We start from the raw sequence: 144,179 nt of genomic DNA, 5'->3' as shown, positions 1-144,179 counted from the left end.
GATGTGTATTGAAATATGAAATCTTGTGGTCTATTGTTACGATTTGATATATATAGGTTAAACCTATAACTCACCAACATTTTTGTTGACGTTTAAAGCATGTTTATTCTCAGGTGAATATTAAGAGCTTCCGCTGTTGCATACTAGAATAAGGACAAGATTTGGAGTCCATGTTTGTATGATATTGTGTAAAAACTGCATTCAAGAAACTGATTTCGATGTAACATATTTGTATTGTAAACCATTATGTAATGGTCGCGTGTAAACAGGATATTTTAAATTATCATTATTTGATAATTTACGTAAAGCTTTTTAAACCTTTATTTATGAAATAAAGGTTATGGTTTGCTTTAAAAATGAATGCAGTCTTTGAAAAACGTCTCATATAGAGGTCAAAACCTCGCAACGAAATCAATTAATATGGAACGTTTTTAATCAATAAGAACGGGACATTTCAGTTGGTATCAGAGCGTTGGTCTTAGAGAACCAGAATTTTGCATTAGTGTGTCTTATCGAGTTTGTTAGGATGCATTAGTGAGTCTGGACTTCGACCGTGTTTACTTGAAAAATGATTGCTTAATAAATTTTGTTGGAAACTATATATTTTTAACATGTGAATATTATGTGATATATTAATCTCTTAACGCGTTTGATATTATGTGATAGATGTCTACCTCTAGAACAAGTTCCATTGACTCACCTAATAATAATGAAGAGTCAAATGTAAATTGGAATGATTCGTGGACTGATTCACAAGTTCCCGAAGAGGAACCGGAAGAAGAGTCGGAACCGGAAGAAGAATCGGAACCGGAAGAAGAATCGGAACCGGATGAAGAAATAGAACCGGTGGGGGAAATAATAAAACGGTTAAGTAAAAGAAAATCCTCAACCAACCGACCAAGGTTAATTATGGTCAATGGTGTTTCCGCCAAGGAAGCAAAATATTGGGAGGATTACCAATTCTCCGATGAATCGGATTCCGACGAGAATTCCGATGATGTTATAGAAATTACCCCAACTGAATTTAAAAAGGCAAAAGAAAATAATAAGGGAAAGGGCATAAAAATAGAGAAATCTAATTCCAACCCCGATGAACTTTATATGTATCGTCAACCCCCGAAGTCCTTAAGTTGTAACAATGACCCGGGAACCTCTAAACCACCAGGTTTTTCTAAACCAATGTGGATCACGACGGCTCGTATTAGGGGAACATCATATATCCCTAGAAACTTGGCAAAACGAACCAAAACCGAAGAAGAAGAAACAAGCGAGTCGGAATAAGATAGTTGTATTCGTGTGGTGTAATATATGTAATATAGTGTTCTTATGCTTTATGATATATGTAAAATTGTTTGTATTAATAAGTATTTTTTTTATGAATCTAACTCTTGTCTATTTTACAGTTTAAAAACACAAAATGGATAGACAACCCAATATTTTAAGAGACCTACCCGGAGACATGATTGATGAAATCTTGTCTAGAGTCGGCCAGAATTCCTTGGCACAACTATTTAAGGCGAGATCAGTTTGTAAGACATTCGAAGAACGTTCCAAGAATGTCTTGGTTTATAAGAGACTTTCGTTTGAAAGATGGGGGATATCACATTGGGAAACCCATAAGTTACGATGTGTTTACTTTGACGCATATATTGCGGGGAACCCAAATGCTATTTTACGCAACGGGTTAAGAAATAATTTTGACTCAATATATCCGAATATTGGACTTCGTGATTTAGAAAAAGCGGCTAACATGCAACATAAAGAAGCATGTTATGCTTACGGATTAGTAATGTTCGCTTCTCACCAAAGTGAGAACAAGAACATCGGGCTACAACTATTAAACAAAACGTTTCCACAAGTGACGGAGTCGGTAATTGGGGTAAGAAATGAGGTTTTTAGATTATTACGGGACTGTTGGACATTACGTAACCCTCGTCCCTTTGACGACGTTACAACACGCTGTCTTATCAACGGCCATAACGGTTATGTTGCACAAGACCAAGGATGGGAAGTAGTCCTAGTAAAACCAGAATGCATGACTTGTTTCTGGACGTATGAATTACGTGTCTTTATTGCCTTTGCTGAACGACTTGTGTACTAGCTAGAATTATCTTCACAACTATCTTGTATCAAAGTTATTGTGTGCTATATTTCATGCTTTATGTAAAATAAGCGGTATTGTAAGTTTGTAAAATATTGTATAAAAGTTTGAACGCGGAATATTATTATAATCAGTTTTTCATATAGAATTGTAGTAGTTGAATTGTATATTAGCTATTAAGTATGAACTTAACGGGTAGGTACTACCCGAATTTAAACTTATAAAACGCTAATATGATGAAAAAGCTTTTATAAATGAGTTCATATTATGCTACGAAATACTATTAACTACTCTTAATATTCTGTATGATTAACTTGTTCCATTTGACTATTTTGAAGGAAATGGCACCGACTACTCGACACACCGTGAATATGAATGAAGAGGAATTCCGTACTTTTCTAGCTTCAAACATAGCCGCAGTACAGGCTGCGCTACATACCAACAATAACCTTGGATCTAGCAGTACAGGAAATCGTGTAGGATGCACCTACAAAGAATTCACTGCCTGCAAACCTTTGGAATTTGATGGAACCGAAGGACCGATCGGATTGAAACGGTGGACCGAGAAGGTCGAATCGGTGTTTGCCATAAGTAAGTGTACTGAAGAGGACAAAGTGAAGTACGCTACGCATACCTACACAGGTTCTGCGTTAACATGGTGGAATACCTATCTAGAGCAAGTGGGACAAGACGATGCGTACGCACTACCGTGGTCAGCATTCAAGCACTTGATGAACGAGAAGTACCGTCCCAGAACCGAGGTCAATAAGCTCAAGACAGAACTTAGAGGGTTACGAACCCAAGGATTTGATATTACCACGTACGAAAGACGATTCACAGAATTGTGCCTATTGTGTCCGGGAGCATTCGAAGATGAGGAAGAGAAGATCGACGCGTTTGTGAAAGGATGACCGGAAAGAATCCAAGAAGATATAAGTTCACACGAGCCCGCCTCCATACAACAGGCATGTAGAATGGCTCACAAACTCGTGAACCAGATTGAAGAAAGAATTAAAGAACAGACTGCTGAAGAGGCCAATGTGAAGAAAGTCAAAAGAAAGTGGGAGGAAAACGGTGATAAGAATCACCAATACAACAACAACAGCAATTACAACAATAATCGCAACAATTATCCCAACAATCGCAACATCAATCGCAACTACAACAAACGGCCCAACAACAACAACAACAACAACAACAACAACTACAACAATCATCCCAACAACAATAATAACCGCAACAACAACAACAATCAGAAGCAGCTATGCCAAAGGTGTGAAAAGAATCACTCGGGGTTCTGCACCAAATTTTGCAACAAGTGTAAAAGAAATGGTCATAGCGCGGCAAAGTGTGAGGTCTACGGACCAGGGGTTAATAGAACGAAAGGAACAAATGGTGTCGGAACGAGTAATGGCGGAGCAAGTAGTGTCGGAGCAAGCTATGCCAATGTAGTTTGTTATAAATGTGGAAAACCGGGCCACATTATTAGAAATTGCCCGAACCAGGAGAACACGAATGGACAAGGCCGCGGAAGAGTTTTCAATATTAATGCGGCAGAGGCACAGGAAGACCCGGAGCTTGTTACGGGTACGTTTCTTATTGACAATAAATCTGCTTACGTTTTATTTGATTTGGGTGCGGATAGAAGCTATATGAGTAGAGATTTTTGTGCTAAATTAAGTTGTCCGTTGACGCCTTTGGATAGTAAATTTTTACTCGAATTAGCAAATGGTAAATTAATTTCAGCAGATAATATATTTCGGAATCGAGAAATTAAACTGGTTAGCGAAACATTTAAGATTGATTTGATACCAGTAGAGTTAGGGAGTTTTGATGTGATAATCAGTATGGACTGGTTGAAAGAAGTGAAAGCAGAGATCGTTTGTTACAAAAATGCAATTCGCATTATACGAGAAAAAGGAAAACCCTTAATGGTGTACGGAGAAAAGGGCAACACGAAGCTACATCTTATTAGTAATTTGAAGGCACAAAAACTAATAAGAAAAGGTTGCTATGCTGTTCTAGCACACGTCGAGAAAGTACAAACTGAAGAAAAGAGCATCAATGATGTTCCCGTCGCAAAAGAATTTCCTGATGTATTTTCGAAAGAATTACCGGGATTACCCCCACATCGATCCGTTGAATTTCAAATAGATCTTGTACCAGGAGCTGCACCAATAGCTCGTGCTCCTTACAGACTCGCACCCAGCGAGATGAAAGAACTGCAAAGCCAATTACAAGAACTTTTAGAGCGTGGTTTCATTCGACCAAGCACATCACCGTGGGGAGCTCCTGTTTTGTTTGTCAAGAAGAAAGATGGTACATTCAGGTTGTATATCGACTACCGAGAGTTGAACAAACTTACCATCAAGAACCGCTACCCACTACCGAGAATCGACGACTTATTTGATCAACTACAAGGCTCGTCTGTTTATTCAAAGATTGACTTACGTTCCGGGTATCATCAAATGCGGGTGAAAGAAGATGATATTCCAAAGACTGCTTTCAGAACACGTTACGGTCATTATGAGTTTATGGTCATGCCGTTTGGTTTAACTAATGCACCAGCTGTGTTCATGGACCTTATGAACCGAGTGTGTGGACCATACCTTGACAAGTTTGTCATTGTTTTCATTGATGACATACTTATTTACTCAAAGAATGACCAAGAACACGGTGAACATTTGAGAAAGGTGTTAGAAGTATTGAGGAAGGAAAAATTGTACGCTAAGTTTTCAAAGTGTGCATTTTGGTTGGAAGAAGTTCAATTCCTCGGTCACATAATGAACAAAGAAGGTATTAAGGTGGATCCGGCAAAGATAGAAACTGTTGAAAAGTGGGAAACCCCGAAAACTCCGAAACACATACGCCAGTTTTTAGGACTAGCTGGTTACTACAGAAGGTTCATCCAAGACTTTTCCAGAATAGCAAAACCCTTGACTGCATTAACGCATAAAGGGAAGAAATTTGAATGGAATGATGAACAAGAGAAGGCGTTTCAATTATTGAAAAAAAAGCTAACTACGGCACCTATATTGTCATTGCCTGAAGGGAATGATGATTTTGTGATTTATTGTGACGCATCAAAGCAAGGTCTCGGTTGTGTATTAATGCAACGAACGAAGGTGATTGCTTATGCGTCTAGACAATTGAAGATTCACGAACAAAATTATACGACGCATGATTTGGAATTAGGCGCGGTTGTTTTTGCATTAAAGACTTGGAGGCACTACTTATATGGGGTCAAAAGTATTATATATACCGACCACAAAAGTCTTCAACACATATTTAATCAGAAACAACTGAATATGAGGCAGCGTAGGTGGATTGAATTATTGAATGATTACGACTTTGAGATTCGTTACCACCCGGGGAAGGCAAATGTGGTAGCCGATGCCTTGAGCAGGAAGGACAGAGAACCCATTCGAGTAAAATCTATGAATATAATGATTCATAATAACCTTACTACTCAAATAAAGGAGGCGCAACAAGGAGTTTTAAAAGAGGGAAATTTAAAGGATGAAATACCCAAAGGATCGGAGAAGCATCTTAATATTCAGGAAGACGGAACCAAGTATAGGGCTGAAAGGATTTGGGTACCAAAATTTGGAGATATGAGAGAAATGGTACTTAGAGAAGCTCATAAAACCAGATACTCAATACATCCTGGAACGGAGAAGATGTACAAGGATCTCAAGAAACATTTTTGGTGGCCGGGTATGAAAGCCGATGTTGCTAAATACGTAGGAGAATGTTTGACGTGTTCTAAGGTCAAAGCTGAGCATCAGAAACCATCAGGTCTACTTCAACAACCCGAAATCCCGGAATGGAAATGGGAAAACATTACCATGGATTTCATCACTAAATTGCCAAGGACTGCAAGTGGTTTTGATACTATTTGGGTAATAGTTGATCGTCTCACCAAATCAGCACACTTCCTGCCAATAAGAGAAGATGACAAGATGGAGAAGTTAGCACGACTGTATTTGAAGGAAGTCGTCTCCAGACATGGAATACCAATCTCTATTATCTCTGATAGGGATGGCAGATTTATTTCAAGATTCTGGCAGACATTACAACAAGCATTAGGAACTCGTCTAGACATGAGTACTGCCTATCATCCAAAAACTGATGGGCAGAGCGAAAGGACGATACAAACGCTTGAAGACATGCTACGAGCATGTGTTATTGATTTCGGAAACAGTTGGGATCGACATCTACCATTAGCAGAATTTTCCTACAACAACAGCTACCATTCAAGCATTGAGATGGCGCCGTTTGAAGCACTTTATGGTAGAAAGTGCAGGTCTCCGATTTGTTGGAGTGAAGTGGGGGATAGACAGATTACGGGTCCGGAGATTATACAAGAAACTACCGAGAAGATCATCCAAATTCAACAACGGTTGAAAACCCCCTAAAGTCGACAAAAGAGCTACGCTGACATTAAAAGAAAAGATATAGAATTTGAAATTGGAGAGATGGTCATGCTTAAAGTTGCACCTTGGAAAGGCGTTGTTCGATTTGGTAAACGAGGGAAATTAAATCCAAGGTATATTGGACCATTCAAGATTATTGATCGTGTCGGACCAGTAGCTTACCGACTAGAGTTACCTCAACAACTCGCGGCTGTACATAACACTTTCCACGTCTCGAATTTAAAGAAATGTTTTGCTAAAGAATATCTCACTATTCCGTTAGATGAAATCCAAATCAACGAAAAACTTCAATTCATCGAAGAACCCGTCGAAATAATGGATCGTGAGGTTAAAAGACTTAAGCAAAACAAGATACCAATTGTTAAGGTTCGATGGAATGCTCGTAGAGGACCCGAGTTCACTTGGGAGCGTGAAGACCAGATGAAGAAGAAATACCCGCATCTATTTCCAGAAGATTCGTTAACACCTTCAACAGCTTAAAAATTTCGGGACGAAATTTATTTAACGGGTAGGTACTGTAGTGACCCGAACTTTTCCATGTTTATATATATTAATTGAGATTGATATTTACATGATTAAATGTTTCCAACATGTTAAGCAATCAAACTTGTTAAGACTTGATTAATTGAAATAGGTTTCATATAGACAATTGACCACCCAAGTTGACCGGTGATTCACGAACGTTAAAACTTGTAAAAACTATATGATGATATATATATATGGTTATATATATAGTTAACATGATATTATGATAAGTAAACATATCATTAAGTATATTAACAATGAACTACATATGTAAAAACAAGACTACTAACTTAATGATTTTGAAACGAGACATATATGTAACGATTATCGTTGTAACGACATTTAATGTATATATATCATATTAAGAGATATTCGTACATCATAATATCATGATAATATAATAATTTAAAATCTCTTTTGATATTATAAACATTGGGTTAACAACATTTAACAAGATCGTTAACCTAAAGGTTTCAAAACAACATTTACATGTAACGACTAACGATGACTTAACGACTCAGTTAAAATGTATATACATGTAGTGTTTTAATATGTATTCATACACTTTTGAAAGACTTCAAGACACTTATCAAAATACTTCTACTTAACAAAAATGCTTACAATTACATCCTCGTTCAGTTTCATCAACAATTCTACTCGTATGCACCCGTATTCGTACTCGTACAATACACAGCTTTTAGATGTATGTACTATTGGTATATACACTCCAATGATCAGCTCTTAGCAGCCCATGTGAGTCACCTAACACATGTGGGAACTGTAGTGACCCGAACTTTTCCATGTTTATATATATTAATTGAGATTGATATTTACATGATTAAATGTTTCCAACATGTTAAGCAATCAAACTTGTTAAGACTTGATTAATTGAAATATGTTTCATATAGACAATTGACCACCCAAGTTGACCGGTGATTCACGAACGTTAAAACTTGTAAAAACTATACGATGACATATATATGGTTATATATATAGTTAACATGTTTTTATTATAAGTATGTATCTCATTAGGTATTTTAACAATGAGTTATATACATAAAAATGAGACTATTAATTTAAGAAACTCGAAAACGATATATATAACGATTATCGTTATAACAACGTCTTACTAGGTACATATGAATCATATTAAGATATTGATACACTTGGTTAATTATGTTAAATGATAAGTAAATATATTATTAAGTGTATTAACAATGAAATACATATGTAAAAATAAGACTACTAACTTAATGATTTCGAAATGAGACATATATGTAACGATTATCGTTGTAACGACATTTAACTGTATATACATCATACTGAGATATATTATATATCATAATATCATGATAATATAATAATTTAAAATCTCTTTTGATATTATAAACATTGGGTTAACAACATTTAACAAGATCGTTAACCTAAAGGTTTCAAAACAACACTTACATGTAACGACTAACGATGACTTAACGACTCAGTTAAAATGTATATACATGTAGTGTTTTAATATGTATTTATACACTTTTGAAAGACTTCAATACACTTATCAAAATACTTCTACTTAACAAAAATGCTTACAATTACATTCTCGTTCAGTTTCATCAACAATTCTACTCGTATGCACCCGTATTCGTACTCGTACAATACACAGCTTTTAGATGTATGTACTATTGGTATATACACTCCAATGATCAGCTCTTAGCAGCCCATGTGAGTCACCTAACACATGTGGGAACCATCATTTGGCAACTAGCATGAAATATCTCATAAGATTACAAAAATATGAGTAATCATTCATGACTTATTTACATGAAAACAAAATTACATATCCTTTATATCTAATCCATACACCAACGACCAAAAACACCTACAAACACTTTCATTCTTCAATTTTCTTCATCTAATTGAACTCTCTCAAGTTCTATCTTCAAGTTCTAAGTGTTCTTCATAAATTCCAAAAGTTCTAGTTTCAAAAATCAAGAATACTTTCAAGTTTGCTAGCTCACTTCCAATCTTGTAAGGTGATCATCCAACCTCAAGAAATCTTTGTTTCTTACAGTAGGTTATCATTCTAATACAAGGTAATAATCATATTCAAACTTTGGTTCAATTTCTATAACTATAACAATCTTATTTCAAGTGATGATCTTACTTGAACTTGTTTTCGTGTCATGATTTTGCTTCAAGAACTTTGAGCCATCCAAGGATCCATTGAAGCTAGATCCATTTTTCTCTTTTCCAGTAGGTTCATCCAAGGAACTTAAGGTAGTAATGATGTTCATAACATCATTCGATTCATACATATAAAGCTATCTTATTCGAAGGTTTAAACTTGTAATCACAAGAACATAGTTTAGTTAATTCTAAACTTGTTCGCAAACAAAAGTTAATCCTTCTAACTTGACTTTTAAAATCAACTAAACACATGTTCTATATCTATATGATATGCTAACTTAATGATTTAAAACCTGGAAACACGAAAAACACCGTAAAACCGGATTTACGCCGTCGTAGTAACACCGCGGGCTGTTTTGGGTTAGTTAATTAAAAACTATGATAAACTTTGATTTAAAAGTTGTTATTCTGAGAAAATGATTTTTATTATGAACATGAAACTATATCCAAAAATTATGGTTAAACTCAAAGTGGAAGTATGTTTTCTAAAATGGTCATCTAGACGTCGTTCTTTCGACTGAAATGACTACCTTTACAAAAACGACTTGTAACTTATTTTTCCGACTAGAAACCTATACTTTTTTTGTTTAGATTCATAAAATAGAGTTCAATATGAAACCATAGCAATTTGATTCACTCAAAACGGATTTAAAATGAAGAAGTTATGGGTAAAACAAGATTGGATAATTTTTCTCATTTTAGCTACGTGAAAATTGGTAACAAATCTATTCCAACCATAACTTAATCAACTTGTATTATATATTATGTAATCTTGAGATACCATAGACACGTATACAATGTTTCGACCTATCATGTCGACACATCTATATATATTTCGGAACAACCATAGACACTCTATATGTGAATGTTGGAGTTAGCTATACAGGGTTGAGGTTGATTCCAAAATATATATAGTTTGAGTTGTGATCAATACTGAGATACGTATACACTGGGTCGTGGATTGATTCAAGATAATATTTATCAATTTATTTCTGTACATCTAACTGTGGACAACTAGTTGTAGGTTACTAACGAGGACAGCTGACTTAATAAACTTAAAACATCAAAATATATTAAAAGTGTTGTAAATATATTTTGAACATATTTTGATATATATGTATATATTGTTATAGGTTCGTGAATCAACCAGTGGCCAAGTCTTACTTCCCGACGAAGTAAAAATCTGTGAAAGTGAGTTATAGTCCCACTTTTAAAATCTAATATTTTTGGGATGAGAATACATGCAGGTTTTATAAATGATTTACAAAATAGACACAAGTACGTGAAACTACATTCTATGGTTGAATTATCGAAATCGAATATGCCCCTTTTTATTAAGTCTGGTAATCTAAGAATTAGGGAACAGACACCCTAATTGACGCGAATCCTAAAGATAGATCTATTGGGTCTAACAAACCCCATCCAAAGTACCGGATGCTTTAGTACTTCGAAATTTATATCATATCCGAAGGGTGTCCCGGAATGATGGGGATATTCTTATATATGCATCTTGTTATTGTCGGTTACCAGGTGTTCACCATATGAATGATTTTTATCTCTATGTATGGGATGTGTATTGAAATATGAAATCTTGTGGTCTATTGTTACGATTTGATATATATAGGTTAAACCTATAACTCACCAACATTTTTGTTGACGTTTTAAGCATGTTTATTCTCAGGTGATTATTAAGAGCTTCCGCTGTCGCATACTTAAATAAGGACAAGATTTGGAGTCCATGCTTGTATGATATTGTGTAAAAACTGCATTCAAGAAACTTATTTTGTTGTAACATATTTGTATTGTAAACCATTATGTAATGGTCGTGTGTAAACAGGATATTTTAGATTATCATTATTTGATAATCTACGTAAAGCTTTTTAAACCTTTATTGATGAAATAAAGGTTATGGTTTGTTTAAAAATGAATGCAGTCTTTGAAAAAACGTCTCATATAGAGGTCAAAACCTCGCAACGAAATCAATTAATATGGAACGTTTTTAATCAATAAGAACGGGACATTTCAGTTGGTATCCGAGCGTTGGTCTTAGAGAACCAGAAAATTTGCATTAGTGTGTCTTATCGAGTTTGTTAGGATGCATTAGTGAGTCTGGACTTCGACCGTGTTTTCTTTAAAAATGATTGCTTAACATTTTTGTTGGAAACTATATATTTTTAACATATGAATATTATGTGATATATTAATCTCTTAACGTGTTTGATATTATGTGATAGATGTCTACCTCTAGAACAAGTCCCATTGACTCACCTAATAATAATGAAGAGTCAAATGTAAATTGGAATGATTTGTGGACTGATTCACAAGTTCCCGAAGAAGAACCGGAAGAAGAGTCGGAACCGGAAGAAGAATCGGAACCGGAAGAAGAATCGGAACCGGATGAAGAAATAGAACCGGTGGGGGAAATAATAAAACGGTTAAGTAAAAGAAAATCCTCAACCAACCGACCAAAGTTAATTATGGTCAATGGTGTTTCCGCCAAGGAAGCAAAATATTGGGAGGATTACCAATTCTCCGATGAATCGGATTTCGACGAGAATTCCGATGATGTTATAGAAATTACCCCAACTGAATTTAAAAAGGCAAAAGAAAATAATAAGGGAAAGGGCATAAAAATAGAGAAATCTAATTCCAACCCCGATGAACTTTATATGTATCGTCAACCCTCGAAGTCCTTAAGTTGTAACAATGACCCGGGAACCTCTAAACCACCAGGTTTTTCTAAACCAATGTGGACAACGACGGCTCGTATTAGGGGAACATCATATATCCCTAGAAACTTGGCAAAACGAACCAAAACCGAAGAAGAAGAAACGAGCGAGTCGGAATAAGATAGTTGTATTCGTGTGGTGTAATATATGGAATATAGTGTTCTTATGCTTTATGATATATGTAAAAATTGCTTGTATTAATAAGTATTTTTTTATGAATCTAACTCTTGTCTATTTTACAGTTTAAAAACACAAAATGGATAGACAACCCAATATTTTAAGAGACCTACCCGGAGACATGATTGATGAAATCTTGTCTAGAGTCGGCCAGAATTCTTCGGCACAACTATTTAAGGCGAGATCAGTTTGTAAGACATTCGAAGAACGTTCCAAGAATGTCTTGGTTTATAAGAGACTTTCGTTTGAAAGATGGGGGATATCACATTGGGAAACCCATAAGTTACGATGTGTTTACTTTGACGCATATATTGCGGGGAACCCAAATGCTATTTTACGCAACGGGTTAAGAAATTATTTTGACTCAATATATCCGAATATTGGACTTCGTGATTTGGAAAAAGCGGCTAACATGCAACATAAAGAAGCATGTTATGCTTACGGATTAGTAATGTTCGCTTCTCACCAAAGTGAGAACAAGAACATCGGGCTACAACTATTAAACAAAACGTTTCCACAAGTGACGGAGTCGGTAATTGGGGTAAGAAATGAGGTTTTTAGATTATTACGGGACTGTTGGACATTACGTAACCCTCGTCCCTTTGATGACGTTACAACACGCTGTCTTATCAACGGCCATAACGGTTATGTTGCACAAGACCAAGGATGGGAAGTAGTCCTAGTAAAACCAGAATGCATGACTTGTTTCTGGACGTATGAATTACGTGTCTTTATTGCCTTTGCCGAACGACTTGTGTACTAGCTAGAATTGTCTTCACAACTATCTTGTATCAAAGTTATTGTGTGCTATATTTCATGCTTTATGTAAAATAAGCAGTATTGTAAGTTTGTAAAATATTGTATAAAAGTTTGAACGCGAAATATTATTACAATCAGTTTTTCATATAGAATTGTAGTAGTTGAATTGTATATTAGCTACTAAGTATGAACTTAACGGGTAGGTACTACCCGAATTTAAACTTATAAAACGCTAATATGAAGAAAAAGCTTTTATAAATGAGTTCATATTATGCTACGAAATACTATTAACTACTCTTAATATTCTGTATGATTAACTTGTTCCATTTAACTATTTTGAAGGAAATGGCACCGACTACTCGACACACCGTGAATATGAATGAAGAGGAATTCCGTACTTTTCTAGCTTCAAACATAGCCGCAGTACAGGCTGCGCTACATACCAACAATAACCTTGGATCTAGCAGTACAGGAAATCGTGTAGGATGCACCTACAAAGAATTCACTGCCTGCAAACCTTTGGAATTTGATGGAACCGAAGGACCGATCGGATTGAAACGGTGGACCGAGAAGGTTGAATCGGTGTTTGCCATAAGTAAGTGTACTGAAGAGGACAAAGTGAAGTACGCTACGCATACCTTCACAGGTTCTGCGTTAACATGGTGGAATACCTATCTAGAGCAAGTGGGACAAGATGATGCGTACGCACTACCGTGGTCAGCATTCAAGCACTTGATGAACGAGAAGTACCGTCCCAGAACCGAGGTCAATAAGCTCAAGACAGAACTTAGAGGGTTACGAACCCAAGGATTTGATATTACCACGTACGAAAGACGATTCACAGAATTGTGCCTATTGTGTCCGGGAGCATTCGAAGATGAGGAAGAGAAGATCGACGCGTTTGTGAAAGGATTACCGGAAAGAATCCAAGAAGATATAAGTTCACACGAGCCCGCCTCCATACAACAGGCATGTAGAATGGCTCACAAACTAGTGAACCAGATTGAAGAAAGAATTAAAGAACAGACTGCTGAAGAGGCCAATGTGAAGCAAGTCAAAAGAAAGTGGGAGGAAAACGGTGATAAGAATCACCAATACAACAACAACAGCAATTACAACAATAATCGCAACAATTATCCCAACAATCGCAACATCAATCGCAACTACAACAAACGGCCCAACAACAACAACAACAACAACAACAGCAACGACAACAATCATCCCAACAACAATAATAACCGCAACAACAACAACAATCAGAAGCAACTATGCCAAAGGTGTGAAAAGAATCACTCGGGGTTCTGCACCAAATTTTGCAACAAGTGTAAAAGAAATGGTCATAGCGCGGTGAAGTGTGAGGTCTACGGACCAGGGGTTAATAGAACGAAAGGAACAAATGGTGTCGGAACGAGTAATGGCGGAGCAAGTAGTGTCGGAGCAAGTTATGCCAATGTAGTTTGTTATAAATGTGGAAAACCAGGCCACATTATTAGAAATTGCCCGAACCAGGAGAACACGAATGGACAAGGCCGTGGAAGAGTTTTCAATATTAATGCGGTAGAGGCACAGGAAGACCCGGAGCTTGTTACGGGTACGTTTCTTATTGACAATAAATCTGCTTACGTTTTATTTGATTCGGGTGCGGATAGAAGCTATATGAGTAGAGATTTTTGTGCTAAATTAAGTTGTCCATTGACGCCTTTGGATAGTAAATTTTTACTCGAATTAGCAAATGGTAAATTAATTTCAGCAGATAATATATGTCGGAATCGAGAAATTAAACTGGTTAGCGAAACATTTAAGATTGATTTGATACCAGTAGAGTTAGGGAGTTTTGATGTGATAATCGGTATGGACTGGTTGAAAGAAGTGAAAGCGGAGATCGTTTGTTACAAAAATGCAATTCGCATTATACGAGAAAAAGGAAAACCCTTAATGGTGTACGGAGAAAAGGGCAACACGAAGCTACATCTTATTAGTAATTTGAAGGCACAAAAACTAATAAGAAAAGGTTGCTATGCTGTTCTAGCACACGTCGAGAAAGTACAAACTGAAGAAAAGAGCATCAATGATGTTCCCATTGCAAAAGAATTTCCCGATGTATTTCCGAAAGAATTACCGGGATTACCCCCACATCGATCCGTTGAATTTCAAATAGATCTTGTACCAGGAGCTGCACCAATAGCTCGTGCTCCTTACAGACTCGCACCCAGCGAGATGAAAGAACTGCAAAGCCAATTACAAGAACTTTTAGAGCGTGGTTTCATTCGACCAAGCACATCACCGTGGGGAGCTCCTGTTTTGTTTGTCAAGAAGAAAGATGGTACATTCAGGTTGTGTATCGACTACCGAGAGTTGAACAAACTTACCATCAAGAACCGCTACCCACTACCGAGAATCGACGACTTATTTGATCAACTACAAGGCTCGTCTGTTTATTCAAAGATTGACTTACGTTCCGGGTATCATCAAATGCGGGTGAAAGAAGATGATATTCCAAAGACTGCTTTCAGAACACGTTACGGTCATTACGAGTTTATGGTCATGCCGTTTGGTTTAACTAATGCACCAGCTGTGTTCATGGACCTTATGAACCGAGTGTGTGGACCATACCTTGACAAGTTTGTCATTGTTTTCATTGATGACATACTTATTTACTCAAAGAATGACCAAGAACACGGTGAACATTTGAGAAAGGTGTTAGAAGTATTGAGGAAGGAAGAATTGTACGCTAAGTTTTCAAAGTGTGCATTTTGGTTGGAAGAAGTTCAATTCCTCGGTCACATAGTGAACAAAGAAGGTATTAAGGTGGATCCGGCAAAGATAGAAACTGTTGAAAAGTGGGAAACCCCGAAAACTCCAAAACACATACGCCAGTTTTTAGGACTAGCTGGTTACTACAGAAGGTTCATCCAAGACTTTTCCAGAATAGCAAAACCCTTGACTGCATTAACGCATAAAGGGAAGAAATTTGAATGGAATGATGAACAAGAGAAAGCGTTTCAGTTATTGAAGAAAAAGCTAACTACGGCACCTATATTGTCATTGCCTGAAGGGAATGATGATTTTGTGATTTATTGTGATGCATCAAAGCAAGGTCTCGGTTGTGTATTAATGCAACGAACGAAGGTGATTGCTTATGCGTCTAGACAATTGAAGATTCACGAACAAAATTATACGACGCATGATTTGGAATTAGGCGCGGTTGTTTTTGCATTAAAGACTTGGAGGCACTACTTATATGGGGTCAAAAGTATTATATATACCGACCACAAAAGTCTTCAACACATATTTAATCAGAAACAACTGAATATGAGGCAGCGTAGGTGGATTGAATTATTGAATGATTACGATTTTGAGATTCGTTACCACCCGGGGAAGGCAAATGTGGTAGCCGATGCCTTGAGCAGGAAGGATAGAGAACCCATTCGAGTAAAATCTATGAATATAATGATTCATAATAACATTACTACTCAAATAAAGGAGGCGCAACAAGGAGTTTTAAAAGAGGGAAATTTAAAGGATGAAATACCCAAAGGATCGGAGAAGCATCTTAATATTCGGGAAGACGGAACCCGGTATAGGGCTGAAAGGATTTGGGTACCAAAATTTGGAGATATGAGAGAAATGGTACTTAGAGAAGCTCATAAAACCAGATACTCAATACATCCTGGAACGGGGAAGATGTACAAGGATCTCAAGAAACATTTTTGGTGGCCGGGTATGAAAGCCGATGTTGCTAAATACGTAGGAGAATGTTTGACGTGTTCTAAGGTCAAAGCTGAGCATCAGAAACCATCAGGTCTACTTCAACAACCCGAAATCCCGGAATGGAAATGGGAAAACATTACCATGGATTTCATCACTAAATTGCCAAGGACTGCAAGTGGTTTTGATACTATTTGGGTAATAGTTGATCGTCTCACCAAATCAGCACACTTCCTACCAATAAGAGAAGATGACAAGATGGAGAAGTTAGCACGACTGTATTTGAAGGAAGTCGTCTCCAGACATGGAATACCAATCTCTATTATCTCTGATAGGGATGGCAGATTTATTTCAAGATTCTGGCAGACATTACAGCAAGCATTAGGAACTCGTCTAGACATGAGTACTGCCTATCATCCACAAACTGATGGGCAGAGTGAAAGGACGATACAAACGCTTGAAGACATGCTACGAGCATGTGTTATTAATTTCGGAAACAGTTGGGATCGACATCTACCGTTAGCAGAGTTTTCCTACAACAACAGCTACCATTCAAGCATTGAGATGGCGCCGTTTGAAGCACTTTATGGTAGAAAGTGCAGGTCTCCGATTTGTTGGAGTGAGGTGGGGGATAGACAGATTACGGGTCCGGAGATTATACAAGAAACTACCGAGAAGATCATTCAAATTCAACAACGGTTGAAAACCGCCCAAAGTCGACAAAAGAGCTACGCTGACATTAAAAGAAAAGATATAGAATTTGAAATTGGAGAGATGGTCATGCTTAAAGTTTCACCTTGGAAAGGCGTTGTTCGATTTGGTAAACGAGGGAAATTAAATCCAAGGTATATTGGACCATTCAAGATTATTGATCGTGTCGGACCAGTAGCTTACCGACTTGAGTTACCTCAACAACTCGCGGCTGTACATAACACTTTCCACGTATCGAATTTGAAGAAATGTTTTGCTAAAGAAGATCTCACTATTCCGTTAGATGAAATCCAAATCAACGAAAAACTCCAATTCATCGAAGAACCCGTCGAAATAATGGATCGTGAGGTTAAAAGACTTAAGCAAAACAAGATACCAATTGTTAAGGTTCGATGGAATGCTCGTAGAGGACCCGAGTTCACCTGGGAGCGTGAAGATCAGATGAAGAAGAAATACCCTCATCTATTTCCAGAAGACTCGTCAACACCTTCAACAGCTTAAAATTTCGGGACGAAATTTATTTAACGGGTAGGTACTGTAGTGACCCGAACTTTTCCATGTTTATATATATTAATTGAGATTGATATTTACATGATTAAATGTTTCCAACATGTTAAGCAATCAAACTTGTTAAGACTTGATTAATTGAAATATGTTTCATATAGACAATTGACCACCCAAGTTGACCGGTGATTCACGAACGTTAAAACTTGTAAAAACTATACGATGACATATATATGGTTATATATATAGTTAACATGTTTTTATTATAAGTATGTATCTCATTAGGTATTTTAACAATGAGTTATATACATAAAAATGAGACTATTAATTTAAGAAACTCGAAAACGATATATATAACGATTATCGTTATAACAACGTCTTACTAGGTACATATGAATCATATTAAGATATTGATACACTTGGTTAATTATGTTAAATGATAAGTAAATATATTATTAAGTGTATTAACAATGAAATACATATGTAAAAATAAGACTACTAACTTAATGATTTCGAAATGAGACATATATGTAACGATTATCGTTGTAACGACATTTAACTGTATATACATCATACTGAGATATATTATATATCATAATATCATGATAATATAATAATTTAAAATCTCTTTTGATATTATAAACATTGGGTTAACAACATTTAACAAGATCGTTAACCTAAAGGTTTCAAAACAACACTTACATGTAACGACTAACGATGACTTAACGACTCAGTTAAAATGTATATACATGTAGTGTTTTAATATGTATTTATACACTTTTGAAAGACTTCAATACACTTATCAAAATACTTCTACTTAACAAAAATGCTTACAATTACATTCTCGTTCAGTTTCATCAACAATTCTACTCGTATGCACCCGTATTCGTACTCGTACAATACACAGCTTTTAGATGTATGTACTATTGGTATATACACTCCAATGATCAGCTCTTAGCAGCCCATGTGAGTCACCTAACACATGTGGGAACCATCATTTGGCAACTAGCATGAAATATCTCATAAGATTACAAAAATATGAGTAATCATTCATGACTTATTTACATGAAAACAAAATTACATATCCTTTATATCTAATCCATACACCAACGACCAAAAACACCTACAAACACTTTCATTCTTCAATTTTCTTCATCTAATTGAACTCTCTCAAGTTCTATCTTCAAGTTCTAAGTGTTCTTCATAAATTCCAAAAGTTCTAGTTTCAAAAATCAAGAATACTTTCAAGTTTGCTAGCTCACTTCCAATCTTGTAAGGTGATCATCCAACCTCAAGAAATCTTTGTTTCTTACAGTAGGTTATCATTCTAATACAAGGTAATAATCATATTCAAACTTTGGTTCAATTTCTATAACTATAACAATCTTATTTCAAGTGATGATCTTACTTGAACTTGTTTTCGTGTCATGATTTTGCTTCAAGAACTTTGAGCCATCCAAGGATCCATTGAAGCTAGATCCATTTTTCTCTTTTCCAGTAGGTTCATCCAAGGAACTTAAGGTAGTAATGATGTTCATAACATCATTCGATTCATACATATAAAGCTATCTTATTCGAAGGTTTAAACTTGTAATCACAAGAACATAGTTTAGTTAATTCTAAACTTGTTCGCAAACAAAAGTTAATCCTTCTAACTTGACTTTTAAAATCAACTAAACACATGTTCTATATCTATATGATATGCTAACTTAATGATTTAAAACCTGGAAACACGAAAAACACCGTAAAACCGGATTTACGCCGTCGTAGTAACACCGCGGGCTGTTTTGGGTTAGTTAATTAAAAACTATGATAAACTTTGATTTAAAAGTTGTTATTCTGAGAAAATGATTTTTATTATGAACATGAAACTATATCCAAAAATTATGGTTAAACTCAAAGTGGAAGTATGTTTTCTAAAATGGTCATCTAGACGTCGTTCTTTCGACTGAAATGACTACCTTTACAAAAACGACTTGTAACTTATTTTTCCGACTAGAAACCTATACTTTTTTTGTTTAGATTCATAAAATAGAGTTCAATATGAAACCATAGCAATTTGATTCACTCAAAACGGATTTAAAATGAAGAAGTTATGGGTAAAACAAGATTGGATAATTTTTCTCATTTTAGCTACGTGAAAATTGGTAACAAATCTATTCCAACCATAACTTAATCAACTTGTATTATATATTATGTAATCTTGAGATACCATAGACACGTATACAATGTTTCGACCTATCATGTCGACACATCTATATATATTTCGGAACAACCATAGACACTCTATATGTGAATGTTGGAGTTAGCTATACAGGGTTGAGGTTGATTCCAAAATATATATAGTTTGAGTTGTGATCAATACTGAGATACGTATACACTGGGTCGTGGATTGATTCAAGATAATATTTATCAATTTATTTCTGTACATCTAACTGTGGACAACTAGTTGTAGGTTACTAACGAGGACAGCTGACTTAATAAACTTAAAACATCAAAATATATTAAAAGTGTTGTAAATATATTTTGAACATATTTTGATATATATGTATATATTGTTATAGGTTCGTGAATCAACCAGTGGCCAAGTCTTACTTCCCGACGAAGTAAAAATCTGTGAAAGTGAGTTATAGTCCCACTTTTAAAATCTAATATTTTTGGGATGAGAATACATGCAGGTTTTATAAATGATTTACAAAATAGACACAAGTACGTGAAACTACATTCTATGGTTGAATTATCGAAATCGAATATGCCCCTTTTTATTAAGTCTGGTAATCTAAGAATTAGGGAACAGACACCCTAATTGACGCGAATCCTAAAGATAGATCTATTGGGCCTAACAAACCCCATCCAAAGTACCGGATGCTTTAGTACTTCGAAATTTATATCATATCCGAAGGGTGTCCCGGAATGATGGGGATATTCTTATATATGCATCTTGTTATTGTCGGTTACCAGGTGTTCACCATATGAATGATTTTTATCTCTATGTATGGGATGTGTATTGAAATATGAAATCTTGTGGTCTATTGTTACGATTTGATATATATAGGTTAAACCTATAACTCACCAACATTTTTGTTGACGTTTTAAGCATGTTTATTCTCAGGTGATTATTAAGAGCTTCCGCTGTCGCATACTTAAATAAGGACAAGATTTGGAGTCCATGCTTGTATGATATTGTGTAAAAACTGCATTCAAGAAACTTATTTTGTTGTAACATATTTGTATTGTAAACCATTATGTAATGGTCGTGTGTAAACAGGATATTTTAGATTATCATTATTTGATAATCTACGTAAAGCTTTTTAAACCTTTATTGATGAAATAAAGGTTATGGTTTGTTTAAAAATGAATGCAGTCTTTGAAAAAACGTCTCATATAGAGGTCAAAACCTCGCAACGAAATCAATTAATATGGAACGTTTTTAATCAATAAGAACGGGACATTTCAGGAACCATCATTTGGCAACTAGCATGAAATATGTCATAAAATTACAAAAATATGAGTAATCATTCATGACTTATTTACATGAAAACAAAATAACATATCCTTTATATCTAATCCATATATTAACGACCAAAAACACCTACAAACACTTTCATTCTTCAATTTTCTTCATCTAATTGATCTCTCTCAAGTTCTATCTTCAAGTTCTAAATGTTCTTCATAAATTCCAAAAGTTCTAGTTTCATAAAATCAAGAATACTTTCAAGTTTGCTAGCTCACTTCCAATCTTGTAAGGTGATCATCCAACCTCAAGAAATCTTTGTTTCTTACAGTAGGTTATCATTCTAATACAAGGTAATAATCATATTCAAACTTTGGTTCAATTTCTATAACTATAACAATCTTATTTCAAGTGATGATCTTACTTGAACTTGTTTTCGTGTCATGATTCTGCTTCAAGAACTTCGAGCCATCCAAGGATCCATTGAAGCTAGATCCATTTTTCTCTTTTCCAGTAGGTTTATCCAAGGAAATTAAGGTAGTAATGATGTTCATAACATCATTCGATTCATACATATAAAGCTATCTTATTCGAAGGTTTAAACTTGTAATCACTAGAACATAGTTTAGTTAATTCTAAACTTGTTCGCAAACAAAAGTTAATCCTTCTAACTTGACTTTTAAAATCAACTAAACACATGTTCTATATCTATATGATATGCTAACTTAATGATTTAAAACCTGGAAACACGAAAAACACCATAAAACCGGATTTACGCCGTCGTAGTAACACCGCGGGCTGTTTTGGGTTAGTTAATTAAAAACTATGATAAACTTTGATTTAAAAGTTGTTATTCTGAGAAAATGATTTTTATTATGAACATGAAACTATATCCAAAAATTATGGTTAAACTCAAAGTGAAAGTATGTTTTCTAAAATGGTCATCTAGACGTCGTTCTTTCGACTGAAATGACTACCTTTACAAAAATGACTTGTAACTTATTTTTCCTTCTATAAACCTATACTTTTTCTGTTTAGATTCATAAAATAGAGTTCAATATTAAACCATAGCAATTTGATTCACTCAAAACGGATTTAAAATGAAGAAGTTATGGGTAAAACAAGATTGGATAATTTTTCTCATTTTAGCTACGTGAAAATTGGTAACAAATCTATTCCAACCATAACTTAATCAACTTGTATTGTATATTATGTAATCTTGAGATACCATAGACACGTATACAATGTTTCGACATATCATGTCGACACATCTATATATATTTCGGAACAACCATAGACACTCTATATGTGAATGTTGGAGTTAGCTATACAGGGTTGAGGTTGATTCCAAAATATATATAGTTTGAGTTGTGATCAATACTGAGATACGTATACACTGGGTCGTGGATTGATTCAAGATAATATTTATCGATTTATTTCTGTACATCTAACTGTGGACAACTAGTTGTAGGTTACTAACGAGGACAGCTGACTTAATAAACTTAAAACATCAAAATATATTAAAAGTGTTGTAAATATATTTTGAACATACTTTGATATATATATGTATATATTGTTATAGGTTCGTGAATCAACCAGTGGCCAAGTCTTACTTCCCGATGAAGTAAAAATCTGTGAAAGTGAGTTATAGTCCCACTTTTAAAATCTAATATTTTTGGGATGAGAATACATGCAGGTTTTATAAATGATTTACAAAATAGACACAAGTACATGAAACTACGTTCTATGGTTGAATTATCGAAATCGAATATGCCCCTTTTTATTAAGTCTGGTAATCTAAGAATTAGGGAACAGACACCCTAATTGACGCGAATCCTAAAGATAGATCTATTGGGTCTAACAAACCCCATCCAAAGTACCGGATGCTTTAGTACTTCGAAATTTATATCATATCCGAAGGGTGTCCCGGAATGATGGGGATATTCTTATATATGCATCTTGTTATTGTCGGTTACCAGGTGTTCACCATATGAATGATTTTTATCTCTATGTTTGGGATGTGTATTGAAATATGAAATCTTGTGGTCTATTGTTACGATTTGATATATATAGGTTAAACCTATAACTCACCAACATTTTTGTTGACGTTTAAAGCATGTTTATTCTCAGGTGAATATTAAGAGCTTCCGCTGTTGCATACTAGAATAAGGACAAGATTTGGAGTCCATGTTTGTATGATATTGTGTAAAAACTGCATTCAAGAAACTGATTTCGATGTAACATATTTGTATTGTAAACCATTATGTAATGGTCGTGTGTAAACAGGATATTTTAAATTATCATTATTTGATAATCTACGTAAAGCTTTTTAAACCTTTATTTATGAAATAAAGGTTATGGTTTGTTTTAAAAATGAATGCAGTCTTTGAAAAACGTCTCATATAGAGGTCAAAACCTCGCAACGAAATCAATTAATACGGAACGTTTTTAATCAATAAGAACGGGACATTTCAAAGTCGACAAAAGAGCTACGCTGACATTAAAAGAAAAGATATAGAATTTGAAATTGGAGAGATGGTCATGCTTAAAGTTGCACCTTGGTAAGGCGTTGTTCGATTTGGTAAACGAGGGAAATTAAATCCAAGGTATATTGGACCATTCAAGATTATTGATCGTGTTGGACCAGTAGCTTACCGACTTGAGTTACCTCAACAACTCGCGGTTGTACATAACACTTTCCACGTCTCGAATTTGAAGAAATATTTTGCTAAAGAAGATCTCACTATTTCGTTAGATGAAATCCAAATCAACGAAAAACTTCAATTCATCGAAGAACCCGTCGAAATAATGGATCGTGAGGTTAAAAGACTTAAGCAAAACAAGATACCAATTGTTAAGGTTATATGGAATGCTCGTAGAGGACCCGAGTTCACCTGGGAGCGTGAAGATCAGATGAAGAAGAAATACCCGCATCTATTTCCAGAAGATTCGTCAACACCTTCAACAGCTTAAAATTTCGGGACGAAATTTATTTAACGGGTAGGTACTGTAGTGACCTGAACTTTTCCATGTTTATATATATTAATTGAGATTGATATTTACATGATTAAATGTTTCCAACATGTTAAGCAATCAAACTTGTTAAGACTTGATTAATTGAAATAGGTTTCATATAGACAATTGACCACCCAAGTTGACCGGTGATTCACGAACGTTAAAACTTGTAAAAACTATATGATGACATATATATGGTTATATATATAGTTAACATGATATTATGATAAGTAAACATATCATTAATTATATTAACAATGAACTACATATGTAAAAACAAGACTACTAACTTAATGATTTTGAAACGAGACATATATGTAACGATTATCGTTGTAACGACATTTAATGTATATATATCATATTAAGAGATATTCGTACATCATAATATCATGATAATATAATAATTTAAAATCTCTTTTGATATTATAAACATTGGGTTAACAACATTTAACAAGATCGTTAACCTAAAGGTTTCAAAACAACATTTACATGTAACGACTAACGATGACTTAACGACTCAGTTAAAATGTATATACATGTAGTGTTTTAATATGTATTCATACACTTTTGAAAGACTTCAAGACACTTATCAAAATACTTCTACTTAACAAAAATGCTTACAATTACATCCTCGTTCAGTTTCATCAACAATTCTACTCGTATGCACCCGTATTCGTACTCGTACAATACACAGCTTTTAGATGTATGTACTATTGGTATATACACTCCAATGATCAGCTCTTAGCAGCCCATGTGAGTCACCTAACACATGTGGGAACCATCATTTGGCAACTAGCATGAAATATCTCATAAAATTACAAAAATATGAGTAATCATTCATGACTTATTTACATGAAAACAAAATAACATATCCTTTATATCTAATCCATACACCAACGACCAAAAACACCTACAAACACTTTCATTCTTCAAGTTCTATCTTCAAGTTCTAAGTGTTCTTCATAAATTCCAAAAGTTCTAGTTTCATAAAATCAAGAATACTTTCAAGTTTGCTAGCTCATTTCCAATCTTGTAAGGTGATCATCCAACCTCAAGAAATCTTTGTTTCTTACAGTAGGTTATCATTCTAATACAAGGTAATAATCATATTCAAACTTTGGTTCAATTTCTATAACTATAACAATCTTATTTCAAGTGATGATCTTACTTGAACTTGTTTTCGTGTCATGATTCTGCTTCAAGAACTTCGAGCCATCCAAGGATCCATTGAAGCTAGATCCATTTTTCTCTTTTCCAGTAGGTTTATCCAAGGAACTTAAGGTAGTAATGATGTTCATAACATCATTCGATTCATACATATAAAGCTATCTTATTCGAAGGTTTAAACTTGTAATCACTAGAACATAGTTTAGTTAATTCTAAACTTGTTCGCAAACAAAAGTTAATCCTTCTAACTTGACTTTTAAAATCAACTAAACACATGTTCTATATCTATATGATATGCTAACTTAATGATTTAAAACCTGGAAACACGAAAAACACCGTAAAACCAGATTTACGCCTTCGTAGTAACACCGCGGGCTGTTTTGGGTTAGTTAATTAAAAACTATGATAAACTTTGATTTAAAAGTTGTTATTCTGAGAAAATGATTTTTATTATGAACATGAAACTATATCCAAAAATTATGGTTAATCTCAAAGTGGAAGTATGTTTTCTAAAATGGTCATCTAGACGTCGTTCTTTCGACTGAAATGACTACCTTTACAAAAACGACTTGTAACTTATTTTTCCAACTATAAACCTATACTTTTTCTGTTTAGATTCATAAAATAGAGTTCAATATGAAACCTTAGCAATTTGATTCACTCAAAACGGATTTAAAATGAAGAAGTTATGGGTAAAACAAGATTGGATAATTTTTCTCATTTTAGCTACGTGAAAATTGGTAACAAATCTATTCCAACCATAACTTAATCAACTTGTATTGTATATTATGTAATCTTGAGATACCATAGACACGTATACAATGTTTCGACCTATCATGTCGACACATCTATATATATTTCGGAACAACCATAGACACTCTATATGTGAATGTTGGAGTTAGCTATACAGGGTTGAGGTTGATTCCAAAATATATATAGTTTGAGTTGTGATCAATACTGAGATATGTATACACTGGGTCGTGGATTGATTCAAGATAATATTTATCGATTTATTTCTGTACATCTAACTGTGGACAACTAGTTGTAGGTTACTAACGAGGACAGCTGACTTAATAAACTTAAAACATCAAAATATATTAAAAGTGTTGTAAATATATTTTGAACATACTTTGATATATATGTATATATTGTTATAGGTTCGTGAATCAACCAGTGGCCAAGTCTTACTTCCCGACGAAGTAAAAATCTGTGAAAGTGAGTTATAGTCCCACTTTTAAAATCTAATATTTTTGGGATGAGAATACATGCAGGTTTTATAAATGATTTACAAAATAGACACAAGTACGTGAAACTACATTCTATGGTTGAATTATCGAAATCGAATATGCCCCTTTTTATTAAGTCTGGTAATCTAAGAATTAGGGAACAGACACCCTAATTGACGCGAATCCTAAAGATAGATCTATTGGGCTTAACAAACCCCATCCAAAGTACCGGATGCTTTAGTACTTCGAAATTTATATCATATCCGAAGGGTGTCCCGGAATGATGGGGATATTCTTATATACGCATCTTGTTAATGTCGGTTACCAGGTGTTCACCATATGAATGATTTTTATCTCTATGTATGGGATGTGTATTGAAATATGAAATCTTGTGGTCTATTATTATGATTTGATATATATAGGTTAAACCTATAACTCACCAACATTTTTGTTGACGTTTTAAGCATGTTTATTCTCAGGTGATTATTAAGAGCTTCCGCTGTCGCATACTTAAATAAGGACGAGATTTGGAGTCCATGCTTGTATGATATTGTGTAAAAACTGCATTCAAGAAACTTATTTTGTTGTAACATGTTTGTATTGTAAACCATTATGTAATGGTCGTGTGTAAACATGATATTTTAGATTATCATTATTTGATAATCAACGTAAAGCTTTTTAAACCTTTATTGATGAAATAAAGGTTATGGTTTGTTTTAAAATGAATGCAGTCTTTGAAAAACGTCTCATATAGAGGTCAAAACCTCGCAACGAAATCAATTAATATGGAACGTTTTTAATCAATAAGAACGGGACATTTCAAGTTCCGACTCTTCTTCCGGTTCCTCTTCGGGAACTTGTGAATCAGTCCACGAATCATTCCAATTTATATTTGACTCTTCATTATTATTAGGTGAGTCAATGGGACTTGTTCTAGAGGTAGACATCTATCACATAATATCAAACGCGTTAAGAGATTAATATATCACATAATATTCACATGTTAAAAATATATAGTTTCCAACAAAATTTGTTAAGCAATCATTTTTCAAGTAAACACGGTCGAAGTCCAGACTCACTAATGCATCCTAACAAACTCGATAAGATACACTAATGCAAAATTCTGGTTATCTAAGACCAACGCTCGGATACCAACTGAAATGTCCCGTTCTTATTGATTAAAAACGTTCCATATTAATTGATTTCGTTGCGAGGTTTTGACCTCAATATGAGACGTTTTTCAAAGACTGCATTCATTTTAAAACAAACCATAACCTTTATTTCATCAATAAAGGTTTAAAAAGCTTTACGTAGATTATCAAATAATGATAATCTAAAATATCCTGTTTACACACGACCATTACATAATGGTTTACAATACAAATATGTTACAACAAAATAAGTTTCTTGAATGCAGTTTTTACACAATATCATACAAGCATGGACTCCAAATCTCGTCCTTATTTAAGTATGCGACAGTGGAAGCTCTTAATAATCACCTAAGAATAAACATGCTTAAAACGTCAACAAAAATGTTGGTGAGTTATAGGTTTAACCTATATATATCAAATCATAATAATAGACCACAAGATTTCATATTTCAATACACATCCAATACATAGAGATAAAAATCATTCATATGGTGAACACCTGGTAACTGACATTAACAAGATGCATATATAAGAATATCCCCATCATTCCGGGACACCCTTCGAATATGATATAAATTTCGAAGTACTAAAGCATCCGGTACTTTGGATGGGGTTTGTTAGGCCCAATAGATCTATCTTTAGGATTCGCGTCAATTAGGGTGTCTGTTCCCTAATTCTTAGATTACCAGACTTAATAAAAAGGGGCATATTCGATTTCGATAATTCAACCATAGAATGTAGTTTCACGTACTTGGGTCTATTTTGTAAATCATTTATAAAACCTGCATGTATTCTCATCCCAAAAATATTAGATTTTAAAAGTGGGACTATAACTCACTTTCACAGATTTTTACTTCGTCGGGAAGTAAGACTTGGCCACTGGTTGATTCACGAACCTATAACAATATATACATATATATCAAAGTATGTTCAAAATATATTTACAACACTTTTAATATATTTTGGTGTTTTAAGTTTATTAAGTCAGCTGTCCTCATTAGTAACCTACAACTAGTTGTCCACAGTTAGATGTACAGAAATAAATCGATAAATATTATCTTGAATCAATCCACAACCCAGTGTATACGTATCTCAGTATTGATCACAACTCAAACTATATATATTTTGGAATCAACCTCAACCCTGTATAGCTAACTCCAACATTCACATATAGAGTGTCTATGGTTGTTCCGAAATATATATAGATGTGTCGACATGATAGGTCGAAACATTGTATATGTGTCTATGGTATCTCAAGATTACATAATATACAATACAAGTTGATTAAGTTATGGTTGGAATAGATTTGTTACCAATTTTCACGTAGCTAAAATGAGAAAAATTATCCAATCTTGTTTTACCCATAACTTCTTCATTTTAAATCCGTTTTGAGTGAATCAAATTGCTATGGTTTCATATTGAACTCTATTTTATGAATTTAAACAGAAAAAGTATAGGTTTATAGTCAGAAAAATAAGTTACAAGTCGTTTTTGTAAAGGTAGTCATTTCAGTCAAAATAACGACGTCTAGATGACCATTTTAGAAAACATACTTCCACTTTGAGTTTAACCATAATTTTTGGATATAGTTTCATGTTCATAATAAAAATCATTTTCTCAGAATAACAACTTTTAAATCAAAGTTTATCATAGTTTTTAATTAACTAACCCAAAACAGCCCGCGGTGTTACTACGACGGCGTAAATCCGGTTTTACGGTATTTTTCGTGTTTCCAGGTTTTAAATCATTAAGTTAGCATATCATATAGATATAGAACATGTGTTTAGTTGATTTTAAAATTCAAGTTAGAAGGATTAACTTTTGTTTGCGAACAAGTTTAGAATTAACTAAACTATGTTCTAGTGATTACAAGTTTAAACCTTCGAATAAGATAGCTTTATATGTATGAATCGAATGATGTTATGAACATCATTACTACCTTAAGTTCCTTGGATAAACCTACTGGAAAAGAGAAAAATGGATCTAGCTTCAATGGATCCTTGGATGGCTCGAAGTTCTTGAAGCAGAATCATGACACGAAAACAAGTTCAAGTAAGATCATCACTTGAAATAAGATTGTTATAGTTATAGAAATTGAACCAAAGTTTGAATATGATTATTACCTTGTATTAGAATGATAACCTACTGTAAGAAACAAAGATTTCTTGAGGTTGGATGATCACTTTACAAGATTGTAAGTGAGCTAGCAAACTTGAAAGTATTCTTGATTTTATGTAACTAGAACTTGTAGAATATATGAAGAACACTTAGAACTTGAAGATAGAACTTGAGAGAGATCAATTAGATGAAGAAAATTGAAGAATGAAAGTGTTTGTAGGTGTTTTTGGTCGTTGGTGTATGGATTAGATATAAAGGATATGTAATTTTGTTTTCATGTAAATAAGTCATGAATGATTACTCATATTTTTTGTAATTTTATGAGATATTTCATGCTAGTTGCCAAATGATGGTTCCCACATGTGTTAGGTAGCTCACATGGGCTGCTAAGAGCTGATCATTGGAGTGTATATACCAATAGTACATACATCTAAAAGCTATGTATTGTACGAGTACGAATACGGGTGCATACGAGTAGAATTGTTGATGAAACTGAACGAGGATGTAATTGTAAGCATTTTTGTTAAGTAGAAGTATTTTGATAAGTGTATTGAAGTCTTTCAAAAGTGTATAAATACATATTAAAACGCTACATGTATATACATTTTAACTGAGTCGTTAAGTCATCGTTAGTCGTTACATGTAAGTGTTGTTTTGAAACCTTTAGGTTAACGATCTTGTTAAATGTTGTTAACCCAATGTTTATAATATCAAATGAGATTTTAAATTATTATATTATCATGATATTATCATGTATGAATATCTCTTAATATGATATATATACATTAAATGTCTTTACAGCGATAATCGTTACATATATGTCTCGTTTAAAAATCATTAAGTTAGTAGTCTTGTTTTTACATATGTAGTTCATTGTTAATATACTTAATGATATGTTTACTTATGATAGTATCATGTTAACTATATATATATCCATATATATGTTATCACATAGTTTTTACAAGTTTTAACGTTCGTGAATCACCGGTCAACTTGGGTGGTCAATTGTCTATATGAAACATATTTCAATTAATCAAGTCTTAACAAGTTTGATTACTTAACATGTTGGAAACATTTAATCATGTAAATATCAATCTCAATTAATACATATAAACATGGAAAAGTTCGGGTCACTACACCTAAGGCGGCTAAAAGGAAAGGACCCACTCATCAAGGCAAGGGAAAGGGGAAGATGGTTACCCCAACCAAAAACAAGAACAAGAAGCAAAAGGTTGCCGGACAAGCAAACCCCAAGGAAGACCCGTGTTTCGGTTGCGGTGAAATGGGTCACTGGAAACGAAACTGCCCGGTCTACCTTAAGGAGTTGAAGGAAAAGAGGGATGCGGGGCAATCCTCAGGTAATATATATATGGTATATATAGAGCTTAGTATTACTTCTTCTAATACATGGGTATTAGACACTGGATGTGGAACTCACATTTGCAATTCTTTGCAGGGGTTCAAAAGAAGTAGCATGCAAACGGGAACATCAAGTCTCTACATGGGTAATGGAGCCAAAGTGCAAGTGAAGGCTCAAGGAGACTTTGTGTTAAAACTTCCAAGTGGTTTGGAACTTATTTTGAACAAGGTTTTGTATGCACTGGACTTATGTCGAAACATTATTTCAGTTTCCCGTTTGAAACAATGTGGTTTTAATCTTAATTTTGTTAATGATGATATCCACGTTTATTTAGATAATGTATTCTATTTTAAGACTTCGCCTTCAAATGGAATTTATGAATTGATTCATGATGACACATCATCTAGTAGCTCAATATACCATACAAGCACCAAGAAACTCAAAAGGGATTTGAGTGATTCCTACTTGTGGCATTGTCGCCTTGGTCACATAAACAAGAACCGAATGCATACACTTCAAAAGAATGGACTTTTGAAATCAAATGAGATGGACTCGTTTGATGTATGTGAATCTTGTTTACAAGGCAAAATGACTAAAGCACCTTTCAAAGGGACCTATGAAAGGGCTAAAGACTTATTGGGATTAATACATTCGGATGTGTGTGGACCCTTTAAGCCCATGACTAGGAATGGTGAAAGATACTTTGTTACATTCATTGATGACTTCAGTCGTTTCGGATATGTCTACTTGTTAAGACATAAGGATGAAACTTTTGAAGCATTCAAAGAATATCAAAACGAAGTACAAAATCAACTCAACAAGACAATCAAGGTACTGCATACCGATAGAGGAGGTGAATACCTAAGCGATGCTTTCCAAGATTATCTTAGGAGTTGTGGGATTATCTCACAACTTACTCCACCAGGAATACCCCAACTTAATGGAGTTTCCGAAAGGAGGAACCGAACCCTAATGGATATGGTTCGATCTATGATGGCAAGAAGCTCGTTACCTCTATCGTTTTGGGGTTATTGTCTATGCTCCGTGGCTCGTATTTTAAATATGGCCCCAACCAAGAAAGTGGAACGAACTCCTCACGAGATGTGGTTTGGAAAACCTCCTTCTCTTTCATACTTAAAAGTATGGGGATGTGAAGCTTATCCAAAGCGCTATAATGCTAATAAGTTGCATGCTCGATCCACGAAGTGTATCTTCATAGGATATCCCAAGGATGATATGGGATACTATTTCTATGATCCGACCGAGCAAAATGTATTTGTTGCTCGAAAGGCGGAATTCCTTGAAACTAAGTTCCTAATGGAAGGTAATAGTGAAAGGAAGATAGATTTTGAAGAGGTTTAAGATCAAATAGATGATACACAATTGGTTGACACTAGCACTCAACAAGAAAATGTTGAGAATGATCAAGTGGTTGATCAAAGTATACAAGACGTTCGAAGATCTAGTAGGATTAGTAATCCTCCCGAGAGATATGGGTTTCTCATGGATGGTTGCTATGTGGTTGATTTGGATGAACCCACAAACTACGAAGATGCTCTATCAAGGATTGATAAAGACAAATGGCAGGAAGCCATGAACGCCGAGATGCAATCCATGTATGAAAACCAAGTTTGGGAACTTGTTGTGCAACCTCCTAGCTCTAAGCTAGTTGATTGCAAATGGCTTTTCAAGAAGAAAATCGACATACATGGAAACTTGGATACATACAAAGCTAGACTTGTAGCAAAAGGTTTCACTCAAACTCAAGGGGTTGACTATGATGAAACTTTCTCGCCTGTGGCAATGCTAAAGTCTATTAGGATATTATTTGTCATTGCTGCTCATTATGACTATGAAATATGGCAAATGGATGTCAAAATCGCTTTCCTAAATGGATACCTTGAGGAAGATGTCTATATGGTACAGCCCGAAGGTTTTGTTGATCCAAAATATCCTAAAAAGGTATGCAAATTAAAGAAATCAATCTACGGATTGAAACAAGCATCTAGAATGTGGAATCATCGTTTTAATGAGGAGGCCAATAAATTTAGCTTCATTAAAAATGGTGATGAAGCTTGTGTATAAAAGAAGGCTAGTGGGAGCACCATTATGTTCCTTGTACTATAAGTGGATGATATATTTTTATTTGGGAATGATGTTACCACAATGCAAGGAGTCAAAACTTGGCTTAAAAGTTGCTTCTCCATTAAGGACCTTGGAGAAGCACAATATATATTGGGGATAGGGATCTATAGAAATAGATCCAAGTTATTGATAGGTTTAAGTCAAAGTAAATACATTGATAAAGTCTTGAAAAGGTTCAAGATGGAAAACTCTAAGAAAGGTTTGGTACCTATTCAAAGAGGAACCGTTCTCAGTTCATCTCAATGTCCTACCACAAAAGATGAACAAGAGAGGATGAAAAATGTCCCATATGCATCTGCTATTAGGTCAATCATGTATGCAATGATATGTACTAGACCGGACGTGTCATGCACTCTAAGCTTGACAAGTAGTGATGCGTGATTATGACTTTAAAAACGCAGTTTAGAACAAGCTTTCTTCACCCAACAGATCTGAAACTAAACACCCAATTGGTAACAGTAACAGCTCCAAAACAGAGTATAAAACTTTGAAATAAGAACACAAGGATAGAGAATCTAAACCCTTAATTGATAAAGATACCACCACAATTAGAGATCTAGAAACACTCCAAATCTTCAACTACAGCTGATAAAGATTCCACCACAACTATAATATCAGATATGAAGATTTGGATTTCACCACAATGTTTGATAAAGTAACACCACAAACACTGATAAAGAAACCACTCTTAGCCACCGGAATCAAAGATTCGTAAAGACACAGAGATTTTGTAAATAGATAAGCTCTATCAAACTTTTCATTCAATCATTAACCAAGTTTTATAATTACAAGAACTCTCTATTTATAGTAGAAGCTTAACAGCTATTTTCTAAATAAGACAAAAACATAAAAAGGAAATGGAGACAAAAAAGGACAAACAATTATAAATTAGCCAATAAGAATAAAGGACACAATCTGCAAAAAGCCTGCCATTTGTTAGTGCTCCTTCCCATGATAAAAGCATCCAATGATAAGTGGGAGTCTTCCTTGGACAGCTAACATTCTTCTAGAACAGCCACACACGTGTTAAGCACATGACCTGACCGGTTTATTGAAAAGCATAAGTAAACTTTGAATTGTATCAGCAAGTTGGCCATTCAGACAGAAAATAGCATCGCGTGCTTGAAATGTCCCGTTCTTATTGATTAAAAACGTTCCATATTAATTGATTTCGTTGCGAGGTTTTGACCTCTATATGAGACGTTTTTTCAAAGACTGCATTCATTTTTAAACAAACCATAACCTTTATTTCATCAATAAAGGTTTAAAAAGCTTTACGTAGATTATCAAATAATGATAATCTAAAATATCCTGTTTACACACGACCATTACATAATGGTTTACAATACAAATATGTTACAACAAAATAAGTTTCTTGAATGCAGTTTTTACACAATATCATACAAGCATGGACTCCAAATCTTGTCATTATTTAAGTATGCGACAGCGGAAGCTCTTAATAATCACCTGAGAATAAACATGCTTAAAACGTCAACAAAAATGTTGGTGAGTTATAGGTTTAACCTATATATATCAAATCGTAACAATAGACCACAAGATTTCATATTTCAATACACATCCCATACATAGAGATAAAAATCATTCATATGGTGAACACCTGGTAACCGACAATAACAAGATGCATATATAAGAATATCCCCATCATTCCGGGACACCCTTCGGATATGATATAAATTTCGAAGTACTAAAGCATCCGGTACTTTGGATGGGGTTTGTTAGGCCCAATAGATCTATCTTTAGGATTCGCGTCAATTAGGGTGTCTGTTCCCTAATTCTTAGATTACCAGACTTAATAAAAAGGGGCATATTCGATTTCGATAATTCAACCATAGAATGTAGTTTCACGTACTTGTGTCTATTTTGTAAATCATTTATAAAACCTACATGTATTCTCATCCCAATAATATTAGATTTTAAAAGTGGGACTATAACTCACTTTCACAGATTTTTACTTCGTCGGGAAGTAAGACTTGGCCACTGGTTGATTCACGAACCTATAACAATATATACATATATATCAAAGTATGTTCAAAATATATTTACAACACTTTTAATATATTTTGATGTTTTAAGTTTATTAAGTCAGCTGTCCTCGTTAGTAACCTACAACTAGTTGTCCACAGTTAAATGTACAGAAATAAATCGATAAATATTATCTTGAATCAATCCACGACCCAGTGTATACGTATCTCAGTATTGATCACAACTCAAACTATATATATTTTGGAATCAACCTCAACCCTGTATAGCTAACTCCAACATTCACATATAGAGTGTCTATGGTTGTTCCGAAATATATATAGATGTGTCGACATGATAGGTCGAAACATTGTATACGTGTCTATGGTATCTCAAGATTACATAATATATAATACAAGTTGATTAAGTTATGGTTGGAATAGATTTGTTACCAATTTTCACGTAGCTAAAATGAGAAAAATTATCCAATCTTGTTTTACCCATAACTTCTTCATTTTAAATCCGTTTTGAGTGAATCAAATTGCTATGGTTTCATATTGAACTCTATTTTATGAATCTAAACAAAAAAAATTATAGGTTTCTAGTCGGAAAAATAAGTTACAAGTCGTTTTTGTAAAGGTAGTCATTTCAGTCGAAAGAACGACGTCTAGATGACCATTTTAGAAAACATACTTCCACTTTGAGTTTAACCATAATTTTTGGATATAGTTTCATGTTCATAATAAAAATCATTTTCTCAGAATAACAACTTTTAAATCAAAGTTTATCATAGTTTTTAATTAACTAACCCAAAACAGCCCGCGGTGTTACTACGAAGGCGTAAATCCGGTTTTACGGTGTTTTTCGTGTTTCCAGGTTTTAAATCATTAAGTTAGCATATCATATAGATATAGAACATGTGTTTAGTTGATTCTAAAAGTCAAGTTAGAAGGATTAACTTTTGTTTGCGAACAAGTTTAGAATTAACTAAACTATGTTCTAGTGATTACAAGTTTAAACCTTCGAATAAGATAGCTTTATATGTATGAATCGAATGATGTTATGAACATCATTACTACCTTAAGTTCCTTGGATGAACCTACTGGAAAAGAGAAAAATGGATCTAGCTTCAATGGATCCTTGGATGGCTCAAAGTTCTTGAAGCAAAATCATGACACGAAAACAAGTTCAAGTAAGATCATCACTTGAAATAAGATTGTTATAGTTATAGAAATTGAACCAAAGTTTGAATATGATTATTACCTTGTATTAGAATGATAACCTACTGTAAGAAACAAAGATTTCTTGAGGTTGGATGATCACCTTACAAGATTGGAAGTGAGCTAGCAAACTTGAAAGTATTCTTGATTTTATGAAACTAGAACTTTTGGAATTTATGAAGAACACTTAGAACTTGAAGATAGAACTTGAGAGAGTTCAATTAGATGAAGAAAATTGAAGAATGAAAGTGTTTGTAGGTGTTTTTGGTCGTTGGTGTATGGATTAGATATAAAGGATATGTAATTTTGTTTTCATGTAAATAAGTCATGAATGATTACTCATATTTTTGTAATCTTATGAGATATTTCATGCTAGTTGCCAAATGATGGTTCCCACATGTGTTAGGTGACTCACATGGGCTGCTAAGAGCTGATCATTGGAGTGTATATACCAATAGTACATACATCTAAAAGCTGTGTATTGTACGAGTACGAATACGGGTGCATACGAGTAGAATTGTTGATGAAACTGAACGAGAATGTAATTGTAAGCATTTTTGTTAAGTAGAAGTATTTTGATAAGTGTATTGAAGTCTTTCAAAAGTGTATAAATACATATTAAAACACTACATGTATATACATTTTAACTGAGTCGTTAAGTCATCGTTAGTCGTTACATGTAAGTGTTGTTTTGAAACCTTTAGGTTAACGATCTTGTTAAATGTTGTTAACCCAATGTTTATAATAACAAAAGAGATTTTAAATTATTATATTATCATGATATTATGATGTACGAATATCTCTTAATATGATATATATACATTAAATGTCGTTACAACGATAAACGTTACATATATGTCTCGTTTCAAAATCATTAAGTTAGTAGTCTTGTTTTTACATATGTAGTTCATTGTTAATATAATTAATGATATGTTTACTTATCATAATATCATGTTAACTATATATATAACCATATATATGTCATCATATAGTTTTTTTACAAGTTTTAACGTTCGTGAATCACCGGTCAACTTGGGTGGTCAATTGTCTATATGAAACCTATTTCAATTAATCAAGTCTTAACAAGTTTGATTGCTTAACATGTTGGAAACATTTAATCATGTAAACATCAATCTCAATTAATATATATAAACATGGAAAAGTTCGGGTCACTACAGTACCTACCCGTTAAATAAATTTCGTCCCGAAATTTTAAGCTGTTGAAGGTGTTGACGAATCTTCTGGAAATAGATGCGGGTATTTCTTCTTCATCTGATCTTCACGCTCCCAGGTGAACTCGGGTCCTCTACGAGCATTCCATCTAACCTTAACAATTGGTATCTTGTTTTGCTTAAGTCTTTTAACCTCACGATCCATTATTTCGACGGGTTCTTCGATGAATTGGAGTTTTTCGTTGATTTGGATTTCATCTAACGGAATAGTGAGATCTTCTTTAGCAAAACATTTCTTCAAATTCGAGACGTGGAAAGTGTTATGTACAGCCGCGAGTTGTTGAGGTAACTCAAGTCGGTAAGCTACTGGTCCGACACGATCAATAATCTTGAATGGTCCAATATACCTTGGATTTAATTTCCCTCGTTTACCAAATCGAACAACGCCTTTCCAAGGTGAAACTTTAAGCATGACCATCTCTCCAATTTCAAATTCTATATCTTTTCTTTTAATGTCAGCGTAGCTCTTTTGTCGACTTTGGGCGGTTTTCAATCGTTGTTGAATTTGGATGATCTTCTCGGTAGTTTCTTGTATAATCTCCGGACCCGTAATCTGTCTATCCCCCACCTCACTCCAACAAATCGGAGACCTGCACTTTCTACCATAAAGTGCTTCAAACGGCGCCATCTCAATGCTTGAATGGTAGCTGTTGTTGTAGGAAAATTCTGCTAACGGTAGATGTCGATCCCAACTGTTTCCGAAATCAATAACACATGCTCGTAGCATGTCTTCAAGCGTTTGTATCGTCCTTTCGCTCTGCCCATCAGTTTGTGGATGATAGGCAGTACTCATGTCTAGATGAGTTCCTAATGCTTGCTGTAATGTCTGCCAGAATCTTGAAATAAATCTGCCATCCCTATCAGAGATAATAGAGATTGGTATTCCATGTCTGGAGACGACTTCCTTCAAATACAGTCGTGCTAACTTCTCCATCTTGTCATCTTCTCTTATTGGTAGGAAGTGTGCTGATTTGGTGAGACGATCAACTATTACCCAAATAGTATCAAAACCACTTGCAGTCCTTGGCAATTTAGTGATGAAATCCATGGTAATGTTTTCCCATTTCCATTCCGGGATTTCGGGTTGTTGAAGTAGACCTGATGGTTTCTGATGCTCAGCTTTGACCTTAGAACACGTCAAACATTCTCCTACGTATTTAGCAACATCGGCTTTCATACCCGGCCACCAAAAATGTTTCTTGAGATCCTTGTACATCTTCCCCGTTCCAGGATGTATTGAGTATCTGGTTTTATGAGCTTCTCTAAGTACCATTTCTCTCATATCTCCAAATTTTGGTACCCAAATCCTTTCAGCCCTATACCGGGTTCCGTCTTCCCGAATATTAAGATGCTTCTCCGATCCTTTGGGTATTTCATCCTTTAAATTTCCCTCTTTTAAAACTCCTTGTTGCGCCTCCTTTATTTGAGTAGTAAGGTTATTATGAATCATTATATTCATAGATTTTACTCGAATGGGTTCTCTGTCCTTCCTGCTCAAGGCATCGGCTACCGCATTTGCCTTCCCCGGGTGGTAACGAATCTCAAAGTCGTAATCATTCAATAATTCAATCCACCTACGCTGCCTCATATTCAGTTGTTTCTGATTAAATATGTGTTGAAGACTTTTGTGGTCGGTATATATAATACTTTTGACCCCATATAAGTAGTGCCTCCAAGTCTTTAATGCAAAAACAACCGCGCCTAATTCCAAATCATGCGTCGTATAATTTTGTTCGTGAATCTTCAATTGTCTAGACGCATAAGCAATCACCTTCGTTCGTTGCATTAATACACAACCGAGACCTTGCTTTGATGCGTCACAATAAATCACAAAATCATCATTCCCTTCAGGCAATGACAATATAGGTGCCGTAGTTAGCTTTTTCTTCAATAACTGAAACGCTTTCTCTTGTTCATCATTCCATTCAAATTTCTTCCCTTTATGCGTTAATGCAGTCAAGGGTTTTGCTATTCTGGAAAAGTCTTGGATGAACCTTCTGTAGTAACCAGCTAGTCCTAAAAACTGGCGTATGTGTTTCGGAGTTTTCGGGGTTTCCCACTTTTCAACAGTTTCTATCTTTGCCGGATCCACCTTAATACCTTCTTTGTTCACTATGTGACCGAGGAATTGAACTTCTTCCAACCAAAATGCACACTTTGAAAACTTAGCGTACAATTCTTCCTTCCTCAATACTTCTAACACCTTTCTCAAATGTTCACCGTGTTCTTGGTCATTCTTTGAGTAAATAAGTATGTCATCAATGAAAACAATGACAAACTTGTCAAGGTATGGTCCACACACTCGGTTCATAAGGTCCATGAATACAGCTGGTGCATTAGTTAAACCAAACGGCATGACCATAAACTCGTAATGACCGTAACGTGTTCTGAAAGCAGTCTTTGGAATATCATCTTCTTTCACCCGCATTTGATGATACCCGGAACGTAAGTCAATCTTTGAATAAACAGACGAGCCTTGTAGTTGATCAAATAAGTCGTCGATTCTCGGTAGTGGGTAGCGATTCTTGATGGTAAGTTTGTTCAACTCTCGGTAGTCGATACACAACCTGAATGTACCATCTTTCTTCTTGACAAACAAAACAGGAGCTCCCCACGGTGATGTGCTTGGTCGAATGAAACCACGCTCTAAAAGTTCTTGTAATTGGCTTTGCAGTTCTTTCATCTCGCTGGGTGCGAGTCTGTAAGGAGCACGAGCCATTGGTGCAGCTCCTGGTACAAGATCTATTTGAAATTCAACGGATCGATGTGGGGGTAATCCCGGTAATTCTTTCGGAAATACATCGGGAAATTCTTTTGCGACGGGAACATCATTGATGCTCTTTTCTTCAGTTTGTACTTTCTCGACGTGTGCTAGAACAGCATAGCAACCTTTTCTTATTAGTTTTTGTGCTTTCAAATTACTAATAAGATGTAGCTTCGTGTTGCCCTTTTCTCCGTACACCATTAAGGGTTTTCCTTTTTCTCGTATAATGCGAATTGCATTTTTGTAACAAACGATCTCCGCTTTCACTTCTTTCAACCAGTCCATACCGATTATCACATCAAAACTCCCTAACTCTACTGGTATCAAATCAATCTTAAATGTTTCGCTAACCAGTTTAATTTCTCGATTCCGACATATATTATCTGCTGAAATTAATTTACCATTTGCTAATTCGAGTAAAAATTTACTATCCAAAGGCGTCAATGGACAACTTAATTTAGCACAAAAATCTCTACTCATATAGCTTTTATCCGCACCCGAATCAAATAAAACGTAAGCAGATTTATTGTCAATAAGAAACGTACCCGTAACAAGCTCCGGGTCTTCCTGTGCCTCTGCCGCATTAATATTGAAAACTCTTCCGCGGCCTTGTCCATTCGTGTTCTCCTGGTTCGGGCAATTTCTAATAATGTGGCCCGGTTTTCCACATTTATAACAAACTACATTGGCATAGCTTGCTCCGACACTACTTGCTCCGCCATTACTCGTTCCGACACCATTTGTTCCTTTTGTTCTATTAACCCCTGGTCCGTAGACCTCACACTTCGCCGCGCTATGACCATTTCTTTTACACTTGTTGCAAAATTTGGTGCAGAACCCCGAGTGATTCTTTTCACACCTTTGGCATAGTTGCTTCTGATTGTTGTTGTTGTTGTTGCGGTTATTATTGTTGTTGGGATGATTGTTGTAGTTGCTGTTGTTGTTGTTGTTGTTGTTGGGCCGTTTGTTGTAGTTGCGATTGATGTTGCGATTATTGGGATAATTGTTGCGATTATTGTTGTAATTGCTGTTGTTGTTGTATTGGTGATTCTTATCACCGTTTTCCTCCCACTTTCTTTTGACTTGCTTCACATTGGCCTCTTCAGCAGTCTGTTCTTTAATTCTTTCTTCAATCTGGTTCACTAGTTTGTGAGCCATTCTACATGCCTGTTGTATGGAGGCGGGCTCGTGTGAACTTATATCTTCTTGGATTCTTTCCGGTAATCCTTTCACAAACGCGTCGATCTTCTCTTCCTCATCTTCGAATGCTCCCGGACACAATAGGCATAATTCTGTGAATCGTCTTTCGTACGTGGTAATATCAAATCCTTGGGTTCGTAACCCTCTAAGTTCTGTCTTGAGCTTATTGACCTCGGTTCTGGGACGGTACTTCTCGTTCATCAAGTGCTTGAATGCTGACCACGGTAGTGCGTACGCATCATCTTGTCCCACTTGCTCTAGATAGGTATTCCACCATGTTAACGCAGAACCTGTGAAGGTATGCGTAGCGTACTTCACTTTGTCCTCTTCAGTACACTTACTTATGGCAAACACCGATTCAACCTTCTCGGTCCACCGTTTCAATCCGATCGGTCCTTCGGTTCCATCAAATTCCAAAGGTTTGCAGGCAGTGAATTCTTTGTAGGTGCATCCTACACGATTTCCTGTACTGCTAGATCCAAGGTTATTGTTGGTATGTAGCGCAGCCTGTACTGCGGCTATGTTTGAAGCTAGAAAAGTACGGAATTCCTCTTCATTCATATTCACGGTGTGTCGAGTAGTCGGTGCCATTTCCTTCAAAATAGTTAAATGGAACAAGTTAATCATACAGAATATTAAGAGTAGTTAATAGTATTTCGTAGCATAATATGAACTCATTTATAAAAGCTTTTTCTTCATATTAGCGTTTTATAAGTTTAAATTCGGGTAGTACCTACCCGTTAAGTTCATACTTAGTAGCTAATATACAATTCAACTACTACAATTCTATATGAAAAACTGATTATAATAATATTTCGCGTTCAAACTTTTATACAATATTTTACAAACTTACAATACCGCTTATTTTACATAAAGCATGAAATATAGCACACAATAACTTTGATACAAGATAATTGTGAAGACAATTCTAGCTAGTACACAAGTCGTTCAGCAAAGGCAATAAAGACACGTAATTCATACGTCCAGAAACAAGGCATGCATTCTGGTTTTACTAGGACTACTTCCCATCCTTGGTCTTGTGCAACATAACCGTTATGGCCGTTGATAAGACAGCGTGTTGTAACGTCATCAAAGGGACGAGGGTTACGTAATGTCCAACAGTCCCGTAATAATCTAAAAACCTCATTTCTTACCCCAATTACCGACTCCGTCACTTGTGGAAACGTTTTGTTTAATAGTTGTAGCCCGATGTTCTTGTTCTCACTTTGGTGAGAAGCGAACATTACTAATCCGTAAGCATAACATGCTTCTTTATGTTGCATGTTAGCCGCTTTTTCTAAATCACGAAGTCCAATATTCGGATATATTGAGTCAAAATAATTTCTTAACCCGTTGCGTAAAATAGCATTTGGGTTCCCCGCAATATATGCGTCAAAGTAAACACATCGTAACTTATGGGTTTCCCAATGTGATATCCCCCATCTTTCAAACGAAAGTCTCTTATAAACCAAGACATTCTTGGAACGTTCTTCGAATGTCTTACAAACTGATCTCGCCTTAAATAGTTGTGCCGAAGAATTCTGGCCGACTCTAGACAAGATTTCATCAATCATGTCTCCGGGTAGGTCTCTTAAAATATTGGGTTGTCTATCCATTTTGTGTTTTTAAACTGTAAAATAGACAAGAGTTAGATTCATAAAAAAAAATACTTATTAATACAAGCAATTTTTACATATATCATAAAGCATAAGAACACTATATTCCATATATTACACCACACGAATACAACTATCTTATTCCGACTCACTCGTTTCTTCTTCTTCGGTTTTGGTTCGTTTTGCCAAGTTTCTAGGGATATATGATGTTCCCCTAATACGAGCCGTCGTTGTCCACATTGGTTTAGAAAAACCTGGTGGTTTAGAGGTTCCCGGGTCATTGTTACAACTTAAGGACTTCGGGGGTTGACGATACATATAAAGTTCATCGGGGTTGGAATTAGATTTCTCTATTTTTATGCCCTTTCCCTTATTATTTTCTTTTGCCTTTTTAAATTCAGTTGGGGTAATTTCTATAACATCATCGGAATTCTCGTCGGAATCCGATTCATTGGAGAATTGGTAATCCTCCCAATATTTTGCTTCCTTGACGGAAACACCATTGACCATAATTAACTTTGGTCGGTTGGTTGAGGATTTTCTTTTACTTAACCGTTTTATTATTTCCCCCACCGGTTCTATTTCTTCATCCGGTTCCGATTCTTCTTCCGGTTCCGATTCTTCTTCCGGTTCCGACTCTTCTTCCGGTTCCTCTTCGGGAACTTGTGAATCAGTCCACAAATCATTCCAATTTACATTTGACTCTTCATTATTATTAGGTGAGTCAATGGGACTTGTTCTAGAGGTAGACATCTATCACATAATATCAAACACGTTAAGAGATTAATATATCACATAATATTCATATGTTAAAAATATATAGTTTCCAACAAAAATGTTAAGCAATCATTTTTAAAGAAAACACGATCGAAGTCCAGACTCACTAATGCATCCTAACAAACTCGATAAGACACACTAATGCAAATTTTCTGGTTCTCTAAGACCAACGCTCTGATACCAACTGAAATGTCCCGTTCTTATTGATTAAAAACGTTCCATATTAATTGATTTCGTTGCGAGGTTTTGACCTCTATATGAGACGTTTTTTCAAAGACTGCATTCATTTTTAAACAAACCATAACCTTTATTTCATCAATAAAGGTTTAAAAAGCTTTACGTAGATTATCAAATAATGATAATCTAAAATATCCTGTTTACACACGACCATTACATAATGGTTTACAATACAAATATGTTACAACAAAATAAGTTTCTTGAATGCAGTTTTTACACAATATCATACAAGCATGGACTCCAAATCTTGTCATTATTTAAGTATGCGACAGCGGAAGCTCTTAATAATCACCTGAGAATAAACATGCTTAAAACGTCAACAAAAATGTTGGTGAGTTATAGGTTTAACCTATATATATCAAATCGTAACAATAGACCACAAGATTTCATATTTCAATACACATCCCATACATAGAGATAAAAATCATTCATATGGTGAACACCTGGTAACCGACAATAACAAGATGCATATATAAGAATATCCCCATCATTCCGGGACACCCTTCGGATATGATATAAATTTCGAAGTACTAAAGCATCCGGTACTTTGGATGGGGTTTGTTAGGCCCAATAGATCTATCTTTAGGATTCGCGTCAATTAGGGTGTCTGTTCCCTAATTCTTAGATTACCAGACTTAATAAAAAGGGGCATATTCGATTTCGATAATTCAACCATAGAATGTAGTTTCACGTACTTGTGTCTATTTTGTAAATCATTTATAAAACCTACATGTATTCTCATCCCAATAATATTAGATTTTAAAAGTGGGACTATAACTCACTTTCACAGATTTTTACTTCGTCGGGAAGTAAGACTTGGCCACTGGTTGATTCACGAACCTATAACAATATATACATATATATCAAAGTATGTTCAAAATATATTTACAACACTTTTAATATATTTTGATGTTTTAAGTTTATTAAGTCAGCTGTCCTCGTTAGTAACCTACAACTAGTTGTCCACAGTTAGATGTACAGAAATAAATCGATAAATATTATCTTGAATCAATCCACGACCCAGTGTATACGTATCTCAGTATTGATCACAACTCAAACTATATATATTTTGGAATCAACCTCAACCCTGTATAGCTAACTCCAACATTCACATATAGAGTGTCTATGGTTGTTCCGAAATATATATAGATGTGTCGACATGATAGGTCGAAACATTGTATACGTGTCTATGGTATCTCAAGATTACATAATATATAATACAAGTTGATTAAGTTATGGTTGGAATAGATTTGTTACCAATTTTCACGTAGCTAAAATGAGAAAAATTATCCAATCTTGTTTTACCCATAACTTCTTCATTTTAAATCCGTTTTGAGTGAATCAAATTGCTATGGTTTCATATTGAACTCTATTTTATGAATCTAAACAAAAAAAATTATAGGTTTCTAGTCGGAAAAATAAGTTACAAGTCGTTTTTGTAAAGGTAGTCATTTCAGTCGAAAGAACGACGTCTAGATGACCATTTTAGAAAACATACTTCCACTTTGAGTTTAACCATAATTTTTGGATATAGTTTCATGTTCATAATAAAAATCATTTTCTCAGAATAACAACTTTTAAATCAAAGTTTATCATAGTTTTTAATTAACTAACCCAAAACAGCCTGCGGTGTTACTACGACGGCGTAAATCCGGTTTTACGGTGTTTTTCGTGTTTCCAGGTTTTAAATCATTAAGTTAGCATATCATATAGATATAGAACATGTGTTTAGTTGATTCTAAAAGTCAAGTTAGAAGGATTAACTTTTGTTTGCGAACAAGTTTAGAATTAACTAAACTATGTTCTAGTGATTACAAGTTTAAACCTTCGAATAAGATAGCTTTATATGTATGAATCGAATGATGTTATGAACATCATTACTACCTTAAGTTCCTTGGATGAACCTACTGGAAAAGAGAAAAATGGATCTAGCTTCAATGGATCCTTGGATGGCTCAAAGTTCTTGAAGCAAAATCATGACACGAAAACAAGTTCAAGTAAGATCATCACTTGAAATAAGATTGTTATAGTTATAGAAATTGAACCAAAGTTTGAATATGATTATTACCTTGTATTAGAATGATAACCTACTGTAAGAAACAAAGATTTCTTGAGGTTGGATGATCACCTTACAAGATTGGAAGTGAGCTAGCAAACTTGAAAGTATTCTTGATTTTATGAAACTAGAACTTTTGGAATTTATGAAGAACACTTAGAACTTGAAGATAGAACTTGAGAGAGTTCAATTAGATGAAGAAAATTGAAGAATGAAAGTGTTTGTAGGTGTTTTTGGTCGTTGGTGTATGGATTAGATATAAAGGATATGTAATTTTGTTTTCATGTAAATAAGTCATGAATGATTACTCATATTTTTGTAATCTTATGAGATATTTCATGCTAGTTGCCAAATGATGGTTCCCACATGTGTTAGGTGACTCACATGGGCTGCTAAGAGCTGATCATTGGAGTGTATATACCAATAGTACATACATCTAAAAGCTGTGTATTGTACGAGTACGAATACGGGTGCATACGAGTAGAATTGTTGATGAAACTGAACGAGAATGTAATTGTAAGCATTTTTGTTAAGTAGAAGTATTTTGATAAGTGTATTGAAGTCTTTCAAAAGTGTATAAATACATATTAAAACACTACATGTATATACATTTTAACTGAGTCGTTAAGTCATCGTTAGTCGTTACATGTAAGTGTTGTTTTGAAACCTTTAGGTTAACGATCTTGTTAAATGTTGTTAACCCAATGTTTATAATAACAAAAGAGATTTTAAATTATTATATTATCATGATATTATGATGTACGAATATCTCTTAATATGATATATATACATTAAATGTCGTTACAACGATAAACGTTACATATATGTCTCGTTTCAAAATCATTAAGTTAGTAGTCTTGTTTTTACATATGTAGTTCATTGTTAATATAATTAATGATATGTTTACTTATCATAATATCATGTTAACTATATATATAACCATATATATGTCATCATATAGTTTTTTTACAAGTTTTAACGTTCGTGAATCACCGGTCAACTTGGGTGGTCAATTGTCTATATGAAACCTATTTCAATTAATCAAGTCTTAACAAGTTTGATTGCTTAACATGTTGGAAACATTTAATCATGTAAACATCAATCTCAATTAATATATATATAAACATGGAAAAGTTCGGGTCACTACAGTGCTGGTTGTACTAGAGTTTCGTGTGCTGATTGAACTAAAATTCTTTAGCTGGTTGAACTAGCTGGTTCGCCTAAGCATAACTTTGCTGGTTCGATTTGCTGGTTACCCGGCTGAGCGAATTAAAGCTTTACTGGCTGAACTAAACTCATTTGCTGGTCCGGCTAGCTGGTTCTTCTTCGTTGCTGGCTTGCCTTCAACTATCAAAAACTTTATTCATGAAAACATAACTACTTCAGTTTAAGGACTGAAGTAGGGTCACCCCTGAGCTTCTTGAACCAGCTCCAAAAACACTTAGATGATACGAAATAGATGGCAAAATGACCATTGCTTGGCCTGATTCGGGTGTAACATCTTTTGAGCTCGAGCTGGCTGTGTTGCTGGTTACATTGCCCAGCACACCCGCATCATCCTCCCCCTCTAAAAAGGAACTTGACCTCAAGTTCTCGAGGTTGTCATCTTCTAAGTAGGGCATCAAATCACCAACATTAAAAGTGCTAGACACAGCAGTATCACCAGGCAGCTCGACCTTGTAAGCATTATCACCAACTTTTTCCAACACTTTAAATGGACCCTCAGCTCTTGGCATCAGCTTGTTCTTCCTTTTTGCTGGGAACCTTTCCTTCCTTAGATGAATCCAAACAAGATCACCAGGAACAAAAGTGGGTTGCTTGTGACAACCCGGAAATTTTCAATCAAATTTAAACTTTATCTTTATATTATTCTGACACGATAAGCAAAGTTTGTTAAGTTAAATCTCAAGAATTTTAAATTGTGTTCATACATTCATTATAACCTCGACCAAATTCAGACGATTCACGAACCGTTATATATAAATAAATATGTATATATATGTATATATATATATTATAACTTGAGAATATTAATAAAGTATTAAACGTATAATATTTTACATGATCGTATTTGTTTCAATATGTTTATCTATGGAATTAGAAGATAATATCAAATTATTGATTTATTAGATACATTATGATATGATTACGGGTCTATGTTATGAGGTCCACTGTGATTTAAGAAATCTATTCTTTTTGACAACATTCGGAAAATGGTAAAGTGATTTATAAGTAAGAACGTGAAGTGTAAATAACTTAGATGTTGGATATCGACAAGTTAAGTAACTCGACATTTTTATTAAGATGATTTCATACGTTTATTTAACCTTTGAACTTTATCCCATGCTTCACCAACAAACTGTAATTTAAAAACTTGAAACCTATTATGAATATATATGATTCTACTTTTTTAAAACATTTTATGATATAACGATTTCCATTATTTTAACCTTTAAACAAAATGATTCTTAAAAATATATTTGGTTTTGGAAAACAAAATTATTATATTTATTTGATTTAGTTTCAAACGTACAAAAACGTTTTCAGTTTAAAAAGAACTTTATTATTAAAACGTATATAACTTTTATAAATATCTAGAACCACTTTTGACAACTCATTACTTAACCAGTATGATAAAGATAACGATATTTATATTTTATTTTATTAAATATATATAACGATTTAAATTAATATTATATATATTTATACGCGTATTATACGTACATAGTTTTATACTTTTACTATACTTAAACTTTACCTTTACTTTATTTTTACTTTACTTTAACTTTAATAATTCACTTTAATAATTCATACTTTAATAATTCACTTTAATAATTCATACTTTAATAATTCACTTTAATAATTCATACTTTAATAATTCACTTTAATAATTCATACTTTAATAATTCACTTTAATAATTCAAAAATCTATTATAAATAGAATTCAATAGGTTTCATTATTTCATAGAAACTTGAAAATATTTTTCTCTAAACTCTCTCAATCGATTTACATATATATATTTACTCCGTATTATTTCAAGATATTATTAGTATACATAAAATATTACGTCAGAGTGCTGTCCGAGTGATTTCGAAATTGTTTTTCGAGTGGGATTGGATTAAGGAAATTATGGGTTATAGCTATGGAGGTGATTGGTATGGTTCATGGGTATGCTCGTGAGGTCAATATAGTGTTTATCATCTTCGTTGCGTCTACGTACCTTTCCTGCAATATTGAATCTCAATATTGATACGTGAGTACTCATAATTTAACTTTTACATACTAATAGTGTATCCCTGACTAGTGCTCGAGTATATAGGATTATGCATGTTTGTACTTTTGATATTGCCTTTAGTTAGGTTATGTTGAATCCTGAATTAGTTATATATGCGACTGAGATAAGGTATAAGATATGCATGTCGTTGGAAAGCTAGCGAAAAATTAAGAACTTTTCATTTAGATATCGAATGATTTCGATGAACGGATTTGAAGTTATAGTCCATCGAATTTTTGTATTATTATTAAAAATGATTATTATTATCGTCGTTATTATCGTCGTTCTAGTTTTTTTTTATTATTATTATTATTATCTTTATTAATAAAAGAATTTATCATTAAAAATTGTTATTTTTTTTATTATTACTATCGTTATTATCGTTAAAGTTATAATTAGTATTATTATTATTATCCAATTATTATTATTATTATTATTATTATTATTATTATTATTATTATTATTATTATTATTATTATTATTATTATTATTATTATTATTATTATTGTTATTATTATTATTATTATCATTATTAATATATATATCATTATTTAAAAATAGTTATTGTTATTGTTATTATTATTATTACTATATTATCATTAAGATAATTATTAGTATTATCGTTAATAATGTTATAGTAACTATCATTATTAATATTATTGTAATTAAAACAAATATTTGTAACACCTAATTATTTTGATTACTATTATTATCATTATTACGAACACGATATAAAAGACGATTAAAAGCTATTAAACGAAACGATTAGGAAATAATGGGTAAGAGTATCATGATGAAATTAAAATATTATAAGATATTGATTTAGATAAAATTATCGTTCTTATTATTTTTATCATTACTATTATTATTAAAATTATCGTTAGTATTAAAACTATCATTTTAACAAAAATTATCATTTTAATAGAAATGTCATTGTTACTATAAAATATCATTATTATTATTATTTTAAATAGAATTATTATTTTAAAGATAATATTAAAAATTATTGTAAATATTAAAGTTATCATAATTAGAATTATCGTTTTATCATAATGTCATATTAGTAATTATAAATATTGATATTTTTATAATAATAATTATTATTACAAAATAATACAACTTTTACTTACTATCATTATAGATATTATTTTATCAAATAAATATTTGATAAAAACATATTTTACTACGTGTAATAACTTACTTTAATAATACGTATCATATTATCTTTATAATATTAAATGAACCCTATAAATTTTATTACTTAATATATATAAAAGTATATTTTATTATATAAATATAATATAAAATTTTATTTATTAATAAATAAATTATATTATTTACTCTAATAAATCTTTTAAAAATATTTAAAAATATAAAACGACAATATTTAAACTATATATTAATCATGTATAAATTTTTGGAAATTATTTTGAGTCAAATTTACTTTTGTTGACTTTTGCATATTAGTCTCGAGCATTAGGATTGTGGTACACTATGACTTGACCTAATTTGTTAGACAAATATTGACCAACACATAAATATATATAATTAATTTAGGTTCGTGAATCCGAGGCCAACCTTGCACTTGTTCAATGACGTTATATGTATTTTTACTACGAAATACAGTATGGTGAGTTTCATTTGCCTTTTTACCCTTTATATTTTTGGGCTGAGAATACATGCGCAATTTTTATAAATGTTTTTTGAAATAGACACAAGTAATCGAAACTACATTATATGGTTGAATTATCGAAATCGAATATGCCCCTTTTTATTAAGTCTGGTAATCTAAGAATTAGGGAACAGACACCCTAATTGACGCGAATCCTAAAGATAGATCTATTGGGCCTAACAAACCCCATCCAAAGTACCGGATGCTTTAGTACTTCGAAATTATATCATGTCCGAAGGAGGATCCAGGAATGATAGGGGATATTCTTATATGTATCTAGTTAATGTCGGTTACCAGGTGTTCACCATATGAATGATTATTTTTTGTCTCTATGCATGAGACCTATATTTATGAGAACTGGAAATGAAATTCTTGTGGTCTATTAAAATGATGGAAATAAATGATTATGATAAACTAATGAACTCACCAACCTTTTGGTTGACACTTTAAAGCATGTTTATTCTCAGGTGTTAAAGAAATCTTCCGCTGTGCATTTGCTTATTTTAAAGATATTACTTGGATTCTTTCATAGCATATTTCGAAGAACGTTGCATTCGAGTCATTGAGTTCATCAAAGATTATTATTAAATCAATTTATAGTTGGATAGTGGATATTATGAAATGGTATGCATGCCTGTCAATTTTTGATGTAAAGAAAGATTGTCTTTTAAAAACGAATGCAATGTTTGTAAAATATATCATATATAGGTCAAATACCTCGCAATGTAATCAACTATTGTGAATCGTTTATAATGTATATGAACGGGTCCTTTCAGTTGGTATCAGAGCGGTGGTCTTAGCGAACCAGGTCTGCATTAGTGTGTCTAACTGATAAGTCGTTAGGATGGATTAGTGAGTCTGGACTTCGACCGTGTCTGCATGTCAAAAGTTTTGCTTATCATTTCTAGTCGGAAATCATCTGCTTATCATCCATAGGAAATTACCTGCTTATCATTATTAGTCTAGACACGTCTTGCTACATTAATTGCATGAGTAGTGTATAGACAAACTTCATATCTTAGCGTATCTGCTAAATCATATCTTATCGTATCTATTACTTTAAACCTTACCTGACATACCCCGCAAATTCCTCCGTAATCTATGAAATCTTTTGATCTCTATATATAGATATCCTATGTAAATAGAATACCACCCGATAGCCGAAAAATCATTTTTATATCGAAAATCCTTTATCCAATCGTACGAAATGGAATTTGTCATCAGTTCAAGTCACTCGGATTCCGAAATGGAATCTCACTCAAGCTCCGAAAGCAGTGTAACCGGAATGGATCAACCAATCAGTCATCACCTATTCTGGATGAATTGGGGATGGGTTCGTAGCCTCCTCAATCATTGGAAACAAGAAGAAGGCGTTCCTTTCCATCCACCACATTGCCCTCTTGGCGAAGAACCTGAAGCACTTACCGGCGAACCTGTTCGAGACACCATTTTCTCTCTCATTTCCAGGGTATCTCATCACGATTATATACTACATCAAATTCTAGATTTTATTTATCCACTCATTCCGATCGACAATCATCCTGGAATAATAGAAGAAGTCAACGAACTTCGCGCTCGGGTAGTGGCTTTGGAGAATATGGTGCAGAGATTACAAACACCAGCAGCAACACCAGCAGCATAACCAGTACCACCATCATCAACGCCAACAGTACCATTACCACCTCCAACCACAACCGCGTTGTAAACCTCAACTTCACAATCTGTCCCACGAGCATCAACGTCATACGCACCATAGATACCAAGGAGTACCAACAACAATAACTGACGAAGTATTAATTCATAACTTCATTGGAGAAACATTCCGCGGCGATTATATAATCTCTAAAGTCTTAGAGATTATCTAATCTAGCCCTAACCATAAATCAGTTAAGCGAACCAAAATGATAGAAAGAAGAGTAGAAACCCTGACAAAAATGGTGTGTGATTAACAAGTTAAACTTGTTTTACCAACAGCATCAACAGTACCGTCAACGTCACCAGCATCGTCAGTACAGTCAACATCAGAATCAACAACACCTATAACATCACAAACTCCGTCAGTTCAAGAATCACTGTGGACATCATTACGAATCAATAACGTGTATATTGTATCAACAAGTTATGAAGAATTAACTCATTCCCTCTGAAGAAATTATATATATATATATATATATATATATATATATATATATATATATATATATATATATATATATATATATATATATATATATATATATATATATATTTTGAAATAAAAAACAAATCTTTCCGTGCTAAGCTATTGTGTGTGAATCTTAACTACTCAGTTAATTCATATTACAAATATGCAATAATGTACGTCCCTCACCAGCGACTTAACCATCGTTAACTACAATCTTTGTCTCAATTCAACAAATTCCAATTCCTAATAAATCAAGTATATATTTGATTTTACACTTCATCATTGATGTAACCGAAACTTTTCAGATAACATCATTCGTACTTTGCGAAGTTCACAAGAATTTAACGAAAACTAACATCACTTCTCAACAAATAACGAAGTATTGATTCATAATTTCAATATTATTGAAGAAATACTTATGTAACCTCTAAACCTTCAAGGAATTATTCAATTCTAGTTCCAACCGTAAATCGAATGAGTTTAATTTAGTATTAACTCATTAAAATCTATGTTACATCTGAGGAGAATATATACATATATATTTTCATAAAGACTGTAATAAAATTCTTATGTACAAAATATTAATTGTGAAAATTTTTTAACGGGTAGGTAATACCCGAGAGATATATATAAATTCACAATTAATATGTTACATTCTTCGAATCAGATTAAGCAAATTATCAATTATACTTCCTACTTTCACAATAATATACATTCTTTCATAGAAATCAAAACAACCATACTCATTCAAACCCAATTACGTATTCTGATTTTAAAATCTCAGAATTCAATTCGAGATATAACCGGTACCATTACTTTTAGATTCCTACATCTTTCAAAGCTATACTTTGACTTCAAAAGTGTGTTAGAACATCAAATGTATACAAACGATTACAATCTATGTTCAAACCCTTCGAAAATCTCTGAAGACACTTCAAATAATGAGCAATCGAGATGATGATCCAACCACATATTACTCACAGTTATGTACTTAAAAAGCTCTCGAAACCAAAGTCATAATTCAACACATATCTGTGTCAGATCTTTTGGCATTTATTAGCAAAAATAACCTTGCAATTCCTTTGCAAAGTAGCAAATTATATCACAGCTCCAGCAAGACAACTTCGATTTTTTCATTCGGAGTAGCCTTATCATAATTTTGATATATGTGATTACCCTTTTTGTTACCGGAGAACCTTTCATATTCCACCACATTAGCAATAAACTTACCAACAACTTCACTGATCTTGGGCATTCCGAAGAATCTTTATATTTATCGAAACCTCATCATTTACTCATCTGCCTCTTGTAACGAGAATTGTCATACGAATCATTGGGAGTTAGCAATCAGTATTTTGAAATCTCACAGCATGTTGACGCCAACAGTTATACATAACGTCTATTTCCAAGGCTTACATACTTCGAATGTGAAGTTTTTGAAAAACACTCTGAACCGCGAACTAGTTCTCGAAATGCTGATGAAGCAACAAAAACTGTAAACGACCTTAGCAGTAAAAAGTTTGATGATAAAGATTAGTGTATTAACAAAGCTCAGAAATAGAGAAGTTTTGGAACTGGAAAACGGATTGAGCAAAGTATGAAGGAGGCTGTGGATAAATCACAAAGACTGAACCTGCCTTCAAAGAATCCAAATGATTCAGTGTCTGCTGAAGTCATTAACGAATACCTTGCTCCTGACACTAAACCCTTACAGACAATATTCTTCATCATCCTCTGATATTAGAAATTCTAAGATATCATCGTATCTTTCATTATAAATATCCTCCATATTTCTGAAGATATTTCCATAACTATTCTTATCTGGAATCATTTATCTCTTTGTGCTATCTGTATTACATCAAAAAGGAAACTGTTTAGTTCCTATACTCTGTAAACCTTTGAGTTTAAAATATGAATGTTTTTGAAGTAGTGTTGGAAACTGAAGCATGAGTTAGTATAATATAATGACACTTGATCAACGTGATTATATTACAGTAATTCATGCTGAGTTTCTAAATGGAACGTGATGATTCACAGATCATAACATCATCATATGCCATGTTATAAGACTCTTGTATTCTATTTAACCTCTAAAATATCAAGAAAATATTTCTTGATGATTCGGCCTTTTCCAAGGTATTCTAGTAATTTGACAAGTCAAGATCGTACCATCACAATTTCCTTCCTCTACATTAACAATATTCATTCCGAAAATCATATTTGTGAATTCTGGACCATTACAAGCGGTGCTTAATCGCAAGAAGAAGAAACGAAAGGACAAAACTCCGAAATAGAAATTGGGGTATAAATTGCAGCAAATAAAAGAGAGCATTAACTATGGATGACAATGATTATAGAAGATAGAAACAGAGACTTTGAAATATAAGGGAAGATATAAAGCCCAACGACAAACCAAAAATTATAAACCATATATATCGATGCATATAGCAATATAAAGACACGGGAGAACTAGAAACACTATAAACCCAAGAGTATAGTAGAAGTAAATAGATTCTTCCGGCGGTAGATGAAAAAGAAGAATGACCGATATGAAAGTTATAAGTATATCGAGAATCAGAACTGGATGGAGCATATTGATGAATACTTTAAAATATGAGTTGAGGGGGAAAGAATAGAAGGTGATGAAACATGACTAGGAACTTAGAAATCAACAGATTTAACTCACACGATGACGGAATAAGTGAATCAAACCCTCTAGTGAATAGGTTAAGCTTTTTGTGATTAATTTAGTCATACCACAACTAAATCAAGTGTGATTAGATCAACACCTAGAGCTATTATTCACCACCTGGGTGATTTGGGTTGAGAGAGAATCGGAGGAGCTCACCAGATCTGAGTGTGTGTAACAAATGAGAGGCTTAACCTAAAAATGAAGAACATAAGACTTTATATACCCCTGCTGTTGACTCACCCGTACGATTCATCCATCACACATACGAGTTGGCTTCATCAGCCGTACGGGTGATCACTCACTCGTGTCTTTTCATTTAGATTGTAATTGTGACTTAGCTCAGCATCAACCGTGCGTATGAGCCTGTCAGCCGTACGAATGAGGCTTCGCTCGGACGTCTGACTAAGTCTAACATAGTCAAACATCCACATCTCGTTGCTGTAACCACATACAAACACAAATAGGATAATAACGAACGATCATGGTGGCCTGTAAACTGTTGTACCTGCAATGGACGTGGGTAGATGTCTAGGAACTTGCATAAAATGCATCAACAGAAGGTGTGAGTTGTAAGAAAAGGAAGGAGGTGAATTTATAAGAAAATCTCCGACAGAACAATTAAAATGGACGATCGTATTTAAAGCGGATCCTAATTCCTTTTGTTACCGGAGAATCAAATCTTATTACAAAGATTTTCTTCAAATCCCTTGAAATCTGGAAATCAATCATATCTACGTCAAATGATAAGATGAATCTACACTTACTCATTTCACTCTTCTATGTTAGCTTCATTCGTACTCTTCATATAAATGGATTGTTTATCCAAATTATTCGCTGATGATAAAACTCTAATTTTCAGCCTGTATGCATCATGAAAAATACTTATTATCATTCACGACCTTTCCACTCAAATTTCGGGACGAAATTTCTTTAACGGGTAGGTACTGTGACAACCCGGAAATTTTCAATCAAATTTAAACTTTATCTTTATATTATTCTGACACGATAAGCAAAGTTTGTTAAGTTAAATCTCAAGAATTTTAAATTGTGTTCATACATTCATTATAACCTCGACCAAATTCAGACGATTCACGAACCGTTATATATAAATAAATATGTATATATATGTATATATATATTATAACTTGAGAATATTAATAAAGTATTAAACGTATAATATTTTACATGATCGTATTTGTTTCAATATGTTTATCGATGGAATTAGAAGATAATATAAAATTGTTGATTTATTAGATACATTATGATATGATTACGGGTCTATGTTATGAGGTCCACTGTGATTTAAGAAATCTATTCTTTTTGACAACATTCGGAAAATGGTAAAGTGATTTATAAGTAAGAACGTGAAGTGTAAATAACTTAGATGTTGGATATCGACAAGTTAAGTAACTCGACATTTTTATTAAGATGATTTCATACGTTTATTTAACCTTTGAACTTTATCCCATGCTTCACCAACAAACTGTAATTTAAAAACTTGAAACCTATTATGAATATATATGATTCTACTTTTTTAAAACATTTTATGATATAACGATTTCCATTATTTTAACCTTTAAACAAAATGATTCTTAAAAATATATTTGGTTTTGGAAAACAAAATTATTATATTTATTTGATTTAGTTTCAAACGTACAAAAACGTTTTCAGTTTAAAAAGAACTTTATTATTAAAACGTATATAACTTTTATAAATATCTAGAACCACTTTTGATAACTCATTACTTAACCAGTATGATAAAGATAACGATATTTATATTTTATTTTATTAAATATATATAACGATTTAAATTAATATTATATATATTTATACGCGTATTATACGTACATAGTTTTATACTTTTACTATACTTAAACTTTACCTTTACTTTATTTTTACTTTACTTTAACTTTAATAATTCACTTTAATAATTCATACTTTAATAATTCACTTTAATAATTCATACTTTAATAATTCACTTTAATAATTCATACTTTAATAATTCACTTTAATAATTCATACTTTAATAATTCACTTTAATAATTCAAAAATCTATTATAAATAGAATTCAATAGGTTTCATTATTTCATAGAAACTTGAAAATATTTTTCTCTAAACTCTCTCAATCGATTTACATATATATATTTACTCCGTATTATTTCAAGATATTATTAGTATACATAAAATATTACGTCAGAGTGCTGTCCGAGTGATTTCGAAATTGTTTTTCGAGTGGGATTGGATTAAGGAAATTATGGGTTATAGCTATGGAGGTGATTGGTATGGTTCATGGGTATGCTCGTGAGGTCAATATAGTGTTTATCATCTTCGTTGCGTCTACGTACCTTTCCTGCAATATTGAATCTCAATATTGATACGTGAGTACTCATAATTTAACTTTTACATACTAATAGTGTATCCCTGACTAGTGCTCGAGTATATAGGATTATGCATGTTTGTACTTTTGATATTGCCTTTAGTTAGGTTATGTTGAATCCTGAATTAGTTATATATGCGACTGAGATAAGGTATAAGATATGCATGTCGTTGGAAAGCTAGCGAAAAATTAAGAACTTTTCATTTAGATATCGAATGATTTCGATGAACGGATTTGAAGTTATAGTCCATCGAATTTTTGTATTATTATTAAAAATGATTATTATTATCGTCGTTATTATCGTCGTTCTAGTTTTTTCTTATTATTATTATTATTATCTTTATTAATAAAAGAATTTATCATTAAAAATTGTTATTTTTTTTTATTATTACTATCGTTATTATCGTTAAAGTTATAATTAGTATTATTATTATTATCCAATTATTATTATTATTATTATTATTATTATTATTATTATTATTATTGGTATTATTATTATTATTATCATTATTAATATATATCATTATTTAAAAATAGTTATTGTTATTGTTATTATTATTATTACTATATTATCATTAAGATAATTATTAGTATTATCGTTAATAATGTTATAGTAACTATCATTATTAATATAAGTGTAATTAAAACAAATATTTGTAACACCTAATTATTTTGATTACTATTATTATCATTATTACGAACACGATATAAAAGACGATTAAAAGCTATTAAACGAAACGATTAGGAAATAATGGGTAAGAGTATCATGATGAAATTAAAATATTATAAGATATTGATTTAGATAAAATTATCGTTCTTATTATTTTTATCATTACTATTATTATTAAAATTATCGTTAGTATTAAAACTATCATTTTAACAAAAATTATCATTTTAATAGAAATGTCATTGTTACTATAAAATATCATTATTATTATTATTTTAAATAGAATTATTATTTTAAAGATAATATTAAAAATTATTGTAAATATTAAAGTTATCATAATTAGAATTATCGTTTTATCATAATGTCATATTAGTAATTATAAATATTGATATTTTTATAATAATAATTATTATTACAAAATAATACAACTTTTACTTACTATCATTATAGATATTATTTTATCAAATAAATATTTGATACAAACATATTTTACTACGTGTAATAACTTACTTTAATAATACGTATCATATTATCTTTATAATATTAAATGAACCCTATAAATTTTATTACTTAATATATATAAAAGTATATTTTATTATATAAATATAATATAAAATTTTATTTATTAATAAATAAATTATATTATTTACTCTAATAAATCTTTTAAAAATATTTAAAAATATAAAACGACAATATTTAAACTATATATTAATCATGTATAAATTTTTGGAAATTATTTTGAGTCAAATTTACTTTTGTTGACTTTTGCATATTAGTCTCGAGCATTAGGATTGTGGTACACTATGACTTGACCTAATTTGTTAGACAAATATTGACCAACACATAAATATATATAATTAATTTAGGTTCGTGAATCCGAGGCCAACCTTGCACTTGTTCAATGACGTTATATGTATTTTTACTACGAAATACAGTATGGTGAGTTTCATTTGCCTTTTTACCCTTTATATTTTTGGGCTGAGAATACATGCGCAATTTTTATAAATGTTTTTTGAAATAGACACAAGTAATCGAAACTACATTATATGGTTGAATTATCGAAATCGAATATGCCCCTTTTTATTAAGTCTGGTAATCTAAGAATTAGGGAACAGACACCCTAATTGACGCGAATCCTAAAGATAGATCTATTGGGCCTAACAAACCCCATCCAAAGTACCGGATGCTTTAGTACTTTGAAATTATATCATGTCCGAAGGAGGATCCCGGAATGATAGGGGATATTCTTATATGTATCTAGTTAATGTCGGTTACCAGGTGTTCACCATATGAATGATTATTTTTTGTCTCTATGCATGAGACGTATATTTATGAGAACTGGAAATGAAATTCTTGTGGTCTATTTAAATGATGGAAATAAATGATTATGATAAACTAATGAACTCACCAACCTTTTGGTTGACACTTTAAAGCATGTTTATTCTCAGGTGTTAAAGAAATCTTCCGCTGTGCATTTGCTCATTTTAAAGATATTACTTGGAGTCTTTCATAGCATATTTCGAAGAACGTTGCATTCGAGTCATTGAGTTCATCAAAGATTATTATTAAATCAATTTATAGTTGGATAGTGGATATTATGAAATGGTATGCATGCCTGTCAATTTTTGATGTAAAGAAAGATTGTCTTTTAAAAACGAATGCAATGTTTGTAAAATATATCATATATAGGTCAAATACCTCGCAATGTAATCAACTATTGTGAATCGTTTATAATGTATATGAACGGGTCCTTTCACTGCTTTCTGTGCTGGTTAGCTTTAGCCTTGTATTGCTGGTTGGTCTTCTCAATTTTGGCCCTCACTTGCTCATACAGCTTCTTCATTTCTTTGGCCTTTGCTACTGCATCAACACTTACCTTAGGCTCAACTGCAAAAGGAATCAGATCAATCGGTGTGAGTGGATTTGCACCATAGCAGATTTCAAATGGTGATTTTCCTGTGGAGTAATTAGGTGCTCTATTAAAAGCAAATTCAGCTTGAGCAAGCTTCAAATCCCACTCCTTCAAACTTTTCTTCACAAGTGCCCTTAGCAACATTCCCACAGTTCTATTGGTAACTTCAGTTTGACCATCAGTTTGGGGATGGTGAGACGTGCTGAATAAAAGCTTTGTTCCAAGCAGCTTCCATAATGTCTTCCAAAAATAGCTTAAGAACTTTGTATCTTGATCAGACACAATGGTTTTGGGAACTCCATGAAGACGAACAATTTCTTTGAAGAATAAAGTAGCAACAACAGTAGCATCATTGGTTTTGTTGCAGGCTATGAAATGAGCCATCTTTGAAAACCTGTCAACAACAACCATAATAGAATCTTTGCCTCGCTGAGTCCTTGGTAAAGCAACAATGAAATCCATGCTCAAATCTTCCCATGGCTGGTTGGGAACAGGAAGAGGAGTATATAAACCCTTGTGAAAAGTTGACTTAGCTTGACAGCAGGTAGCACAACGATTAATCATAGCTTTGACATCTTTATCCATACATGGCCAGTAGAAGTGTTCACTTAGGATATCCAATGTCTTGTTAATCCCAAAATGACCAGCTAAACCACCTCCATGTGCTTCTCTAATCAGCAACTCCCTGATTGAATCTTTTGGGATGCACAATCTGCTGCCCTTGAATAGGAAACCATCTTGCTCAACATAATCTCTTTTGGACTCAGCAGGAGAACAGTTCAAAATAGGAGCAAAGTCTGGATCAGCTTCATATAACTCCTTAACAAATGAAAATCCAAGAACTCTAGCTTCCAGAATTGACAACAAAGAATATCTTCTTGAAAGAGCATCAGCAACAACATTAGAAGTACCAGCCTTGTGTTTAGACACAAAGGAGTACATCTGCAAGAATTCAACCCATTTTGCATGCCTTGGATTTAATTTGTGCTGCCCATTAATGTATTTTAATGCTTCATGATCAGAAAAGAGAACAAACTGCCTTGGCTTCAAATAATGTGACCAATGATCAACAGCTCGAATGATGGCATAAAACTCTTTATCATAAGTGCTATAATTCAGCTTTGACCCATTTAGCTTTTCATTGAAATAAGCTACTGGTCTTTTTCCTTGCACTAGCACAGCTCCAATGCCAACACCACTTGCATCACATTCAAGTTCAAACAACATATCAAAATTAGGCAAAGCAAGTATAGGTGCTGAACTTAGCTTCTCTTTTAATGATTCAAATGCTGATTGGGCAGAACTAGACCATTCAAATACCCCTTTCTTCATACAATCAGTAATTGGAGCAACAATTGTGGAGAAGTCTTTGATAAATCTTCTATACAATGAAGCTAAACCATGAAAACTTCTGACTTCAGTGATGGTAGAAGGACTAGGCCATGATCTGATTGCTTCCATCTTAGATGGATCCATTGAAATGCCTTCTTCAGAAACCACATATCCAAGAAACACTACTTTGCTGACAAAGAAATCACACTTCTCCAGCTTTGCATATAACTGATTCTGCCTTAATAGCTCAAATACTTTCCTCAGATGATCCAAGTGTTCTTCTTTAGTTTTTGAGTACACTAGGATGTCATCAAAGTAAACAACCACAAACTGACCAATAAGCGGCCTGAGCACTTCATTCATAAGCCTCATGAATGTGCTGGGTGCATTAGACAACCCAAAAGGCATAACCAACCACTCGAATAATCCACCTTTGATCTTGAAAGCTGTCTTCCATTCATCTCCTTCTTTCATTCGAATCTGATGATACCCACTTCTAAGATCAACTTTGGAAAACACACAAGAACCATGCAGCTCATCTAGCATATCATCTAATCTAGGTATGGGATACCTATATTTGATGGTGATGTTATTAATAGCTCTGCTGTCTACACACATTCTCATAGAACCATCTTTCTTTGGAACCAACAAAGCTGGTACTGAACAAGGACTCATGCTGGTTCTAACATATCCCTTGGCAACCAACTCATTAACTTGCTTTTCTAATTCTTTTGCTTCATGAGGGGAACATCGATAAGCTGCTTTATTAGGAAGAACAGATCCAGGTACAAGATCAATTTGATGTTCAATACCCCTGATTGGTGGTAAACCAGTAGGTAACTCAGTAGGAAACACATCAGTAAATTCGGATAACAATGGCTTTACCCTAGCTGGTATTTCATCATGCTGGTTCAACTCATCACTTTCAACCATCAGCAATAAATAAGCACCAGTACCACCCTTTAACTCAGTATCAACTTTAGCTTGAGTCATAAATAAAGCTTTATCATTCTTAACAGTAGGATCAGCCCTAGGTATTTCACTAGGCTTTAAAGAAGTGAGGGTGATCTTCTTTCCATTCACATACATTGAATAAGTATTTTGGTGTCCATTATGATAGACATACTTATCAAATAACCAAGGTCTACCAAGCAGCAAATGACAAGCATCCATAGGAATAACATCACAAGTAATCTCATCTTGATAAACAGTACCAATAGAAAATGGAACAGTAACTTGACGAGTAACCTTTACCTCACTGCCTTGGTTAAGCCATTGAAGTTTGTATGGATGAGGATGCTTCTTTGTAACCAGCTCAAGCTTTTCCACCATGTGAGCAGATGCTGCGTTTGCACAGCTGCCTCCATCAACAATCAGGCTGCACACTTTACCCTTGACTGTGCATCTTGAATGAAAGATGTTTTCTCGCTGGCTCTTATCTTCAATAGTCTCAGCTGAGTGCATTACTCTTCGAACCACTAAAAACTCTCCAATATCAGCAGCAACAAACTCTTCACTATCAGACTCATCATATGCTGGTTCAGTTTCAAAACCCCCTTCCAAATCTTCAATCTCCCTTAGTGTAAGAGCACGCTGGTTAGGACATTGAGCTTGAAAATGCCCAAATCCATGGCACTTGAAGCATTTTCTCCTATCATCTTTAGGACCAGCTACAACCTGCTCTTTGCCTTTAGATACTTTGGATGCTGCCTCGTTATGCCTAGGCAGCATAGATGTCACAACCCGTCCTTAACCATAAGAACGTGTTAGATAACGTATGATTTCATTGCGAGGTATTGACCTCTATATGCGACATTTTTAAAAGAAAAACTGCATATATTATACATTACAAACCATAATTCTTATTTTTGTTACAAGCTTTAGACAATAAAAAGATGATTATCGTTTAGCGATAATCTTCGACTTACAAACTTTGCAAATGATAATAACAACCCGATTTCTAGCATATTTTACAACACAAGTTCTTGGATATGCAGTTTTGTTTTTGACACATATATGCGTACGCAAGATCTTGCTCAAATTCAACATAATGCAGCGGAAGCTTCTAATTATCACCTGAGAATAAACATGTTTAAAACGTCAACATAAAGTTGGTGAGATATAGGTTTAATGCCGGCAGCAATATATATATATAGACCACAAGATTTCATATATAAACAGTTTAATAAAAATATTCTAAGTGGTTGAGCACTTGGTAACCATACTTAACAATTAATCACGTCGCATATTCCCTTTAATATGAAATCTTACTACACCGTACCAAGTGTAGTCACAAAATGAAGTACTGTGCGACCGTTGAATACTGGTCGTCCAGTCCGGTTGGGGTTGTCAGGCCCGATAGATCTATCAACAGGATTCGCGTTTACAATACCGCTGTAAATATTAGTTACCAAGCTACAGGGAAGTATGCCAGTGGTACAACTCAACGTAGAATATATTTTTCAGTTACTTGTGTCCATAATGTAAAACATAAAATACATGTATTCTCATCCCGAAATATTTAGAGTTTAAAAGTGGGACTATATACTCACTGTTGTCTTGAAGATATATATATTTTGACTTGGTCTTCCGGTTGATATCACGAACCTATCCATATATAATATATCAATACCTTTTCTTTTTAAACAAACGTCACATATATATACTTGTTATACTTTTAATACTTTTAATAATTCCTTAGTCCGTAGTTAGCAGTCTGATGTTAGTAATTCAATTTTAATGGTTCATTTTTAAGTGTTTAATAAACCCCCGATGAAATAAATAAAACCCTCATCGTATATGTATTGGTCGAGATTAATCTTGACCCACGGTACCGGTGTTGTCAAATGACGTGTTGCGTACATAAAGTACCGGTGTTGTCAAATGACGTGTTGCGTACAAACATGGGATCTTATGATTAATCTTCTCGTGTTGTTTACGGGTGATCCTGAACCATATAAAATTGAATTATGAGTACATATGTATAAAATATCATGTTATCTTAGAAAGATGTGGTTTATTTAATTTTTTCCAATTAATCCCGAAGTTAGACTAGTCTTGGATAACCAATTTTGTTTCGGTCATAGTTTCTTCGTTACAACTCCGTTTTCGTTGATTCAACTTGCCATCTCCTTGGATCGAGTTCCTCTTTAAGACTATGAACTGTAATTACCTTAGTTTGTATTCAAAATCACACGGCATAGGTGAAACTTTAGTGAAACTTATGAAGTTAAACATTTTTGTTACAAAAATATCATTTAATGACCATTTTTCTAAAAATACTTATACTTTGAATTAAATCATGAAATTTTTATGTGTTATCATATTCATAGTAAAAATCATTTTTCCAGAACATAAACCTCCAATTCAAAGTTTAAGATGGTTTTTAATTATCCAACCCAAAACAGTCCCCGGTTACACTCCGACGTCGTAAAAACAGTTTTTAAGGTATTCTTTGAAAAACCAAGTTTTACCTTGTTAAGTTAGCATATATTTAAGTTATATTACAGGTATTGAAGTATTTTAAAAGTTAAGTTAGAAGGATCTATTTAGTTTGCAAACAAGTTTGAAAACTTTCAAACTATGTTCTTGTTGTTAAATTTTTATACCACAAAATAAGATAGCTATATATATATGAATCGAATAATGTTATGAACATAGATTCTACCTCAAGTTCCTTGGACAAGGTTGCTGTAAAAGAGGAGTAAGAACCTAGAACAAAAAGGGTGATGGAATTGGATGAAAGATTGGAAGTAAGTTTGTGTTCTTGGAAGGATTCTTGAAGTGTTTTTGTAAGGGTTTTCTTATGGTGATTAAGTAAGGTTTTTGAAGCTAAATGATGGGGAAAATGCTTGGAGATGATCAAGTATGAAGTTAAGAGTATTTTGAGAGAGAAATGGAAGTGTAAGTATGAGAAAATGGGGTGAAGAAATGGTGTGCATGCATAAAAACGTTTTTAGGTTATAAAGGAAAAAAAAGATACCTAACTTTGTTTTCTTGCTAAATAATTCATGCTACTTGACAAATGGTTGGTTCCACATGTTTCTTAATCATTTAAGGCTGCTAAGGAGCAGATTTTTATTGGTATATACCAATAGTAAATACATCTAGAAGCTGCGTATGATACGGGTACATATACCCTAGGTATACGTATAGAAATCTTTGAGAAAACGGAACGAGGATTCAAATATAGCTATCTTTTGTAAATATACTTATATTGTTTTATGTATGTAAGCCCTTTAAAAGTGATAAAATACATATCTATACGATGCATGTATAAGTATTATAGGTTATAAGTATTTACGTCGAAAAACATTACGTATAGTTATCGTTTTGAAAACTTAAGTTAGTAGTTTCAAAATATACTTATAACTTATTGTTATTAATACAAAATGAGATATTAAAACATTCTTAGATCATGTTAAATATGTATATATACATATATATACACAAACGTATAATTATCATATATTGTATAGTTCGTGATATCATCGGTCAAACTAGACGGTCAAACGTTGTGTAGAACTCATTTAAAAAACATAAGTCTCAACAATTTGGATTGCTTATCATGTTGGTAAGGTTTAATTTATGTAAATATTAATCTTATAAGTATAGAACGATCGAAAAAGTGCGGGTCGTTACATTACCTCCCCGTTAAATAAATTTCGTCCCGAAATTTTAAAATTGTACCTATTTTGCGTCATCGAGAAACAAGTGTGGATACTTTTGTTTCATCTGATCCTCTCGTTCCCACGTAAACTCGGGACCTCTTCGAGCATTCCAACGAACCTTAACAATCGGTATGTTGCTCTGCTTGAGCTGTTTAACTTCACGGTCCATGATTTCGATTGGTTCTTCGATGAATTGTAGTTTCTCATCGACATGGATTTCTTCAAGAGGAATGGTGAGGTCTTCCTTTGCAAGACACTTCTTAAGGTTTGAGACGTGAAAGGTATTATGTACTCCGGCGAGTTGTTGCGGTAACTCGAGCCGATAAGCTACCGGTCCAATGCGTTCGATAATCTTGAACGGACCTACATATCTTGGGTTTAGTTTACCCCTTTTTCCGAAGCGTATTACACCTTTCCATGGTGACACCTTTAACATAACCATGTCCCCGACCTGAAACTCTAATGGTTTCCTTCGGACATCGGCGTAGCTCTTTTGGCGACTACGGGCTGTTTTCAATCTCTCCTTAATTTGTACTATCTTCTCAGTCGTTTCGTGTATGATCTCGGGACCAGTTAATTGTCGATCTCCTACTTCATTCCAACAAATAGGAGATCTACACTTCCTTCCGTACAATGCTTCGAATGGTGCAGCTTTAATGCTCGCATGATAACTATTATTATACGAGAATTCTGCTAATGGTAGATATTTATCCCATCCGTTTCCAAAATCGATCACACATGCCCTGAGCATGTCTTCAAGAGTCTGAATTGTTCTTTCACTCTGCCCGTCGGTTTGCGGATGATATGCGGTACTCATATCCAAACGAGTTCCTAGTGCCTTGAAAGGACCCGTTCATATACATTATAAACGATTCACAATAGTTGATTACATTGCGAGGTATTTGACCTCTATATGATACATTTTACAAACATTGCATTCGTTTTTAAAAGACAATCTTTCTTTACATCGAAAATTGACAGGCATGCATACCATTTCATAATATCCACTATCCAACTATAAATTGATTTAATAATAATCTTTGATGAACTCAATGACTCGAATGCAACGTTCTTCGAAATATGCTATGAAAGACTCCAAGTAATATCTTTAAAATGAGCAAATGCACAGCGGAAGATTTCTTTAACACCTGAGAATAAACATGCTTTAAAGTATCAACCAAAAGGTTGGTGAGTTCATTTGTTTATCATAATCATTTATTTCCATCATTTTAATAGACCACAAGAATTTCATTTCCAGTTCTCATAAATATACGTCCCATGCATAGAGACAAAAATAATCATTCATATGGTGAACACCTGGTAACCGACATTAACAATATGCATATAAGAATATCCCCTATCATTCCGGGATCCTCCTTCGGACATGATATAAATTTCGAAGTACTAAAGCATCCGGTACTTTGGATGGGGTTTGTTAGGCCCAATAGATCTATCTTTAGGATTCGCGTCAATTAGGGTGTCTGTTCCCTAATTCTTAGATTACCAGACTTTAATAAAAAGGGGCATATTCGATTTCGATAATTCAACCATAGAATGTAGTTTCAATTACTTGTGTCTATTTCGTCAAACATTTATAAAAGCGCATGTATTCTCAGTCCCAAAAATATAAAGGGTAAAAAGGCAAATGAAACTCACCATACTGTATTTCGTAGTAAAAATACATATAACGTCATTGAACAAGTGCAAGGTTGGCCTCGGATTCACGAACCTATATTAATTATATATATTTATATGTTGGTCAATATTTGTATAGCAATTTAGGTCAGGTCATAGTGTAATCCTATCCTATAGCTCGAGTCTGACTCTACAGTATAGTAACATGTTATATTACTCATGCTCAATTAAGATTCTAGTAAAAGGTGACGTGTGATGAAATGTCCCGTTCTTATTGATTAAAAACGTTCCATATTAATTGATTTCGTTGCGAGGTTTTGACCTCTATATGAGACGTTTTTCAAAGACTGCATTCATTTTTAAAACAAACCATAACCTTTATTTCATAAATAAAGGTTTAAAAAGCTTTACGTAGATTATCAAATAATGATAATCTAAAATATCCTGTTTACACACGACCATTACATAATGGTTTACAATACAAATATGTTACATCGAAATCAGTTTCTTGAATGCAGTTTTTACACAATATCATACAAATATGGACTCCAAATCTTGTCCTTATTTTAGTATGCAACAGCGGAAGCTCTTAATATTCACCTGAGAATAAACATACTTTAAACGTCAACAAAAATGTTGGTGAGTTATAGGTTTAACCTATATATATCAAATCGTAACAATAGACCACAAGATTTCATATTTCAATACACATCCCATACATAGAGATAAAAATCATTCATATGGTGAACACCTGGTAACCGACAATAACAAGATGCATATATAAGAATATCCCCATCATTCCGGGACACCCTTCGGATATGATATAAATTTCGAAGTACTAAAGCATCCGGTACTTTGGATGGGGTTTGTTAGGCCCAATAGATCTATCTTTAGGATTCGCGTCAATTAGGGTGTCTGTTCCCTAATTCTTAGATTACCAGACTTAATAAAAAGGGGCATATTCGATTTCGATAATTCAACCATAGAATGTAGTTTCACGTACTTGTGTCTATTTTGTAAATCATTTATAAAACCTGCATGTATTCTCATCCCAAAAATATTAGATTTTAAAAGTGGGACTATAACTCACTTTCACAGATTTTTACTTCGTCGGGAAGTAAGACTTGGCCACTGGTTGATTCACGAACCTATAACAATATATACATATATATCAAAGTATGTTCAAAATATATTTACAACACTTTTAATATATTTTGATGTTTTAAGTTTATTAAGTCAGCTGTCCTCGTTAGTAACCTACAACTAGTTGTCCACAGTTAGATGTACAGAAATAAATCGATAAATATTATCTTGAATCAATCCACGACCTAGTGTATACGTATCTCAGTATTGATCACAACTCAAACTATATATATTTTGGAATCAACCTCAACCCTGTATAGCTAACTCCAACATTCACATATAGAGTGTCTATGGTTGTTCCGAAATATATATAGATGTGTCGACATGATAGGTCGAAACATTGTATACGTGTCTATGGTATCTCAAGATTACATAATATATAATACAAGTTGATTAAGTTATGGTTAGAATAGATTTGTTACCAATTTTCACGTAGCTAAAATGAGAAAAATTATCCAATCTTGTTTTACCCATAACTTCTTCATTTTAAATCCGTTTTGAGTGAATCAAATTGCTATGGTTTCATATTGAACTCTATTTTATGAATCTAAACAAAAAAAGTATAGGTTTCCAGTCGGAAAAATAAGTTACAAGTCGTTTTTGTAAAGGTAGTCATTTCAGTCGAAAGAACGACGTCTAGATGACCATTTTAGAAAACATACTTCCACTTTGAGTTTAACCATAATTTTTGGATATAGTTTCATGTTCATAATAAAAATCATTTTCTCAGAATAACAACTTTTAAATCAAAGTTTATCATAGTTTTTAATTAACTAACCCAAAACAGCCCGCGGTGTTACTACGACGGCGTAAATCCGGTTTTACGGTGTTTTTCGTGTTTCCAGGTTTTAAATCATTAAATTAGCATATCATATAGATATAGAACATGTGTTTAGTTGATTTTAAAAGTCAAGTTAGAAGGATTAACTTTTGTTTGCGAACAAGTTTAGAATTAACTAAACTATGTTCTAGTGATTACAAGTTTAAACCTTCGAATAAGATAGCTTTATATGTATGAATCGAATGATGTTATGAACATCATTACTACCTTAAGTTCCTTGGATGAACCTACTGGAAAAGAGAAAAATGGATCTAGCTTCAATGGATCCTTGGATGGCTCAAAGTTCTTGAAGCAAAATCATGACACGAAAACAAGTTCAAGTAAGATCATCACTTGAAATAAGATTGTTATAGTTATAGAAATTGAACCAAAGTTTGAATATGATTATTACCTTGTATTAGAATGATAACCTACTGTAAGAAACAAAGATTTCTTGAGGTTGGATGATCACCTTACAAGATTGGAAGTGAGCTAGCAAACTTGAAAGTATTCTTGATTTTATGAAACTAGAACTTTTGGAATTTATGAAAAACACTTAGAACTTGAAGATAGAACTTGAGAGAGTTAAATTAGATGAAGAAAATTGAAGAATGAAAGTGTTTGTAGGTGTTTTTGGTCGTTGGTGTATGGATTAGATATAAAGGATATGTAATTTTGTTTTCATGTAAATAAGTCATGAATGATTACTCATATTTTTGTAATCTTATGAGATATTTCATGCTAGTTGCCAAATGATGGTTCCCACATGTGTTAGGTGACTCACATGGGCTGCTAAGAGCTGATCATTGGAGTGTATATACCAATAGTACATACATCTAAAAGCTGGGTATTGTACGAGTACGAATACGGGTGCATACGAGTAGAATTGTTGATGAAACTGAACGAGAATGTAATTGTAAGCATTTTTGTTAAGTAGAAGTATTTTGATAAGTGTATTGAAGTCTTTTAAAAGTGTATAAATACATATTAAAACACTACATGTATATACATTTTAACTGAGTCGTTAAGTCATCGTTAGTCGTTACATGTAAGTGTTGTTTTGAAACCTTTAGGTTAACGATCTTGTTAAATGTTGTTAATCCAATGTTTATAATAACAAAAGAGATTTTAAATTATTATATTATCATGATATTATGATGTACGAATATCTCTTAATATGATATATATACATTAAATGTCGTTACAACGATAAACGTTACATATATGTCTCGTTTCAAAATCATTAAGTTAGTAGTCTTGTTTTTACATATGTAGTTCATTGTTAATATAATTAATGATATGTTTACTTATCATAATATCATGTTAACTATATATATAACCATATATATGTCATCATATAGTTTTTTACAAGTTTTAACGTTCGTGAATCACCGGTCAACTTGGGTGGTCAATTGTCTATATGAAACATATTTCAATTAATCAAGTCTTAACAAGTTTGATTGCTTAACATGTTGGAAACATTTAATCATGTAAATATCAATCTCAATTAATATATATAAACATGGAAAAGTTCGGGTCACTACAGTACCTACCCGTTAAATAAATTTCGTCCCGAAATTTTAAGCTGTTGAAGGTGTTGACGAATCTTCTGGAAATAGATGCGGGTATTTCTTCTTTATCTGATCTTCACGCTCCCAGGTGAACTCGGGTCCTCTACGAGCATTCCATCGAACCTTAACAATTGGTATCTTGTTTTGCTTAAGTCTTTTAACCTCACGATCCATTATTTCGACGGGTTCTTCGATGAATTGGAGTTTTTCGTTGATTTGGATTTCATCTAACGGAATAGTGAGATCTTCTTTAGCAAAACATTTCTTCAAATTCGAGACGTGGAAAGTGTTATGTACAGCCGCGAGTTGTTGAGGTAACTCAAGTCGGTAAGCTACTGGTCCGACACGATCAATAATCTTGAATGGTCCAATATATCTTGGATTTAATTTCCCTCGTTTACCAAATCGAACAACGCCTTTCCAAGGTGCAACTTTAAGCATGACCATCTCTCCAATTTCAAATTCTATATCTTTTCTTTTAATGTCAGCGTAGCTCTTTTGTCGACTTTGGGCGGTTTTCAACCGTTGTTGAATTTGGATGATCTTCTCGGTAGTTTCTTGTATAATCTCCGGACCCGTAATCTGTCTATCCCCCACTTCACTCCAACAAATCGGAGACCTGCACTTTCTACCATAAAGTGCTTCAAACGGCGCCATCTCAATGCTTGAATGGTAGCTGTTGTTGTAGGAAAATTCTGCTAATGGTAGATGTCGATCCCAACTGTTTCCGAAATCAATAACACATGCTCGTAGCATGTCTTCAAGCGTTTGTATCGTCCTTTCGCTCTGCCCATCAGTTTGTGGATGATAGGCAGTACTCATGTCTAGACGAGTTCCTAATGCTTGCTGTAATGTCTGCCAGAATCTTGAAATAAATCTGCCATCCCTATCAGAGATAATAGAGATTGGTATTCCATGTCTGGAGACGACTTCCTTCAAATACAGTCGTGCTAACTTCTCCATCTTGTCATCTTCTCTTATTGGTAGGAAGTGTGCTGATTTGGTGAGACGATCAACTATTACCCAAATAGTATCAAAACCACTTGCAGTCCTTGGCAATTTAGTGATGAAATCCATTGTAATGTTTTCCCATTTCCATTCCGGGATTTCGGGTTGTTGAAGTAGACCTGATGGTTTCTGATGCTCAGCTTTGACTTTAGAACACGTCAAACATTCTCCTACGTATTTAGCAACATCGGCTTTCATACCCGGCCACCAAAAATGTTTCTTGAGATCCTTGTACATCTTCCCCGTTCCAGGATGTATTGAGTATCTGGTTTTATGAGCTTCTCTAAGTACCATTTCTCTCATATCTCCAAATTTTGGTACCCAAATCCTTTCAGCCCTATACCGGGTTCCGTCTTCCCGAATATTAAGATGCTTCTCCGATCCTTTGGGTATTTCATCCTTTAAATTTCCCTCTTTTAAAACTCCTTGTTGCGCCTCCTTTATTTGAGTAGTAATGTTATTATGAATCATTATATTCATAGATTTTACTCGAATGGGTTCTCTATCCTTCCTGCTCAAGGCATCGGCTACCACATTTGCCTTCCCCGGGTGGTAACGAATCTCAAAATCGTAATCATTCAATAATTCAATCCACCTACGCTGCCTCATATTCAGTTGTTTCTGATTAAATATGTGTTGAAGACTTTTGTGGTCGGTATATATAATACTTTTGACCCCATATAAGTAGTGCCTCCAAGTCTTTAATGCAAAAACAACCGCGCCTAATTCCAAATCATGCGTCGTATAATTTTGTTCGTGAATCTTCAATTGTCTAGACGCATAAGCAATCACCTTCGTTCGTTGCATTAATACACAACCGAGACCTTGCTTTGATGCGTCACAATAAATCACAAAATCATCATTCCCTTCAGGCAATGACAATATAGGTGCCGTAGTTAGCTTTTTCTTCAATAACTGAAACGCTTTCTCTTGTTCATCATTCCATTCAAATTTCTTCCCTTTATGCGTTAATGCAGTCAAGGGTTTTGCTATTCTGGAAAAGTCTTGGATGAACCTTCTGTAGTAACCAGCTAGTCCTAAAAACTGGCGTATGTGTTTCGGAGTTTTCGGGGTTTCCCACTTTTCAACAGTTTCTATCTTTGCCGGATCCACCTTAATACCTTCTTTGTTCACTATGTGACCGAGGAATTGAACTTCTTCCAACCAAAATGCACACTTTGAAAACTTAGCGTACAATTCTTCCTTCCTCAATACTTCTAACACCTTTCTCAAATGTTCACCGTGTTCTTGGTCATTCTTTGAGTAAATAAGTATGTCATCAATAAAAACAATGACAAACTTGTCAAGGTATGGTCCACACACTCAGTTCATAAGGTCCATGAACACAGCTGGTGCATTAGTTAAACCAAACGGCATGACCATAAACTCGTAATGACCGTAACGTGTTCTGAAAGCAGTCTTTGGAATATCATCTTCTTTCACCCGCATTTGATGATACCCGGAACGTAAGTCAATCTTTGAATAAACAGACGAGCCTTGTAGTTGATCAAATAAGTCGTCGATTCTCGGTAGTGGGTAGCGGTTCTTGATGGTAAGTTTGTTCAACTCTCGGTAGTCGATACACAACCTGAATGTACCATCTTTCTTCTTGACAAACAAAACAGGAGCTCCCCACGGTGATGTGCTTGGTCGAATGAAACCACGCTCTAAAAGTTCTTGTAATTGGCTTTGCAGTTCTTTCATCTCGCTGGGTGCGAGTCTGTAAGGAGCACGAGCTATTGGTGCAGCTCCTGGTACAAGATCTATTTGAAATTCAACGGATCGATGTGGGGGTAATCCCGGTAATTCTTTCGGAAATACATCGGGAAATTCTTTTGCAATGGGAACATCATTGATGCTCTTTTCTTCAGTTTGTACTTTCTCGACGTGTGCTAGAACAGCATAGCAACCTTTTCTTATTAGTTTTTGTGCCTTCAAATTACTAATAAGATGTAGCTTCGTGTTGCCCTTTTCTCCGTACACCATTAAGGGTTTTCCTTTTTCTCGTATAATGCGAATTGCATTTTTGTAACAAACGATCTCCGCTTTCACTTCTTTCAACCAGTCCATACCGATTATCACATCAAAACTCCCTAACTCTACTGGTATCAAATCAATCTTAAATGTTTCGCTAACCAGTTTAATTTCTCGATTCCGACATATATTATCTGCTGAAATTAATTTACCATTTGCTAATTCGAGTAAAAATTTACTATCCAAAGGCGTCAATGGACAACTTAATTTAGCACAAAAATCTCTACTCATATAGCTTCTATCCGCACCCGAATCAAATAAAACGTAAGCAGATTTATTGTCAATAAGAAACGTACCCGTAACAAGCTCCGGGTCTTCCTGTGCCTCTACCGCATTAATATTGAAAACTCTTCCACGGCCTTGTCCATTCGTGTTCTCCTGGTTCGGGCAATTTCTAATAATGTGGCCTGGTTTTCCACATTTATAACAAACTACATTGGCATAACTTGCTCCGACACTACTTGCTCCGCCATTACTCGTTCCGACACCATTTGTTCCTTTCGTTCTATTAACCCCTGGTCCGTAGACCTCACACTTCGCCGCGCTATGACCATTTCTTTTACACTTGTTGCAAAATTTGGTGCAGAACCCCGAGTGATTCTTTTCACACCTTTGGCATAGTTGCTTCTGATTGTTGTTGTTGTTGTTGTTGTTGTTGGGCCGTTTGTTGTAGTTGCGATTGATGTTGCGATTGTTGGGATAATTGTTGCGATTATTGTTGTAATTGCTGTTGTTGTTGTATTGGTGATTCTTATCACCGTTTTCCTCCCACTTTCTTTTGACTTGCTTCACATTGGCCTCTTCAGCAGTCTGTTCTTTAATTCTTTCTTCAATCTGGTTCACTAGTTTGTGAGCCATTCTACATGCCTGTTGTATGGAGGCGGGCTCGTGTGAACTTATATCTTCTTGGATTCTTTCCGGTAATCCTTTCACAAACGCGTCGATCTTCTCTTCCTCATCTTCGAATGCTCCCGGACACAATAGGCACAATTCTGTGAATCGTCTTTCGTACGTGGTAATATCAAATCCTTGGGTTCGTAACCCTCTAAGTTCTGTCTTGAGCTTATTGACCTCGGTTCTGGGACGGTACTTCTCGTTCATCAAGTGCTTGAATGCTGACCACGGTAGTGCGTACGCATCATCTTGTCCCACTTGCTCTAGATAGGTATTCCACCATGTTAACGCAGAACCTGTGAAGGTATGCGTAGCGTACTTCACTTTGTCCTCTTCAGTACACTTACTTATGGCAAACACCGATTCAACCTTCTCGGTCCACCGTTTCAATCCGATCGGTCCTTCGGTTCCATCAAATTCCAAAGGTTTGCAGGCAGTGAATTCTTTGTAGGTGCATCCTACACGATTTCCTGTACTGCTAGATCCAAGGTTATTGTTGGTATGTAGCGCAGCCTGTACTGCGGCTATGTTTGAAGCTAGAAAAGTACGGAATTCCTCTTCATTCATATTCACGGTGTGTCGAGTAGTCGGTGCCATTTCCTTCAAAATAGTTAAATGGAACAAGTTAATCATACAGAATATTAAGAGTAGTTAATAGTATTTCGTAGCATAATATGAACTCATTTATAAAAGCTTTTTCTTCATATTAGCGTTTTATAAGTTTAAATTCGGGTAGTACCTACCCGTTAAGTTCATACTTAGTAGCTAATATACAATTCAACTACTACAATTCTATATGAAAAACTGATTATAATAATATTTCGCGTTCAAACTTTTATACAATATTTTACAAACTTACAATACCGCTTATTTTACATAAAGCATGAAATATAGCACACAATAACTTTGATACAAGATAGTTGTGAAGACAATTCTAGCTAGTACACAAGTCGTTCAGCAAAGGCAATAAAGACACGTAATTCATACGTCCAGAAACAAGTCATGCATTCTGGTTTTACTAGGACTACTTCCCATCCTTGGTCTTGTGCAAAATAACCGTTATGGCCGTTGATAAGACAGCGTGTTGTAACGTCATCAAAGGGACGAGGGTTACGTAATGTCCAACAGTCCCGTAATAATCTAAAAACCTCATTTCTTACCCCAATTACCGACTCCGTCACTTGTGGAAACGTTTTGTTTAATAGTTGTAGCCCGATGTTCTTGTTCTCACTTTGGTGAGAAGCGAACATTACTAATCCGTAAGCATAACATGCTTCTTTATGTTGCATGTTAGCCGCTTTTTCTAAATCACGAAGTCCAATATTCGGATATATTGAGTCAAAATAATTTCTTAACCCGTTGCGTAAAATAGCATTTGGGTTCCCCGCAATATATGCGTCAAAGTAAACACATCGTAACTTATGGGTTTCCCAATGTGATATCCCCCATCTTTCAAACGAAAGTCTCTTATAAACCAAGACATTCTTGGAACGTTCTTCGAATGTCTTACAAACTGATCTCGCCTTAAATAGTTGTGCCGAAGAATTCTGGCCGACTCTAGACAAGATTTCATCAATCATGTCTCCGGGTAGGTCTCTTAAAATATTGGGTTGTCTATCCATTTTGTGTTTTTAAACTGTAAAATAGACAAGAGTTAGATTCATAAAAAAAATACTTATTAATACAAGCAATTTTTACATATATCATAAAGCATAAGAACACTATATTCCATATATTACACCACACGAATACAACTATCTTATTCCGACTCGCTCGTTTCTTCTTCTTCGGTTTTGGTTCGTTTTGCCAAGTTTCTAGGGATATATGATGTTCCCCTAGTACGAGCCGTCGTTGTCCACATTGGTTTAGAAAAACCTGGTGGTTTAGAGGTTCTCGGGTCATTGTTACAACTTAAGGACTTCGGGGGTTGACGATACATATAAAGTTCATCGGGGTTGGAATTAGATTTCTCTATTTTTATGCCCTTTCCCTTATTATTTTCTTTTGCCTTTTTAAATTCAGTTGGGGTAATTTCTATAACATCATCGGAATTCTCGTCGGAATCCGATTCATCGGAGAATTGGTAATCCTCCCAATATTTTGCTTCCTTGGCGGAAACACCATTGACCATAATTAACTTTGGTCGGTTGGTTGAGGATTTTCTTTTACTTAACCGTTTTATTATTTCCCCCACCGGTTCTATTTCTTCATCCGGTTCCGATTCTTCTTCCGGTTCCGATTCTTCTTCCGGTTCCGACTCTTCTTCCGGTTCCTCTTCGGGAACTTGTGAATCAGTCCACAAATCATTCCAATTTACATTTGACTCTTCATTATTATTAGGTGAGTCAATGGGACTTGTTCTAGAGGTAGACATCTATCACATAATATCAAACACGTTAAGAGATTAATATATCACATAATATTCATATGTTAAAAATATATAGTTTCCAACAAAAATGTTAAGCAATCATTTTTAAAGAAAACACGGTCGAAGTCCAGACTCACTAATGCATCCTAACAAACTCGATAAGACACACTAATGCAAATTTTCTGGTTCTCTAAGACCAACGCTCGGATACCAACTGAAATGTCCCGTTCTTATTGATTAAAAACGTTCCATATTAATTGATTTCGTTGCGAGGTTTTGACCTCTATATGAGACGTTTTTCAAAGACTGCATTCATTTTTAAAACAAACCATAACCTTTATTTCATAAATAAAGGTTTAAAAAGCTTTACGTAGATTATCAAATAATGATAATCTAAAATATCCTGTTTACACACGACCATTACATAATGGTTTACAATACAAATATGTTACATCGAAATCAGTTTCTTGAATGCAGTTTTTACACAATATCATACAAACATGGACTCCAAATCTTGTCCTTATTTTAGTATGCAACAGCGGAAGCTCTTAATATTCACCTGAGAATAAACATACTTTAAACGTCAACAAAAATGTTGGTGAGTTATAGGTTTAACCTATATATATCAAATCGTAACAATAGACCACAAGATTTCATATTTCAATACACATCCCATACATAGAGATAAAAATCATTCATATGGTGAACACCTGGTAACCGACAATAACAAGATGCATATATAAGAATATCCCCATCATTCCGGGACACCCTTCGGATATGATATAAATTTCGAAGTACTAAAGCATCCGGTACTTTGGATGGGGTTTGTTAGGCCCAATAGATCTATCTTTAGGATTCGCGTCAATTAGGGTGTCTGTTCCCTAATTCTTAGATTACCAGACTTAATAAAAAGGGGCATATTCGATTTCGATAATTCAACCATAGAATGTAGTTTCACGTACTTGTGTCTATTTTGTAAATCATTTATAAAACCTGCATGTATTCTCATCCCAAAAATATTAGATTTTAAAAGTGGGACTATAACTCACTTTCACAGATTTTTACTTCGTCGGGAAGTAAGACTTGGCCACTGGTTGATTCACGAACCTATAACAATATATACATATATATCAAAGTATGTTCAAAATATATTTACAACACTTTTAATATATTTTGATGTTTTAAGTTTATTAAGTCAGCTGTCCTCGTTAGTAACCTACAACTAGTTGTCCACAGTTAGATGTACAGAAATAAATCGATAAATATTATCTTGAATCAATCCACGACCTAGTGTATACGTATCTCAGTATTGATCACAACTCAAACTATATATATTTTGGAATCAACCTCAACCCTGTATAGCTAACTCCAACATTCACATATAGAGTGTCTATGGTTGTTCCGAAATATATATAGATGTGTCGACATGATAGGTCGAAACATTGTATACGTGTCTATGGTATCTCAAGATTACATAATATATAATACAAGTTGATTAAGTTATGGTTAGAATAGATTTGTTACCAATTTTCACGTAGCTAAAATGAGAAAAATTATCCAATCTTGTTTTACCCATAACTTCTTCATTTTAAATCCGTTTTGAGTGAATCAAATTGCTATGGTTTCATATTGAACTCTATTTTATGAATCTAAACAAAAAAAGTATAGGTTTCCAGTCGGAAAAATAAGTTACAAGTCGTTTTTGTAAAGGTAGTCATTTCAGTCGAAAGAACGACGTCTAGATGACCATTTTAGAAAACATACTTCCACTTTGAGTTTAACCATAATTTTTGGATATAGTTTCATGTTCATAATAAAAATCATTTTCTCAGAATAACAACTTTTAAATCAAAGTTTATCATAGTTTTTAATTAACTAACCCAAAACAGCCCGCGGTGTTACTACGACGGCGTAAATCCGGTTTTACGGTGTTTTTCGTGTTTCCAGGTTTTAAATCATTAAATTAGCATATCATATAGATATAGAACATGTGTTTAGTTGATTTTAAAAGTCAAGTTAGAAGGATTAACTTTTGTTTGCGAACAAGTTTAGAATTAACTAAACTATGTTCTAGTGATTACAAGTTTAAACCTTCGAATAAGATAGCTTTATATGTATGAATCGAATGATGTTATGAACATCATTACTACCTTAAGTTCCTTGGATGAACCTACTGGAAAAGAGAAAAATGGATCTAGCTTCAATGGATCCTTGGATGGCTCAAAGTTCTTGAAGCAAAATCATGACACGAAAACAAGTTCAAGTAAGATCATCACTTGAAATAAGATTGTTATAGTTATAGAAATTGAACCAAAGTTTGAATATGATTATTACCTTGTATTAGAATGATAACCTACTGTAAGAAACAAAGATTTCTTGAGGTTGGATGATCACCTTACAAGATTGGAAGTGAGCTAGCAAACTTGAAAGTATTCTTGATTTTATGAAACTAGAACTTTTGGAATTTATGAAGAACACTTAGAACTTGAAGATAGAACTTGAGAGAGTTAAATTAGATGAAGAAAATTGAAGAATGAAAGTGTTTGTAGGTGTTTTTGGTCGTTGGTGTATGGATTAGATATAAAGGATATGTAATTTTGTTTTCATGTAAATAAGTCATGAATGATTACTCATATTTTTGTAATCTTATGAGATATTTCATGCTAGTTGCCAAATGATGGTTCCCACATGTGTTAGGTGACTCACATGGGCTGCTAAGAGCTGATCATTGGAGTGTATATACCAATAGTACATACATCTAAAAGCTGGGTATTGTACGAGTACGAATACGGGTGCATACGAGTAGAATTGTTGATGAAACTGAACGAGAATGTAATTGTAAGCATTTTTGTTAAGTAGAAGTATTTTGATAAGTGTATTGAAGTCTTTTAAAAGTGTATAAATACATATTAAAACACTACATGTATATACATTTTAACTGAGTCGTTAAGTCATCGTTAGTCGTTACATGTAAGTGTTGTTTTGAAACCTTTAGGTTAACGATCTTGTTAAATGTTGTTAATCCAATGTTTATAATAACAAAAGAGATTTTAAATTATTATATTATCATGATATTATGATGTACGAATATCTCTTAATATGATATATATACATTAAATGTCGTTACAACGATAAACGTTACATATATGTCTCGTTTCAAAATCATTAAGTTAGTAGTCTTGTTTTTACATATGTAGTTCATTGTTAATATAATTAATGATATGTTTACTTATCATAATATCATGTTAACTATATATATAACCATATATATGTCATCATATAGTTTTTTACAAGTTTTAACGTTCGTGAATCACCGGTCAACTTGGGTGGTCAATTGTCTATATGAAACATATTTCAATTAATCAAGTCTTAACAAGTTTGATTGCTTAACATGTTGGAAACATTTAATCATGTAAATATCAATCTCAATTAATATATATAAACATGGAAAAGTTCGGGTCACTACATGTGAAACAACGTAACACAAATGGTTTCATAATCATAAAATAGTATTTTAGGTTTTTTTTTTTTTTTTTTTTTTTAGAGAAAATCAACACAAAAAGTTAACTGAAAAGTTAACAGGAAAAGTCAAAGTTCAAAGTCAAAAATCAAAGGTTAAAGTCAAAAGTCAAAGGTCAAAGTAAAAATGAGGTCGCATGCAAATATATAATAACTTATACAAAAATGATTTTCGATCAAACATGACTAAACGGGCCACTTCAGCTATTTTTAGAAAAATTATCGGAACTCCGATTGATAAACGGCCAAAGATAAAAGTTACACATTACCAAAAAGATTAAGCATAAATATTACAGAAGTAAACTAAACTTAGACAACTCGTAGTTGCCAACGCGTTTTCGGCGTTTCAAAGTTAATTTTTCAGCTTTAATAAATTTACAAAAGTGACCGAGTAGCCTACTTTGGAGATTTTTAGAAAATTCCTCAAAACTCGTATTGACAAACGGTCAAAGCCTGCAAATTCTCGTTACCACAAAGATATAACATGATTTTTGGCAAGAGTAAACACATATCAGGCCGACCATGACAACTGATACAAAACTGACATTTTTAAATAAAAAAGTTTCAGCTCTTTTTAGAATTTTAAAATGTGACCAAACCGTCAACTTTGATGATTTTTAGAAAAATCGTCGAGACTCGAATTGACAAACGGCCAGAGTCGTTTGTTAGACCTTACAGAAAAGAATTCAGTGGTATTTTTTTTAATATATGAAACAACGCAGATCAGCGAGAATTTCAGTTCCCGTTTTGACATTTCATCAAAATTTGCAAAACTTCTTTTGTCCATAACTTGACAACCGTTCAATGAAACGAGACGTGCTTTATATGAAAATTCATCTACTCGACGAGTAGAATCCAAATAACCACTTTTTATAACCCAGAAAATTAGTTCACTAATTATCATCAGCAATTTTAATTACGAAATTAATTATGCAATTTGTTTATTTCATAACTTTCTAACCGTTACTTGGATTCAAGTGATTCTTAAACCAAAATTCAACTATTTTTCGCTAGCTTTCCAACGACATGCATATCTTATACCTTATCTCAATCGTATATGTAACTAATTCAGGAATTAACATAACCTATCTAATGGCATTATCAAAAGTACAAGCATGCATAATCCTATATACTCGAGCACTAGTCAGGGATACACTATTAGTATGTAAAAATTAAATTATGAGTACTCACATATCAATATTGAGATTCAATATTGCAGGAAAGGTACGTAAACGCAACGGAGATGATAAACACTATATTGACCTCACGAGCATACCCATGAACCATACTCAATCACCTCCATAGCTATAACCCATAATTTCCTTAATCCTATCCCACTCGAAAAAACAACTTCGAAATCACTCGGACAGAACTCCGTCTTAATATTTTATGTATACTAATAATATCTTGAGATAATACGGAGTAAATATATATATGTAAATCGATTGAGAGAGTTTAGAGAAAACTATTTTCAAGTTTCTATGAAATAATGAAACCTATTGAATTCTATTTATAATAGATTTTTGAATTATTAAAGTGAATTATTAAAGTATGAATTATTAAAGTGAATTATTAAAGTATAAATTATTAAAGTGAATTATTAAAGTATGAATTATTAAAGTGAATTATTAAAGTATGAATTATTAAAGTGAATTATTAAAGTATGAATTATTAAAGTTAAAGTAAAGTAAAAATAAAGTAAAGGTAAAGTTTAAGTATAGTAAAAGTATAAAACTATGTACGTATAATACGCGTATAAATATATATAATATTAATTTAAATCGTTATATATATTTAATAAAATAAAATATAAATATCGTTATCTTTATCATACTAGTTAAGTAATGAGTTGTCAAAAGTGGTTCTAGATATTTATAAAAGTTATATACGTTTTAATAATAAAGTTCTTTTTAAACTGAAAACGTTTTTGTACGTTTGAAACTAAATAGATCAATCGAGTCTTTATGAGATTCAATCTTCCACTATCCTTTGTCTAGTTCTCAATGATTGACAATTTGTTCATATTTATAAATCACTTTACCATTTTTCGAATATTGTTAAAATGAAAAGATTTCTCAAATCAACGTGGGCCTTTCAACAGAGACTTGTAATCATAATTCAATATATCTAATAATTCAATTATTTGATCTTATCTTCTAATTCCATTGATAAACATTTTGAAACAGATACAATCATATAAAGTATTTAATCTAATATTTTGTTTACGTTTCAAGTTATAATATATATACACATATACATATATAATCATATTCATTTAATGGTTCGTGAATCGTTGGAACTTGGTCGAGGTTGAATGAATGTATGAACATAGTTTAAAATTCTTGAAATTTAACTTAACAAATATTGCTTATCGTGTCGGAAACATATAAAGATTAAAGTTTAAATTTGGTTGGAAATTTCCGGGTTATCACAGTACCTACCCGTTAAAGAAATTTCGTCCCGAAATTTGAGTGGAAAGGTCGTGAATGATAATAAGTATGTTTTCATGATGCATACGGGCTGAAAATTAGAGTTTTATCATTAGCGAATAATTTGAATAAACAATCCATTTATATGAAGAGTACGAATGAAGCTAACATAGAAGAGTGAAATGAGTAAGTGTAGATTCATCTTATCATTTGACGTAGATATGATTGATTCCCAGATTTTAAGGGATTTGAAGAAAATCTTCTTAATAAGATTTGACTCTCCGGTAATCAAGGGAATTAGGATCCGCTTTAAATGCGATCGTCCATTTTAATTGTTCTGTCGGAGATTTTCTTATAAATTCACCTCCTTCGTTTCCTTACAACTCACACCATCTGTTGATGCATTTTATGCAAGTCCCTAGACATCTACCCACGTCCATTGCAGGTACAACAGTTTAAAGGCCACCATGATTGCTCGTTATTATCCTATCCGTGTTTGTATGTGGTTACAGGAACTGCAGGAACGAGATTTAGATGTTTGACTATGTTAGACTTAGTCAGACGTACGAGTGAAGCCTCACTAGTACGGCTGACAGGCTCATACGCATGGTTGATGCTGAGGTAAGTCATAATTACAACCTAAATGATAAGACACGAGTGAGTGATCACCCGTACGGTTGATGAAGCCAACTCGTACGTGTGATGAATGAATCGTATGGGTGTGTCAACAGCAGGGGTATATAAAGTCTTATGTTCTTCATTTTAGGTTAAGCCTCTCATTTATTACACACACTCAGATCTAGTGAGCTCCTTCGATTCTCTCTCAGTCCAAATCACCCAGGTGGTGAATAATAGCTCTAGTGTTGATCTAATCACACTTGATTTAGTTGTGGTTTGACTAAATTAATCAAAAAAAAAAACAAAAAACAAAAAAACTTAACCTATTCACTAGAGGGTTTGATTCACTTATTCTGCCATTGTGTGAGTTAAATCTGTTGATTTCTAAGTTCCTAGTCATGTTTCATCACCTTCTATTCTTTCCCCCTCAACTCATATTTTAAAGTATTCATCAATATGCTCCATCCAGTTCTGATTCTCGATATACTTCTAACTTTCATATCGGTCATTCTTCTTTTTTTTTATCTACCGCCGGAAGAATCTATTTACTTCTACTATACTCTTGGGTTTATAGTGTTCCTAGCTCTCCCGTGTCTTTATATTGCTATATGCATCGATATATATGGTTTATAATTTCTGGTTTGTCGTTGGGCTTTATATGTTCCCTTATATTTCAAAGTCTCTACTTCTGTCTTCTATAATCATTATCATTCACAGTTAATGCTCTCTTTTATTTGCTGCAATTTATACCCCAATTTTTATTTTGGAGTTTTGTCCTTTCGTTTCTTCTTCTTGCGATTAAGCACCGCTTGTAATGGTCCAGAATTCACAGATATGAATTTCGAAATGAACATTGTTAATGTTCTAGGAAGGAAATTGTGATGGCACGATCTTGACTTGTCAAATTACTAAAATACCTTGGAAAAGGCCGAATCATCAAGAAATATTTTCTTGATATTTTAGAGGTTAAATAGAATACAAGAGTCGTATAACATGGCACATGATGATGTTATGATCTGTGAATCATCACGTTTCATTTAGAAACTCAGCATGACTTACTGTAATATAATCACATTGATCAAGTGTCATTATATTATACTAATTCATGCTTCAGTTCCCAACACTACTTCAAAATATTCCTATTTTAAACTTGAATGTTTCAGAATTTAGAAACTAAAATAGTTTCTTTTATGATGTAATACAGATAGTGCGAAGAGGTAAATAATTTCAAATAAGAAAAATTAAGAAAATATCTTCAGAAATATGGAGGATATTTATAATGAAAGATATGATGATATTTTAGAATTTCTAATATCAGAGGATGATGAAGAATATTGTCCGCAGGGGTTTAGAGTCAGGAGCATGGTATTCGTTAATGACTTCAGCAGATACTGAATTATTTGGATCCTTTGAAGTCAGGTTCAGTCTTTGTAATTTGTCCACAGCCTCCTTCCTACTTGCTCAATCCGTTTTTCAGTTCCAAGACTTCTCTTTTTCTGTGCTTTGCCAGCACACCTATTCATTATCATCAAACTTTTACTGTTAAGGTCGTTTATAGTTTTTTTTTTTTTGCTGCTTCATCAGTATTTTTCCATTTTCGAAGAACCAATTTGTAGTTCGAAGTGTTTTTCAGAATCTTCACATTCAAATTAAGTCCAGAAGATAGACGTTATATATACACATATAACTGTTGGCGTAGACATGCTGCGAGATTTCAAAATACTGATTGCTAATGAAATGTCCCGTTCTTATTGATTAAAAACGTTCCATATTAATTGATTTCGTTGCGAGGTTTTGACCTCTATATGAGACGTTTTTCAAAGACTGCATTCATTTTTAAACAAACCATAACCTTTATTTCATCAATAAAGGTTTAAAAAGCTTTACGTAGATTATCAAATAATGATAATCTAAAATATCCTGTTTACACACGACCATTACATAATGGTTTACAATACAAATATGTTACAACAAAATAAGTTTCTTGAATGCAGTTTTTACACAATATCATACAAGCATGGACTCCAAATCTTGTCCTTATTTAAGTATGCGACAGCGGAAGCTCTTAATAATCACCTGAGAATAAACATGCTTAAAACGTCAACAAAAATGTTGGTGAGTTATAGGTTTAACCTATATATATCAAATCATAATAATAGACCACAAGATTTCATATTTCAATACACATCCCATACATAGAGATAAAAATCATTCATATGGTGAACACCTGGTAACCGACATTAACAAGATGCATATATAAGAATATCCCCATCATTCCGGGACACCCTTCGGATATGATATAAATTTCGAAGTACTAAAGCATCCGGTTCTTTGGATGGGGTTTGTTAGGCCCAATAGATCTATCTTTAGGATTCGCGTCAATTAGGGTGTCTGTTCCCTAATTCTTAGATTACCAGACTTAATAAAAAGGGGCATATTCGATTTCGATAATTCAACCATAGAATGTAGTTTCACGTACTTGTGTCTATTTTGTAAATCATTTATAAAACCTGCATGTATTCTCATCCCAAAAATATTAGATTTTAAAAGTGGGACTATAACTCACTTTCCCAGATTTTTACTTCGTCGGGAAGTAAGACTTGGCCACTGGTTGATTCACGAACCTATAACAATATATACATATATATCAAAGTATGTTCAAAATATATTTACAACACTTTTAATATATTTTGATGTTTTAAGTTTATTAAGTCAGCTGTCCTCGTTAGTAACCTACAACTAGTTGTCCGCAGTTAGATGTACAGAAATAAATCGATAAATATTATCTTGAATCAATCCACGACCCAGTGTATATGTATCTCAGTATTGATCACAACTCAAACTAAATATATTTTGGAATCAACCTCAACCCTGTATAGCTAACTCCAACATTCACATATAGAGTGTCTATGGTTGTTCCGAAATATATATAGATGTGTCGACATGATAGGTCGAAACATTGTATACGTGTCTATGGTATCTCAAGATTACATAATATACAATACAAGTTGATTAAGTTATGGTTGGAATAGATTTGTTACCAATTTTCACGTAGCTAAAATGAGAAAAATTATCCAATCTTGTTTTACCCATAACTTCTTCATTTTAAATCCGTTTTGAGTGAATCAAATTGCTATGGTTTCATATTGAACTCTATTTTATGAATCTAAACAGAAAAAGTATAGGTTTATAGTCGGAAAAATAAGTTACAATTCGTTCTTGTAAAGGTAGTCATTTCAGTCGAAAGAACGACGTCTAGATAACCATTTTAGAAAACATACTTCCACTTTGAGTTTAACCATAATTTTTGGATATAGTTTCATGTTCATAATAAAAATAATTTTCTCAGAATAACAACTTTTAAATCAAAGTTTATCATAGTTTTTAATTAACTAACCCAAAACAGCCCGCGGTGTTACTACGACGGCGTAAATCCGGTTTTACGGTGTTTTTCGTGTTTCCAGGTTTTAAATCATTAAGTTAGCATATCATATAGATATAGAACATGTGTTTAGTTGATTTTAAAAGTCAAGTTAGAAGGATTAACTTTTGTTTGCGAACAAGTTTAGAATTAACTAAACTATGTTCTAGTGATTACAAGTTTAAACCTTCGAATAAGATAGCTTTATATGTATGAATCAAATGATGTTATGAACATCATTACTACCTTAAGTTCCTTGGATAAACCTACTGGAAAAGAGAAAAATGGATCTAGCTTCAATGGATCCTTGGATGGCTCGAAGTTCTTGAAGCCGAATCATGACACGAAAACAAGTTCAAGTAAGATCATCACTTAAAATAAGATTGTTATAGTTATAGAAATTGAACCAAAGTTTGAATATGATTATTATCTTGTATTAGAATGATAACCTACTGTAAGAAATAAAGATTTCTTGAGGTTGGATGATCACCTTACAAGATTGGAAGTGAGCTAGCAAACTTGAAAGTATTCTTGATTTTATGAAACTAGAACTTTTGGAATTTATGAAGAACACTTAGAACTTGAAGATAGAACTTGAGAGAGATCAATTAGATGAAGAAAATTGAAGAATGAAAGTGTTTGTAGGTGTTTTTGGTCGTTGGTGTATGGATTAGATATAAAGGATATGTTATTTTGTTTTCATGTAAATAAGTCATGAATGATTACTCATATTTTTGTAATTTTATGAGATATTTCATGCTAGTTGCCAAATGATGGTTCCCACATGTGTTAGGTGACTCACATGGGCTGCTAAGAGCTGATCATTGGAGTGTATATACCAATAGTACATACATCTAAAAGCTGTGTATTGTACGAGTACGAATACGGGTGCATACGAGTAGAATTGTTGATGAAACTGAACGAGGATGTAATTGTAAGCATTTTTGTTAAGTAGAAGTATTTTGATAAGTGTATTGAAGTCTTTCAAAAGTGTATAAATACATATTAAAACACTACATGTATATACATTTTAACTGAGTCGTTAAGTCATCGTTAGTCGTTACATGTAAGTGTTGTTTTGAAACTTTTAGGTTAACGATCTTGTTAAATGTTGTTAACCCAATGTTTATAATATCAAATGAGATTTTAAATTATTATATTATCATGATATTATCATGTATGAATATCTCTTAATATGATATATATACATTAAATGTCTTTACAACGATAATCGTTACATATATGTCTCGTTTAAAAATCATTAAGTTAGTAGTCTTGTTTTTACATATGTAGTTCATTGTTAATATACTTAATGATATGTTTACTTATCATAGTATCATGTTAACTATATATATATCCATATATATGTCATCATATAGTTTTTACAAGTTTTAACGTTCGTGAATCACCGGTCAACTTGGGTGGTCAATTGTCTATATGAAACATATTTCAATTAATCAAGTCTTAACAAGTTTGATTGCTTAACATGTTGGAAACATTTAATCATGTAAATATCAATCTCAATTAATATATATAAACATGGAAAAGTTCGGGTCACTACAGTACCTACCCGTTAAATAAATTTCGTCCCGAAATTTTAAGCTGTTGAAGGTGTTGATGAATCTTCTGGAAATAGATGCGGGTATTTCTTCTTCATCTGATCTTCACGCTCCCAGGTGAACTCGGGTCCTCTACGAGCATTCCATCGAACCTTAACAATTGGTATCTTGTTTTGCTTAAGTCTTTTAACCTCACGATCCATTATTTCGACGGGTTCTTCGATGAATTGAAGTTTTTTGTTGATTTGGATTTCATCTAACGGAATAGTGAGATCTTCTTTAGCAAAACATTTCTTCAAATTCGAGACGTGGAAAGTGTTATGTACAGCCGCGAGTTGTTGAGGTAACTCAAGTCGGTAAGCTACTGGTCCGACACGATCAATAATCTTGAATGGTCCAATATACCTTGGATTTAATTTCCCTCGTTTACCAAATCGAACAACGCCTTTCCAAGGTGCAACTTTAAGCATGACCATCTCTCCAATTTCAAATTCTATATCTTTTCTTTTAATGTCAGCGTAGCTCTTTTGTCGACTTTGGGCAGTTTTCAACCGTTGTTGAATTTGGATGATCTTCTCGGTAGTTTCTTGTATAATCTCCGGACCCGTAATCTGTCTATCCCCCACCTCACTCCAACAAATCGGAGACCTGCACTTTCTACCATAAATGCTTCAAACGGCGCCATCTCAATGCTTGAATGGTAGCTGTTGTTGTAGGAAAATTCTGCTAACGGTAGATGTCGATCCCAACTGTTTCCGAAATCAATAACACATGCTCGTAGCATGTCTTCAAGCGTTTGTATCGTCCTTTCGCTCTGCCCATCAGTTTGTGGATGATAGGCAGTACTCATGTCTAGACGAGTTCCTAATGCTTGCTGTAATGTCTGCCAGAATCTTGAAATAAATATGCCATCCCTATCAGAGATAATAGAGATTGGTATTCCATGTCTGGAGACGACTTCCTTCAAATACAGTCGTGCTAACTTCTCCATCTTGTCATCTTCTCTTATTGGTAGGAAGTGTGCTGATTTGGTGAGACGATCAACTATTACCCAAATAGTATCAAAACCACTTGCAGTCCTTGGCAATTTAGTGATGAAATCCATGGTAATGTTTTCCCATTTCCATTCCGGGATTTCGGGTTGTTGAAGTAGACCTGATGGTTTCTGATGCTCAGCTTTGACCTTAGAACACGTCAAACATTCTCCTACGTATTTAGCAACATCGGCTTTCATACCCGGCCACCAAAAATGTTTCTTGAGATCCTTGTACATCTTCCCCGTTCCAGGATGTATTGAGTATCTGGTTTTATGAGCTTCTCTAAGTACCATTTCTCTCATATCTCCAAATTTTGGTACCCAAATCCTTTCAGCCCTATACCGGGTTCCGTCTTCCCGAATATTAAGATGCTTCTCCGATCCTTTGGGTATTTCATCCTTTAAATTTCCCTCTTTTAAAACTCCTTGTTGCGCCTCCTTTATTTGAGTAGTAATGTTATTATGAATCATTATATTCATAGATTTTACTCGAATGGGTTCTCTGTCCTTCCTGCTCAAGGCATCGGCTACCACATTTGCCTTCCCCGGGTGGTAACGAATCTCAAAGTCGGAATCATTCAACAATTCAATCCACCTACGCTGCCTCATATTCAGTTGTTTCTGATTAAATATGTGTTGAAGACTTTTGTGGTCGGTATATATAATACTTTTGACCCCATATAAGTAGTGCCTCCAAGTCTTTAATGCAAAAACAACCGCGCCTAATTCCAAATCATGCGTCGTATAATTTTGTTCGTGAATCTTCAATTGTCTAGACGCATAAGCAATCACCTTCGTTCGTTGCATTAATACACAACCGAGACCTTGCTTTGATGCATCACAATAAATCACAAAATCATCATTCCCTTCAGGCAATGACAATATAGGTGCCGTAGTTAGCTTTTTCTTCAATAACTGAAACGCTTTCTCTTGTTCATCATTCCATTCAAATTTCTTCCCTTTATGCGTTAATGCAGTCAAGGGTTTTGCTATTCTGGAAAAGTCTTGGATGAACCTTCTGTAGTAACCAGCTAGTCCTAAAAACTGGCGTATGTGTTTCGGAGTTTTCGGGGTTTCCCACTTTTCAACAGTTTCTATCTTTGCCGGATCCACCTTAATACCTTCTTTGTTCACTATGTGACCGAGGAATTGAACTTCTTCCAACCAAAATGCACACTTTGAAAACTTAGCGTACAATTCTTCCTTCCTCAATACTTCTAACACCTTTCTCAAATGTTCACTGTGTTCTTGGTCATTCTTTGAGTAAATAAGTATGTCATCAATGAAAATAATGACAAACTTGTCAAGGTATGGTCCACACACTCGGTTCATAAGGTCCATGAACACAGCTGGTGCATTAGTTAAACCAAACGGCATGACCATAAACTCGTAATGACCGTAACGTGTTCTGAAAGCAGTCTTTGGAATATCATCTTCTTTCACCCGCATTTGATGATACCCGGAACGTAAGTCAATCTTTGAATAAACAGACGAGCCTTGTAGTTGATCAAATAAGTCGTCGATTCTCGGTAGTGGGTAGCGATTCTTGATGGTAAGTTTGTTCAACTCTCGGTAGTCGATACACAACCTGAATGTACCATCTTTCTTCTTGACAAACAAAACAGGAGCTCCCCAAGGTGATGTGCTTGGTCGAATGAAACCACGCTCTAAAAGTTCTTGTAATTGGCTTTGCAGTTCTTTCATCTCACTGGGTGCGAGTCTGTAAGGAGCACGAGCTATTGGTGCAGCTCCTGGTACAAGATCTATTTGAAATTCAACGGATCGATGTGGGGGTAATCCCGGTAATTCTTTCGGAAATACATCGGGAAATTCTTTTGCGACGGGAACATCATTGATGCTCTTTTCTTCAGTTTGTACTTTCTCGACGTGTGCTAGAACAGCATAGCAACCTTTTCTTATTAGTTTTTGTGCCTTCAAATTACTAATAAGATGTAGCTTCGTGTTGCCCTTTTCTCCGTACACCATTAAGGGTTTTCCTTTTTCTCGTATAATGCGAATTGCATTTTTGTAACAAACGATCTCTGCTTTCACTTCTTTCAACCAGTCCATACCGATTATCACATCAAAACTCCCTAACTCTACTGGTATCAAATCAATCTTAAATGTTTCGCTAACTAGTTTAATTTCTCGATTCCGACATATATTATCTGCTGAAATTAATTTACCATTTGCTAATTCGAGTAAAAATTTACTATCCAAAGGCGTCAATGGACAACTTAATTTAGCACAAAAATCTTTACTCATATAGCTTCTATCCGCACCCGAATCAAATAAAACGTAAGCAGATTTATTGTCAATAAGAAACGTACCCATAACAAGCTCCGGGTCTTCCTGTGCCTCTGCCGCATTAATATTGAAAACTCTTCCGCGGCCTTGTCCATTCGTGTTCTCCTGGTTCGGGCAATTTCTAATAATGTGGCCCGGTTTTCCACATTTATAACAAACTACATTGGCATAGCTTGCTCCGACACTACTTGCTCCGCCATTACTCGTTCCGACACCATTTGTTCCTTTTGTTCTATTAACCCCTGGTCCGTAGACCTCACACTTCGCCGCGCTATGACCATTTCTTTTACACTTGTTGCAAAATTTGGTGCAGAACCCCGAGTGATACTTTTCACACCTTTGGCATAGCTGCTTCTGATTGTTGTTGTTGTTGCGGTTATTATTGTTGTTGGGATGATTGTTGTAGTTGCTGTTGTTGTTGTTGTTGTTGTTGTTGTTGTTGTTGGGCCGTTTGTTGTAGTTGCGATTGATGTTGCGATTGTTGGGATAATTGTTGCGATTATTGTTGTAATTGCTGTTGTTGTTGTATTGGTGATTCTTATCACCGTTTTCCTCCCACTTTCTTTTGACTTGCTTCACATTGGCCTCTTCAGTAGTCTGTTCTTTAATTCTTTCTTCAATTTGGTTCACGAGTTTGTGAGCCATTCTACATGCCTGTTGTATGGAGGCGGGCTCGTGTGAACTTATATCTTCTTGGATTCTTTTCGGTAATCCTTTCACAAACGCGTCGATCTTCTATTCCTCATCTTCGAATGCTCCCGGACACAATAGGCACAATTCTGTGAATCGTCTTTCATACGTGGTAATATCAAATCCTTGGGTTCGTAACCCTCTAAGTTCTGTCTTGAGCTTATTGACCTCGGTTCTGGGACGGTACTTCTCGTTCATCAAGTGCTTGAATGCTGACCACGGTAGTGCGTACGCATCGTCTTGTCCCACTTGCTCTAGATAGGTATTCCACCATGTTAACGCAGAACCTGTGAAGGTATGCGTAGCGTACTTTACTTTGTCCTCTTCAGTACACTTACTTATGGCAAACACCGATTCGACCTTCTCGGTCCACCGTTTCAATCCGATCGGTCCTTCGGTTCCATCAAATTCCAAAGGTTTGCAGGCAGTGAATTCTTTGTAGGTGCATCCTACACGATTTCCTGTACTGCTAGATCCAAGGTTATTGTTGGTATGTAGCGCAGCCTGTACTGCGGCTATGTTTGAAGCTAGAAAAGTACGGAATTCCTCTTCATTCATATTCACGGTGTGTCGAGTAGTCGGTGCCATTTCCTTCAAAATAGTTAAATGGAACAAGTTAATCATACAGAATATTAAGAGTAGTTAATAGTATTTCGTAGCATAATATGAACTCATTTATAAAAGCTTTTTCTTCATATTAGCGTTTTATAAGTTTAAATTCGGGTAGTACCTACCCGTTAAGTTCATACTTAGTAGCTAATATACAATTCAACTACTACAATTCTATATGAAAAACTGATTATAATAACATTTCGCGTTCAAACTTTTATACAATATTTTACAAACTTACAATACCGCTTATTTTACATAAAGCATGAAATATAGCACACAATAACTTTGATACAAGATAGTTGTGAAGATAATTCTAGCTAATACACAAGTCGTTCAGCAAAGGCAATAAAGACACGTAATTCATACGTCCAGAAACAAGTCATGCATTCTGGTTTTACTAGGACTACTTCCCATCCTTGGTCTTGTGCAACATAACCGTTATGGCCGTTGATAAGACAGCGTGTTGTAACGTCGTCAAAGGGACGAGGGTTACGTAATGTCCAACAGTCCCGTAACAATCTAAAAACCTCATTTCTTACCCCAATTACCGACTCCGTCACTTGTGGAAATGTTTTGTTTAATAGTTGTAGCCCGATGTTCTTGTTCTCACTCTAGTGAGAAGCGAACATTACTAATCCGTAAGCATAACATGCTTCTTTATGTTGCATGTTAGCCGCTTTTTCTAAATCACGGAGTCCAATATTCGGATATATTGAGTCAAAATAATTTCTTAACCCGTTGCGTAAAATAGCATTTGGGTTCCCCGCAATATATGTGTCAAAGTAAACACATCGTAACTTATGGGTTTCCCAATGTGATATCCCCCATCTTTCAAACGAAAGTCTCTTATAAACCAAGACATTCTTGGAACGTTCTTCGAATGTCTTACAAACTGATCTCGCCTTAAATAGTTGTGCCGAGGAATTCTGGCCGACTCTAGACAAGATTTCATCAATCATGTCTCCGGGTAGGTCTCTTAAAATATTGGGCTGTCTATCCATTTTGTGTTTTTAAACTGTAAAATAGACAAGAGTTAGATTCATAAAAAAAAATACTTATTAATACAAGCAATTTTTACATATATCATAAAGCATAAGAACACTATATTACATATATTACACCACACGAATACAACTATCTTATTCCGACTCGTTCGTTTCTTCTTCTTCAATTTTTGTTCGTTTTGCCAAGTTTCTAGGGATATATGATGTTCCCCTAATACGAGCCGTCGTTATCCACATTGGTTTAGAAAAACCTGGTGGTTTAGAGGTTCCCGGGTCATTGTTACAACTTAAGGACTTCGGGGGTTGACGATACATATACAGTTCATCGGGGTTGGAATTAGATTTCTCTATTTTTATGCCCTTTCCCTTATTATTTTCTTTTGCCTTTTTAAATTCAGTTGGGGTAATTTCTATAACATCATCGGAATTCTCGTCGGAATCTGATTCATCGGAGAATTGGTAATCCTCCCAATATTTTGCTTCCTTGGCGGAAACACCATTGACCATAATTAACCTTGGTCGGTTGGTTGAGGATTTTCTTTTACTTAACCGTTTTATTATTTCCCCCACCGGTTCTATTTCTTCATCCGGTTCCGATTCTTCTTCCGGTTCCGATTCTTCTTCCGGTTCCGACTCTTCTTCCGGTTCCTCTTCGGGAACTTGTGAATCAGTCCACGAATCATTCCAATTTACATTTGACTCTTCATTATTATTAGGTGAGTCAATGGGACTTGTTCTAGAGGTAGACATCTATCACATAATATCAAACGCGTTAAGAGATTAATATATCACATAATATTCACATGTTAAAAATATATAGTTTCCAACAAAATTTGTTAAGCAATCATTTTTCAAGTAAACACGGTCGAAGTCCAGACTCACTAATGCATCCTAACAAACTAGATAAGACACACTAATGCAAAATTCTGGTTCTCTAAGACCATCGCTCGGATACCAACTGAAATGTCCCGTTCTTATTGATTAAAAACGTTCCATATTAATTGATTTCGTTGCGAGGTTTTGACCTCTATATGAGACGTTTTTCAAAGACTGCATTCATTTTTAAACAAACCATAACCTTTATTTCATCAATAAAGGTTTAAAAAGCTTTACGTAGATTATCAAATAATGATAATCTAAAATATCCTGTTTACACACGACCATTACATAATGGTTTACAATACAAATATGTTACAACAAAATAAGTTTCTTGAATGCAGTTTTTACACAATATCATACAAGCATGGACTCCAAATCTTGTCCTTATTTAAGTATGCGACAGCGGAAGCTCTTAATAATCACCTGAGAATAAACATGCTTAAAACGTCAACAAAAATGTTGGTGAGTTATAGGTTTAACCTATATATATCAAATCATAATAATAGACCACAAGATTTCATATTTCAATACACATCCCATACATAGAGATAAAAATCATTCATATGGTGAACACCTGGTAACCGACATTAACAAGATGCATATATAAGAATATCCCCATCATTCCGGGACACCCTTCGGATATGATATAAATTTCGAAGTACTAAAGCATCCGGTTCTTTGGATGGGGTTTGTTAGGCCCAATAGATCTATCTTTAGGATTCGCGTCAATTAGGGTGTCTGTTCCCTAATTCTTAGATTACCAGACTTAATAAAAAGGGGCATATTCGATTTCGATAATTCAACCATAGAATGTAGTTTCACGTACTTGTGTCTATTTTGTAAATCATTTATAAAACCTGCATGTATTCTCATCCCAAAAATATTAGATTTTAAAAGTGGGACTATAACTCACTTTCCCAGATTTTTACTTCGTCGGGAAGTAAGACTTGGCCACTGGTTGATTCACGAACCTATAACAATATATACATATATATCAAAGTATGTTCAAAATATATTTACAACACTTTTAATATATTTTGATGTTTTAAGTTTATTAAGTCAGCTGTCCTCGTTAGTAACCTACAACTAGTTGTCCACAGTTAGATGTACAGAAATAAATCGATAAATATTATCTTGAATCAATCCACGACCCAGTGTATATGTATCTCAGTATTGATCACAACTCAAACTAAATATATTTTGGAATCAACCTCAACCCTGTATAGCTAACTCCAACATTCACATATAGAGTGTCTATGGTTGTTCCGAAATATATATAGATGTGTCGACATGATAGGTCGAAACATTGTATACGTGTCTATGGTATCTCAAGATTACATAATATACAATACAAGTTGATTAAGTTATGGTTGGAATAGATTTGTTACCAATTTTCACGTAGCTAAAATGAGAAAAATTATCCAATCTTGTTTTACCCATAACTTCTTCATTTTAAATCCGTTTTGAGTGAATCAAATTGCTATGGTTTCATATTGAACTCTATTTTATGAATCTAAACAGAAAAAGTATAGGTTTATAGTCGGAAAAATAAGTTACAATTCGTTCTTGTAAAGGTAGTCATTTCAGTCGAAAGAACGACGTCTAGATAACCATTTTAGAAAACATACTTCCACTTTGAGTTTAACCATAATTTTTGGATATAGTTTCATGTTCATAATAAAAATAATTTTCTCAGAATAACAACTTTTAAATCAAAGTTTATCATAGTTTTTAATTAACTAACCCAAAACAGCCCGCGGTGTTACTACGACGGCGTAAATCCGGTTTTACGGTGTTTTTCGTGTTTCCAGGTTTTAAATCATTAAGTTAGCATATCATATAGATATAGAACATGTGTTTAGTTGATTTTAAAAGTCAAGTTAGAAGGATTAACTTTTGTTTGCGAACAAGTTTAGAATTAACTAAACTATGTTCTAGTGATTACAAGTTTAAACCTTCGAATAAGATAGCTTTATATGTATGAATCGAATGATGTTATGAACATCATTACTACCTTAAGTTCCTTGGATAAACCTACTGGAAAAGAGAAAAATGGATCTAGCTTCAATGGATCCTTGGATGGCTCGAAGTTCTTGAAGCCGAATCATGACACGAAAACAAGTTCAAGTAAGATCATCACTTAAAATAAGATTGTTATAGTTATAGAAATTGAACCAAAGTTTGAATATGATTATTATCTTGTATTAGAATGATAACCTACTGTAAGAAATAAAGATTTCTTGAGGTTGGATGATCACCTTACAAGATTGGAAGTGAGCTAGCAAACTTGAAAGTATTCTTGATTTTATGAAACTAGAACTTTTGGAATTTATGAAGAACACTTAGAACTTGAAGATAGAACTTGAGAGAGATCAATTAGATGAAGAAAATTGAAGAATGAAAGTGTTTGTAGGTGTTTTTGGTCGTTGGTGTATGGATTAGATATAAAGGATATGTTATTTTGTTTTCATGTAAATAAGTCATGAATGATTACTCATATTTTTGTAATTTTATGAGATATTTCATGCTAGTTGCCAAATGATGGTTCCCACATGTGTTAGGTGACTCACATGGGCTGCTAAGAGCTGATCATTGGAGTGTATATACCAATAGTACATACATCTAAAAGCTGTGTATTGTACGAGTACGAATACGGGTGCATACGAGTAGAATTGTTGATGAAACTGAACGAGGATGTAATTGTAAGCATTTTTGTTAAGTAGAAGTATTTTGATAAGTGTATTGAAGTCTTTCAAAAGTGTATAAATACATATTAAAACACTACATGTATATACATTTTAACTGAGTCGTTAAGTCATCGTTAGTCGTTACATGTAAGTGTTGTTTTGAAACTTTTAGGTTAACGATCTTGTTAAATGTTGTTAACCCAATGTTTATAATATCAAATGAGATTTTAAATTATTATATTATCATGATATTATCATGTATGAATATCTCTTAATATGATATATATACATTAAATGTCTTTACAACGATAATCGTTACATATATGTCTCGTTTAAAAATCATTAAGTTAGTAGTCTTGTTTTTACATATGTAGTTCATTGTTAATATACTTAATGATATGTTTACTTATCATAGTATCATGTTAACTATATATATATCCATATATATGTCATCATATAGTTTTTACAAGTTTTAACGTTCGTGAATCACCGGTCAACTTGGGTGGTCAATTGTCTATATGAAACATATTTCAATTAATCAAGTCTTAACAAGTTTGATTGCTTAACATGTTGGAAACATTTAATCATGTAAATATCAATCTCAATTAATATATATAAACATGGAAAAGTTCGGGTCACTACAGCTAATTCCCAATGATTCGTATGGAAATTCTCATTACAAGATGCGAATGAGTAAATGATGGGGTTTCAATGAATAATTATAATGACTTTTTGAAGAGGCTAAAGTCAAAGGGTAATGAAGTTGTTGATACATCTGTTAATAATGTGGTGGAATGTAAAAGGTTCCCTGGTAACGATGGTGTATATCTCAAGGTTATAATAAGGTTAGTCTGACTGAAAAGTCGAAGTTGACTTGCTGGAGCTGTGACAAAACTGGCTACTTTGAATAGGAGTCGCAAAGTTATTTTTGCTAATAAATGCTAAAGAATCTGATGCGGATACGTTGTTTAAACTTTTACTTTGGTTTCAAGAGTTTTTCGCGTACACAACTGTGGGTAACATGTAGTTGGATCATCATCTCGATTGCTCATCATTCGAAGTGTCTTCAGAAATTTTCGAAGGGTTTGAACACAGATTGTAATCGTTAACATACATTTGATGTTCTAACACAGTTTTGAAGTCAAAATATAGCTTGTGAAAGATGCAAGGATCTAAGAGTGATGATTTTGGTCATATCTCAAGTTGAATTTTGAGATTTCAAAATCAGAATATGTAATTAAATTTTGAATGAGTATGGTTGTTTTGATTTCTATAAAAGAATGTATATTGTTGTGAAAGTAGGGAGTATAATGGATGATTTGCTGAATCAGATTCAAAGAATGTAATATATTAATTGTGAATTTATATATCTCTCGGGTATTACCTACCCGTTAAAAAAAATTTCACAATTAATATTTTGTACAAAAGAATTTTATTACAGTCTTTATGAAAATATATATATATATATGTATATTTTCTTCAGATGTAACATAGATTTAATGAGTTAATGTTAAATTAAACTCATTTGATTTACGGTTGAAACTAGAATTGAATAATCTCTAAAGGCTTTAAAAAGTACATAACTTTTACGCAGTATTTCTTTAATGACATTGAAATTATGAATCAATACTTCGTTATTTGTTGATGTATGATGTTCGGTTCGTGGAATTCTTGTGAATTTCGCAAAGTACGAATGATGTTATCTGAAAAGTTTCGGGTACATCAATGATGAAAGTGTAAAATCAAATATATACTTGATTTATTATGAATTGGAATTTGTTGAATTGCGACAGAGATTGTAGTTAACGCTGGTTAAGTTGCGGCCGAAGGACGTACATTATTGCATATTTGTAATATGAATTAACCGAGTAGTTAAGATTCACACACAATAGCTTAGCACGGAAAGATTTATTTTTATTTCAAAATATATAAAATATACATATAATTTCTTCAAAGGGAATGAGTTAATTCTTCATAACTCGTTGATACAATATATGGGTTATTGATTCGTAATGATGTCCATAGTGATTCTTGAGCTGACAGAGTTTGTGATGTTATAGGTGTTGTTGATTCTGATGTTGACTGTACTGATGATGCTGGTGACGCTGACGGTACTGTTGATGCTGTTGGTAAAACAAGTTTAGCTTGTTAATCACACACCATTTTTGTCAGGGTTTCTACTCTTCCTTCTATCATTTTGGTTCGCTTAACTGATTTATGGTTAGGGCTAGATTAGATAATCTCTAAGACTTTAGAGATTACATAATCTGCGCGGAATGTTTCTCCAATGAAGTTATGAATTAATACTTCGTCGGTTATTGTTGTTGATATTCCTTGGTATCTACAGGGCGTATGACATTGGTGCTCGTGGGACAGAGTGTAAAGTTGAGGTTTACGACGTGGTTGTGGTTGGGGTGGTAATGGTACTATTGGCGTTGATGATGGTGTTACTGGTTATGCTGCTGATGCTGCTGCTGCTGGTGTTTGTAATCTCTGCACCATATTCTCCAAAGCCATTACCCGAGCGCGAAGCTCGTTGACTTCTTCTATTACACCGGGGTGATTGTCGGTTCGGACGAATGGATAAATAAAATCTAAAATTTGATGTAATATATAATCGTGACGAGATACTCTGGAAATGAGCGAGAAAATGGTGTTTCGGACAGGTTCGCCGGTAAGTGCTTCAGGTTCTTCGTCAAGAGGGCAATGTGGTGGATGGAAGGGATCACCTTCTTCTTGTCTCCAATGATTGAGGAGGCTACGAACCCATCCTCAATTCATCCAGAATAGGTGATGACTGATTGGTTGATCTATTCCGGTCACACTGCTTTCGGAGCTGGAGTGGGATTCCATTTCGAAATCCGAGGAACTTGAATTAACGATGAATTCCATTTCGTACGATTGAATAAGGTTTTTTTTTTTCGATATGAAATGATTTTCGGTTATCGGATGGTATTCTAATTACATAGAATATCCATATATATAGAACAAAAGATTTCGTAAATTACGGAGGAATTTATGAGATATATCAGGCAACGTTTACAGTAATAGATACGATAAGATATGATTTAGCAGATACGCTAAGATATGAATTTTTGTCTATACACTATTCATGCAATCAATGCAGCAGACGTGTCTTAGACTAAAAATGATAAGCAGGTAATTTCCTGAGGATGATAAGTAGTTAATTTTTGACACAAAATGATAAGCAAAACTATTGACATGCAGACACGGTCGAAGTCCAGACTCACTAATGCATCCTATCGACTTATCTGTTAGACACACTAATGCAGACCGGGTTCGCTAAGACTACCGCTCAGATACCAACTGAAAGGACCCGTTCATATACATTATAAACGATTCACAATAGTTGATTACATTGCGAGGTATTTGACCTCTATATGATACATTTTACAAACATTGCATTCGTTTTTAAAAGACAATCTTTCTTTACATCGAAAATTGACAGGCATGCATACCATTTCATAATATCCACTATCCAACTATAAATTGATTTAATAATAATCTTTGATGAACTCAATGACTCGAATGCAACGTTCTTCGAAATATGCTATGAAAGACTCCAAGTAATATCTTTAAAATGAGCAAATGCACAGCGGAAGATTTCTTTAACACCTGAGAATAAACATGCTTTAAAGTATCAACCAAAAGGTTGGTGAGTTCATTTGTTTATCATAATCATTTATTTCCATCATTTTAATAGACCACAAGAATTTCATTTCCAGTTCTCATAAATATACGTCCCATGCATAGAGACAAAAATAATCATTCATATGGTGAACACCTGGTAACCGACATTAACAATATGCATATAAGAATATCCCCTATCATTCCGGGATCCTCCTTCGGACATGATATAAATTTCGAAGTACTAAAGCATCCGGTACTTTGGATGGGGTTTGTTAGGCCCAATAGATCTATCTTTAGGATTCGCGTCAATTAGGGTGTCTGTTCCCTAATTCTTAGATTACCAGACTTTAATAAAAAGGGGCATATTCGATTTCGATAATTCAACCATAGAATGTAGTTTCAATTACTTGTGTCTATTTCGTCAAACATTTATAAAAGCGCATGTATTCTCAGTCCCAAAAATATAAAGGGTAAAAAGGCAAATGAAACTCACCATACTGTATTTCGTAGTAAAAATACATATAACGTCATTGAACAAGTGCAAGGTTGGCCTCGGATTCATGAACCTATATTAATTATATATATTTATATGTTGGTCAATATTTGTATAGCAATTTAGGTCAGGTCATAGTGTAATCCTATCCTATAGCTCGAGTCTGACTCTACAGTATAGTAACATGTTATATTACTCATGCTCAATTAAGATTCTAGTAAAAGGTGACGTGTGAAACAACGTAACACAAATGGTTTCATAATCATAAAATAGTATTTTAGGTTTTTTTTTTTTTTTTAGAGAAAATCAACACAAAAAGTTAACTGAAAAGTTAACAGGAAAAGTCAAAGTTCAAAGTCAAAAATCAAAGGTTAAAGTCAAAAGTCAAAGGTCAAAGTAAAAATGAGGTCGCATGCAAATATATAATAACTTATACAAAAATGATTTTCGATCAAATATGACTAAACGGGCCACTTCAGCTATTTTTAGTAAAATTATCGGAACTCCGATTGATAAACGGCCAAAGATAAAAGTTACACATTACCAAAAAGATTAAGCATAAATATTACAGAAGTAAACTAAACTTAGACAACTCGTAGTTGCCAACGCGTTTTCGGCGTTTCAAAGTTAATTTTTCAGCTTTAATAAATTTACAAAAGTGACCGAGTAGCCTACTTTGGAGATTTTTAGAAAATTCCTCAAAACTCGTATTGACAAACGGTCAAAGCCTGCAAATTCTCGTTACCACAAAGATATAACATGATTTTTGGCAAGAGTAAACACATATCAGGCCGACCATGACAACTGATACAAAACTGACATTTTTAAATAAAAAAGTTTCAGCTCTTTTTAGAATTTTAAAATGTGACCAAACCGTCAACTTTGATGATTTTTAGAAAAATCGTCGAGACTCGAATTGACAAACGGCCAGAGTCGTTTGTTAGACCTTACAGAAAAGAATTTAGTGGTATTTTTTTTAATATATGAAACAACGCAGATCAGCGAGAATTTCAGTTCCCGTTTTGACATTTCATCAAAATTTGCAAAACTTCTTTTGTCCATAACTTGACAACCGTTCAACGAAACGAGACGTGCTTTATATGAAAATTCATCTACTCGACGAGTAGAATCCAAATAACCACTTTTTATAACCCAGAAAATTAGTTCACTAATTATCATCAGCAATTTTAATTACGAAATTAATTATGCAATTTGTTTATTTCATAACTTTCTAACCGTTACTTGGATTCAAGTGATTCTTAAACCAAAATTCAACTATTTTTCGCTAGCTTTCCAACGACATGCATATCTTATACCTTATCTCAATCGTATATGTAACTAATTCAGGAATTAACATAACCTATCTAATGGCATTATCAAAAGTACAAGCATGCATAATCCTATATACTCGAGCACTAGTCAGGGATACACTATTAGTATGTAAAAATTAAATTATGAGTACTCACATATCAATATTGAGATTCAATATTGCAGGAAAGGTACGTAAACGCAACGGAGATGATAAACACTATATTGACCTCACGAGCATACCCATGAACCATACTGTAACGTCCTCCCAATAGGGTCTGGAAGAAACGTTACTAATATCAAATAAACCAACATATTATAATACGAGAACAATACTAAATGAGAAAATTTAACTTTATTGAGTACGCAGCGGAAAATGAAATGTCGTTACAATAATGGAAATAACGATAAAGTAATTGTTCATATGCAGAAGTAATAAATGCGATATCTCTTGATCCTAAGTCCAAGTAGCATCACATAAGTAGTAGATAAGAAAGCTTGAATCAAACAGCACCTGAGACAAAACATGCTAAAGTGTCAACCAAAAAGGTTGAGTGAAGTTCATAGGTTTAACAAAAGTAGTTATCGTTGTTTTTAGACCACAAGATTTAGTTGTAAAGTTGATCTCCCGCAGGATCAAAAAGTAGATCTCGCAGATCCAAAAGTTATGCCAGTGCGTGATATTTAGACTAAACGTTCAAGTTTGCCCCATGACAAGTTGTGTCTGTCCTTGTCGGTTTAAATTTCATTATCAAGTAATACAAAGACTGAGTCAAATGTATCGGGGACGTTACTCCCGATAGGCCTACCCCCAATAAATAAGCATGCCGCAGCACTTAAAAATATCACTGTAGGGACTTAGTCGGACATAGCCGGGTATAGCATAGTTTTAACAGTTGGTACTGATATTTAAACTAGACTTTCAAGTTTACCCCGTGTCAAGTTATCGTTTATACTTGTCGGTTGGGGGCTTGCTGGTCATAGCCCAACATATCACAGTTTAATAGTAGATACGTGTAAGTACTGATATTTAGACTAGACTTTCAAGTTTACCCCGTAACAAGTTATCGTTTATACTTATCGGTTGGGGGCTAGCTGGTCATAGCCCAACATATCACAGTTTAATAGTTAATACGTGTAAAACAGTTATAAAAGTTGTGCATGTATTCTCACCCCAAAAGTTATAAAACAGTTATGAAACAGTAAAAAGTGGGGCTATGAATTCACGTATATAAATATTGTAAAACAATTATTAAAATATTGCATGTTAAAAATTTAAAAGCAAGCATGTGTCTCACCCCATAGTTTCAAAACAGTAATGAAATAGTAAAAAGTGGGGCTATGAAATTCACCTTAGTAAGTAGAGAGAGAGTTATTCCTCAGAATAAAGAGTTGAACGAGTGAGCAGGAAAGTCAACCTATTGAGATTTAAGAGTAGTTAAGTGTTTTGCCCATGTTTAAGTTTAAGTATGTGTTTAAGTATAGTTTGTTTTACTAAGTTTCTATTCCTAGTAAGTTACTATTTTTATAAAGTTTCTATTTTTAGAAAGTTTCTTATTTTACTAAGTTTCTATGACTAGAGAGTTTCTACTTTTATGAGTGTTTCCATTTTAGAATACTTGCCGTATTAGATAAGCTTCCAATCACCCCTTTCCCTTCGAATGGCTAATTTAGATCTAGGGGCTTGAGCCATAGGACCCTTTAAATCGGAAATCCAAACCCTCTGCCTAGAATCTCGTAGAAACCATTCGTCAAGAAAGTTCGAAGATCTATACATCTCTAATACATATCCCAAAATGTTTTTATGCTACAATATAATTAGTAGGTTATAGGTGCTAGTAATAGTAATAGTGTATACATGTTAAGTACTAGTATAAGTAGTATTAGGGTTTCATTAATTAGGGTTAGTTAATTAAAGTAGTAATTAATAACTAGGGTTTAGTAATTAATGTCCTAGGGTTTCATAAATGTTTAGAGTTTAATTAATTAGGGTTTAAGAATTATAGTTTAGGTGTAATTAGGGTTTAAGGTTTTAATATGTATATGTATATATAATTCGTATATATATGTATATATATATATATATAAAAATATTTTTTTTACATGTATATATGTATATATAAATCTAGGTGTGTTTATGTATATACTTATGAATAACAAGTTTATAATATGAATATGAATTATCAAAGATCAAAGTTAATGTAAATAGTTTAGGGTTTATGTTATACCTTTGAAGATTCAAGATAATTAACAAAGAAAAGATGAACACGATGAAGATGGAAGATCAAAGCCTTGAAAATCTTGAAGAACTCCTTGAAGATTCTTGAAGAACACGAAGAACAAGCTTGAAGATCCGAATACCACAAGAGAGGGAGAGGGAGAGATTGTTTTTGAGAGAGGATTTTGGTGTGATTTGTGAATGAGAAACTAGGTGTTTATATAGTGCAAGTATTAGAGTGTTAGTCAACATAAGGATGTTCTAATTAATGATTTTATTTTGTTTTATAATTTTTAGTCAACAATAGGTGGTACTAGTTTATAATTAGTCAACATAAGGATGTACTAGTTTATACTTTATTTTTAGTCAACATAAGGATGTAATATTTTTTTAGTCTCATTATTATTACTATTATTATTATTATTATTTTTACATTTACTACATGATAAGTATTATTTTCTTTTTACTAATTCATGACTTGTATATATTTAGTTCCCAATTGTTTTATTATTTATATAAATGTCACTTTTTATTTATTACTTATAGGTTATTAGTTATAATATTACATAAATGCATAAATTTTAATTAGCAGTGAGTGTCGACTAACAGTTTATTATTTTCATCTTTTATTAACTTGTCAATTTTTGTACAAAGTTAATTAATATGTTTTCTAACTCTTAACACTTAACAATTGTTGATTAAAGTTTAATCATTAAGTTTTAATTATATTGTTTGGGCTTTTAATATTGGAAAAATATAGAATGGAAAAATGAGGGTCGTTATAGTACCTCCCCGTTATTAGAAACTTCGTCCCGAAGTTTTAGGTAAAGCTCTCGTTTGCATCAGTAGTTGAGAAGAGATAGAGGTATTTCCGTATCGTTTGTTCTTCACATTCCCATGTATGTTAGGGGCTGCTACGCGAATCCCAACGTAATTTTAATAGAGTTTGATTTTCACGTTCCCTAGTACAATCAGGGCCCTTTCGTGAATTCCAATGAGTGTTAACAATAAGTATATTGTTTTGTTTACACGTTTGATCTCATGATCCTTAACCTTATTAGGTCGTTTACAAAGTGCATTAAGTGCGGAGATTTTACAAGGAATAACAAGAGTGTCGTTTGACTAGTTTTCCTTTAAAAGGAAAGATGATGCTATATCAGCATGAAATGTATCGTTGAGCTCATTAAGATTTTGAGTGTTTCTGCTGCAATAGTAGGGCAGATAAAATAGAGTAGAGTACGTAAAGATTTCAGTTACGTAGTTTGGTGTATGGCTGGTGCTTGTTAGGGATAGTACCAGCTTCAAGTTGCGAAAAGTAACCATGATACCTTTAGTTTTCAAGAGATGTCTAATAGATAAATGAGACATTAGTTGAGGATTCATTGACCTCAGGATAATACGAGTGATTAAATGAAAGACATCGTTCAGTATTCATGAGAACTTGTCTTTAGAAATAGTTTCAGAATGTAGCTTCAAGATTTATGATTTCAGCTTCATGTCGAATCATAGATCTAGACTTGACTAGAATAACATCTAGTTGTAATCCAAGAAGGAAGAAATGTGTAGAGTATCTTCATAAATGTTTAAGGTAACTCCTTCAGAGTTAGAAAAGTATTTTCGCACCAATGGCGGGTCGGTCTATTATTTACTTATGAGTTTAAACGCGAATTCGAATAAAGGTGAATCATTGTTTATAAGATATTGTTTCTATCATGAAGGAACCTCTGCTTTCTTGTTCAAAAGATCGTAGTACTGATGTTTACGAGGGTGTTGTGGTTTAGCCGTGAGATACCGGAAGTAGGATCTTCTTAATGATTAGCATAGAAATGAAGAGATGACGTACGTAAAGAGGTAAATCTCGTTCTTACACGGAGAATGAGAATAAAGGTGATCCAAACGCATTGGAGAGAAATACGAAAGTTTTAATAATGAGCCAAAGTAATTTTTGAAAAGTTGTGACATTCGATATAACAATATAAACGAAGCGGAGCTATTAGTAAGACTTGAGTTATGTACATCACGTACTATTTACGTGAAATAATTTGACCAATACGAAAAGGAGTTGATTAAAAGAATGTTTAATTTGATAAAACAAAGGTAAATTGATAAAAATGCGAAAGTTTTTTTTTATAGTTAGTGAAAGTAATTTTTAGAGAAGGTGACGAAATGATGTCCATAGTAAAACTAGGGTTTCGTAAAATTTGTAAAGTAATTTCGATTTAATCAAAGTGAAAATTTGTAGAAGCGAAAGTATTTATTTAATAGTACTAGTCAAAGTACGTAAAGTTAAATTTATGTATAAGATTTTATAAATCGCATAAGTGAAAAATCATTTTTTTTTAATAAATTCCAAGATATTTTGAAAATAAAGACTCGTGTAAGAAATCTTTGGAAAACAGGGTACTTGTATTTAAGAGTTTATCTGTTTGAGAAAAATTGATTGAAGATTTTAAAATTCCGGAGATAATTGTGTAATAATTGTTTCGAGGTAGTGAAAACTAATGAATTGGCTTTTATCAGGGCGTGAGTCTTTGGACTCGGAATGTTAGCGTTGAAGTAAGAAGGATGATAATGTGATTATCATCAATTGAGTAAATCCCTCGAATTTAGAGTTATGTATGAAGGAACATCAAATAAGATTTGCAAACTTTGAATTGTTCGAGTGATAGTGAGAGTTCGAGATCTTGGCATAAATAATCTGGCAGTCGTAGAGATAAGTATAAACAAATGCTATAGACTCTATCAACTATGTAATGATCGTCTGAATTTAGCCTTAGTTGGTCTGAGAGGAGGATACGTTAAAGTATGATGGAATCATTTCAGTTGTTACAGTAGTATGTGATGAGGTTAGCTCCAGCCACAACTTGAGATAGTGTATTTCACCTTTGATTTTCGAGTTGACAATGATCGATTATTGTTTGAGTATGACACCATTACTTGCATGGTGCCAAGTAGTCTATTATAAGTAGATGCACGAGTGCAAAAGTTTCTTGACTATAATAGTCAAAACGATACACGTATGGAGGTTCCCTTCTTCAAAAGGTTATGCATATGAGATATTCGTCATCTTGACATAGATAATGTAATATTGGACATGTTGTTTGTAATATCGACGTTTGAGGGTTCAAATGGATTTTTGAATGTCATATATAAATTTACACCAAAAGTGTATTAATAGAGAGGATTTGGATATAACAAGCGATAATTAAGTATCAATGATCAGGAGGTATTCATTTAGGATAATGAACGTAAAATCTCAAGGTTCGATTATTCACATCCTTTGTGGTATATGAAAGATAAATTAGTATGAGATAGATTTTCATATATCTACAAATATTGAGATGATCATTTTTCACCCTTAATGCCCTTGCATTTGGGTTTTTGAACAGATAGTTTGAGAATTTTTTTTTTCCTTGATTCACTTTTTATTCCATATATCATGATATTGGAATATCTCTATGAATTACTAGAATATAATCACGTTGGCCACCGTCATTATATTTCACTAATTCATATTTCCATTTCAATATTACTCTATAAGGTCAGGATATGTGATCAATGATGATTTATAGTGTGTTAAGGATAGCAGTAATCTTAGCTCGATCGACAACATGTCGATTTTAAGCCAAAACTTGCACTTGGAAAAGTTTGCGTAGAGTTGTTCTTTTTTCTTAAGAGTTCAAGAATGAATTTTCAAATGTTGCTCATGTTCCTTCTCACTCTTGGAGTAGATCAAAATGTCATCCATGAAAACAGTTACGAACTTGTCTAGTTTTAAGTTGCAGTCTTTATAGACTTGGTCAACCTTCATATCTTTGAAAGTTATAGAAGTCGTGAAAGTTAGGAAATGGACGTAGTCAGACATCGTGGTAAGAGTTGGTGTAGTTGGGTGAACCATGATTCTTCACTACATAAGGGTGTATAGAAGTTTGATAAATCTGATAGGTCATAAGTTTGAAAAAAATTTAAGCGAGATAAAGATGAATATGATATTAACAAAACACTTTATTTTATTAAGAACGAGGCATTAAATAAGCCTTTATTACACGAGTTGAAAATAGGAATAGTTAAGGCATAGCCTTTACATGGATAAGAATTTGGAAAGATAACTAGGAAATATTAAGATTGAAGTAGTCTTCATATTCCTTCTTCTCGTCCTCAACCTTCTTCATAAACTTCTCAACTTTCTCATTCTTCGCCTTTTGTTTCTCATGCAGGAACTCGAGATTATCATAAAGATTAGAAACTTCATTGTTGATTACATGGTACTTGTGGTCCCTTATAGAAAGTTGATTATTCACGCGGTTTTCCTCCATCTTCAATCTAAGGTCAACATCTTCTCTTAGGTAGGAGAGAGATTGCTTTCCCCATCGGGTATTTCTATCACCTTCATACTTCACCAACTTTATCTCTTTCTTTAGTTCAGCATTTTCCTCCATGAGCTTCTTGATCGCTAGGTCTTTTTCCTTCATTTGAACATCGATCCTTGCAATATGGCGAATTAGGTCATCGGGAGTTTTTCGCAGATTCATGAGTTCGTACTTGGCATCAACTTCATCGTAGGAAGGGGATCGGGATCTTTTCTTTGACGGGCCATCTTCTTTGAAATTAGCAGGGCGTTTCCCTTTACTTTCCGATCTTGGAGTCAGGTGGTAACTGGAAGAATTAGGTAAAGTATCCGGACAATAGTTTGGTGAGAGTGGACCACCAAAGCCATAAGGTGGACTTTAGACTGGTCTTTCAGTGGAAGACCTTTCAGTATCTTTTTCGGTTGGCTTGAAAAGATTCATTTTGGTCGCTTGGTAAGAATCAGACATCCTAACATTAGGAAGGAGATTTTTGATCAGTTTTAATATAAGATTGTAAAGCATATGTTTTAAGATTACAAGGCAATCCTAAGTGCTTTAAAGTCTAAGGCAGGAAAGGTTATAGTTTCCTAGATTGCTAAGGCACCCTAGCTAACAAGTAAGGCACACATAAAAATTCAATCCTGGTTCTCTATAACAGCCTGGTTATGCTCTGATACCAATCTGTAACGTCCTCCCAATAGGGTCTGGAAGAAACGTTACTAATATCAAATAAACCAACATATTATAATACGAGAACAATACTAAATGAGAAAATTTAACTTTATTGAGTACGCAGCGGAAAATGAAATGTCGTTACAATAATGGAAATAACGATAAAGTAATTGTTCATATGCAGAAGTAATAAATGCGATATCTCTTGATCCTAAGTCCAAGTAGCATCACATAAGTAGTAGATAAGAAAGCTTGAATCAAACAGCACCTGAGACAAAACATGCTAAAGTGTCAACCAAAAAGGTTGAGTGAAGTTCATAGGTTTAACAAAAGTAGTTATCGTTGTTTTTAGACCACAAGATTTAGTTGTAAAGTTGATCTCCCGCAGGATCAAAAAGTAGATCTCGCAGATCCAAAAGTTATGCCAGTGCGTGATATTTAGACTAAACGTTCAAGTTTGCCCCATGACAAGTTGTGTCTGTCCTTGTCGGTTTAAATTTCATTATCAAGTAATACAAAGACTGAGTCAAATGTATCGGGGACGTTACTCCCGATAGGCCTACCCCCAATAAATAAGCATGCCGCAGCACTTAAAAATATCACTGTAGGGACTTAGTCGGACATAGCCGGGTATAGCATAGTTTTAACAGTTGGTACTGATATTTAAACTAGACTTTCAAGTTTACCCCGTGTCAAGTTATCGTTTATACTTGTCGGTTGGGGGCTTGCTGGTCATAGCCCAACATATCACAGTTTAATAGTAGATACGTGTAAGTACTGATATTTAGACTAGACTTTCAAGTTTACCCCGTAACAAGTTATCGTTTATACTTATCGGTTGGGGGCTAGCTGGTCATAGCCCAACATATCACAGTTTAATAGTTAATACGTGTAAAACAGTTATAAAAGTTGTGCATGTATTCTCACCCCAAAAGTTATAAAACAGTTATGAAACAGTAAAAAGTGGGGCTATGAATTCACGTATATAAATATTGTAAAACAATTATTAAAATATTGCATGTTAAAAATTTAAAAGCAAGCATGTGTCTCACCCCATAGTTTCAAAACAGTAATGAAATAGTAAAAAGTGGGGCTATGAAATTCACCTTAGTAAGTAGAGAGAGAGTTATTCCTCAGAATAAAGAGTTGAACGAGTGAGCAGGAAAGTCAACCTATTGAGATTTAAGAGTAGTTAAGTGTTTTGCCCATGTTTAAGTTTAAGTATGTGTTTAAGTATAGTTTGTTTTACTAAGTTTCTATTCCTAGTAAGTTACTATTTTTATAAAGTTTCTATTTTTAGAAAGTTTCTTATTTTACTAAGTTTCTATGACTAGAGAGTTTCTACTTTTATGAGTGTTTCCATTTTAGAATACTTGCCGTATTAGATAAGCTTCCAATCACCCCTTTCCCTTCGAATGGCTAATTTAGATCTAGGGGCTTGAGCCATAGGACCCTTTAAATCGGAAATCCAAACCCTCTGCCTAGAATCTCGTAGAAACCATTCGTCAAGAAAGTTCGAAGATCTATACATCTCTAATACATATCCCAAAATGTTTTTATGCTACAATATAATTAGTAGGTTATAGGTGCTAGTAATAGTAATAGTGTATACATGTTAAGTACTAGTATAAGTAGTATTAGGGTTTCGTTAATTAGGGTTAGTTAATTAAAGTAGTAATTAATAACTAGGGTTTAGTAATTAATGTCCTAGGGTTTCATAAATGTTTAGAGTTTAATTAATTAGGGTTTAAGAATTATAGTTTAGGTGTAATTAGGGTTTAAGGTTTTAATATGTATATGTATATATAATTCGTATATATATGTATATATATATATATATAAAAATATTTTTTTTACATGTATATATGTATATATAAATCTAGGTGTGTTTATGTATATACTTATGAATAACAAGTTTATAATATGAATATGAATTATCAAAGATCAAAGTTAATGTAAATAGTTTAGGGTTTATGTTATACCTTTGAAGATTCAAGATAATTAACAAAGAAAAGATGAACACGATGAAGATGGAAGATCAAAGCCTTGAAAATCTTGAAGAACTCCTTGAAGATTCTTGAAGAACACGAAGAACAAGCTTGAAGATCCGAATACCACAAGAGAGGGAGAGGGAGAGATTGTTTTTGAGAGAGGATTTTGGTGTGATTTGTGAATGAGAAACTAGGTGTTTATATAGTGCAAGTATTAGAGTGTTAGTCAACATAAGGATGTTCTAATTAATGATTTTATTTTGTTTTATAATTTTTAGTCAACAATAGGTGGTACTAGTTTATAATTAGTCAACATAAGGATGTACTAGTTTATACTTTATTTTTAGTCAACATAAGGATGTAATATTTTTTTAGTCTCATTATTATTACTATTATTATTATTATTATTTTTACATTTACTACATGATAAGTATTATTTTCTTTTTACTAATTCATGACTTGTATATATTTAGTTCCCAATTGTTTTATTATTTATATAAATGTCACTTTTTATTTATTACTTATAGGTTATTAGTTATAATATTACATAAATGCATAAATTTTAATTAGCAGTGAGTGTCGACTAACAGTTTATTATTTTCATCTTTTATTAACTTGTCAATTTTTGTACAAAGTTAATTAATATGTTTTCTAACTCTTAACACTTAACAATTGTTGATTAAAGTTTAATCATTAAGTTTTAATTATATTGTTTGGGCTTTTAATATTGGAAAAATATAGAATGGAAAAATGAGGGTCGTTATACATACTCAATCACCTCCATAGCTATAACCCATAATTTCCTTAATCCTATCCCACTCGAAAAAACAACTTCGAAATCACTCGGACAGCACTCCGTCGTAATATTTTATGTATACTAATAATATCTTGAGATAATACGGAGTAAATATATATATGTAAATCGATTGAGAGAGTTTAGAGAAAACTATTTTCAAGTTTCTATGAAATAATGAAACCTATTGAATTCTATTTATAATAGATTTTTGAATTATTAAAGTGAATTATTAAAGTATGAATTATTAAAGTGAATTATTAAAGTATGAATTATTAAAGTGAATTATTAAAGTATGAATTATTAAAGTGAATTATTAAAGTGAATTATTAAAGTGAATTATTAAAGTATGAATTATTAAAGTTAAAGTAAAGTAAAAATAAAGTAAAGGTAAAGTTTAAGTATAGTAAAAGTATAAAACTATGTACGTATAATACGCGTATAAATATATATAATATTAATTTAAATCGTTATATATATTTAATAAAATAAAATATAAATATCGTTATCTTTATCATACTAGTTAAGTAATGAGTTGTCAAAAGTGGTTCTAGATATTTATAAAAGTTATATACGTTTTAATAATAAAGTTCTTTTTAAACTGAAAACGTTTTTGTACGTTTGAAACTAAATAGATCAATCGAGTCTTTATGAGATTCAATCTTCCACTATCCTTTGTCTAGTTCTCAATGATTGACAATTTGTTCATATTTATAAATCACTTTACCATTTTTCGAATATTGTTAAAATGAAAAGATTTCTCAAATCAACGTGGGCCTTTCAACAGAGACTTGTAATCATAATTCAATATATCTAATAATTCAATTATTTGATCTTATCTTCTAATTCCATTGATAAACATTTTGAAACAGATACAATCATATAAAGTATTTAATCTAATATTTTGTTTACGTTTCAAGTTATAATATATATACACATATACATATATAATCATATTCATTTAATGGTTCGTGAATCGTTGGAACTTGGTTGAGGTTGAATGAATGTATGAACATAGTTTAAAATTCTTGAAATTTAACTTAACAAATATTGCTTATCGTGTCGGAAACATATAAAGATTAAAGTTTAAATTTGGTTGGAAATTTCCGGGTTATCACATGCCTCCTGTAGTGATTGCCAGAACTTTGAGGTAAATCTACTATCACGATCGGATATAATGGAAATAGGTATTCCATACCTTGAAACAATTTCCTTTATATACAATCGTAATAGTTTCTCCATTCTATCCGTTTCCTTTATAGGCAAGAAATGTGCAGACTTGGTGAGACGATCAACAATCACCCAAATGGTGTCGTATCCCCAGGCAGTCTTAGGTAACTTCGTGATGAAATCCATGGTAATACCATCCCATTTCCATTCTGGGATTTCTGGTTGTTGAAGTAACCCTGACGGCTTTTGGTGTTCTGCTTTGACTTTGGAACAAGTTAAACACTCCCCAACATATGTTGCAACGTCTGTCTTTAAATTAGGCCACCAATAACGTGTTTTAAGATCTTGATACATCTTTCCAACTCCAGGATGTATCGAGTATCTTGTCTTATGTGCCTCGTTCAATATCAACTTCCTTAATCCACCCAACTTCGGTACCCAAATACGGTTTGCAAAATATCGAATTCCGTCTTCCCGTATAACGAGTTGCTTCTCATGCTTCTTCATTATTTCCTTTCTTATGTTTTCTTTATTAAGTGCTTCTTGTTGAACCTCTTTGATTTGTGAGTTGAGATTCATGCGAATTTTTATATTCATCGCTCGTACTCGAATTGGTTCTCGTTCCTTTCTGCTTAAAGCATCGGCCACCACGTTCGCCTTCCCGGGATGATAACGAATCTCACAATCATAGTCATTTATTAACTCGACCCACCTACGTTGCCTCATGTTCAGCTGTTTCTGATCAAAAATATGTTGAAGGATTTTATGATCAGTAAACACAGTGAATTTAACCCCATACAAGTAGTGTCTCCACATCTTCAGTGCAAACATGACTGCTCCCAATTCTAGATCATGCGTCGTATAATTCCGCTCGTGAATCTTCAATTGTCGGGATGCGTATGCAATCACTTTCTTCCGTTGCATAAGAACACAACCAAAACCTTGTCGCGAAGCGTCACAATATATTTCAAAATCATCGTTCCCTTCTGGTAACGATAAAATAGGCGCCGTAGTTAACTTCTTCTTCAGTATTTGAAATGCGTTCTCCTGCTCCGAGGTCCATTCATATTTCTTCCCTTTTTGCGTTAACGCTGTCAACGGCTTAGCTATTCGGGAAAAATCTTGAATAAACCTTCTATAATAACCGGCTAAACCCAAAAATTGGCGTATCTGCGTTGGTGTCTTAGGAGTCTCCCATTTTTCAATGGCTTCAGTTTTTGCTGGATCAACCTGAATTCCTTTACTACTAACAACGTGGCCAAGAAATTGCACTTCTTTCAACCAGAAAGCACACTTAGAAAATTTAGCATATAGTTGTTCTTTTCTCAACAACTCTAATATCAACCTTAAATGCTCTTCATGCTCTTGCTCACTCTTGGAATAGATAAGAATATCATCAATGAAAACGATAACAAACTTATCTAAATACGGACTACAAACTCGATTCATGAGGTCCATGAATACAGCTGGCGCATTTGTCAACCCAAACGGCATAACCAAAAATTCGTAATGACCATAACGTGTCCGAAAAGCAGTTTTCGGAATGTCCTCTTCTTTGACGCGTAATTGATGATAACCCGATCTTAGGTCGATTTTCGAATAAACACATGATCCTTGCAATTGATCAAATAAGTCATCAATTCTCGGTAGTGGATACCGATTCTTGATAGTTAACTTATTTAATTCACGATAATCTATACACATCCTAAAAGATCCATCTTTCTTCTTAACAAATAAAATTGGAGCTCCCCACGGTGAAGTACTTGGTCGTATGAATCCACGGTCCAGTAATTCTTTCAACTGACTTTGAAGTTCTTTTAACTCGGACGGTGCAAGTCTATATGGAGCACGAGCAACTGGTGCAGCTCCTGGTACTAAATCTATTTGAAATTCTACAGATCTAAATGGAGGTAATCCCGGCAATTCTTCCGGAAAAACTTCAGGAAAATCTCTTGCCACAGGCACATCGTTGATGCACTTCTCTTTCTTTTCGACTTTATTAACATGTGCTAAAATAGCATAACATCCCTTTTCTAAACACTTCTTGGCTTTCAAACAGCTAATGAGTTTTAGCTTTGAATCACCCTTCTCTCCATAAATCATCACCGGCATTTTATCCTTACAAGGAATGCGAATTGCCTTCTTGGCACACACAACTTCAACTCCTACTTTGGACATCCAGTCCATGCCGACTATTACATCAAAACTTCCTAATTCTACGGGTATTAAGTCGATTTTAAACGTTTCTCCGGCTAAATTTATTTCACAATCACGACAAATTTTATCGGCTTTAATTAGTTTACCATTAGCTAACTCAATCATGTACTTAGCATCTAGAGGTAAAGAGGAACAATTCAATTTAGTGTAAAAATTTCTACACACATAACTTCTATCGGCGCCAGTATCAAATATAATAGATGCTGATAAGTTATTAATGGTAAACGTACCCGTAACAAGCTCCGGATCCTCATATGCCTCTCTAGCATTAATAACAAATGCTCTCCCACGTGCAGGTCCATTATTCTTCTCTGGATTCGGGCACTGGCTCTTATAGTGACCTTGTTTTCCACACCCAAAACAAGTAACGGTAGCCAAAGCAGTTCTATTTGCATTGGTGGCAGGAGTCTTGTTACCAGTTGTATTTGTAACGAGAGCCCTACAATCTTCAGCAAGATGACCCTGTCGATTACACTTGGTGCATAACACACTACAGTAACCAAAGTGATGTTTGTGACAACGGTTGCATAAAGGACTTCGCCCTTTGTAACCAAAGCCTGAACCACTACCCGCACCTTTCGTGGTTTCTGGTTTCTTAAAAGATTGTTGTTGGTTACCTCGATCATAATTTCCGTTCCACTTTCTTTTGTTACTCAATACCTTCACATCAGTAGTAAATGCTTTCTTATCCAAGATGACCTGATCCATTAGCTCGTTTGCCATGGTTATAGCTTCATGAATTGTCCTAGGTTTTGATACTGTAACGTTTGCCTTAACCTTTGAGGGCAAACCATCTTTGTACATTTCAATCTTCCGTGCTTCAGTTGGAACCAATTCAGGACATAGCAAAACTAATTCCATGAATCGCTGATTGTAGTTGGTAATTTCAGTACCAACAACCTTCAAACTTCGTAACTCATCTTCTAACTTCCTAACCTCGTTCCTTGGACAATACTCGTTGATTAACATCGTTTTGAATTCTTCCCATGGAGTATCATAAGCTACATCTCCTCCTACAGCCTTCACGTAATTTTTCCACCACGTGAGTGCACTATCTTGTAAAGTGCACGATGCATACTTGGTCATGTCTTTTTCATCACAACCACTGATTTTAAACACCGTCTCCATCTTCTCTATCCACCGAGTTAAACCGATCGGCCCTTCCGTTCCACTGAATGATGAGGGCTTGCAAGCTTGAAACGTCTTGTAGGTGCATCCTACACGAGGATTTGGGTTAACTGCAGCAGCTCTTGCAGCTTCGACCCATAACATTCGGTCGTTGACTCGCTGGTTGATGAATTCCTCGACTTCTTGTTCCGTCATTCGATTCAATCGCGCCATTTCCTAATGAAAGAAAATAATTATTCACATGGAATATTATAGATGTAGTGTGTATTTATAGTACATTATAGCTTGTTAATAATATGAACCAGGTATTATTATAAAAGCCTTTTCTTCTTATTAGCGTTTTATAATTATATCTAGGGTAGTACCTACCCGTTAATGTTCATACTTAATAGCTTAGTACAGAACCAATTACTACAATCTAAATAATACTTAACCATGGAAAATTATTGCATTTCATACTTCACTATTTTACATATGCTTATCTTACATCAAACATTAAGCAAACCACACTAATAATATTATACAAAACATTATATGATCCCATGATTTAATACGGCAGCGCATCGTTTGGTCTATTTTCTAGGACGTTTAGTTCCAATGAATGGCCTAACGCTTATCCTAGCTGTCTGCCTATATTTTGGCGGTGGGGCTGAGGAACTGGATGCGGGGATAGCACGAATAGGAATAGCGGGAATAGGGGTGGTAGTGTCTAGTGGAGTTGGTGCCACAACATCCTCACTACACTCGGGATTTGAATTTTCTAATTCATTGGCTTTTCGTTTCTTTCCTTGATCGAACTTTTCTTTCGTAATTTCTAGTATTTCTTCCTCGGGTTCACTTTCTTCCTCGGGTTCACTTTCCGATTTTTCTATAGTTGGTTCCTCCGGAATTTGTGAGTCTTCCCCAAAGATATCATTTTCGTCATCGGATAGGTTAATGACTGGAACACCATCGGAAGATTCTGATTCGGAGTCGCTGAATGTGATAATAAGTTTCGAGCCCGACATCTATCACATAACAACTAACCCATTAGTACTACATAATATTTGCATATAAATTTTAACCAACAATGATAAGCAATGGTTTTCAAAATCAGACCCGGTCAAAGTCCAGACTTACTAATGTATCCTAACAACTTCTCGGTTAGACACACTAATGCAAACCTGGTTCACTAAGACCAACGCTCTGATACCACATGTCACAACCCGTCCTTAACCATAAGAACGTGTTAGATAACGTATGATTTCATTGCGAGGTATTGACCTCTATATGCGACATTTTTAAAAGAAAAACTGCATATATTATACATTACAAACCATAATTCTTATTTTTGTTACAAGCTTTAGACAATAAAAAGATGATTATCGTTTAGCGATAATCTTCGACTTACAAACTTTGCAAATGATAATAACAACCCGATTTCTAGCATATTTTACAACACAAGTTCTTGGATATGCAGTTTTGTTTTTGACACATATATGCGTACGCAAGATCTTGCTCAAATTCAACATAATGCAGCGGAAGCTTCTAATTATCACCTGAGAATAAACATGTTTAAAACGTCAACATAAAGTTGGTGAGATATAGGTTTAATGCCGGCAGCAATATATATATATAGACCACAAGATTTCATATATAAACAGTTTAATAAAAATATTCTAAGTGGTTGAGCACTTGGTAACCATACTTAACAATTAATCACGTCGCATATTCCCTTTAATATGAAATCTTACTACACCGTACCAAGTGTGATGACCCGGGAATTTCCGACCAAATTTAAACATAATCTTATATGATTCGACTCGATAAGCAAAGTCTATTAAACCGAGTCTCATTATGTTTGAACTATTTCATGATAACATTTGACCTTTAACTATTTCCGACGATTCACGAACCTTTAATTGTAACTAAGAATGTAAATATAAATAATTATATATAAAACTAATTATATTAGTATTAATGAACTATTAAGTAATTTTGTTATTATAAAAGATAACATTTAATAACTAAAGATTTTCATTTTGAATATATATAGTATATTGTATATAAATGATTCAAACATATTTTACCAACGTTATCAAAATATTAAATGTACAATGTTATACTTTGTAGTTAATTGTTTAATATACATAATTAATCATCTACTCAACATTTAAAACATGATTTTATATATATGGTAGTATACATATATACATAAATATAACTATATATATATATATATATATATATATATATATATATATATATATATATATATGATTTTATACATAATTATTATATTATGTATATGTAGAAATTTATAATATATCTATGATGAAATAATGTACTATTTTAATAAATATATATAATACTTACATATATAAAACATTTATATTTTTCATAATTACATACATAAGTATAATATAATTAGTATGTAAATAAATATTATAATATATTTATATTAAAATGCATAAATATATAATATTCAGTATATGTTACAATACATATTACATAATTATTAAATATTACATAATAATAGATGATATTAATAAATTAAATTTAAATACAAATATAGTTGTTGTAGTAATGTTATTTGTATCGTCAAATATCAATATTTGTATTCATAATATCACTTTATATCATATAAAGATGAAATTGGATGTATAAATTAGATTATTATTACTAATATTATTATTATCGATAAAATATTAATATTATCATAATTAGTATGGTATTATTATTATTATTATTATTATCATTTTTACAATTATTATTATCATTAATATTATATTTATCATTATTATTAATTTTATTAATATTATTAGATATTAATAGTATTGTTATTATATATTATTATTATTAATTAAAAAAAAGCAGTAGGGATCTATATTATACGCTTGACCTCTGTATCCTTTATCTCTATTATTATTATTTTTTTTGTTTCTTTCCTGCTCCCAACTCGTGAACCTGTGTTGACATTTTCTCCATTTTTTATCAACCGATCTCTATTATTACAACATGATTATGTATAATTGCAAATCAAATAAAAAGGAAATCCAATGGGATTAAAGAGCACAGCGATATTTTTGTTTTCTTCTTCTCTGCACGCTCCAATTTTTTTTTCTCTTAATTCAATTTCGAATAAAGTTTCAAAATCTAAAAATGCAGAAAGGTTAGAAATCTTTCTTTGAATCTATCTGCAAAATCTCAACTCTCAAATCTTTATATCGATCTTGAATTTTGAAGTCAAAGTTTAGTTTAAAAAAAGTCAACAATTGTTCTTGAGACAAATTCGCGTTCGTGTATATGTTTCTGATCAAATTGACGATTCCAGTAGTTTTTATACATGTTTAGAAAACTATTTCGTGTTATAAACATTATCTATAATGTTATCTATTACGAAATCAATTTTTTTTGTTTTGTTCCAAGAACCGACGCTGCAGTAGGCCTTAGTGTTTTTTTTTTTTATTTTAGAACCCAAATTATTTTTTTTTCTGTAATGTTTTGAAGCTTTAAAGGGAACCCCGATTTTTTATTTTTTTTTTGGTTATTGATGTTTTGTTGAATCCATGAGACTTGTGGAGAAGAAGAGGAATAGAAGAAAAACAGTTTATATATAAAATTTAAATTCGATATTAGTACAGAGAATCAGAATTGGTGGGATGGTCGAGAGTGTTTGCGTGTGAGCATGTGGTCACGAGATCGAGTCCAGAGGACGGTAGTTTCTTTTTTTTTTTTGAAACTCTTTTCATGTGAGGTAGTTTTCTTTTCTAATTTTTTTATTGTTATTATATATTAATTATTATTAGTATTATTATTATTATTGTGATTGTTTTGATTGTTATTGTTATTGTTATTATTAGTATCATACTTGTTATCATATTTGAAAGTATTATAGACATTACTATTATTATTATGATAGGTATTAATAATATTATTATTAGTAATAAACTTATCATTTTAGTATTTTATCATCATTAGGATTATGATTATGATTATCATTATTATTATTATGAAGGAAATAAAAATATATTATTATCATCAATATTAGAATTTGTACCGGTTTATAAATAATAGTATCATCAGTACATTTACAATTAATAATATCATATTTATCAGTATCATCATTAATATTTACTAGTATTATTATGATTATCATTTATCATTTTATAAATATTAGAACCCTTATTATTAACATAAGTATGGTATTAGTATTAATATTATTTTAGAGTTATTATTATTAGTATCATTAACAGTTATCATTTTCATTTTTTTTGCTATTAGTATTATCATTATTAATAAAATTATTATTATTATTAGTAAATCATTATTATCTAAATTATTATTTTAACAAATAAATCTTTTGTACACTATATATATACTTATGGTATATACTAGGATTGTATTAATAATTCACATAACAAACTAATAAAATTTCATAAATACAATACTAACCACAAATATATGTATATAAATATATTAATGTCACTATTTATATAAACGTAAATCATTATAGATATATACATAAAATCGATATATATATATAAAATATAACTTAAAATATAATATAAGTATACGTTTTAAAATAAAGGTTAGAATAAATTCTACAAAACTATAATATATAAATAATACATATTAATAAATGAAATTTTGTAACTTACATTATACGTATTAATATATACACAATTGATATAGGTTCGTGAATCCGAGGCCAACCCTGCATTGTTCAATGACGTCATATGTATTTTTACTACAAAATACAGTATCGTGAGTTTCATTTGCCTTTTTGCCCTTTATATTTTTGGGCTGAGAATACATGCGCAACTTTTATAACTGTTTTACGAAATTGACACAAGTACGTGAAACTACATTCTATGGTTGGATTATCGAAGTCGAATATGCCCCTTTTTATTAAGTCTGGTAATCTAAGAATTAGGGAACAGACACCCTAATTGACGCGAATCCTAAAGATAGATCTATCGGGCCCAACAAGCCCCATCCAAAGTACCGGATGTTTTAGTACTTCGAAATTTATATCATGTCCGAAGGAGGATCCCGGAATGATGGGGATATTCTTATATATGCATATTGTTAATGTCGGTTACCAGGTGTTCAATCCATATGAATGATATTTTTGTCTCTATGCATGGGACGTATGTTTATGAGAAATGGAAATCTGAAATCTTGTGGTCTATTAAAATGATGGAAACGATTGTTTAAGTTAAACTAATGAACTCACCAACCTTTTGGTTGACACTTTAAAGCATGTTTATTCTCAGGTACGAAAGAAATCTTCCGCTGTGTATTTGCTCATTTTATAGATATTACTTGGAGTCATTCATGGCATATTTCAAAAGACGTTGCATTCGAGTCGTCGAGTTCATCAAGATTATTATCAAGTCAATTATAGTTGGATATATTATGAAATGGTATGCATGCCTGTCAACTTTCGATGTAATGAAAGTTTGTCTTTTCAAAAACGAATGCAATGTTTGTAAAATGTATCATATAGAGGTCAAGTACCTCGCGATGTAATCAACTGTTGTGAATCGTTTATAATCGATATGGACTTCGTCCGGATGGATTAGGACGGGTCTTCACAGTTGGTATCAGAGCGGTGGTCTTAGCGAACCAGGTCTTGCATTAGTGAGTCTAACTGATAGTCGTTAGAATGCATTAATGAGTCTGGACTTCGACCGTGTTTGCATGTCAAAAGTTTTGCTTATCATTTAGTGTCAAAAAATTATTTGCTTATCATCCTTAAAGTCTAAGACACGTCTTACTGCCTTTATTGCATAGACAGTGTATAGTTAAATTCATATCTTAGCGTATCTGTTATTGTTACCTTTGCCTGACAGCTTCCGTAGATTCCTCCATAGCTTATGGGATTTTAGTATTATATATGCTTATGTAAATTATGTATTGCAGGGTACTAATCTACATCCTATAATCTATTTCTTATCGAAAATCCTTCATCTGATCGTACGAGATGAATCCCTCAACCAGTTCGAGTCCATCAGATTTCGATAGCTATTTCGATAGTTATTCCGACAGCTATTTCGATATGGATTTCCACTCGAGCTCCGAAAGCAGAGTAACCGGAATGAATCGATCAATTAGCCATCATCTATTCTGAATGAATTGGAGATGGGTTCGTAGTCGACTTAATCAATGGAAACGCGAAGAAGGCGATCATTTCCACTAACCAAATTCACCTCTTGACAATGAACCTAAAACGTTTACCGGCGAACCTGTTCGAGACACCATTTTCTCTCTCATTTCCAAAGTATCTCATCACGATCATATACTATCTCAGATTCTAAACCTCATTCATCCGCTCGTCCGAACCGACAATCATCCCGGTGTAATAGAAGAAGTTAACGAACTTCGCGCATAAGTTGTAGTCTTGGAAAATATGGTGCAAAACGTACCAGCTTCATCCAAATCACCGGCACCAACAGTACCACCAACAACCCAAATTTCAATATCACATGCCTCAACATCTCAATCTATACCTCGAGTATAATCATCATTCTACATGACATTCTACATCAGTTATCTTCGTTCGACATGGTGATTATGTAATCTCTAATGTTTTAGAGATTATTTATTCTAGTTCCAACTGAAAACTAAATGAGTTTAATATCATGTTAACTCATTAAATTCATGATTACATCTGAAGAAAATATATATGTATATATGTTTTCATAAAGATTGTAATTAAAAATTCTTTTGTACAAACTGTTAATAATAAAAATATTTTAACGGGTAGGTAATACCCGAGGAATATTTAAATTTCACATTAATAAGTTACACTGTATATTCTTCGAATCTGATTCAACAGTTATTCACTATCCTATTTACAACCACCGGGATACTTATCCGTTCACCAAAGAATAACTATTTTTATTCAAATTCAATTTCATATTTGAATTTTGACCTATCAGAATCCAACAAGTGGCATAATGAAGAAATAATGGACACAATAAAAATTGATTAGAAACAGACTAATTAACAATATTAAATTTTATTAAGAAACCACGCTAACAAAATCCTAGCTAACTGTTCCTAGCTAACTGTTAATTCCGTATTACATTTTATTTATCGCAATTTATTTATCGCAATTTATTTATCGCAATTTATTTTATCGCAATTTATATTCTCGCAATTTTATTTATTGTCATTTAATTTCTGTTATTTACTTTACGCACTTTATTTATCGTCATTTAATTTCTGTTATTTATTTTACGCACTTTAAATATCGGGACACGTATACAAGGTTTTGACATATCATATCGACACATCTATATATATTATTTGGAATCACCATAGACACTCTATATGCAGTAATGATCGAGTTCTCTATACAGGGTTGAGGTTGATTCTATAATAATATATATACTTTGAGTTGTGATCGAGTCTGAGACATGTACACGGGTCACGATACGTATTAATTAATTCAAATATTATATATTAAACTATATATGAATGATTGCACTGTCAACTGTGGACTAATAACATTGGACAATTAAAATGAATTAAAATATTGAATATAACATATGAAACTAAACAATTCTTCAAGTTTGCCACTTGATTTCGTCTTAAACCTCATTTGTATCTTCACGATTACATTCTGCGTTCAAACCTTTCATGATTCTTGAAAACACCTCAATCGATAGGATGAATCAACCGCACTTTATCTACGGAAGGAAAGATTTATGCATATAGTTATGCACCTGAGAAACTCTCGGCAATTGTGTAAAAGTTCAACACGTAGCCGCGTCAGATCCTTTGGCATTTATTAACAAAAACAACTTTGCGATCCCTTTTCAAAATTAGCCAATTTTGTCACAGCTCCAACAAGTCAACTTCGACTTTTCGTACGAAACAACCTTATTATAACGTTTATATATACGCGTGCTCTTTTATTGTTACCAGGTAACCTTTCATATTCCATCATATTACCATCAGCGTTTAATCATCTAAAAACACAATTCTCCTGAAACCACCTCGGATTAATAACCGATGATTCAGATATCATAGCATTAAATGCAGAGGAAACAGAAAAATGGTAGATGGTCTAAACGGACAAAAGTTTGATGATAAAGAAAGGAGTGTTAGGAACGCTCGATAGAAAATTGGGTATTGAAAAACAGATTGAGTTACCCATGAAGGAGACCAAGGACAAATACAAGGACCAAATCCTATATTCAAAGGATTCAGGTAATTCTGGATCCGTTGAAATCTTTAGAGAATATCTTGCTCCGAAGTCATGTTAAAATCTTGCGGAAAATCTTTCTCCATCAACCGTCGAACTTAGAAATTCCAAAATATCATCATCAATATCTTTGATATTTCTGAGGATATTTTCATAAATATTCTCGTCCGAAATTATATACCTCTTCGTGCTTCCTGTGTATCAATATATTGGAAACATTCAATAGAAAATATAGTGCCGAAAAGCAGATTATGCGAAACTATGAAGAAAGCCGTGGATAAATCACAAAGAATAAGTTTGACTTCAAAGAATCCAAATAATTCAATGTCTGCTAAAGTCTATAGTGAATAACTTGCTCCTTACTCTAAACCCTTGCAGACAATAGTTTCTATCATCCTATGATCTTAGATATTCTGAGATATTATCGTACCTTTCATTATAAATATCCTCCATATTTCTGGAGATATTTTTATAACTATTCTTATCTGAAATCATTAATCTTTTCGTGCTATCAGTATTACATCATATAGAAACTGTTAGTTTCTATATTCTGTAAATTTTCAAGCTTAAAATATGAATGTTATTGTAGTAATGATGGGAACTAATGCATGAGTTAGTATAATATAATGACACTTGATCAACGTGATTATATTACAGTAAGTCATGCTGAGTTTCTAAATGAAACGTGATGATTCACAGATCATAACGTCATCATGTGCCATGTTACATAACTCTTTCATCCTACTTAACTCCGTAACAAATCAAGAAAATGTATTCTTGATGGTTCTATCTTCCGTGATGTTGATAAATTTGAAAATCAAATCGTGCTATCACGTTCCTTCATGCTTAGAACATTATAATCATTCGAAACTCTATATCTATAAATTCTGGACCATTATTCGCTTGACTTGAAGTCGGGAAGAGAAAACAAAAGCATAGAGCTTTGAAATATAAGGGAGAATATAAAGTCCGATAACAACACATAAATTACAAACCGTGTATATCAATGTTTATCGCAACATAAAGACACGGGAGAATTAAAAACATTATAATCCCGAGGGCGAAGTAGAAGAAAGCAGATTCCTCTGGTGGAAGTTGGAAAAGGAGAATGATTGTTGCGATAGTAAGGATGAGGACAAGGATCAAAACTGGATTAATCATTTTCAGAATCTTTTGGATGTATGAACTAAGAAAGAAAGTATAAGAATGGTGAGAATAATGGAAAGGAAGAGCTTAATTTATACTGGAAATATCAGACGTAGTAATCGGGGCAGATCACCGTATTTAATTAAAGAGATCTTAATTTTCATAAATCCCGAAGAATCAGATTTTATAGATCTTCAAGATTTTCTTTAAATTCCTTAAATTCCGGAATTCAACCAAGGCAATGTCAAAAGTTAAGACGCGCCTTATTTTCTAAATTCAAACCTGACTACGTCAAAAGTTAAAAACAAATCTTTGTTTCTCATTTCATCCTTTTGTGAATAGCTTCATTCGCACTCTTCGAATAATCGAATTATTTTTATCCATATTACTCAATGATGATAAAACTCAAGTTATCAACTCATATTCGTCAGGAAAACATATTTATTGTTAGCTATGACGACCTCACTCAAATTTCGGGACGAAATTTCTTTAACGGGTAGGTACTGTGATGACCCGGGAATTTCCGACCAAATTTAAACATAATCTTATATGATTCGACTCGATAAGCAAAGTCTATTAAACCGAGTCTCATTATGTTTGAACTATTTCATGATAACATTTGACCTTTAACTATTTCCGACGATTCACGAACCTTTAATTGTAACTAAGAATGTAAATATAAATAATTATATATAAAACTAATTATATTAGTATTAATGAACTATTAAGTAATTTTGTTATTATAAAAGATAACATTTAATAACTAAAGATTTTCATTTTGAATATATATAGTATATTGTATATAAATGATTCAAACATATTTTACCAACGTTATCAAAATATTAAATGTACAATGTTATACTTTGTAGTTAATTGTTTAATATACATAATTAATCATCTACTCAACATTTAAAACATGATTTTATATATATGGTAGTATACATATATACATAAATATAACTATATATATATATATATATATATATATATATATATATATATATATGATTTTATACATAATTATTATATTATGTATATGTAGAAATTTATAATATATCTATGATGAAATAATGTACTATTTTAATAAATATATATAATACTTACATATATAAAACATTTATATTTTTCATAATTACATACATAAGTATAATATAATTAGTATGTAAATAAATATTATAATATATTTATATTAAAATGCATAAATATATAATATTCAGTATATGTTACAATACATATTACATAATTATTAAATATTACATAATAATAGATGATATTAATAAATTAAATTTAAATACAAATATAGTTGTTGTAGTAATGTTATTTGTATCGTCAAATATCAATATTTGTATTCATAATATCACTTTATATCATATAAAGATGAAATTGGATGTATAAATTAGATTATTATTACTAATATTATTATTATCGATAAAATATTAATATTATCATAATTAGTATGGTATTATTATTATTATTATTATTATCATTTTTACAATTATTATTATCATTAATATTATATTTATCATTATTATTAATTTTATTAATATTATTAGATATTAATAGTATTGTTATTATATATTATTATTATTAATTAAAAAAAAGCAGTAGGGATCTATATTATACGCTTGACCTCTGTATCCTTTATCTCTATTATTATTATTTTTTTTGTTTCTTTCCTGCTCCCAACTCGTGAACCTGTGTTGACATTTTCTCCATTTTTTATCAACCGATCTCTATTATTACAACATGATTATGTATAATTGCAAATCAAATAAAAAGGAAATCCAATGGGATTAAAGAGCACAGCGATATTTTTGTTTTCTTCTTCTCTGCACGCTCCAATTTTTTTTTCTCTTAATTCAATTTCGAATAAAGTTTCAAAATCTAAAAATGCAGAAAGGTTAGAAATCTTTCTTTGAATCTATCTGCAAAATCTCAACTCTCAAATCTTTATATCGATCTTGAATTTTGAAGTCAAAGTTTAGTTTAAAAAAAGTCAACAATTGTTCTTGAGACAAATTCGCGTTCGTGTATATGTTTCTGATCAAATTGACGATTCCAGTAGTTTTTATACATGTTTAGAAAACTATTTCGTGTTATAAACATTATCTATAATGTTATCTATTACGAAATCAATTTTTTTTGTTTTGTTCCAAGAACCGACGCTGCAGTAGGCCTTAGTGTTTTTTTTTTTTATTTTAGAACCCAAATTATTTTTTTTTCTGTAATGTTTTGAAGCTTTAAAGGGAACCCCGATTTTTTATTTTTTTTTTGGTTATTGATGTTTTGTTGAATCCATGAGACTTGTGGAGAAGAAGAGGAATAGAAGAAAAACAGTTTATATATAAAATTTAAATTCGATATTAGTACAGAGAATCAGAATTGGTGGGATGGTCGAGAGTGTTTGCGTGTGAGCATGTGGTCACGAGATCGAGTCCAGAGGACGGTAGTTTCTTTTTTTTTTTGAAACTCTTTTCATGTGAGGTAGTTTTCTTTTCTAATTTTTTTATTGTTATTATATATTAATTATTATTAGTATTATTATTATTATTGTGATTGTTTTGATTGTTATTGTTATTGTTATTATTAGTATCATACTTGTTATCATATTTGAAAGTATTATAGACATTACTATTATTATTATGATAGGTATTAATAATATTATTATTAGTAATAAACTTATCATTTTAGTATTTTATCATCATTAGGATTATGATTATGATTATCATTATTATTATTATGAAGGAAATAAAAATATATTATTATCATCAATATTAGAATTTGTACCGGTTTATAAATAATAGTATCATCAGTACATTTACAATTAATAATATCATATTTATCAGTATCATCATTAATATTTACTAGTATTATTATGATTATCATTTATCATTTTATAAATATTAGAACCCTTATTATTAACATAAGTATGGTATTAGTATTAATATTATTTTAGAGTTATTATTATTAGTATCATTAACAGTTATCATTTTCATTTTTTTTGCTATTAGTATTATCATTATTAATAAAATTATTATTATTATTAGTAAATCATTATTATCTAAATTATTATTTTAACAAATAAATCTTTTGTACACTATATATATACTTATGGTATATACTAGGATTGTATTAATAATTCACATAACAAACTAATAAAATTTCATAAATACAATACTAACCACAAATATATGTATATAAATATATTAATGTCACTATTTATATAAACGTAAATCATTATAGATATATACATAAAATCGATATATATATATAAAATATAACTTAAAATATAATATAAGTATACGTTTTAAAATAAAGGTTAGAATAAATTCTACAAAACTATAATATATAAATAATACATATTAATAAATGAAATTTTGTAACTTACATTATACGTATTAATATATACACAATTGATATAGGTTCGTGAATCCGAGGCCAACCCTGCATTGTTCAATGACGTCATATGTATTTTTACTACAAAATACAGTATCGTGAGTTTCATTTGCCTTTTTGCCCTTTATATTTTTGGGCTGAGAATACATGCGCAACTTTTATAACTGTTTTACGAAATTGACACAAGTACGTGAAACTACATTCTATGGTTGGATTATCGAAGTCGAATATGCCCCTTTTTATTAAGTCTGGTAATCTAAGAATTAGGGAACAGACACCCTAATTGACGCGAATCCTAAAGATAGATCTATCGGGCCCAACAAGCCCCATCCAAAGTACCGGATGTTTTAGTACTTCGAAATTTATATCATGTCCGAAGGAGGATCCCGGAATGATGGGGATATTCTTATATATGCATATTGTTAATGTCGGTTACCAGGTGTTCAATCCATATGAATGATATTTTTGTCTCTATGCATGGGACGTATGTTTATGAGAAATGGAAATCTGAAATCTTGTGGTCTATTAAAATGATGGAAACGATTGTTTAAGTTAAACTAATGAACTCACCAACCTTTTGGTTGACACTTTAAAGCATGTTTATTCTCAGGTACGAAAGAAATCTTCCGCTGTGTATTTGCTCATTTTATAGATATTACTTGGAGTCATTCATGGCATATTTCAAAAGACGTTGCATTCGAGTCGTCGAGTTCATCAAGATTATTATCAAGTCAATTATAGTTGGATATATTATGAAATGGTATGCATGCCTGTCAACTTTCGATGTAATGAAAGTTTGTCTTTTCAAAAACGAATGCAATGTTTGTAAAATGTATCATATAGAGGTCAAGTACCTCGCGATGTAATCAACTGTTGTGAATCGTTTATAATCGATATGGACTTCGTCCGGATGGATTAGGACGGGTCTTCACACCAAGTGTAGTCACAAAACGAAGTACTGTGCAACCGTTGAATACTGGTCGTCCAGTCCGGTTGGGGTTGTCAGGCCCGATAGATCTATCAACAGGATTCGCGTTTACAATACCGCTGTAAATATTAGTTACCAAGCTACAGGGAAGTATGCCAGTGGTACAACTCAACGTAGAATATATTTTTCAGTTACTTGTGTCCATAATGTAAAACATAAAATACATGTATTCTCATCCCGAAATATTTAGAGTTTAAAAGTGGGACTATATACTCACTGTTGTCTTGAAGATATATATATTTTGACTTGGTCTTCCGGTTGATATCACGAACCTATCCATATATAATATATCAATACCTTTTCTTTTTAAACAAACGTCACATATATACTTGTTATACTTTTAATACTTTTAATAATTCCTTAGTCCGTAGTTAGCAGTCCGATGTTAGTAATTCAATTTTAATGGTTCATTTTTAAGTGTTTAATAAACCCCCGATGAAATAAATAAAACCCTCATCGTATATGTATTGGTCGAGATTAATCTTGACCCACGGTACCGGTGTTGTCAAATGACGTGTTGCGTACATAAAGTACCGGTGTTGTCAAATGACGTGTTGCGTACAAACATGGGATCTTATGATTAATCTTCTCGTGTTGTTTACGGGTGATCCTGAACCATATAAAATTGAATTATGAGTACATATGTATAAAATATCATGTTATCTTAGAAAGATGTGATTTATTTAATTTTTCCCAATTAATCCCGAAGTTAGACTAGTCTTGGATAACCAATTTTGTTTCGGTCATAGTTTCTTTGTTACAACTCCGTTTTCGTTGATTCAACTTGCCATCTCCTTGGATCGAGTTCCTCTTTAAGACTATGAACTGTAATTACCTTAGTTTGTATTCAAAATCACACGGCATAGGTGACACTTTAGTGAAACTTATGAAGTTAAACATTTTTGTTACCAAAATATCATTTAATGACCATTTTTCTAAAAATACTTATACTTTGAATTAAATCATGAAATTTTTATGTGTTATCATATTCATAGTAAAAATCATTTTTCCAGAACATAAACCTCCAATTCAAAGTTTAAGATGGTTTTTAATTATCCAACCCAAAACAGTCCCCGGTTACACTCCGACGTCGTAAAAACAGTTTTTAAGGTATTCTTTGAAAAACCAAGTTTTACCTTGTTAAGTTAGCATATATTTAAGTTATATTACAGGTATTGAAGTATTTTAAAAGTTAAGTTAGAAGGATCTATTTAGTTTGCAAACAAGTTTGAAAACTTTCAAACTATGTTCTTGTTGTTAAATTTTTATACCACAAAATAAGATAGCTATATATATATGAATCGAATAAGGTTATGAACATAGATTCTACCTCAAGTTCCTTGGACAAGGTTGCTGTAAAAGAGGAGTAAGAACCTAGAACAAAAAGGGTGATGGAATTGGATGAAAGATTGGAAGTAAGTTTGTGTTCTTGGAAGGATTCTTGAAGTGTTTTTGTAAGGGTTTTCTTATGGTGATTAAGTAAGGTTTTTGAAGCTAAATGATGGGGAAAATGCTTGGAGATGATCAAGTATGAAGTTAAGAGTATTTTGAGAGAGAAATGGAAGTGTAAGTATGAGAAAATGGGGTGAAGAAATGGTGTGCATGCATAAAAACGTTTTTAGGTTATAAAGGAAAAAAAAGATACCTAACTTTGTTTTCTTGCTAAATAATTCATGCTACTTGACAAATGGTTGGTTCCACATGTTTCTTAATCATTTAAGGCTGCTAAGGAGCAGATTTTTATTGGTATATACCAATAGTAAATACATCTAGAAGCTGCGTATGATACGGGTACATATACCCTAGGTATACGTATAGAAATCTTTGAGAAAACGGAACGAGGATTCAAATATAGCTATCTTTTGTAAATATACTTATATTGTTTTATGTATGTAAGCCCTTTAAAAGTGATAAAATACATATCTATACGATGCATGTATAAGTATTATAGGTTATAAGTATTTACGTCGAAAAACATTACGTATAGTTATCGTTTTGAAAACTTAAGTTAGTAGTTTCAAAATATACTTATAACTTATTGTTATTAATACAAAATGAGATATTAAAACATTCTTAGATCATGTTAAATATGTATATATACATATATATACACAAACGTATAATTATCATATATTGTATAGTTCGTGATATCATCGGTCAAACTAGACGGTCAAACGTTGTGTAGAACTCATTTAAAAAACATAAGTCTCAACAATTTGGATTGCTTATCATGTTGGTAAGGTTTAATTTATGTAAATATTAATCTTATAAGTATAGAACGATCGAAAAAGTGCGGGTCGTTACAATAGATGATTGACCCTTCATAGGCAGCACAGCTGGCTTGGAATAAGACTTAAAATTAATTTTCTTCTTTGCTTGTTTCTCTACTTGAATAGCCAGCTTGCAAGCACTCTCAAAAGTCCATAGAGGCTGCATTTCAACTTGATCAGCAATAGAAGCATTTAAGCCCCCAACGAATCTTGCTATAGTGTGTTCTTCAGCTTCTTTAACATTTGTACGAATCTTGAGCTGCTCAAACTCTCTGATGTAATCAACAACATTCATGGTGCCTTGCTTGAGTATATTCATCTGTATATACAGATCTTGTTTGTAAGCTTGAGGAACAAATCTCTTTTGCATACACTCTTTTAACTTGGACCAGGTTTTGATGGTCTTCTTTCCTTCATATTGCCTTTCTTTTTTTAGATTATCATACCACATTGAAGCATACTTCTTCAATCTGATTACAGCAACTTTAAAGGCCTTTTTATCATCATAGCCTTTAACCTCCATAATTCTATCCATGGCCTGAACCCATTCAAAGTAATCTTCAGGATTAGAGGACCCTTCAAAATCAGGTGGATCTATCTTGATATCTTTCAAATCATCAGCTTTTTTTCTATGCCTTCTTCTTCTTTGTGAAGAAGCATGAGATCCATCAGTAGATTGGCTACCATCCTCAGATTCAGTACTAGGAGACACAATAGTTGTATCTCCATTTTCAGATCTAATTCTATTTCTTCTTGGAACACCATCTTCCAATAAGTTAACCATTCTTTCCATCTGATGTTGTAGAGCTTCAATAGCTCTATCCCTTCTAAGATTATGAGCTTCTTCAAGAGTCATATTCCTTGGAATATCAGCCATTTCAAATATCAGATCTGAAATAAACCTTTAGCAACAAATAGAAACCCAGATCTGAAATAAAGCTTAACAGCTCTAAAACAGAGTATGAACTGAAACAACAATAAAAATGATAAGAAAGCTTCGATTTGAACAACCTAAGCTCTGATACCACTTTGATGCGTGATTATGACTTTAAAAACGCAGTTTAGAACAAGCTTTCTTCACCCAACAGATCTGAAACTAAACACCCAATTGGTAACAGTAACAGCCCCAAAACAGAGTATAAAACTCTGAAATAAGAACACAAGGATAGAGAATCTAAACCCTTAATTGATAAAGATACCACCACAATTAGAGATCTAGAAACACTCCAAATCTTCAACTACAGCTGATAAAGATTCCACCACAACTATAATATCAGATATGAAGATTTGGATTTCACCACAATGTTTGATAAAGTAACACCACAAACACTGATAAAGAAACCACTCTTAGCCACCGGAATCAAAGATTCGTAAAGACACAGAGATTTTGTAAATAGATAAGCTCTATCAAACTTTTCATTCAATCATTAACCAAGTTTTACAATTACAAGAACTCTCTATTTATAGTAGAAGCTTAACAGCTATTTTCTAAATAAGACAAAAACATAAAAAGGAAATGGAGACAAAAAAGGACAAACAATTACAAATTAGCCAATAAGAATAAAGGACACAATCTGCAAAAAGCCTGCCATTTGTTAGTGCTCCTTCCCATGATAAAAGCATCCAATGATAAATGGGAGTCTTCCTTGGACAGCTAACATTCTTCTAGAACAGCCACACACGTGTTAAGCACATGACCTAACCGGTTTATTGAAAAGCATAAGTAAACTTTGAATTGTATCAGCAAGTTGGCCATTCAGACAGAAAATAGCATCGCGTGCTGGTTGTACTAGAGTTTCGTGTGCTGATTGAACTAAAATTCTTTAGCTGGTTGAACTAGCTGGTTCGCCTAAGCATAACTTTGCTGGTTCGATTTGCTGGTTACCCGGCTAAGTGAATTAAAGCTTTACTGGCTGAACTAAACTCATTTGCTGATCCGGCTAGCTGGTTCTTCTTCGTTGCTGGCTTGCCTTCAACTATCAAAAACTTTATTCATGAAAACATAACTACTTCAGTTTAAGGACTGAAGTAGGGTCACCCCTGAGCTTCTTGAACCAGCTCCAAAAACACTTAGATGATACGAAATAGATGGCAAAACGACCATTGCTTGGCCTGATTCGGGTGTAACATCTTTTGAGCTCGAGCTGGCTGTGTTGCTGGTTACATTGCCCAGCACACCCGCATCAAGTAGATACCAGAATAACCCAGGAAACAGTCATTGGGTTGCGGTTAAAAGTATATTGAAATACCTTAGGAGGACTAAGGATATGTTTCTAATATATGGGTCTGGTGAGGAGGAACTCGCTGTAAAAGGTTACGTGGATGCGAGCTTCCAAACTGATCGAGATGATTCTCGATCACAATCCGGTTATGTTTTCATGTTAAATGGAGGTGCGGTCTCTTGGAAGAGTTCAAAATAGGATGTTGTTGCATTATCCACTACAGAGCCAGAGTACATTGCCGCATCATTGGCAGTGCAGGAAGCTGCATGGATGAAGAAATTCATCGATAACTTAGGAGTGGTCCCTTCCATTCAGGACCCTCTTGAGGTCTTTTGTGACAACGAGGGTGCGATTGCTCAAATCAAGGAACCTCGTGCTCATCAAAAGACTCGTCACATTGAGCGAAGATTCAACTACATCAGGGATGAGGTTGAAAAGGGAAAGATATGTATTCACAAAGTTCATACAGATCATAATGTTGCGGATCCACTCACGAAGGTTTTACATGGGCCAAAACATGAGGGGCATGTTTGTGCATTAGGGCTTCGATATTCTAGTGATTGGAAATGATCTATTTTATGTATCGTAGCAGAACGAATTAGTTCAAACTCATTAATATAATTATGGTATTATTTTAATTTTGAGTTATGTTCAAATTTTGCATATTTTATCCATGAATAAATAATTATTCTAAATTCCGTAGTTGATCACATTTGTGGGAACAAGTGTGAGGTCTAGACTATAATGAACTTGGATTGGTTAACATTCAATTGGTGAATGTAGGGCAAGGTTGCAACCAAGGTTCATAGATATTTGTGGGATACAAATATTGGAAGACCCGCTCTCAAGATTTACAGTATGGAGCCTTTGTGGTTGATCACATGTAATCTTGAGTAAAGGAGAATATCATTGTATCCTCTGACCTGATATACATATTGGGTTCAGATATTCACCGAATATCGTGCCTTGATTCTTTCCTTCGCTATTCTGAAAAGGTAGCTCATAAGGGAGGCTTCAGGTATGGTATAAAGTGTAGTATCTAGGACGTATGTAGCTAAGATGGAATTTCTCCCTCTTATTCGTTGAGAGTCAGATGTCTAAGGCCTGACAAAGTTAAATCTATAAGAGAGTGATCACTCTATGTCTTTTGGATTTAACATGACATCTAGGACAAAAGGATATATATTGAAAGATTCACCTAATCATATTCGAGATGGGAACTCGAAAGGGATGATGTTATTGAATGGCACCAAGTCATAACACATTGGGGGTGATGGACGGTCGTTAGGTGGTATCCGTCACTTGCATTAATTCCTTATGTTTCTCGTGCAAGTGGGAGATTGAAGGTATTTCATATGCCCGAGAGGCATAATAAATTAATGTGGCCAATATGTTATGATCCAAGTCGGGTTATACCCAATAACAAGCCAACAACACCTTTTAGTATTTATTTTAACGATTGGATCTTTAAAATTAATACGCGACACTTGAACTTTAGAAATTGGTTTTCTAAAGATAAAATGCTTGAAATAATTATTTGGATAATTATAAATACAAGTTTAATTATTTATATGATTAAACTTATGTGTGTGTTATTATTTTTAAAAGTGGTTTATAAAATATAATTTTATAAAAGGTTTATAAAATTAAAAATATGTGCAAGTATCAAATAAAACTAGCAAGACTTTTATATATAAAAGTTGTAAAAGAAAAAAAATAAAAAAAAGGGAAAGGGGGTGGTGGTGGCGGTTTTGGGGTTCCAAGACACCCCACCCCATGCTTGCTTAGTTATTTGTATTAACACTCTAAGTACATGCATGCTTGCACAAATATACACACACATCATTAACTAGTTTCTTTCAAAAAAAATCAAAACTCTCTCCATCTATCCATTTTTGGCCGAAATTTTGGGGAGGAAGAAGGGTGTTCTTCATTTGATTTTACTTGCATTTTGGTGTCTAAATCCTAACCAAATTCAAGGGTGTTGATTTGCAAAGGCTTGTGGGTATACAAAGCTTGAGGCTTCAAGTAAGGATCTTGCTTATTCATCATCTTCTTCATCATCCTAATCATCCTTTTAACCTCCTAACTTGGAGTAGGTATATCCTCTTTACTAGCTCTTTTACTTTGTAAGCATATTTTCTAGACTTGATATGGTTTTGGAATTCATGTTCAAAAGGTTAAACTTCATATTAAATTGTTTATAAATATGCTTACGCTTAATGTTGAAATCGGGTTTTGGCATATATGTTCATGAAACTTGTTTATATGATGAATTCCAACATATATATCATATTAAGAGATATTCATACATCATAATATCATGATAATATAATAATTTAAAATCTCATTTGATATTATAAACATTGGGTTAACAACATTTAACAAGATCGTTAACCTAAAGGTTTCAAAACAACACTTACATTTAACGACTAACGATGACTTAACGACTCAGTTAAAATGTATATACATGTAGTGTTTTAATATGTATGCATACACTTTTGAAAGACTTCAAGACACTTATCAAAATACTTCTACTTAACAAAAATGCTTACAATTACATCCTCGTTCAGTTTCATCAACAATTCTACTCGTATGCACCCGTATTCGTACTCGTACAATAAACAGCTTTTAGATGTATGTACTATTGGTATATACACTCTAATGATCAGCTCTTAGTAGCCCATGTGAGTCACCTAACACATGTGGAAACCATCATTTGGCAACTAGTATGAAATATCTCATAAAATTACAAAAATATGAGTAATCATTCATGACTTATTTACATGAAAACAAAATTACATATCCTTTATATCTAATCTATACACCAACGACCAAAAACACCTACAAACACTTTCATTCTTAAATTTTCTTCATCTAATTGATCTCTCTCAAGTTCTATCTTCAAGTTCTAAGTGTTCTTCATAAATTCTACAAGTTCTAGTTTCATAAAATCACGAATACTTCCAAGTTTGCTAGCTTACTTCCAATCTTATAGAGTGATCATCCAACCTCAAGAAATCTTTCTTATTTACAGTAAGATATCTTTCTAATACAAGGTAATACTCATATTCAAACTTTGATTCAATTTCTATAACTATAACAATCTTATTTCGAGTGGAAATCTTACTTGAACTTGTTTTTGTGTCATGATTCTACTTCAAGAACTTTCAAGCCATCCAAGATCCTTGAAGCTAGATCCATTTGTCTCTTTTCCAGTAGGTTTATCCACAAAACTTGAGGTAGTAATGATGTTCATAACATCATTCGATTCATACATATAAAGCTATCTTATTCGAAGGTTTAAACATGAAATCACTAGAACATAGTTTAGTTAATTCTAAACTTGTTCGCAAACAAAAGTTAATCCTTCTAACTTGACTTTTAAAATCAACTAAACACATGTTCTATATCTATATGATATGCTAACTTAATGATTTAAAACCTGGAAACACGAAAAACACCGTAAAACTGGACATACGCCGTGGTAGTAACACCGCGGACTGTTTTGGGTTTGATAATTAAAAACTATGATAAACTTTGATTTAAAAGTTGTTCTTATGGGAAAATGATTTTTATTATGAACATGAAACTATATCCAAAAATCATGGTTAAACTCAAAGTGGAAGTATGTTTTTTTTCAAAATGGTCATCAAGACGTCGTTCTTTCGACTGAAATGACTACCTCTTACAAAAATGACTTGTAACTTATATTTCCGACTATAAACCTATAATTTTTCTGTTTAGATTCATAAAATAGAGTTCAATATGAAACCATAGCAATTTGATTCACTCAAAACGGATTTAAAATGAAGAAGTTATGGATAAAACATGATTGGATATTTTTTGATTTTTGTAGCTACGGGAAATATTAACAATTCTATACAAATCATATCCTAGCTAACTTATATTGTATTATACATGTATTCTAATATATTATGTAATCTTGGGATACCATAGACATGTATGCAAATGTTTTGACATATCATATCGACCCATGTATATATATTATTTGGAACAACCATAGACACTCTATATGCAGTAATGTTGGAGTTAGCTATACAGGGTTGAGGTTGATTCCAAAAATATATATACTTTTAGTTGTGATCTAGCCTGAGATGTGTATACACTGGGTCGTGGACTGATTCAAGATAATATATATCGATTTATTTCTGTACATCTAACTGTGGACAACTAGTTGTAGGTTACTAATGAGGACAGGTGACTTAATAAACTTAAAACATCAAAATGTATTAAAAGTGTTGTAAATATATTTTGAACATACTTTGATATATATGTACATATTTGTTATAGGTTCGTGAATCGACCAGTGGCCAAGTCTTACTTCCCGACGAAGTAAAAATCTGTGAAAGTGAGTTATAGTCCCACTTTTAAAATCTAATATTTTGGGATGAGAATACATGCAGTTTTATAAATTTTTTACGAAATAGACACAAGTAATTAAAACTACATTATATGGGTGAATGATCAAAGCCGAATATGCCCCTTTTGCTTGGTAGCCTAAGAATTAGTAAACCGATCTACTAATTGACGCGAATCCTAAAGATAGATCTATTGGGCCTAACGAACCCCATCCAAAGTATCGGATGCTTTAGTACTTCGAATTCGTTTTTATCATGTCCGAAGGATTTCCCAGAATGATAGGGGATATTCTTATATGCATCTTGTTAATGTCGGTTACCAGGTGTTCACCATATGAATGAATTTTATCTCTATGTATGGGATGCATATTGAAATATGAAATCTTGTGGTCTATTATTATGATTTGATAATATATAGGTTAAACCTATAACTCACCAACATTTTTGTTGACGTTTTAAGCATGTTTATTCTCAGGTGATTATTAAGAGCTTCCGCTGTTGCATACTAAAATAAGGACAAGATTTGGAGTCCATGCTTGTATGATATTATGTAAAAACTGCATTCAAGAAACTTATTTTTATGTAATATATTCTTATTGTAAACCATTATGTAATGGTTGTGTGTAAACGGTATATTTTAGATTATCATTATTTGATAATCTACGTAATGCTTTTTAAACCTTTATCGATAAAATAAAGGTTATGGTTGTTTTAAAAATAAATGCAGTCTTTGAAAAACGTCTCATATAGAGGTCAAAACCTCGCGACGAAATCAATTAATTTGGAACGTTTATAATCAATATGAACGGGACATTTCAGTTGGTATCCGAGCGTTGGTCTTAGAGAACTAGAAAATTTGCATTAGTGTGTCTTATCGAGTTTGTTAGGATGCATTAGTGAGTCTGGACTTCGACCGTATTTTCTTTAAAAATGATTGCTTAACATTTTTGTTGGAAACTATATATTATTAACATGTAAATATTATGTGACATATTAATCTCTTAACATATTTGATATTGTGTGATAGATGTCTACCTCTAGCACAAATCCCATTGACTCACCTAATAATAACGAAGAGTCGAATATATATTGGCAAGATTCACAATTTCCCGAAGAACCGGAAGAAGAGGAAACGGAACCGGAAGAAGAGGAACCAGAAGAAGAGGAACCGGAAGAAGAAGAGGTTCCGGAGGGGGGAATAGTAGGAACCACAGAAAACCAGTCAGATTAGAGGGTTGTAATCATGTTATGTATTATATGTATTGTAGTGTGCTTGTACTTTTATGTTCTATGTAAAAATTGCTTGTATTGTTTGTTAATTATCTTTTACGAATCTAATCCTTGTCTATTTTATAGTATAAAAACAAAATGGACGTTAAGGGTAGACAACCGAATATTTTAGAAGACCTACCAGAGGATATGATTGAGGAAATCTTGTCTAGAGTCGGTCAGAATTCATCAGCACATTTAGTTATGGCGAAATTAACTTGTCAAACATTTGAAAGACTTTCCGGAAATTCCTTAGTTTATAAAGGGCTTTCCTTTGATAGGTGGGGTATATCACATTGGGGAGACCGTAAGTTACGCCATGTTTTCTTTAAAGAATTAAATGCGGAGAAGCCAAATGCAATTTTACGCTACGGGTTAAGAACCTATTTTGACTCAACATATCCCAACATAGGATTTCGTGAATTAGAAAGAGCTTCTAACATGCAACATAAAGAAGCATGTTATGCTTACGGGTTAGTGATGTTCGCTTCTTACCAAAGTGAGAAAAAGAATATCGGATTGCAACTTTTAAATAAAACCTTCTCACAAGTGACGGATTCAGTAGTTGGGGTGAGAAACAAGGTTTTTAGATTATTACGGGGCTGTTGGACATTACGAAACCCTCGTCCTTTTGACGACGTTACAACATGCTGCCTAGCCAATGGTCATAACAGTTATTTTCCACAAGACCAAGGATGGGAAGTCGTCTTAGTAAAACCAGAATGCATGACTTGTTTCTGGACTTATGAATTACGTGTCTTTATTTCCTTTGCTGAAC

The sequence above is a fragment of the Rutidosis leptorrhynchoides genome, chromosome 8 (assembly GCF_046630445.1).
Source record: "Rutidosis leptorrhynchoides isolate AG116_Rl617_1_P2 chromosome 8, CSIRO_AGI_Rlap_v1, whole genome shotgun sequence".
Classification (NCBI taxonomy): domain Eukaryota; kingdom Viridiplantae; phylum Streptophyta; class Magnoliopsida; order Asterales; family Asteraceae; genus Rutidosis; species Rutidosis leptorrhynchoides.
The sequence above is the reverse complement of the archived record's forward strand: the minus strand, read 5'-3'. Positions refer to the sequence as shown.